At 40.4% G+C, this 141,409-nt stretch overlaps 7 protein-coding genes across 7 annotated transcripts in view; 4 read left to right on the plus strand and 3 right to left on the minus strand.

Moving 5' to 3' along the window:
- Positions 1-4,501: 4,501 nt before the first annotated feature.
- Positions 4,502-5,467, plus strand: LOC306748108 (olfactory receptor 6B1-like; the record flags this gene model as incomplete). The annotated part of the gene is made up of 1 exon (XM_079231234.1): positions 4,502-5,467. One exon carries the CDS (start codon positions 4,502-4,504, stop codon positions 5,465-5,467), a length of 966 nt encoding a protein of 321 aa, XP_079087360.1.
- A 4,931-nt stretch (positions 5,468-10,398) lies between these two features.
- LOC306747759 (frizzled-7-A-like) lies at positions 10,399-12,102 on the minus strand (the record flags this gene model as incomplete). The annotated part of the gene is made up of 1 exon (XM_079230852.1): positions 10,399-12,102. The coding sequence occupies one exon, from the start codon at positions 12,100-12,102 to the stop codon at positions 10,399-10,401; it is 1,704 nt and encodes a 567-aa protein (XP_079086978.1).
- A 16,177-nt stretch (positions 12,103-28,279) lies between these two features.
- Positions 28,280-50,457, plus strand: LOC306748268 (alsin-like; the record flags this gene model as incomplete). The annotated part of the gene is made up of 40 exons (XM_079231417.1): positions 28,280-28,299; positions 29,028-29,188; positions 29,531-29,755; positions 29,981-30,171; positions 30,417-30,449; positions 30,548-30,742; positions 30,947-31,071; positions 31,213-31,427; positions 31,604-31,691; positions 31,885-32,066; positions 33,135-33,303; positions 33,523-33,619; positions 33,843-33,920; positions 34,350-34,565; positions 34,798-34,969; positions 35,195-35,390; positions 36,015-36,080; positions 36,210-36,369; positions 37,229-37,360; positions 37,903-38,031; positions 38,285-38,308; positions 39,502-39,572; positions 40,159-40,225; positions 40,891-41,069; positions 41,279-41,344; positions 41,618-41,716; positions 41,972-42,136; positions 42,299-42,410; positions 43,515-43,592; positions 43,879-44,015; positions 44,279-44,434; positions 44,524-44,638; positions 45,121-45,278; positions 45,373-45,471; positions 45,618-45,800; positions 45,972-46,017; positions 46,196-46,257; positions 46,980-47,129; positions 47,303-47,399; positions 47,547-50,457. The coding sequence occupies 40 exons, from the start codon at positions 28,280-28,282 to the stop codon at positions 47,583-47,585; spliced, it is 4,953 nt and encodes a 1,650-aa protein (XP_079087543.1). The 3' UTR covers positions 47,586-50,457.
- Positions 50,458-70,390: 19,933 nt separating this feature from the next.
- On the plus strand, positions 70,391-73,389 carry serp2 (stress-associated endoplasmic reticulum protein family member 2; the record flags this gene model as incomplete). The annotated part of the gene is made up of 3 exons (XM_079230734.1): positions 70,391-70,474; positions 73,097-73,169; positions 73,349-73,389. The coding sequence occupies 3 exons, from the start codon at positions 70,391-70,393 to the stop codon at positions 73,387-73,389; spliced, it is 198 nt and encodes a 65-aa protein (XP_079086860.1).
- A 1,486-nt stretch (positions 73,390-74,875) lies between these two features.
- Positions 74,876-99,359, minus strand: LOC306747662 (TSC22 domain family protein 1-like; the record flags this gene model as incomplete). The annotated part of the gene is made up of 3 exons (XM_079230731.1): positions 74,876-76,572; positions 77,807-77,858; positions 96,742-99,359. 3 exons carry the CDS (start codon positions 99,357-99,359, stop codon positions 76,303-76,305), a joined length of 2,940 nt encoding a protein of 979 aa, XP_079086857.1. The 3' UTR covers positions 74,876-76,302.
- Positions 99,360-108,490: 9,131 nt separating this feature from the next.
- LOC306747664 (general transcription factor IIF subunit 2-like) overlaps positions 108,491-141,409 on the plus strand; it is a gene marked incomplete at its 5' end in the record, with an annotated part of 34,462 nt that continues 1,543 nt past the window's right edge. Inside the window, 7 exons of the mRNA XM_079230733.1 lie at positions 108,491-108,556; positions 108,858-108,931; positions 109,031-109,049; positions 109,333-109,474; positions 137,532-137,613; positions 139,612-139,711; positions 140,411-140,554. Of these exons, the coding sequence (XP_079086859.1) occupies positions 108,491-108,556; positions 108,858-108,931; positions 109,031-109,049; positions 109,333-109,474; positions 137,532-137,613; positions 139,612-139,711; positions 140,411-140,554 (627 nt within the window). The remainder of the gene's footprint in view (positions 108,557-108,857; positions 108,932-109,030; positions 109,050-109,332; positions 109,475-137,531; positions 137,614-139,611; positions 139,712-140,410; positions 140,555-141,409) is intronic.
- kctd4 (potassium channel tetramerization domain containing 4) lies at positions 125,954-126,730 on the minus strand (the record flags this gene model as incomplete). The annotated part of the gene is made up of 1 exon (XM_079230732.1): positions 125,954-126,730. The coding sequence occupies one exon, from the start codon at positions 126,728-126,730 to the stop codon at positions 125,954-125,956; it is 777 nt and encodes a 258-aa protein (XP_079086858.1).

Genomic DNA, 141,409 nt, shown 5'->3' on the forward strand with positions numbered 1-141,409 from the left:
TTTACATAAATGGACCAACATGAGCCCATGTAGACTGGTTGTGAACCTGAAATATTACATTTATAGTCCAGTAACGTTACAAACAGGGCTAAACTGAATTTAGTGCTTTTGTTTTGTGGTGTAACACACAAGTGTAGCTTGGAAGTAAACCTTTCATCCGATACAAAGCCTCTACTAAAACTGTCACCTTTTTCTTTACCTTTGTTTAAACCCAAATAGAGCATCCAAGTAAATTATTTCTATGTGAATGAATGTACATCCTGCTTCGTCAAAGTGTTTCATACTCTAAGTTGGTATCCTTGCGCTAACATTATTGATAACTGTTTCTCTTCTTTAGCATTTTCTGGACAATTTTGGAGAAAATGTGGCTGAAGGAGAGGATGACTTGCAAGGCAAAATAAATGGGACAACTTCAAGAAAAAAATACAAATTATGTACATATGTTACTACAAATTAGTAAGCGTGTTTGTTGACATTTGTTTTGCTGTGTTTTTTTTTGTTAAGTGTCTTAATTGATTTACTTTGCCTTAGGATTGCATCCAGGGACAGGAGAGGGGGTGAGTGGGAAACCCACTCGCGTTTTTCCCATAAACACATCGGAAACATAACAACCTCTCTTTACTCGCATTATACCAAATACTTTATTCTACTTAATAAGCTACACGTGATATGTTTTACCACGCATGCCTGCCTTATATAAGATGAGGATCCAACTCTTCACAATATTTTTTTTTTTTTTCAAAATAATATTAACAGTATATTACGGCCAATGGGAGTGAGTTGCAATATTATTATAGTAACACAACAAAAATATTGAAGGAAAGAAGAGTAAATATGACTTTTGATGAAACCATGCTTTTAAATATTCAACAGTAAACCTCAAATCCTCTTCTGAACTTAATACTTCTCCTTTTCTGTCAACATCTCATCTCATAAAGCACCTATATGTAAGATCTGAAGATATCAAACCTTGCTGACTCCAAGTGACAGACACAGTCTCAAAAACTTCACACGGTGAAGGACTGCTACTTGCTACTACTAATACTACTCAAAAATATAATACTTTCTGTAGGTCTGTCCCAGGACATCTGTTTAAAATGGAGAGACTGCAACACCTACAACCCAGTTGAGAGTCATGATAGAGAGAGAGGAACTACAAATCAAGTGATGCAGGGATCATGAATGCAAATGCTTTAACTTTTTTATGATTTATGGATCTTTTCACTCTTTCACATCTTGAGTGAGGAGTTGTTTGTTATCCAACATAGTTTTCTACATGAATGCCTACTGTAATGCATGCATTGATTGCTTTTGCCACCAGAGGGCAGCATCAGACCGGAGTGTACATGTGTGAGACCTCTGAGAACTGGTCGCAGGTCTTGTGGAGAACATTACATGTTAAAGGACAAAAAGTTGCATTAAGCACTTCGTAAAGACTGACACTTAGGTCGGTTTGGGTGAAGACTACAAGGTTGACAAATGGGGAAAAAAAGTTAAGCAGTTAAGTTGCATTGTGGGTAATGTAGGCTCCAGGTTCGACAATGTTATAGAAGTGCAATGCTTAATGGGAGGAGTACTCTTTTCAGTTCTAGACCGTCAGAGTTAATCAGCATCATGTTCCCTCAGCTGTCTTTACAGCACCGCAAACTAAAACAATATGTTGCAGGGGATTTTTACAGATGTGTAGCTGAAAACAACCAAAAAAAAAAAAACTTTTGTTCAATGCTGATATATTTATTTAAGACGTGTTGCTCAACTTACATCAAGTAACAGATGTTTGGCAGGTAAACAGCATCACCTGACTCAGTCATGTTGCTCTGTCTGAAAGAGGTCTGGTTTGACAAAACACACTGTTTTCGCATTTCCACAGAATTACTTTTCTTGTACGATTACAGCTGCAGTCAAATTCCTTGTCTTTGCAGACAATGAAGCTGAATCTGATTCTAAAGACAGTGCAAGTAATGGAGGATATCAAGTTATCGATAGCATTTAGGACTGCAGGACTTGTTGTTCACTTCTTGGCCAAATGTCCTGCTAAGCAGCATCACAATGCGGCCTGTGTGTCATCGCTAAGTTATTTCCCCGCCGTGCCATTAGGTTTCGGTGGAAGGTGGAAAGCATTAAGGGACAAACATGGATTAGGTGGTGCGTTATTTAACAATAAATACCATGCATATGTTGACAAAACAATCAATGTCTATACTTCCTCTGCGATTGAGATTGTTTTGTCAACCGCTGTTTCCAAGGTCAGGAATCTACTGTGAAGCTCAACATGTGCTGCACACAAACCACAGGGATCAATGCATTACATTTGCTCAAAGGATATTGGACATTTGATGTTCAGTTTAAGATTACATGAAGAAAAGGGGAGATAAATAACTGGTCTAATTGGAATACATAAATGGCAACTGATACAATTGTAAATGCAATTGATGAACATAAAAATGAATGTGAAGGGAAATGTTCCATAATATAACCACTCCTTTGCACGTCACCCAATGTAACTGAGTGACCTCATGTTTGTTGTGTTATAAAACAGAAAACAATTATGTTTTTAAAAAAGCCAGTGAGTGCAGCCAGTGTAGGTAAGCCTAAACAGATACCATGCCAGGCCAGGCCACCGAGGATCTGTTCTTTGCTTGGGTGAGAGGAGGACTTAAAGGCAGCAATTTATTTTTGCCTTGTTTGAATACAGGATTGTGGTGATTCAATAGATTTTGATCAGATATTTTTGCTACAGTTTATCTGATTTTTTTCAATATCAAAGTTAACACAGAAAACATTCATAGAAACGTCTTTGTCATCCAGTATCTAGCGTTAGTGGCCTTCTCTCAGCGCATAGGGAGTTGATGCACACAGTTGCATGTTTCTTCTGCATGGAGACTGCTGGTCCCAGAGCAGGACATCAACAATAGTTTGATGTCCTGGGAATACATAGAGAATGTAGTGGACTAATGACACTGAGGCTTAATCATCATGTTTGCTGTGACATTGCATTACAACAGGTGGGAGTTACATAAGCAGATCTTTATTGTCAATAACATGGTAATCTCATGTGAATTAGTGGAGCACATCAGGTTCTCTACTAGGAAATGTTTTGGCTGATGTCCTCAGTGTCACAGGCCAGTGTTTAGTCAAGTTAAACTTTCATTAAAGTGTTTTTTTGTCACAAATACACTTTAATGAAAGAAGGCATCTTCATTGAGTCCTGTGCCATACAGTGTAATGTGTATGCATAATATCGTTAGCATTATCTGTAGTAAATAAAACTATTTTTCAGCTTTTTCAGACTTTGTTTAAAATGTGTCCAACTAAATCCATACAAGCCAAACAGTCATCCTCATAGTTTATAATACTATTTTTCTTAGCTTTTTTTTTTACTGTACTTCACTGATTTTACAAATCGTGTTCAGTTTATTCATAGTTGAGTGTATGACTCAACCTGTAAAAAAGGATTGTGTATCTTCTGTAACTCTGCAGGAAAAATAACCCTGGTGATTTTCTATAGTGACCAGAACTATGCGATAGAACACTAAAAAATAGGTTGGAGCACACATTCAACTTTTACTTATGAGGTCCATCAACAAAACAGGTTGGTCTTCGTTTTAGGACAATAACGTACAATACATACCATAATAACTGTGACTCTGAGGCCCAAAACCAGGTCAAACGGTTGTGTGATAAGACTTGATTCACAGTCAATGTTCCAATTCATCAAAAAGGTATTGGATAGGTTTAAGGTCAGCGGTTTGAGGTCAGAGGTCACGACAGGACATTCTATTCAGTATACGGGTGTATAGATTATTTCTTCTCATGTGCTGCCTTTCTTTTTGTGTTTCTTTTGTTTCTTTATCTGATGTCTTTTTGTTTTTCTATTACTTCAATTTGCATCTTTTTGTTTTTGTTTTGTTGTCTATGTATACGTTTCCAGCAGGTTTTGGCTAAAATGTGTACTTCCTGCAGAGGAAAACTGAGGAAAAACAAAACAATGGAGGGGACAGAAGAAGACAACAAATCAAAATTTGAATATATGAAATTACATATTAATTTTTAATGTAAATTCAGTGTCGCCCAACCCACCAATGTGAACAAGACGTGTATAAAGTTCAGCAGAAGCTTTTGTCTTGTTCAGTTGGGAGGGTCGCAGCAGACGCCTGGACGCTTTCATCTGTTGGAGATGCCTTGGGTAAAGAGTGTAAATTGTGATTTTTTTTTCAAATGTATGATAAATGTTGTTATGTGATTAGAGGTGTTGATATTTATCTCAGTTGATGGGGAAAATAACTTTGGACAAAATTCAAACCGGTGAGGTTCATTTTTTATTAGTTGTGACTGTACCGTTGGAATTTAACGGCCAAGAAAAGCTCCTCAATGTGTTTGCCTGCCTTGCACCACAATGATAAGAAAATGTTAATGCAGGTAGAATATTTAGTTGAGCTATTATTAAAAAGGATAATAGATGACAACATTACTAAACCAGTGTTTCTGCTTCTTCCCCCCTATGTTCTACTTTGTCTCACGCATAGTGCACAAGAAAGAGATGGAGAACTCAACTGAGATTGTGTCTTTTGTGCTGGCTGCATATGGTAATATTGGAAACTTAAAATACCTGTATTTTATCATAATGCTGTTATGGTACCTCTCTATTTGTGTGTCAAACACAATTCTTATTGTGGTCATATATATGGACAGGACATTGCATGAGCCGATGTATATATTATTATGTAATTTATTTGTGAATGAAATGGGTGGTAGCACTTCATTGTATCCTCTTCTGCTCTCACAGATGTTTTCCGATACACATGAGGTGACACTGCCATGGTGCTTTCTGCAGATGTGTTGTATCTACACATGTAGTTCTGTTGAGTTATGCAGTTTAGCAGCTATGGCCTATGACAGATATGTCTGTATATGTTATCCTCTCCACTACAATGTCATTATGAGCAGAGGGAGAGTAGGTAAGATGCTTCTGCTTATATGGATGTATTCATTTGCTAACTTTATTTTCTCATTTTCATTCATCATCCCTTTGACATTTTGTGGAAATGTCATTGACAAAGTGTTTTGTGACCACCACTTAGTGATAAAACTTGCATGTTCAGTCTCAGTACTTGCCAGCATATCTGACCTGCTTTTTGCCTTTGCGACTGTGGTTATCCCATTAAGTCTTATTTTAGTCTCTTATGTGAAGATTTTGTCGGTTTGTCTAAATACATCCAAAGAAAACAAACAGAAAGCCATTAGCACCTGCACACCTCAGATTGTCTCACTGTCAAATATGTTTCTTAGCGCCATTTTTAATTTTGCAGATTCCAGGTTTGATGTGGCCCGTGTACCAGATAAAGTGCGCATTACTTTATCTGTATATATCTTCATTGTGCAACCAATGATCACCCCTTTTATGTATGGATTGAAGCTACCCAAAATAAGACAATCATGTAAAATAATTTTATTTGATAGAAAATAAATATTTGGGATATTGTACACTGTTCTCTGATGTGTTTCCGTCACCATGAAAAACATTTGAAACTAAATTAAATATTTGTCTTAATGTTGCAATAGTGTTTTCCCAAAACAACACTATCATGTACAATACTTCTGCTTGATAGAAATACATATTTGTTTTATTATGTACCTACATTTTTTAATAACTTAAAACAAAAGAAAATGAAGCATGTGTTTGTGTGCACAGAGGACCAATCTGGTGCTACACATACAATGAATGTTTTCTGCAAAATACAGATACAACACTTGGGTTGACAAGCACAACACAGCGTATGCTTCCATTTTGTACACAGAGATTCTCATTATCTCTCAAATTCACCATGAATAGTATCAAAATACCACACGTGTACTACATTAAAAGATTACACCTCTGAAACTCTTTTGAGGATGAGAGGAAGCCTGACTGGAGTGCTTTAGAAAGTGGTAGGAGGCAGACATAACATTTTGTCTGGAAAACAAAAGGTGTTTATTTACAAGAGTGGCCCTGCTACACGTTTAACCAAACATATATACAAACAAACAAATAGTCAACAATGCTTAACTGTCTAAAACTCAACTCATAATAAAGGTAACTTTGAACCTGACATCACGTGCACACAGCTACACACTGATGTTCATTTGCTATACAATTACAACCATGCATGTGTTTTACTTAAACAACCAATGTTGATATTCTATCAAATGTAAAACACAAACAGACCCGGGATAGTAAGTGTCTTCAGTTACATATCATGATGGATGATAGCCATAGGGCTAAACAAACAAGACCGTTAGTCCTCAGTCACGGGACAGGAGGTCAGCAATGGCATTTTTGTATCCTGGTTTCACTCTTTCACTCTTTACTTTTAACAGAACAATATCACCACCATCTCATTACAGATGTGAACTTGCAATTTTATGTTGAAAATATTCTTATTTGTGTTTGTTTATTTTTTCTATCTTGAGTGAGGAGTTGTTTGTTATCCAACATAGTTTTCTACATGAATGCCTACTGTAACAACAGGCAGAGTAATGCATTCATTGATTGCTTTTGCCACCAGAGGGCAGCATCAGACCAGAGTGTAAATGTGTGCGACCTCTGAGAACTGGTCGCAGGTCTTGTGGAGAACATTACATGTTAGAGGACAACAAGTTGCATTAAGCACTTCGTAAAGACTGACACATATGTCGGTTTGGGTGAAGACTACAAGGTTGATAAATGGAGGGGAAATAGACAGCAGTTAAGTTGCATTGTGGGTAATGTAGGCTCCAGGTTCGACAATGTTATAGCAGTGCAATGCTTAATGGGAGGAGTACTCTTTGTCCCTCAGCTGTCTTTACTCCAACGAGCCCCACTAGGGCTCCTACATTTATACATTTGATAAAATCATAAAGTTATTGCTGGATTTGCTGAGAAGTGACGAACACAGAAGGTAATCATCACTGCCACATGGAAATCAGTGGCATATTAAATGTAACTTTTGTGTATCGATTTTGTATGAGGTGCTGTTGCACATCAGTGATCTTCTGCTTCAGTAGAATCTCAGTGAGAGAGAAACATCAGTTCTGTTCTCAGTCCAGCACCTTTCCCTCCAGCCAACATCAAAGGAGATTTCTCCTCTTTCTCCCTTAGAATTAACTATTTGTGTACTTCTGTTTGCCTGTCTGTAGAGGATGCTGCAGCGCCGCAAACTAAAACAATATGTTGCAGGGGATTTTTACAGATGTGCAGCTGAAAACAACCCTAAACAAAAAAAACACCTTTTGTTCAATGCTGATATATTTATTTAAGACGTGTCGGTCTGTTCAACTTTCATTGAGTAACATATGTTTGCAGGTAAACAACATCACCCGATTTAAGAACTATTCTCAGTCATGTTGCTCTGTCTGAATGGGGGTGGTTTGACAAAACGCACTGTTTTCACATTTACACAGAATTGCTTTTTTCTTGTACGATTACAGCTGCAGTCAAATTCCTTGTCTTTTCAGACATATGCAGCATATGATTCTAAAGACAGTGCAAGCAATGGAGGATATCAAGTTATGGATAGCATTAAGGGCTACAGGGCTTGTTGATCACTTCTTGGCCAAATGTCCTGCTAAGCAGCATCACAATGTGGCCTGTGTGTCATTGCTAAGTCTAGAAAGTCATGTGTCCTCCTGCCCATGAATGAAAAGTTATTTCCCCGCCGTGCCATTAGGTTTCGGTAGAAGGCATTAACGGCCAAACATGGTTTAGGTGGTGCGTTATTTAACAATAAATACCACGCATATGTTGACAAAACAATCAATGTCTATACTTCCTCTGCGATTGAGATTGTTTTGTCAACCGCTGTTTCCAAGGTCAGGAATCTACTGTGAAGCTCAACTGTGCTGCATACAAACCACAGGGATCAATGCATTACAAACCGTATCATTTTTATTCAAACTGTACACATACAACAGGTTTATCTCATTAAAAAACAAGTGAAAAAGACAAAAATGAGTATCCCCATAAATACAATATGCCTTTAAAAACAGAGTCTGTGTTTTCTTGGTAGGTTGCATATGTTCCAATAAAAAAAACAAAAACACACACACTCATAATCCTTCTGGAAACGTAGTACAAGACAAACACATGGGTCTGGTATCATTGATACGGGAGGATCTCAGAATACTTTTGCACCATTTACTTAAAACACAGACGAGAGATGACTCGTGTAGAGGAGTGTTTACATGTTTCCTAACTCAATCCTACGTACTAACTTTAACCATTGTTGAGGTATGTAGTGCATTCACATGGGAAATGTGACAGTTCTTGTATACAAACTGCTTTAACAGTATAAGATTGGTACTTAGGGTATATATCTAGTATTAGTGTGGATTCAGGACAGAATTTAAGAGATTAGGCATAACAAAAATAGCAGGTCTATAAGGCCATTATGTTGTGAGTTTACCCTTATTGCTGCCGGATGTTTGAATTCATCATTTACAGGTGACTTATGCAGAGATCATGTGCTATACAACAAGAAACGAAACCTTCTGACAAACATATGCGGCCATCAGTCAGGATGAAAACACGCTTTTCTGCTCATGTTTCCCCACGAGTTTTCCTTCTGATTTTATTATTTAGAGCGAGAAATAAACTGGTTTGTTAAATAGATTCAAACAGCCGGTGTGCTGCATAGAACAGAGGATTCCTGGGACTAAATCACTGGCTACTTTTGTTTTATGTTGATGCCATTATTACCAATAATGTGAGGACATTGTTATTCTAAAGTTAGTTTCCTCACTTGAATTTAGTGTTTAGTTTCCACTGACATTTCAAAAACTACAGAAGTTTAAAAAAAAATAAAAAATACAACAAAGAATAGTTCCGAAAACACTTTAGGGATTTATTTTTTTTTAAAAAAGGTGTCCAGTTAGTTACAATTTTGTAGTAATAAATTGCTGTATTGTCTCCAGTGATTTGGTTCCAGATACGACCCTCGACCTCTGCAGAACACGGCACAGTCTGTCTCCACTGCTCTTTCTCCGCCTCGAAATAAAAAAATATTCCCACAGTTGTGACCTTTGACCTCCTACCGGCGTTTCCATGATTTAGAACATCAAACATGAGTCCTGTTTCCAGACGCAGAGAAAATAAAAAAACAGTTTCTTTGCATTTGAAGGCTTCTGTAACGTAGCCCAGACTCTTAGAATAAAATGACTCATTAAAAACTCTTAAATGTTCAGTCTGCATGTTACCATGAGACACTTCAAGTGAAAATATAAAGGGATGGGGGGGCAGTTACACTGGGAAGAATACAGGCGTGAATGTGTACGGTCATCTTTATCCGGGATAAAATAACATCGGAATCCGGAGCGACCATTTCCACTCTGCGTGGATCAAATCTGTATCCTTGAAATGGTGCTTTGGGTGTCTTAAAAGCTTAAAAGTCGTTTTTGATGGAGGGATCTAACAGTTGAGAGACCACACACAGAGACAAACAATGAGCGGTTGTGTCTTCATTGCAGAGTGGAGGCCTGTGTGTGTGTGTGTGTGTGTGTGTGTGTGTGTGTGTGTGTGTGTGTGTGTGTGTGTGTGTGTGTGTGTGTGTGTGTGTGTGTGTGTGTGTGTGTGTGTGTGGTCTCTTTAACTGTTTAAATCCGTCATTTTTAACACTTTTAACCTTTAGGACAGCTGTGCAAACCAATACATAACTTCATTCACCTTCGGAGTGAACATTCAATACAAGAGCAAATACTCAGTCGGAAAAATAAAGCAAAAAGGAAATAAAAGTTTAAAAGTTTGGGTTTTTGGGCAGCTACATGACAGGTGAGTCATGAGTTGATGGATTATTTCTCAGATTAAAAACAGGCGAGATTGTACTCTGCAATTTCTCACACACATATTAAAGCAATGTATAATCCAGGCATCCGTAATTAATGAATTCACAGTCAGCGGGGTGCGGCGGCTGTCGGGGCCAAACCTTTGACCTTTGCGCTGCAGCATGGGCAGAAGGCCACACTTGACACATCAGTCTTTTCTGTTATGGTGAGAAACTCTCACCAGGGTTGACAGGAAGTACATACAAAATTGTGATATTGAGGATATAAATCAATAATAGGGAGTTTCATATCAAAAGTAACCTCATCAGTCAGGCAATACAGTCCAGGGACCAGTATGGCCATTCGCACCAGTTTATAATCCAAAAGATGCAAAAACCAGGAGTGTGGGCTGTCTGATGATGACAAAACAAATGTAAAAATCAAATAAGAAATCAGCCAACTTCTATCGAATATAGATCAAAGTTTGGTTGTGTGACTGAATTGCTGTCAAAACATTAAAACAAACTGTCAAAAATAGTATTAAAAATGAAAGCTATTTGACCTCATTTACATGGTTATTATATCCAAAACATCGTGGCCTCTTTTTTTCTCTACTCCAAAACTTCACACCGTTGTCTCCCCGTGGTTGCCGTTGCTGAGCCGCTTGTAGAACCTCCGCCATGACTGCAGAGTCTTCCCGGACCAGACCCAGAAGCCCGAGGTGATCCCGACTATCATGGTCATCAGGTATTTTATCATGAACACGGTGAAGTCCGGCGTCATGGGGGCGAAGTTGTGGACCGGGCAGGGCACGGCGTACCGCTTGCAGGTCTGCATGTGCCAGGTCCGCTGCCAGTGCTCCCTGAAGGCCTGCTCGTAGAAGTAGCAGGCGATCACGATGGTGGCCGGCACCGTGTAGAGCACGCTGAACACCCCGATGCGCACCATCAGCTTCTCCAGCTTCTCCGTCTTGGTGCCGTCGTGCTTCATGATGGTGCGGATCCGGAACAGGGACACAAAGCCGGCCAGCAGGAAAGACGTGCCGATGAACAGGTAGACGAACAGCGGCGCCAGGACGAAACCGCGGAGCGCGTCCACGTTGAAGATCCCAACGAAACACACCCCGGTCAGCACGTCGCCGTCCACCCGGCCCATGGCAAGGATGGTGATGGTCTTGATGGCCGGGACGGCCCACGCGGCCAGGTGGAAGTACTGGGAGTTGGCTTCGATCGCCTCATGGCCCCACTTCATCCCGGCGGAGAGGAACCAGGTCAGGGACAAAATCACCCACCAGATGGAGCTGGCCATGCCAAAAAAGTACAGCACCATGAAGAGGATGGTGCAGCCCTCCTTCTTGGTGCCCTGGGCCACTGTTCTGTAACCGTCATCCTTGAATTTATCCACACAAACAACTTTGTCCTCCAGGAAAAACCCAGCGGCGTAGGCAACTGCCACCATGAAGTAGCACCCGGATAAGAAGATGATGGGCCTCTCCGGGTACCTGAAGCGCCGCATGTCTACCAGGTAGGTGAGCACTGTGAATAAGGTGCTCACACAGCACAAGATGGACCAGATCCCGACCCACAGCCGCCCGAATTTTACCTCATCCTCCCGGAAATACATGATGCCGGTTGGTTTGGTGGGCTCGCATGGGGCCCCGCAGTCGTTGACCCCCATAAACCGGTAGCCCAGGTAGGGCGGCACCTCCAGCTGCAGGGGGCACGAGAACTGGTGGTACTGGTTGTTTTGGGGCGGGCGTTGGTTGGGTCGGCCTATGTTTGTCGGAAGGGTAACCAGGTCCGGCGCGTTGGGGGAGGAGGAGGACGGGCTGCTGGGTTCAGATGTGTTCTGGCCCACGCAGATCTCGCCGGCTCCGTGGACGGGGAAAGCCTCGCAGCGGAGCCGCTCCGGCCACTGGAAGCCGAATTTATTCATGAGGGCTTCACACCCCTGGCGGGCGCGCTCGCACAGGGACCGGCACGGGGGGATGGCCTGCTCCAGCACCGTGCACACGGGCGCGTACATGGAGCAGAGGAAGAACTTGAGATCCGCGGAGCACTGCACCTTCACCAGAGGGTAGAACTGGTGCACCTCCAGTCCGGCGTCCTCCTGGTTCGTGTGGCCCAGGAGGTTCGGCATGATGGTCTGGTTGTAGGCGATGTCGGTGCAAAGCGGGATGGAGATGGGCTGGCAGAATCCGTGTTCTGGCACCGATATTCCGCTCTCGCTGTTGTAATTTTGAGCCGAAGTGGACGAAAAAGAGAGCCCGCACACAAGCCACATGATCCGCAGCAACACGGAGCCAGTGGTGGACCTGGCCGCCGCCATAGTTGAGGAGGAGGAGGAGGAGGGGGGAGGGAAGGAAAAACTTTGATCCAAGTAGGGCGACTTGAAAACGGCAAAAAAAGCAAAGAAATCTACATTAAATGTCGCGAAACTTCGCTTGTGGTCCGAGTAATTCGAGCTGGAATGGCGGTAGCCGTCTTTCCCTCCTGTTTTTACGACGATAAATCCAAGTGAAATGTTCGCCGTGTCATGACTTCTTGATGGTCTTTGTAAGTGACTCCAGGCAGCCCACTCTCACTCCCGACCCGGTGAAAAACAACTTAAAGTCCCATTTTCTTCCAAGTTGCGCGAACCCAAGTTACTCCAGCGCGTGCGACGCGTGCCCGCGGTTACTTTAGCGCCGAACTAGACGGGTTTTAAACATAAAAAGGTTTATATTTCCATCGGTTTTCGACTTGACTTCACACAGCGCGTCGGTTCACATGCTGAGCGGTTGGAAGTCCAGAGGCTCGCTCTCCTCACTCCGTGCGGATTCCACCGGTTTCAAGGCGCCCCCTTCATTCACAAGACCTTCAGGCAGAAAACAGGGCGCCTTGAAACCCATGCCGCATCTCAGCCAATCACGGCCTTTGTTTTCCTTAAGGACTCGTTTCTGATTGGCCTTTACTCCCTATAGAAGGAAATGTGTTACAGTAATTACATTACAACAGAGACTTTACAAAAGGAATAATATATTTTTCTAGTTACGTTTAAAAAAATATATAAATGCCTTTAGTGGCTTTTCATTTCATTAATGACACATAACATATGTTTTTTTGAATCCCTGCAAGGATGTAAATCCTAAACAGCAATAGGCCTATAACATCACTTTGACACATCTGTGGACCGTCAAATTCTTCTTGTAATTCTTTCTTTCTTATTTTTTTCTCCAACTGCTTATGAATGAATGTACATTTGTTGTCATTTTTAATGCAGCAAAAAATGTTTTACACTCTTAAAATCTGTTAATGTAGAGTAAGTTACTGTTACTTTTGTCGAGGTGATCTGTTTAAGTTTAAAGCTTTTTGCCCATCAACTATTTTAGTGCAGCTGTGGAGTTGAGCTCTCTCCATCTCTTCACTGAATCTCCACACACACACACAGTCACTCACTGTGTGCAGGACATGTAAACACATTGCAACGCAGTGAGCAAACCATGAAAAAAAAAAACTAAATCGATTCCAGCGTCCTAACCACTCGACCACAGCAAGCACCGCAAGAACCTGTTGCTGTTTACTGCTAAAGGGTTCCAAACTACTTGGTTTGCAAACATTCAGATGCGGCTCCTGCATTGATCTGTATCATTGTGTGAATCAACAGCAACAACAGTCAAAGCAGCAGTAAATTGGATTGACAGCATGATCAATCTGCCCACAGGCAACCAAGTGTGGGAGGTGTAGAAGGGTTCCTGGTGGCCTTACCGCATTTGGTGTGTTTCTACCCCGAGTGGGATAAAAGAGGGTGGGGGTACGGTAGGGTCGGGTGGGGGAAGGGACAGGAAGAAGAGAGAAGGTCGAAGAGGGCAGGGGGAGAAAGAGAAGTAGAGAGAGCAGGAAGAGAAGCTGAACCAAAAGGAAAAGTCAGTAGAGTTCCCCGCTGTAAAATGGCCTATAAAAAAAGAAGGCTAGTTAGATTGAAATAGGCCAGTAGGCCAATCTGGATTTCCGACCCACCCCAGATTGATAAAAAAAAATCTAGAAACTAATTCAGGAAAAATGCTTTGTGCTGACCATAAAACAACAAAAAGGTCTAGAAAAGTGGGCTGGACTTTCTAAGATGGTCCTATGGGACAGGGACTACTTTCTCTCATTCAGCACTCCCATACATATTCTCTTCACAAGTAAAAATAAGAGACTAACGTTGGGAGGCGGGCAGCTAAACAATGATCTGAGATTCATAATAATACTTTCTTATGAAGATTCATCACTGCAGGCTTCCTCTTTCACATTACACAATGTTTTCACATTTGATGTATTGTTATACAAATATTGATTATTTAATCTCACTTTAAAACTAGATTAAACTATTGTATTCACTCCCTTGCCTTTGGATGATGTTTAAGTACTCACCATTATCTACCTTGTGCTTATATGAATTTCCTTTTTTAATTGTTTTATTTTAAGACATACATTTTATTTTTTTTATATTTTACTAAATTATTTTAAAGGGATTTTTTTTACTGAATTTAATAAAACTGCCTCCCCCAGCTTTAAGTGGCAAGTTAAAAGAAACGCAGACAGATACAGGCCTGTTTTTCCTGAGTGATTTTGTAAATTAAATCAGGCTAAAACCTTATTGGCAGCTGTGTCTTTTTCATCTACCCAGCCGGTGCTTCTCATATGCACACTGACCTCAATCTCATCCCAACAGGCAACACGCTGATTACTGAAAAGCAGATTGTATTGATGAGCATAAGCAGAGGAAGTTGGTCTGCCGGAAACATTTTCAATATGTTGTCTGGTTGTGAACAGTTTGTTCACTTTCCAGACTGTCAGCTTTAGTGCAGCTGTAGTGTGTGTCAGATCTTTGGCCTCCGTGTCAAAGTATGCTAAGAAAAGGCACTATAATTACATCCATATGAGCTAAATGACAAACACACAGCGACTATGGCTGGGAGCTTGAGATAGCTCAACTATCAAACTGAGGGAGGAGTCCAATTTGCTGGCTACTGCCTCTGATGAGAGGATTAGTTTCACAGGTTGGATTAAGCCTCGGTATAAGGAGCTGATGAGCAGCTATGTAATAATTAAAGACTCCAGCTATTAAAGGTATTGATTAAGAATGTTGTTAGTACACTGATTTCCCAAGAGGGTATTGGACAAATCACCATCTGAATGTCACAGCCAGTGATGTTAGACACGAAGGAAGCGGTTAAGGTGGCTGGGTGGGTGGACGGATAGTTTCTGGACTCTGATGAGTGAGCAGCCCTGTAAACTAATAAAGTTATCCAAAACAATCAACTGGATTTCAATCATAACATTGCTTGATGCATGGATTTATAGGTTTTGCTACATTTTCTGTCTTCTGTATTGTGGGACGTGATATACAGACCTCTCCTCTGTTGTCCTGTAATGTGTGCACGTGTAGAGCCATGACAAAGCAGGTCAATCCATACACAATATGATATTATTTCCCCTATGACCTTACGGCAGTAACCAATACTGCAGTATTGTAACTATCATATGATGATAATCATGGTGTCAAAATAGGTCTAACTAATGTTAGAACAATATAGACAAAAAAAAGGTAAATCAAAAGCATGCATACAATACTTAGAATGGTTAATATCATCATCCTAAAATTAACAAGCATGCTTCCTAAAATCTCTATATATATCACCATATGGCAAATGTGCATGTACAATATGATATTATTCATATTATCTACAATTGTGAAAAATGGCAAAAAGCTGTAGAAACATTCATTTTAATTTGGAGCTTTAGAATTTTGTCTGAAGACTACTAGCCATTAATTGGGGACCACAAATTTGGAGGATGATTGATGATATAAGAATGTCTAGCAGATATATAATATTTCACAAGTATAGCCACACATGCACAGACATATAAACACATGCACTTTGTTCAAATATACATTAATAATGGAGGCAGGGTGATGGTGTTTTGAACGGTGTTTTGAATGGTCTGGAAATGACTTTGATCTCTCTCACTCACACGCTGGTGTTTCTCCCTGTGGTGTAAAACACAGCAGTTAGTAGCCACTCCAGGTCAAATGAACGCACTCCATCGCGTTTAACTGTAGCCGTTTGTTTGTGTGTGTGTGCGTATTTATGTGGATAGTGTCTGCAGTGGTCAAGCAGATGTGGGAAGTCCAGCAGGTTTCCAGACAGTCGGTCACTGTTTGGACTGCGGTCTGCTGCAGCTGGACATCTGCTGGAGAGGGGGGGCGGGGGGGCGGGGGGGCGGGGGGGGGAGTTAGACAAACAACAACTACATTTACAGTAGACCAAGGTGAAATAAACAAAACAAAAAAGATGTTGATGGTTTGGACTGCTCAGTTCAATGATAGCCAGAGCCATGACCGCCATGCCAAGTATGTGAGCTACCGTGTGAAACCCAATACTGAACAACTATTTAGATGTGGAGTCGAGGTGGAAAAACACAAGACTTTTTGTTTGGTCTGAGGAGGATTTCAAATTTGAGGACGGCTTACAGAACATGTTGGTTGACCAAGTTGGTCTAACCAGCGCTAAGTGTTTTTGAGGAGTAAGCTAAAAAAATGTTTCAACATGCCGGTCTAATTCATGCGTTTATCCATATGTGTGTGATTTCTATATAAAGTTATATGAATTTGTAATCTTTTTGTAGTTGCATTTGCAAACTTAGAAACTACATGCTGGTTCAGTATTTTGCGGTTTCTTGGAAACCCATGAAGCCTGGGCATCTATTCATCCATTGATTTATATGAAAAGTCTCCAGGGGTGGTGCAGATACTTCACCAAAAAGTCAACAAACATTTTCAGGAATTTTTTGGGTGTTCTTCTCTCTCTCCAGTGTGCAGTATAGAGTTATTCTTTAACTTTTTAATGTTTTATTTGAATTGTCTGCGGCACACTGTCTCACCAAATACACGGGTGTGAGGTTGGACATGCTTACTTTGACCTTCTCTGCATTAAGTCTGGTTTTGTGAATATCAATAGTGGTTTAATATAATATGGTGTTTTGGTTCACTCCCACCACTCTCTTGTTTTGAGCCGAAGCAGGCAACTATTCAGAGTTATAAAGCTCTGAAAATGACACTGTATGCTATACTTGTCCTGCACCAAACAGCAGACAGAAAAATTAAGCGACCAGCTGGTGAACTTACTTGATCATTTAGCAGATAAAGAACAAGAGATCTTCTTCAGGAAACGATGACGAGCAAAACAGAGCTTAAAGGATAATTCATTAATTGGCTTTGCATTCCACCTGTGGACACAAACACAACTCCAAATGCATACTAATGTCGCTCCATATCTGCTTGACCTATAAATACGAAATTGCTCGCTAACAACTTTGTCATATCAACTTAAAAGGTGACAATATGTCACAGCCATAATCTACGGCAGGTCTAATCCAAAAATGAATGTACAATCACCCCCCAACCAAAAACTCAAGGGTAACGGAAAGAAGATTACTAACTATCAAGGTGAGACTATACCCACAGAGCAGGTAGTCATGGCAACACCAACGGAGAAAAGCAGAAATAGACCAGACAACTGAAGCTAACGTAATGAAACACAGTGGGGAAAGGCATCTGATTGGCTGAGGATGATTGTGTTATGTCAAACTACTTCAAACTCAGGATAGAAGCCAACACATCCTGAATAAGACAGCTTTAAAGCGTGCTGTAAAAGGTGCTCTATTGTAATTACTATACGTTTCTTCATTAAGCTGCCTCTTGCCTGGTTTCCTCATGTGTGTCTGAGTTATGGGCTGGTATATATAGCATTATAGAAGTATGTGTGGGACACTCGTCTGAATGGGGGGAGGGGAGATCGACCTTAAGAAGTCAGCAGAGAGAGAGAGAGGAATGCAGGCAGCTGGTTTGTGTCTGTCAGTGCAACACAGAGAGCCTACAGTACTGGACTACTCTCACACACACACACACACACACACACACACACACACACACACACACACACACACACACACACGCGGATGAAAGAACGATTTATTTGGACCAACTGAGTGTGTGTTCGGTCCAGTGGCAGGCAGCAGGCAGCTCACTGGCTGACATCTCAACTCCTCGGACAAAAACTCCATACGAGTGTGGCGCAAAAAGTCAATACATGCACTTACCTACAAAATGTTGTATGCAATAATAAAATACAATCATATCAAATACAGTCTGGTCTGGTTGTAGGTCAGTATTGTTGTATTTATGCCGCTAACACAGCTCAATGGACCGACCACCTCCCTATTTATGCCGACTAATGGCTGGGAACACACACAGTGCAGCCAGAATTATGAAGTAGTATTAACTATTAAGATGGTGTTTTTCGTTGTTTGTGCTCTGTACTCTGGATTATAGGGTTCTATTTTCAGATTTAAATACATTCAATTATGATCATTTGTTGGGATTCATTTACTTTTTAATTTACCTGTAACATATTTCTGTTCTGTAATTTCTTGTTACTTATCTGGCAACATAAACAGCAACATTGATGGATCTGTCGTACGCTAATACTAGAAGGCAATAAACACAACATTATGAAATAAATACTAGACTAATCTACATCTAGCAGCTCTGTGAGACTGTGCTGTGAGCTAAATGCTAATGTCAGAATGCTAACGTGATCACAATGACAATGTTAATATGTTTAAAACGTCGATTTTGAAAATGTAAGATGATTAGAGTATAAAAATACAACAGCAGCATGAAAGCACTTAATGTCACATGATCAATAAGTGAGCCAGTGCAGGTCTTCATGTTATGGAGCCTTTCGACCTGAGGGTCTTCCAGCCTGCGGGGCTGTGCTCAGATACTGATACTGTCTGCCAGATGGCAGCAGGGTAAACAGTTTGTGCACCGGGTGGCAGGAGACCAAGATCATCATTTGGGTCTTCCACAGAGACATTGTGTGTGGTACGTGTCCTGAATGGAGCTCCCTGCCAGTGGTTTGCTCCACTGTTCGGACCAATCTCAGGAGGGCCCTGCTGTTGTGGGCAGGGAGCTGCCAAACCACAGTTGCTCTCAATCCTGTGTAAAAGTGTGTGAGGATAGTCAGGTCAACACTAACTCACTGGGACTTTGACTACCTGCCTGTATGCTGATTCATAAGTGACGAGGATGGCTGTGTCATCCGCAGTTTTTCCAATTATGCATGAGCAGTGTATTGCAAAGGAGTTATGATTAAATAGGTCACACAGCAGAGGGCTGGGACACCAGTCCCTTGGGTCAATGAGGAGGAGGTGGAGTTGTGAATTCTCACCACCTGAGGCCTAATCATCAGGAGATCAAGGACCCAGCTGCAGAAGAAGGTGTCAAGTCCCAGGTCTATGTCACCAGAATATAGGCAGTGGATCACACTCAACCAGATTAAAGAGGACGTTATCATTAAGACATGGTTTTAATGATAACTTAATTTATCTTGGAGTGTCATCAATGCACCTTGGGATATTTATGACAGAGTCAGCGTTACATATTGAAGTTGCCATGAGTTTGTCAATCTGTATTCTCAAACAGGAGAGCGACTACTGTGTGGTCACTCAACACTGGACAGTTGTGTGGAACCGGTTTGTCCAGTTTCAGTCTTTTCTTGTACGCTTAGAGCAGGAGAAAGGAGATATGATCTCTTTTCCCAAAGGCAGGGCGGGGGGAGTTTGTATAGCAGTTGTCCAATGTGTATAAACCTCTAGTAGGTATGTGCTGGTAATATGCTTGACAGAACCTTTTTTAATCCATGCGTTCATTTTCCACAAAAACGTGCGCATACATTTGGAACAGTGCTTGAGCTTAGAATGTGTGGCTTAGATAACAAAAATTAGGGTGTCAAGTCGGATGTCATGTTTAAATCATTACCAATCTGAGCTGGAGCCTGAAAATACGTTGGGAATGTCGATTGTAACCTTTCCCACTAAAGACAAAAGCCCAATGTTAGTGCTTTTTGTCCAGTGGAAAAGGATCTTTAGAAGAGCTGACCTCTAGAGGGAAGTAGAAGACTCATAGAGCTCAAGTTCTGAACTATTAAAGTAAGACCCTTCTACCTCTACTGAGAGCTTGTGTGATGCTAATTTGAGAGCCCCGTCTATTGTTATCTAACAGGGTTGTGTCGCGGCGATGACCATTAAATTAATCCAAGAGTTTCAGTGCATCTGAACATGAGCCAGCATGGTACTTGGAAGAGTGGGTTAAAGTACTTTTTCAGTGCTCTGCAAAGAACAAACAAATGAGGATTTGTGGTTGTGAAATTGCTAATGTTAAAGTCTGTTGTGACTGTGGTCGATCATATTGTATGAGCTTCAGTTAAAGTAGAAAAACCCAATACAAAAACATGCAGTAAACACACATATAGTAGTAGTTAGGGAAAGTTTGTGAGAGCATCCATTCTCAGGCGCACGGGAAGCAGAGAGCCGAAGGGACTATCATGGGAACTTACCACGATATGACCCTGTAGGTAACCATAGCAACAATATTGATGCTGTATTTGACCCCTCAGATAAACTGGGTTTAACAGATTGAGTTGAGCAACACAGTAAATCTCTGTTGTTTTCTTGACTTCACACAATAGTCTTTTACTTCCCCTCCCCCCACAGCACACACACAGCAGTCTTGGAGGTGATGTGCTAATTGATGCAAAGTAATGGAGGAGGTGAAGCCACAATGGCCGCCCCGCTAAGCTTTACACAGAGCTTTTTTTTTGCTTGCGGGGCTTGTATTCAGTAAACTTTATGTATCCTGTGAGTGTGTTTTTGATTGAGAAGTGATTAAGAAATCGGAATAAAGAAAACAGAGGAAAGTAGAGGACGAGGAAGAGGAAGATAAAGAATAGGAGCAGAGGGAGGAAAAGGGTAACACGGAGAAGGAAGAGGATTAGGAGGGGGGAGGACTCCTGCAGTTTTGAGGTCAAACACACAGCTGCGGTCATCACCTTTCACTGCAGGGGGCTCACACACACACACACACACACACACACACACACACACACACACACACACACACACACACACACACACACAGCCACACACAGCCACACACACTACTGTGATCATCACCCTCTGTGGGAGTTTGACCTGAGCCAGATGGTCACCGCTCTCTCTTTTTATGACTCTTTTTTTCGGCCATGTCCACACTAAGCCTGTGTTTTTGACACCTAAAAAAACTGAGCTTTTCAAATACGCTCTCCCCAGTGGATATGTTTCAAAACACCAGTCTAGCATTGTAGTGTGAACGAGACCAACAATGCCAAATCAATGATGTATCAATAACATGCCTTCACAGGGAGTTGTATACTAAGAGGACACATTTTATGTCCCCTCAAACTCTCTGCAATCGCTCATTTTAAATGCCAATGGAGATCACTGTGTAGGTTTGGGATTAACCTGCCTCTAATTATCCTGTAAAAATGCTGTAAAAACAAACAAAAAAGTCTCAGTGGTGGAGCACTTCCAAAAAGAAAAATAGATTAGGCTAAGAAAAAAAGAATATAGAAAAAAAACTAATCAACAACATCAATAACCCTAGTACCGCTTTCACTGTATATACTATATGTACACACTTCATATACTTTGCATTTTTGCACGTTTATTATTTAATTTTCTTAAATGTCTTCTATGTAACTCTGCTTGCTGCTGCCACAACCAAATTGTTTCCTCTTGGGGATGAATAAAGTACATATCCTATCTTATCCTATTAAAGATCAACATTTGTTAAGATCGATATTTTTTCAGACTTTTCAAAACATTTTTGCTAAATAAAAGACCACTATGTAGAGTGGAATATATTCTATTTTACATGAATGAATCCAGATTGATCTTTATTTATTGGGACGATGCAGATCTCCCTCATCACTTTCCCTGTGCAGAAAAACAGTGCTAAATCAACTTTTACTTTCGCACATTTACACAGCACATAGTGAAATTTAACCTCTGCAATTAACCCATCTCAGTATTAGGAGCATAAAACTCTTTCCAGTTAATGCAATATGATGTATTTTCTACATCCAAAATAAATTAATACATTCCACCTCATTTAACTTGTTAAGTGTATCTCCGCATGCTGTCTAACCTAACATATTTAGTTTCTTATGCATACTTACAACATTGTACATACTGCATGTCTGCCATTTTACATTTACCAAAATATGTATTATATACCACATTGCATAGATTGTAGCCAGTGCAGTACATACTATATGGTTCTATGGATCATTTGGGGGGATTATGGAAGTATTTGTAGATGAACTAAACTAACTAACTAGTATAAATTTAAGTCCTTCGATGTTTCTGGTCTAGGTATTTAATGCACGGAAATGTTGTTTCTCAGAAGGTCAGCTTGTTTGTGTGTTTGTGTGAGTGTATAGATCAAGCCAAATTACCCAGTTCCTAAAATGTTTTTATCAGGCTCCAAACATGTGTTTCCAATGTTCTTTAAATACGTTGCACACACACACACACACACACACACACACACACACACACACACACACACACACACACACACACACACACACACAGTATTTCCAGGGCCAAATTGTTCAAATGAAACCCCTCCCTTGTTGAGACAGACTTCATTTTTCTTCTTCTTTTTCTATCACACTGCATGTGAATAAAAAACTGATAAAGAAAGAGATGCAAAGCTGACTGTGGGTGTGTATCAATACCAAGAACATCAAGTAGGATCTTACACACGTTAGATAAGTTCACTTTGGAAGATTCACCTGTTGAGAACACACCGTTTAACCCCAAAAAAAGAAAATGACAATAATGGCAATTATGGCTTCATAGCTTTAGTTAACTAGTGTTTAAATGTAACAACTATCAGGAATCAAAATGATAATTTATAATATGAGTCTTTAATATGAGTAAATCCCAAATTCAAAAATGTTATTTTCATCAATAGATGTTAAGTTATAATAAGGCGAAATAAATCTCTCTCTGTTGTTTTTCATAAAAACATTTGCTTTTCAAGAAAAGGCAAACCCAGGATGGCGTGTGTGTGTGTGTGTGTGTGTGTGTGTGTGTGTGTGTGTGTGTGTGTGTGTGTGTGTGTGTGTTACCTACTCCTCTACTCCTCACGACATCGTGGTCAATCAAACCACTCGCTCAGACTTGCTGTGTCTTTGTGGCCTGGCTGTAACCCTGTATGGTTTCACCCACCCACACACACACACACACACACACACACACACACACACACACACACACACACACACACACACACACACACACACACACACACACACACACACACAAACACACACACACACACATACACACACACACACACACACACACACACACACACACACACACACACACACACACACACACACACAGCCGCTGCAGTCTTATAAATCCAGATTGTGTAGTTTCCAGCAGCAGAAGTTTATGAGGGATTGGCCAGGGGAATACGCCTGCTCAGGTCACGACATGGGGTTACTGTGTGTGTGTGTGTGTGTGTGTGTGTGTGTGTGTGTGTGTGTGTGTGTGTGTGTGTGTGTGTGTGTGTGTGTGTTTATATGATGGGGTACAGAAAGATTGGGATGTTTTGGGATGTTCTATGTCCAAACCTTTTTCAAGGCATGCCTGTGTGTCTCCTAGTCCGCTGTAGTTTCCTCTCTTTTTTTGTATAGTTTGAAAATGAGATTTAAACGTGTTTGAGGCAAATGCCGTTACGCCATTGTTGCATAGAAATACAAATTAACACACAAGTTACTTTCAAAAGTCGGCTGATGTGGTGGGTTCAAGTTATGGTGAGATTTTTTAACAGTGACTGGCAGATTTACAGTAATCCAATATAATGCTGATAGTTTTAAATTAGAACATGAACAACAATGACATCAACAGTGTGTCGCTTGATTGAGCTGAATTTCACAACAACACTGAGATGTTTGTATGAATATTAGATTAGGAAGAAAAGGAGCACATGCTGCATTTAAGACCCTATAGAAGCAAATGCCAGCAGCTGTGATCCTTTAATGTTTTCTGTTCAGCTCCAAAAAGGCAACAATATTAGGCCATTTCTCTGGATTCCCTGCCCTTGATGCTTTTTTGTGTGCTTGTTTTATTGCAGGCAATAAAACAAGGAGCCAAAACCTGCTGGACACTTTTATATAGAAACACTTAAACGGCAAACAAGACCTGATCACGAACATGGGTGAAAGAAAGGGAAAGGAAAATAAAAAAGGGAGGGGAAAGGATGTAGCAGTACACAAACACACACACACACACACACACACACACACACACACACACACACACACACACACTCACACACACACACACACACACACACGGCTTGATAGTCTCACAAACTGCTTGAAACCGTTCAGCTTAGAGAGTCCAAAGCTTAGAAGTTGTCGATGCCAAAGGGGCAACAAAGAACAGCAGAAAGCATGTTTTAGTTTAAATACTTTTAGAATTGGTCATATTTCAGTCATTCTTAGACAAACACACCCGTAACTCTTTTTGGGCATCGGTGGTGTGTGAGTCAGAAGTAGTAAAATCACCCTGAAGTATTGAGGAGCAAATGAGCAGATGTTCCACTTATACCTTTAGGTATTTCTCCAGAGACTGACTCACCGAATCTTCAGACTCCAGATCCATGGAAAAGTTGATGTAGCCCTTCTCTGTCAAGAACAAGGAACAATGCAAATAAAAGAGCTTATAACATGAGAGACTTTGTATAACAACTAAACATTATCACAAAAATCATGCTTGGTATGAACATATTATGCAAAATGTCCTGTGTTGTGAGAACATTGTCGACAGGGTTACTTTGTTCAACCTAAATTTCAAACCCTGGTTAGTGTAAATGCGTCCATGGCGTGATTGTATCTCTTGTGGTTCTGGTGCTCAACATCTGGGGGGCAATCTGAGCTCCTAAAAAAGCAGGTGTTGCCAATGCTGCTTTTGCATCTCAGAAGAGGGAGACCTCTGCTGTTCCAATGCACAACTTGAGCCGATGGGGCATCATGTGCTCACCAACATTCACACAGATATAGTACATGCATATTGTTATCTTATAATAACAGCCATCATGGGAGAAGGCTAATACGCTAATATTAATTACGACCTTTTTATAACCCTAACTTACATGGTGGTTAATTACCTCATATTCTATTTTTAAAAAGTAGGACTACATTTTGAGTGTTTTTGTGTTAAATTCTTTGGACAGTGAAAGTCATTTTGGCTTCTTGTATCGCATAAAAAACACAGGATAATAATTAAATTCAGAACCTACCTTGAAAGTGTGTCAGCATCTGGAGAAAGCATTACTGCAAGTTAACAGAGTAACGTCACAACATTGAATGATGACAGCTATTCATTCAACACGTAAATGTATTTATAAACTCGCCTAATATCCAATACTTATTCTAGGACTTAGGTCCATGTACGCTGCTCGTTTGTTTTGAAGTTTAGTTGAAAAAACGAAGATACAGAAGTACCACGGAAAAGCACAACTGATTTTTCTTTTTTTTTCGTCCGAATCCAAAATCTAAACTTAAATAACTAGCCGATCTTGGTTTTTGCTAATTCTTCTTTTGTTTTTTATTTTGAAGGCAGACGCACAGCAAGGCAGGCAACCCGGAAGTACGAGTCTGTCAAAATAAAAGCCGCGGCAATAGAATAATTGTAGGCAAGTAATGTAGTTTAATCAAAGTCATTTTTGTGTGCAGAGTTGTAGCTGTTAGCACTTATGCATATTTCCACTGTATTGAGCTATTTCTTGTGTAAACGCAGAGCAGTAAAGGTGTTTACCCTTTCTACCATTAGATGGCAGTATAAGTGTATTTAAACCATACATTTAGTTATAATTACCTGTGTCTTTGATCTAGGTTATTGATAAAGACATATGCTGTTTATTTTCTCTGATATTTAATGTTCATGGTTAATTTGCAACCTAGTTATATACATCATGAATTTACTTGTTACATTTGTGTCATTTTAGAACCAAACATTCCTACATGGAAGAGTGAGCATGTGTTGATTACAAGGCAATAAATAATGACAATTAAAAAATAAAGAGACAATTGGTTTATTCTTACCTATGCTTCCCATTTTTACCTTGTTTACTATATAATCACTGCATCACCGTTACTGTCATACTCAATTGTTCTGTTGTAACTCTGCTCTCAGTGTCTTTGCCCCTCTGACAAAATCACATCATCGTAATGTAGGCACTTTAATCTAAAGAATGGTACAGCACTGTATTGTGTGTGAACACTGTGGTCGGAGTTGACGATATGAGTTATTACATAAGACTGAAACATGGAGAGCACAGCTCAGGTTTATAGTAGTCAAATTATTGTTTTCGTCGTATGTCTATGTCTGCGCATGTACATTTAGATAAGTAATATTCATTGTATTAACTCTGATTCTGATTATATAAAAAACAATATAATAATAGAGGTAGTTTGCTGTTCCTGTAAAACTGAGCAACAGGGCTATTGGGTCCCCAAAGATTACATGTCGGTCATTAACACATTTACATCAGTAGGTCATGACCTTCCTTAGCTAAGAGCAGGAGCTCACATGTACTTTTATCTGATCCAATGACACTCTTTGGAGAAGACCTCACAATTTTCAGATACGGGAAATGGACATCACCCTGGACAACATTTTGAGAATATTTAAGGTCAGTAAAAGATTTACAATCTTGCACAACAAAGTAGGTATTTCGATATTTGTATTTTAGTTTCAACTTCAGTGCCAGAATTTCAAAAATGTTTTTTTCTCCACACTTTCACTAACTATGCATAAATGCATATGTTTTGCAAGGGGTTGTAAATGTGACCCAACGTCCGCAATTATATAAGGTTATATAACGTTAATACGTTTATATACCTGTTATTCTTTTTCTATAAGTATGTGTCTAAACAACATTAAATACAGCTGTATAGATCATTATTAAAGACAACATTAAATACATCCGTATAGGTAATTATTAAAGACACTGGTAGAAGGGGGAAACACTTTTACTCAGTGGTCCCTCAAGAAATAAATTACAATGTTAACTTGGTATGTGTTTGCATCATATACTGTAAATAAAAATATATTGCCTACAATCCTTCTATTGCCGAGGCTTTTATTTTGACAGACTCGTATTTCCGGTCACCTGGCCTGCTTTGCGTCTCCCTTCCAAAGAAAATAACAAAAGAAGGTTTTGCAAAACACGGGTTCTTTCGTATTTTATTTTTGGGATTCAGTCGAAAATAGGAGAAAAAAAACGGCTGTGCTTTTTCTTTTTTGGTTTCAAACCGAAAACGAAAAAAACATGGTATTTTTGTATTTCCGTTTCTTCGACTAAACTATAAAACACGGACCGACTTCAAGGACAAGCAGATGTTGGCAGGTGCCTGTCAAAGAAAGGGATGGTAATCATGCTGGCAGGTAGAGTGGAAGCCTCCTCAATCTCAAGTCCCCTCTTTGACATACCACAGCAGCAACAGGTGTGGCACCGCCGTCGTGTTTGTCCCTGCGCGGCCACCGTCGGAGAGGTGGTTCCCATCAACAACTCAAAACTGTCAGAGACAACTTCTGCATTCACTGCGGTGCACTGATTTTAATATACATACATGTTCCTGCCGTGACAGCACAATTTTTGGGACTTATTCAGAGGCGCTGCGATGCAAATCACCGCGAGGTATTTCCAGAGGTCGAACTGACAGTTGGTCAATTTAGTCAGCTTATTTAGCAGCGGTAGCATTGAGCTAACCAACTTCAATGTATTCGCTTTACCCTCGCTGATATTGACAACACACGACATTCGTGTTTTATTTAAGGGGAAGGTATTCCGCTGTATGTATACATGTTATACCTGGCAACTTAGTTACGATGTCGCCTACTGAACATGTAGGCTGTTTATTAGCTAGCTAATCGCTGTTAGTCGCGTTTACGCCAAATGGCTTTACGTTAACGTGAGAGTGATTTCTGTGTTGCTGAGATGTTTGTTTACATGGAAAAAGGGAACAAGTGAGGGATGCGTGGCCACGCGTTTTACATAGTTTAACGTACAGGCGGAGCATGGTGCAACAATGACATAACTCTCAACTCGTTTTACTCGGTCATGAGTTGTTGTGACTTGTCAGCAGAATCCAGTCACGCTCGAGATCAAAAGAAAGCACTATTGCTCCGAGAGGACTCGTTACAAACTAGCTGCCTCAGGACTTAAATGAATACCACAACATTCACTTGTTGAAGCTGAAATTAATAGTTTGATAAAAGAAGGCAAATTCTTTCTGAGCTGACTGTTGCAGACTGTAAGGTGCAGTTGAAAACCTGTCTTTTTTTTTGCACATGCCACACTTTAAAAACTGTTTTTCTTATAACAGGTGTTCTACAAAGATAAGCACTTGAACCAAACCAGATGAACCAAAGAGGTATTACACCAGGAAAGATGATTCTGTTTGTTCCTGCAAACTGATCTATTGTGGGGTGTGAACAGAAGAGAAGAGCTTTGTTAACATGTTGATAAAGATGCCATCATTATCCTATGGAAGGGAGAGTCTAAAGTGATGGAGAACAGAGAGGAAAGGTAAACACACACACATGCACTGCACCTGTTCTGATTATACTTCCCCTGCAAGCTCAACTGCAAACATGTTGAATACCAAAGCAAGATGCCAAATCTTGTTTCCTTAAAGTCTGACAAGATGTGAGATTTAGACTACTCATCTCTCAGTCCAACAGTTTAACCTTTAATTACTATATAGAGCAACTTTCATATAATTTGTTCAGTTCCAATTGCTTGTAGTGAGTGAAAGTAATTAAAGGTTTTATTGTTGTGTTACGAGAAATGACTGTCTCCGTAGCTTCACAATAGTTTGGCTAAGCTCCATGTTTGACCATTGACCTGCAGCAATAACCTAATGATGAACACTGGCCTAGAAAAACTCTCCGGCCAAGTTGTATGGAAGGACACTTACTTCTAACAGTTCAATGTCTGGACTACCGTCGTCATCAGAGTTTCTGGACAGTGTACCTCTTCATTGATTGTTCTGCATTATTTTGTTCTCCCGTTCAGTGTGAGTGAGTAAATTATAGATGTTGTTCTCCTTCAAACGATAACTGCATGTCAGGGCTTGCAGGTCATGAAGTATAGGTCTAAGGATGATTTGAGATGTAATTTAATCCAATTTTGAGAGAAATCCTCTATGTGTCACTAAACCACAATACATTTCAACATTGTGCTGGTATTCAGCTGGTTTTGTTTTGGCCACATTCTTTTTTTAGTTAGTGATTTGTTTGCTTGTTTCATTGCAGCCCTGCAGATGAGCAGGCCCCCGTACCTTCAGAGAGAGGACTGTTCCACATCTGGCAGTCGGCGGGCCCCAGTTCACAGATCTGTCCAGAGAGAGTGCTGCTGTCCAGGCCTGTCCTTCAGGCCAGCCTGGGAGAACACCATGGACTCTTGCTGATACAGGGTGTGTGTGTGTGTGTGTGTGTGTGAACAGGGTTGTGCGACGGTTCAATGTAAACTAACACATGATAATAACACTCATAATCCTATTGTGATTTTAAATTCTCAGTTGTGTGCATATAACATGATGTTGTAATGATGAGCAGGTTTATTTGTCCATATTGCCCCACCAGTATGCAATACTTTTCTTATGTGTATCTGTAGCTGTGGTTACATCATTACATCTTCAACAACTAAATTCCTTTTACACAATTACATATTCATACCCTAAGCTAAGTTATAACTGAATTAGAGGCATCTTAAAGTCAAAATTACCGATTTCCACTAAATTGTTGCTGTCGTCCAGGTGGACAGGTCTATTCCTTTGGAGAGCTGTCGTGGAGGAATTTGAGCATCCCGGTGTCTGCTCCGCTGCTGGAGGTCTCTCTGCTGGGGAAGACGGTGGTCCGTGTGGCCACTGGGGGTTTCCACTGCGGAGCGCTAAGCGAGCAGGGTAATGTCTACATGTGGGGAGAGAACACTGCAGGACAGTGTGGGCTGACTGAGAGGGACACAGACACAAGCGTCACAGGTTAGTAAACACCTTACCTCCTTCCTTCCGTGCTTCCTGTCTTCTTTTCTTCCCACATTCCTCTGGTTGTTTGTCCATCCTACCCACTGCTTGCCCTTCTTACTTTTTTCTTCTCTCAGAACCCCTTCCATATACATTTCTTTACATTGTATTATATTTAGTCAATTGGTAATTGTAATAATCAGTTGGTAAATGTTTGAAGCATCAGCTATATGAACCCTCCAGTTTCAGAGCCTTGCCCGGTCACTGTGGTGGACAGTGATGCCGTTCCTCCAGCAGTCGTTCGGGTTGTGGATCTGGCTCTTGGACGGGAGCACAGCCTGGCTCTGTCGGCCCAGAACGAGCTTTGGGCGTGGGGTAGCGGCTGCCAACTTGGCCTGGTCACCAACACCTTCCCTGTGTGGAGACCACAGAAGGTAATTTGTATAAAGCTCAATTAAAGCCAAAATATAAAACGTGGACTCAACCCGGTTGTGGATATTGATACTTTTGTTAAATAACTTTTAACTGGTGAGAGAGCTGGTAAGATTAAATGTGTGCACTGATTGATAATACATCAATGTTGTTGTTTTTTGTCTATGTGCATAGAAGCACTTCACACAAATTCATATTTTAAATTTAAAAAAAACACACATTTGTATTATTTCTATCTCTGGCACAGGTGGAGCACTTGTCAGGCAGACATGTACTTCAGGTAGTTTCTCTTCCCTATATCCTCTTTACCAAATTTAAATTACAAAAAAAATACTATGTTCTGTATCCAGAAATACCATCTCTATTTTCTATCCACAGGTGGCTTGTGGTGCCTACCACAGCCTGGCCTTGGTTCGCAGTTTACCTCAACAGAATACCCAGAATCCTTCTGAGAAGAGACAGCGGGGTCGGTCACCTCACTATTCAGTGACGGAAAGGGAGGAGCCGTTTGCAGCTGATTCTGGTCACTACTGTCCGCTGGGGGTGGAGCTGACTGAAGTCATGACAGACGAGGTAACTACACTTCAAGAAGGCAAAATTACAGAAAAATATATGTATTGGGGCCTAATACCCTGTTGTAAACAGATATATCAAAAATTACAGAATTTAGACGCTGTTAAAATGTTTTAAGTTAAGTATCTATAAGCATAGATGCTTATTGAAGAGGTTAAGCTTTTTCAGTGTTGGTTAATGCCCTTCTTTGGTTTGCGTTCCCAGACCTCTTCAAGAAGAAGAGACCACAGACAAAGGTTACAACCTGGGGAAAGGTCAGTTGATAGCAACCCTGGCTCTGCAGCTGGTTTATGTCCAATTTCTAAAGGTGTCAAATATAAAATTAAGCAGTACGGTTTTACATAATTCAGTGGTTTCTCTTTTATCTCTCCATTTGTTGCATTTAACCGTCATCTATTTCATTTTTTCTGCTTTCTCTCGTCATCTATTTCATTTTTTTTCTTTCCCTTCCCTCCATTGCAAAGCGTAAGGACGAATATTCCAGTTGGGCACACTCACCCCCTCAATGAAACAGACGGCAGCTCCAAGTCTCACACACTGTCAGGCTGGAGAACCAACAAGAACCCTGCTTTCCCTGATGAAGCCGAACTTCAGAACCTCCTCCAGAAACTCTCCAGTCACTCATTGGAGACGCGCCAGACCACCGGGCCAGGAGATACCGACTCACTGAGCAGTTACACTTCAGGTTGTTAATTCTGTTCCTTCTTTCTTTGTTTTGATGTTTGTGTATTTATTCTTTTGTGTATTAACTCATTCACATCTTTATCCCTGTGTTTTTTGCTTCTTTGTTCCCAAAATATAACTTGTTTTCTTTCTACTAAAATGTTTTTATTCCATCTCCACTGTAATTGTTCTCTCCAGAGGACAGCTGTGTTTCCTCTACTCCTTCCACGGATCTGTTGACTTCCAGTTACAAAGAAGATTCACCAATTAAGAGTCAAACCAACAAGTAAGACCTAGTTCACTGTATTTGACAATGGAGCACAATCATTTTAGGCACTACAGGTGATCAGTGTTTACATTTTCTTATGTTGTGAAGTTGTCACTGAAATAGCATTTTTGTGTGGATAAAATAGCATAATAAAGGATATTTTCTCATATACAATGTTTCGCTGCCTTATCTTTGACTTTCCTTCCTACAGTAACAGTGAAGTGGCTGTGTCAAACTCCTCCTCTCCTGTGTGTTTGGAAGAAGTTCGGCTTGGTCTGGAGACGGAGAAGCAGGCACTGCAGGGACCAAAGAGCACCAGTCTCACAAATATAAATCAGAAGGGGAAAGCAGCAGCAAATAGGAGACGCTCTCTGCCAGGAACACCCACCCGTGGTAGGAGTGGTAGGGTTTGAACAATTTGAACACACCTCTGAACAATATTTACTTTCTTGCTAAGAGTTAGATAAGATTGGTACCCTGAGCCGTAAGAATAGAACCAGGAGGCTATTAGCTTAGCTTAGCTTAACACAAAGACTGGCAGACAATGTTTACCAATAATTATTTAGCCATGTGTGACAGAGTCTGGTATCGATAAGCCACAAAAGACATGATTTTGGACTCTTTAGGGGAATTGCGATTAGCATACGCAGCAGACTAACTTCTTGTTTTCTGGTTTGCCAGTTTCAGGAGTGTCAGAATGAAAGTCTCGTCAGTCAGCACAGATCTGAAGACATCTAGCATATAGAACCTTTTTCCGTTTTAGTAGTCACCAAAATCTTTTAAAGTATATATTTTTTTTAAATGTTGAATAGCTATAATAGACCTGTGGTTGACCAAATCAATTCTTAGTCAACTAACACTCATACAATTGAATTAATTAGTTGATTTAATCGACAGATCAGTAAAACTATTCCACAAAGAATAACACAAAAGTACCACTTTAAATATTGTCTCTACCAGAGATGAGTTCATAAATTACCTGGATATGTCAATCGGTATTAAAAATACTGAAAAAGTCTTAGTCGACAAAGACCAAAACGACCGATTAGTCGTCTAAGATAGGGCGGCCCTAAGCTGTAAATCGTTGATAACATGTTAACCTATGTGACTGAACAGAACAACTTCCCCACAACCCATCTCATGTTGATATTCTTTAGTTTTACTTACACTTCTGTGTTTTTCTTTTAGTTCTACCTGCTTTCCTCTTTTGTTGTTGTTGCTGCTGCAGCTGTGATTTTCTGCTTGCCTGCTTGCTACAAACTTGACCGATTCAAGGACACAAGGTTTTTAAGTTTGTTCCAAAGGAGCTCACTAAGTTATTAGGGCTGGTTCATACCAAACCTGTTCGCATCATCTACTTCCTCTGTACTTACTGTTCTTCACTCAAATGTATCTAAGTAAGTTGGTTGACTCAAAACTGTTACTAGGGCTTTATCATTAGATTGTGTGTTTTTCTTTCAGGGTCTCCGAGGCGAAGGCGGCCTTGTGCCTGCAGGCCGTCCTCGTCTTGTCGGATGCGGGCCGCAGCACCGGAGGAGGATGGAGAAGGGCTGCCGTCTCTGGAGACAGAAGTGTGGAGCTGGGGCCGCGGTTCTGAGGGGCAACTGGGACATGGAGATCAGCTCGCCAGGTGTGGACACATAAACACGCACATACACTTATAGTATTACACCACCTGTATTTATGCCTTTTAGAGCCATGTTAGCACTACATTTTGTGTCGCGTTTGCTTGTATGCAGTGGGAAACTGAAGTCGTGGGATGGACTACTTAAAAACAGAGCTGAAACTCCTCCAATGTAGACTTGCGTGTGTTTTGTGTGTGTGTGTGTGTGTGTGTGTGTGTGTTCAGACTCCAGCCTCTGTGCATCAAGTGTTTGACAGGCGAGGAGGTGATCAAAGTCGCCGCAGGATCACACCATTCACTGGCTCTCACAGCTCGCTGCCAGGTAACAAACACACACACACGCATGTGATTGTATGACTCATTAACATAATATGCCCCTCACTATTCTTAACCATCACAACTAACTGCCTTACCCTAAGTCTGAACTTAATCTCTAAATAACGTGTCATGACGACTGAACCAAATGTAGTCATTTTTAAGGTCTAAAAGTCAAGTTGGTCCTCACAAACATAGAAGAACAGTTAACTTACCTTGTGTTATTTCAGGTGTACTCATGGGGAAGCAACATGTGTGGACAGCTCGGACATGTCAACAGTCCAGTCACTGTTCCTCAACAGACAAAGGTACTTCAATCTATCATGTCTGTTCTTTCATTCTAATTTACAATATTCTAATTAATATTATTAATATCTTGAAATGTTTATTTCTTCTTGTCTTATGCACTTACATAAATCCAGTCATTCACACAATCAATTGGTTAGCCAATAAATCAATCTACTTATTTCATATCGTGGCATTATACACAGAAATATGACTGAAAGAGTAACATATCATTGGGTGGGTGACGATCATATTGTAAAACATACTCAAGGACATATTATTATGAAAGCAAATCTTCTGAAATATCAGAGCGAGAGAAGACGAGAGATAGCTTCTAGTACACTGTATGCTGGAATAAATAGTGAAATAATCATGCTGTGGTCACACACTAACATATCTCCAACAAACCAGTCCATAGCCTTCTATATTTTGTCCCTTGTTGGTCACTGTAGCTGTCTGATGATCTTCGGGTTTGGGACGTGACAGCCGGTCAGAGCCATTCCCTCTTCCTGGCTGATGGAGACTGTGTCCAGCCGGTCCTGTTGTACTGCGGCCAGCAGCAAGAACCAACGTCAACGCAGACGGGGAGGTCAAGCCAGACTCAAAGGTCACCCAACAGAGCAGAGAGTTATACAGTCAGACCCAACCTGCTGCCCTTCTGCATGGAGGTTTGTACGTTCAAAACACAAACGTTTGTTGTTTTCCTTCAACAGGACTGACGGCAAGAAAGATGATGTGTGGAGAAATGTTCCAAATGTAACGCTAGAGTGTTTTTGTTTTTACTCATTGCTTAAGTTTGATTGAAGTACAAACATATTTGCTTTTAAAGTTATATGAAAACTTAACAACGTTATCATGCTGTTAATGCATGTTTAACCTTAAGTTCTTCTTTGTGTGTAGATGGGTTACATTAGCAGTGTTTGCAGCGGTGGTCAGAGCTGTGCGGTGTTGGAAGACCAGAACGTCATGGGTTTTATCTCCGCTATCCATGAGCTGGCCTCCAGAGAGAGACAATTTTACTGCTGGTTGACCAGTGTCAAGAAGCTCCTCCTCACACCGCTGCGTAACAGAGGTGAGCAGGACTCTCTACTGGCTCCCTCTTTGTTGAAATCTACTCTGCATTTTCACCTCTGACCCCGCCCCCCCATATAAATGGAAAAAAAACCTAATTGTGACAAATGGAAAGAAGAGGTAAAATACAACTGCATCTGTGAAATAGTGCATGCATGATTTGAGCACCTAATAAGTGAATGCATAAACTTAATATGTGTGTGTGTCTGTGTGCACTACTCCACAGAGAGCGTGTGTCCGTCGTTAGGGGAGCCATGCACTCATCTCTTCTTCTCTCTCTGTGAGAGTTTTGTTCGTCTGAGCTTCCTGATTGGTCGACAGTCCACGTCACTCAGCTACTTCCTGCATGACGTGCAGGGTTGTGATGTCACTTCCCTTCCCCTGCTGACGCACACTGAGCTCTTTCTAGACATTTATAAAGAGTAAGGTTAATCTTTTTTATCTTGCTTTTTAATTTTTTTTTAGTCTGCCTGCTTTTGTGGATTTTTCCATTATATTAGTGTGGATTTTATTTCCAATATGTTCCACTGATTTACTTCTCATTACTGTGTTTTTTACTACTTTATTTCTCGCAGTGACTAAGATTTAATTCCCGGTTAAAGGAAATAATTGGACAGGCTTAACAGCCACTAACTAGACAGCCACGGATACAAAATAGTTTTTATTTTTTTGTCAAAGCATTTGTTTTTTTGATTTCTGTTGGAATGTAATGAGAATTTCAGTTTCTAAAAAACGTTACCCACCCTCCACATACTGTATCTGTACTGTAAATTACTTTATTCGTCCATTTGAATACAAAGCTTTTGAAATAGATTTTTCTTGTTAGGACCATAGCCAAACTGTGAACTTATTTTCCTCAGTTTCAGCATTCTGCTCTTCAGGCTTGTTAGAACGAATTTGGAAAATCAGTTACATAAGTTTAAGACCTATACCAGGGAGTTGGCACCAAGTTGTTTTCACTGAGTTCATTTGATGTTTTTTTTATCTTGTGTGAAGTCAAATGAAAACCCTGAATAACATCTCTCTCTGCATGTGTCTCTCTCCAGGTATTGTTCTTCAGTAGGTAACTTCCAGGTGATGGGTGGATTCCGATCTCTCCACAAACTCTCACTGTAAGCTCCTTTTTATTTTTTCGAGCTCCCATCAGCTGAAGACGGACACGTATTGAGATGAAAATACTGAAGATTGAGTCCTATTGGTGTCTCATTTCTCTTTGTGTCTCTCTGCCTGTCTCTGTGCAGTAAGTGTTTAGGCTCTCAGCAGACCGAGCTCGCTCAGCTGTGTGTATCAGACCAGACCGTCAGTGGTAATGTTGATCTGGTTTCCTTGTTGTACTGGCCTCTGCAGCAGCTCCACCAGTACAGCCGAGTCCTGCTCAAACTGGCAGCCTGTTACGATGTGGTGAGAAGGAAACTCACTGCTCTCTTGTTTTTCTTCTTCCTCTCTCTTTTTCCACTCAAACATTTTTCTTCTTTTTCCCCCTCTCTTCCACTTTCTCCACAAAAAAAAATTCCCCCACAATTGAGTAAGTTTAGATATATTTTTAACCTATTACTGTCATTGTATTAGCCGGAATATAACACTGATAATAAGACTCTGATGATTTTTTTTTTTACATTTAAATTTAAAATGCACTATCACATTTACACAAGGATACTGTAGCTTAAATACTATAACACAAGTTATCATGTTTGTAACGGAGCTATTTAGCAGTAAATAAAATACATGTATGTGACAAACTAAAGCTTAAGTCTTTTATTTACCTGTAAACATCTGAAGAGAATAAGCCTTAGCTACTGAATTTATCAGTTTGGTGCTTTCTGACGCCTTTTGAAGGTAATAGACAGGTAATAAGAAACATTACTTTTCAGTCTCTTTAACATACTTACACTGGTGGTTATTTTGGGAACATACTGTATACTTATTCTCTTTTATTACATATTTTGAGAATGTTGTGGAGTCTTGGCAGAGGTTTACGCTTTCTTGTGTTGTTATTTGTGATAAAGTCAGTTCTCATTTGTCTGACAGTGGAGGAAAAAAAAAAATTCCACTGTATCTTCTTCATTTTGTGAGCAGAATAAAAATGGGCTGAGTTGTTCCAGTGGTCAGACAGTCTGCTTGAATGCACGGTCTATTTTGAACTGATCTGTTAATTATATGTTTTACTGTCATAAGAACGGCCAAGTGGACTCTTCTTTATTTTCTAAAATTATAAAGAAACAAATAAATCCTGCTCATTGTTTTTCTTTTCCTTCCCCAGTTAACTGCAGAGTATCAGTCCCTCCATCAGGGCTGTAGTCAGTATGACTCCCTGTCTTTGTCCCTGTTGAGGAGGAAGAAGGAGGCTGAAACCACCTTCCTCTTCTGGAGCACCCACTCTGGAAAAACTACAGTGAGCACCACTCTTGTGTTACGTTATTTAAACCTGCTATCATATCTCTTAATCAAACTAAGGAAACGTTAAAGAGTTGTTGTATTGCCGAACTACAATACACAGAAGACAAAGAGAGTATGCTCTTGAAAATAATCTCTAAACCACTACTGTGCTTGTGACATTTATTTGACTACACAGAGATAGTGCTGTTCCTGCTCACAGGATACAGAACAAGTTTAATTTACCAGTCATGGCTGTCTGTTTGCTCCTTTTTTAAATCTGATATTATTTACAAAGAAAGCTTTTTCTCATTATGTCATTAGTCCACTAGCTGAAAATATTGAAGAACAAGTAGATATTATTGTATTGTGAGATGTTCAGGTGGAGACCATGTCACCCCAAAATGACAACTTCTGTAAAAGCACAAGTAAAAAGTCACCAAAATGAGTGAAACGTGAAAATGTGAAAGTGTTACAGAGAGTCTCAAGTTGGTCATGCAGCATGTCGACCTACTGTTAAATTCATATAGTTTAAATATACGCTGTGCGTTTGTTCATCAGGAGGTCCTGCGTCTGCCGCAGCGTCGTGTGGTGTGTGAAAGCAGCAACAGATCTCTGACTCTGCAGAACGCCGGGCGGTTCTCCAACCACTGGTTCATACTGTTCAATGACACACTGGTGCACACACAGGTACGCACACATGCAGACAGGTAATCTGTGCAAAAATAGCCAAATTATGGTATTTTTCTTCTACTTGTGGACACTAGTAATTCTCTGCTGACAGAACTTTTCATATTTAACTTCAGTGAATAACAACACACACTGTTTAAACAGTGTAGTAGAGAAAAGCCACAGTATCTTTATTAGTCTCGGTGTTTCTGGACATCTACCATGTTTTGCAGATAAAGTTGATATCTGTACGTTGTATCTTTCATTCACTCAGGCTGCCACTCCCTCTCAGAGCCTTGTAAGTATATCTGACACCAGTTTAACCAGCCTGAGCTTTGTACTGCAGCAGCATGGGCGGGCTGGCCTCTGTTTGGTGCTTACAATCTGGTTCACATGGCGTTAGTGAGCAAATAAAGAAATATTAACTAGGAATATGTGTAATGTTAAAGGAACTGTACACACAAAACCCAAAACATTCCTCGCTTGCTAGTTTAGAATTCCCCTCTAGCTCAAACTAATTTTAACTCATGAGCCCTGCAATAAATCCTCTTTTCACTGAGGATTATATTTTTCTTTTCAGCAATTGTATGTTGAAAATCCCAGCATCGTGTTAATCTTTAACATTTCTTCCACCCCAATGAGGGTAGACTAACTGAATGAATATCGGGCTTTGTAATATTGCACACCTTAGCATTGCAGAAGTCCTATGTTGACATTTATTTTGCACATGTGGCTGATTCTGAGCTTTAGCTGCCACCAAAGAGTGAGTGAGTGAGTGAGTGAGTGAGGACGTGTTTGCTACAGTAATGTTCATCAACTATTGGTGAAAATAGATGAGTTCATAGTTACAGTAGCTTGTGCTACTACACGATTGGACCAGATGACAACTTGGACTGTTGCCTTTTCCTGTGTGTCGCTTCCTCTTGTTTCCTACAGAATCCCGACTAATAGTTTCTCTTTCTATTATCTGTTTGGTGTGGGGTGATGTGTTCTTAGACAGCAGATAGTGGTGAAACCTGTCCTGTTTCTCTCCCTGTGGTTTTATGTCCTGTGTTGTGTAGTAAACCTTTTACACATTGTTGATCCAGCATTGCCTACTGTGTGTATGCATCTTGCCTCGTACATTTAGCAGTGGAGTTTGTTAAAAAATAATCTGGACAACGTTAAACTAAAGAATCAGGTTTCACATGTTTTTGTGTATTATTAATAAATCATATATGTACTTGACATTGTTGTTAGTCATTCTCCAAATGATTTTTAAATTCCCTACCGACAAAGAATTCTTGTTTTTAGTTGCAGTATATAAAAGTAACCGCCATCGACTTGAAACTTACTTCAATAAACATTTGTAATGTATCTCTCTCTTATGCGCACATCCTAAATGATCTGAATTTGGAAGACTGGACTGAATACTGTGAGAAGTATCAAGGCTCCACATCCATAGAAAGATGTTGATAAATACCTGAACCGCTGCTCTTTCTCTCTGTGCAGTTCGCCACACATCACGTCTACCCTCTGACCTGTCTGTGGGTGAAACCAGTGACAGAAGGCAGCAGTGGACTGTGAGTTTGTTGCATTTAAAAATCCAAACTATGAATGTCAAGGCCAACATGACAAACACTAATAGAAATGCTTGGATGCAACCGTAAAACCAGTGAGCCATCAGTGTTTTATGATGATGGATAATGAACAAAAGACATCTCACTCACCCCTAAGTGCACAGTAATGTTATGCTTTGGCCTCTGCCTGGTTTGCTAATACCACAAACATGTCACCCAGGTCTGAAGGCATCCTGGATTTTGAGATTATCACTCCATATTAGGTCAAAGGCTGTGGATGGAGTTGAAGAACAAACATCGTGGCTGTCCTTTGAAGAGAATTTGGCATGAAACATACCGCTCTTTAAACTGTAGTAACCAAGATAAGGCACCATTTCCTCCTGAGACATGAAATGAGTTCTCTTTGTTCTCTTTTTATTGACTAAATTCTTTGGCTCCAGCATCTAGTGGCTAGTAGATGAACTACATTTTAGTGGTTGCTTACTACTTGGCTATTTGTCAGATTGTTTTTATTCCCCTAAAGCTAGGAAGAGTTGATATCGTGAATGTTTTACACAGATAAAGCTTAATATTGTCCTTGTGTCTTCAGCTATGCCATCAAAATAACATGTCCAGAGGAGAGTTTCACCCTGGTGGCCTCCACACCACAAGAGAAGGTACACCTATAGTTTACACACTCATTACCCTCTTATTGCAGCTTAATTGTCATTTTTATTGTTAATTGTTATTCTGCATATTTTTAAAAACATTGAGAAAACCAATGTAAACTTGTTTTATGTATGTTGTTGTTGTCAATATTAATAAGTATTAAGTACTACGACATTTTGTGATTAGTAGTGATGGGATTCAATGACGTCTTGGCATTATTACTAATCAGCAGTAGAGTGGCATATTTCTATTCAGCGTTTTTCACTACTAGCTTTTTATTTTTTGTTTTTCTTATTAGCTGCAATCATCAAATGCAACTAGCTTTCCTTATATACTGATGAATATTTGCTAAACAGGAATCTGATTTATTAATTCCAATCCAGCTCATTTAAAAAAACATCAATAAACATGAGCTGTTTTACGGCTCAGTTCTTTTGACTGTGTGTTTGTTTTTTTTGACATAGAAGACTAGTTGTCACTGTATGAAATGCAACTTCAGGGAGCTAATGTGACCAGCTAATTTTTGGAGTTTAGTCTGAAATGTTTGTCTCTATATAATGACTATTTTGTTCTCTCAAGACGTGATTTTCAATTCAGAATTCTCTGCTCTTATTCTGCCTCTTTCTCCTGTGGCCAATCTTTCTTAAAACACGATTGTTTTCTCTCTCTCCAGAACAAGTGGCTACGGTCTCTTAACCAGGCGGTGGATCAGGTGCTGGGAGGTGCAGGTCAGGGATCGTCGCCGGGCTTGACAGCAATGACTCGCACGGCCTCCTACAAGTTCACTGGAGAAGGCCGGTTTAAAGACGCCCAGTACACCGGGGGCTGGCTGGCAGGACGAGTTAACGGCAGGTAAGAGAGCATGTTTGTGTCTCTCAAATATAAGTTAATATAATATATATAAGTAAATACTATGTAGCAGTTAATGTCGTCACAATGAAACACGTTTTTATTTACTTTTCAATTTGATTATAACCAGTAGTAGCTAATTAAATGGCCACAGAGTTCACAACAGGCTTTGAGGCAAATAGTTTGATGGTTAAATGTATTTTCCTTTACAGAGGCACCATGAAGTGGCCAGATGGACGGACCTACAACGGGAACTTTAAGAACGGACAGGAGGATGGGTAAGTACATTAACCTGGTGTCTAAAGTACTAAAGAGCTAGTTTATGTTGTTCATTTGCAATATGACAAATCTCTCTGGCTTTTATGGAGACGTGAGAATATTTAAATAGTTGCAGAAACCTGAAAATAGTGGTGATGATTTGATGTTTTATGTTTTAAACATCCAGTATGCCTGTAACAGGGAAACCAGCTAGTGTTTCTTTTTTTATTCATATCCGTGTGACCTAAACGGTTTTCTCAAGATTTCTGTTCAATTGTTATTTCTCTTTCCAGCTATGGAGAGTGTATAATGCCTGACAAAGTGCTGAATAAGCCAGACAGCTACCAAGGACACTGGAGAGATGGCAAGATCCATGGTTTCGGCAAGTACAAGTCAGTACACTGTTTTCTACAAACGTTTTAGTGAAGTAGTACGTAACATTGGATAAATGACAGTATATAACAGAGTTACTTCACCAACAACACCGTATTTGAATCACAGAGGTCATATCTGGTGTTAAGTTTTGCTCCTTGACCTACCAATGGTAAGGCATTATTGAGTCATCATGTCTGACTCTTACGACCATGCCAGCCAGAGTGCCCTTTTGCTCATACAGAGGTATGCATGTCTCTGGTGGTTCTACCTAGGTATGCCAGTGGCGAGGTGTACGAGGGCTGTTTCTCTGATGGGCAGAGGCACGGTTATGGCATGCTGAACTCCGGTAAGCTGGCCAAAAAGTCTTCCAGCGTTTTCATTGGCCAGTGGGTCCATGACAAGAAGACGGGATACGGAGTCTACGATGACATCACCAGGTCTGATCTGAAAAAGCTCCATTGACATTGTTGTATTTCACTCAATCTTGATAATATAAGCTCCTAGAGCGCCACAAATGACTATGAGAAGGATTTGACGTAGATGATGTGATTAAAGACACACAACTGTCTCTAGACACTGCTCTCATGTGCTCTTCCCAGAGGTGAGAAGTACATGGGACTGTGGTCGGACGAGCAGCGGCATGGCAGCGCTGTCGTTGTCACCCAGTGCGGTTTGTACTATGAAGGGATCTTCAGAGACAACAAGATGTGTGTAAGTTCACCCTAAAGCAGCGGTCGTCACTTAACAGTCAATGAGGTCCAGTTCATAAAATGTCCTCCGAGTAACGGTCCCAACCTCATAATGTTTAAATTGCGTTCTACACCTGCTTAGCCCAATTAACTTAAGGCCTTAATTTCAAGTACAAGAAAACAAGACCGACTCATCTGAATAAAAGAAAAGTGCATCTGTGCCGAAAAGTGTAAACAGAGCTTTGAAGGACCCCTTTTCTCTTTTTATTGTTTGATTATATTTTTCCACTTCTGAGAGAGAATTGGGCCTGTGAATGTCCCACTAGTTTGAATCTTGAATAGAGTTAGTGCCATTCTCATGCACACGTGTCGGTGCTCACTGGTGAGCCTGGAGCGGTACTTGGTTTTAATAATGTTAATGTTAGTAAGTCGATCCAAACATGATGAAGGTGTGTAGAGCTACTTTAGTTCGACTAGGGAGACACAGACACAGTTTGACCGTCTTCTCTTGCGAATATATTTTTATTTAATCACTTGAGGGAAGTTATTGCCATATTAATTGGATTAGCTGTGCCTGAGGTCTATAGCTACGACTGTTGAGGGAAAAAAGCTTCGTAAAGATAATTTATCAGAAGTTGGTCACACGTCTGGACAGAACTATTGCAGTTTGTCCAAGTCACGGTCCGTTTATGCCTGGCATAAAGTATGTACTTCATTATTATGCCATACACAATACATGGCTGGATGTAAAGAGGTTCAACTGTCCTCAGCAGTACTTTGACAAAGTAGTGAGATTTACACTTCAAGGAGTTATTGACATTTGTGATGAGGATGTTTGGGGAAAAAAAACATTTGTTTAAGGAGCTTTAAAACTGGATTACCCAGTAGATTTGGGGCCAGTAAATAGTGCTTTTGATATGATGTAGTTTTATCATGTCATATCTCTTATCATTGAGTTTATTTTAAGCTACAAGCGACTTGAATTTATCTGGAGATAAAAGTAGGTGGTGGTTTTGATTTTCTCCCATCAACTGTAGGTGCTAAACGGCTTCAGGCAATGATGTGCTGAAAACAATAATAAAATAATATATGTGTAATTGTTTATCTGTTTATGGCTTTCCGTCAGGGCCCAGGTCTGTTGATGTCAGATGATGACACGGCTTTACATGGGGAGTTTTCTGATGACTGGACCATCAACGGAAAGGTAGTAAGCTCTGGCTCTATGTTTGTCATGCTCTCGAGTCATTTGTGTCCGTGTCTAATGGTCTTTACAACTTTATTATGGAACCGGTTGTCCTTCTTTAGGACTACATGAGTGATTGGAGAATGAGTTGTCTTAATTCCAACTTAAAATGTCACAGTTGTTAATGCAAAATTCCTAGTCGGTCACCAAAAAAACAGACTTGCACAAATACAATAATAATATGAATTAATTAGATAATATGAATTAATAAGATATACATTCATTACTCCCTTTCCTTCTTCTTCAGGGTGTTTTGTCCCTGGCTAACGGTGACTGCTTGGAGGGCCTGTTCAGTGGAGAGTGGACTGCAGGGCTGAAAGTAGTTGGAACGTACATCAAACCATCTGCAGATGAATCTGAAAACAAAGAGAGAAACAGCCTGCTGTGAGTATTACTTTGTCCTCTTTTACATCCTGATTTTCTGTAAAAAAAAAAAAAAATATATATATATATATATATATATATATATATATATCTGTTTGTGTATTCTTTCTATTTCCGATATTGAAAGGTGAGTTTATCTATAAATTAATATTATTGTGAGGCTGATTTGGTGTTACTCAAAACAGGATAGTTATGTTTGTATCATCTCGTGCTCATGTCGTGTTTGGCATTTCATTTCTTTTTTTTAATGTGTGCATGTGCAGCCGCGTGGGTCAGTACCCGGTGCCTTCAGGTCAGAGGTGGCTCTGTGTGTTTGACGAATGTTGGAGTCGACTGGGCTGTGATTCTGCCGGGAGAGGAGAGAGGACTGCGGCCTGGGACAACATTGCTGTTACGATAACAACTGCAAGGCGACAAAGGTAGATACAGCAATGCACACGAAGAAAACACAAAGAAAACAGCTGATACTAATATAAGTGAGTGTATGTTTGTGTGTCTGTGTTTGTAGCCCAGATCTCAGTAGGTCTCAGAGTAAAGTATTGGAGTGTTTGGAGTTCATTCCTCAGCATGAAGAACCGGTGACCACGGCAAACTACAACAACATACGAAGATACCTCAGCAAGGTACAAGTGTCTGAGAAATGCTCCCTTTCATTCTCTCTGTATTTATTATAATCAACAGCCCTGCAATAAATGAGTGCTTCTATTGTTTAGTCCATTCTCATTGTTAAAATCTGGGAGACAAAATATAAAGAATACCTCTCAGAATAACTTAATGGAATTCAGCAGCACTACAAAGCTCCTAAAACTGAGCATTTAAACCTTCACGAATGGAGGATTTATTGCAGGACTATTGTATTAGACTGCATTCGTTTTAGCGAGCTGTACTACACTAATAAACTGGAAAGCAGAGAATCTATCCGGCTTTGGCTAACGAGGATAGGTGCAGTAGGAGCACACAGGAGGAAGCGCTTGATTTACCATAAGAAGAGTAGGGACTGCCTTAATCTCCGACTGAGTCAAGGAAAACTCTGTCGGTTACTCTATCTGTAGTTCTGTCGGTGTAATACTTAAGTTCGCCCTCTCTGACCGTGGTTGTATGTCAGGCGTGTGAGACCCCTCACCACCCTCTGGGCTGGCTGGTGGAGACATTGGTGACGGTCTACAGGATGACTTACGTCGGTGTGGGATCCAACCGCCGGCTGCTCAGGCAGGCCGTCCAGGAGCTTTTGGCCTACCTCACTCATTTCTACAGCATCGTCAGGTAAACTGAGCGATCAGTGTTCTTCGCATTGGTGCATTTGAAAAGGATTTTTTTGTCCCTTTACTAGATAACATAATTTGGAATTTGCTCGCAGGTTTCTGTTTCCAGGGCTACCAGATGATGGCGGCATCATCCCAGACCCGCCTGCCTCTCCATCTAAAAGCAAACAGAACGCTAACATAGCAGAGCAAGTGTGAGTGTCACACGTGTGTATGTATATGGAAATAGAAGCCATTATTGGTATCTGAGCTCATGCAAGGGTTATGCTATAATATATAAGGCTGTATTGTACATTGAACCTTCATCTCCATCTCTCTCCTCCTCAACCTTGTCCTCTAGTGGTGTTATGGTGGTGAGCTGCACCTCTCTGCTCCTCCCTCAGCTGCTCCCACGACTCTACCCTCCTCTCTTTACCTTGTACTGCCTGCAGGAGGAGCAGGAGGAGGCCCAGTACTGGCAGCGCATCCTCCAGCACAACAAACAGCCCGACCAGTCACTGCTCAGCTTCCTGGGAGTGCAGGAGTGAGTGTGTACATTCGACAAACACACGCAGACACACACGTTTGTTTGCACACCCACAGATGCCACCTCTAAATGGCACTTAGGATCAACGACGTCATTCTTGGTTGGTTTTTGAATGCCTTTAAAATGACCCTTCTTGTGCTGAACGCGTGCTTTGTGTTTTTCTTCTAGGAAGTTCTGGCCAGTGTGGGTGTCGATTCTGGGAGAGAAAAAGCAGGTTCGATGATAAATGTACTATTTTCTCCTTATGTTGCTCCATTTCCTCGACCGGCTTTCAATCCACCCATCCTTCACTCACACACATGAGGGATCGCCTGTGATTCCAACACAAGGTTAAAGTGTGCTCTTTGGATTTGTCCTCTATAACTGATTTTCTTTTACAACTTTTATCACAGATTGTGTCCAGCAGTAAAGATGCCTGCTTTGTTTCCGCTGTAGAGACACTCCAACAAATCAGGTAGCTGCCTTGTGACCTGACTTGACATAATTAGCGAAGTCACTAAATGTGACATGACCACCTGATACAGTGTAATTAGCAGGAAATCCCATCCAGACACATTTAGTTCATGTCCAACATCTCAGTTAATACACAACCTAAAGACACAATGAGAAGGATTTGTCCACTGCTGTTTGTAAACGCAACATTTAAAGTTTGCGAGGGTTCCGGTGAAAGCCAACCCCAGATTCACTCTCCATTTGGAATGAGCTTTGCACCAGTCTTACAGCTTTACTGACTGTGAAATGGTTTGCATGACAAGGTGTATCTTGTGATACAAAGCCATGAGTATGTGGTGCTTTGTTGACCGGTTTTGGGGCAAAAATTGTAAGAAGTTGGATCGTTAAGGCTCGTGACAGTTTTTCTGCAGGGGAACTTTATTGTGGTTTTTTTTTTTTTCTAATGCTGGAATATTTTTATTGGACAAAATTGGTTGACTTTTCATTCATCCTTGTGATCACAAGATCACAAACTGATGGAGCAACTGAAGAGGTTTCAGTCACTCGCCACAAGTCACATTTTAACAGCTTAACCACCAGCCCAAAATTAAAAACAACCCCCATGCCCTCACATGATGCGCCAAGCGGGGCCAGAAACGATGCAATTCAGAACATGACTAAAATTGAAAGTGTATTATTATCATGTGTATAAACAGAACAATATGTCTCTCTCTACACACGCAGCACCACCTTCACTCCGTCAGACAAACTCCTCGTCATCCAGAAGACGTTTGAGGAATTGACCCAGGAAGTAAAACCTATGCTGAATGACAACTTCCTGTGGTGCATGGATGACTTGCTCCCTCTCTTCATCTATGTGGTGCTCAGAGCAAGGTGTGTTACCACACACACACACACACACACACACACACACACACACACACACACACACACACACACACACACACACACACACACACACACACACACAGAGATCATGAGGTTGTAGGTGTGAGCAGACGCTGCAGGCTGCTGACTGAACATGTTGTGTTTCTGCTGCTCTGCAGGATCAGAAACCTGGGAGCTGAGGTCAGTCTGATAGACGATTTAATGGATCCCAACGTTCAGCACGGAGAGATGGGACTGATGTTCACCACACTGCGGGTGAAAACACACAAATCTAATTACTAAAACAATACATTTAGATTGTTGTGCCGCCTTAAAAGATGTGTGCAATATTAGTGCTTTTTAGTTCATATAATAAATTCATCATCGCTCATCACTTAATCGTTCTTAATTTCTCTGCTGCAGGCCTGCTACTTCCAGATCCTGCAGGAGTCTGCTATGTAGGAGCAGAGAGGAACAAGTCACTACCAGGAGCTGCCAGAACAAAACCAGTCAAACCAGCTGGATTCTACTGGGAAGCTGCACAGACCGATGGAGGGAGGGGAAAGCGTCACTCCTTCACCTTCTGTCAAACGGGGAAATGATGCCTGGCATCTCGTTCACTGTTGATCCTGTCAGTATGTTACAGCACACAAATGTCTTTCTGTTGTATATTAGTTTTCATAGGGCAGTAACACGTCGCCCTCTTCTGGACAAGAAAATTGCTTTATTATCCTCTGTCACTGGAGAGTTTTTTTAGTAATACTTTATATTTATACATCAGCTCGGTTTCTCTCTCATTTCTGAACTTAATGATATTCATCAAAAAGTATTTAATGAAAATCACAGCGCTGACTACGTTCTTGCAAAGGGTGTAGCAGCAGTGCAGTTCTCAGTCATTATTTTGAAGAATATACAATAATAGATGAAATACATAGTGATGTCCCTTTAATTTGTTGCACTTTATAACTCTCAAAGCAAAGATAACTGACTGATCAGCGACCATAAGCGAAAAGTAACTGAAAATATGAAATAACAATGTAGATATTGTTTTAATGGCCAGAAAATCCACAAAGGGAACTTCAAGGTTTTAAAGTATAATTTCTTTCTACAGGCATTAATTTAACGATAAATACTGCATACAGTAGACTGTATTTGGTAACTGCAGAAACATGTTGTGCTGTTGGTTTTCTTGCACTTGAGCCAGTTTTCAGCACTCGTAGTAGTGTGAGCGCTGTGTTTTCATTACGTTTCACTGTTCCCAGAGCAACATCAGGAGACACAGATGGAGTTAACAGCAGGGTTTTACCGTCTGCGTGAAATCAAAACAACCAGCTTCAGGCACTAAATGTCTCAACTTAGGAGTTCAATGTCTTCCTCAGAAGCCAAACCAAAACTGCCAGGTCACAAAGCTTAGTTTCTTATTCAACAGTATGTTCATGCAAACGTAAATCAGTCTGCAAACTGTCTTACTTTGTTTGCATATAAATGAAAAGGGCTACATTTCAGTGACTTCCTCTCTCACTCCCTTAACTAATTTAGACCCAATCAAAAACATCTTTTGAATGCAGGAGAGGTAGTTCAAAACATTGCACTCAACAGACAAATGATTTGTATTTATTCATCTTTTAGCCCTTGTACTCTCCTGTAATGCAAACATAACCTGTGTGTGTACTCCTGCATGTTGAAGCAGTTATTCTCAGGTGTTACTTCTGATATTCACAACTAGTAAACAGTAAGCTGACCAGTAGGAGGATGACATGTCACTACAGAGGGAAACATTTTTTTACTTTACTTTATATAATTAATGAGGGAACACTGAATAGTTGAGCATTAAGGAAATGGTCATGCCTATACATAATATAATTAATGTGTGCCGGATTTGTCAAAAATAATCTGTCTTCAGATTTCAGTGAGATTTGGTGGAAGGTTGACCCCGAAGAAGTGATGACTACTTGTTGTGCATCCAATATTTTTGGTATTTTCATTCACATTGTGAGAAATTTTCAAACAATCACTATTTTCTTATGAACTACTGCACTTCCTAAAATGAAAACATTTGGCATATGTATGCCATGATTGTGTATCTCTGTGTGTTTTAAATGCAGCTAATTAACTAGAAAAAAAACATCAAGGTACTTAATTCTTTTTCTATCCGTTTGGTTTTTGATCCTTTGATCTGTAAATGTATTTTTAGATCTTTATGGGACATCAGAGTAATAACTTTCAGTACTTTGTATCCTTGTTACGTGTTCTGGCAAAAGAAAAGGTTTATGATTCACAATTTGGCACGACGCAAATTTAGGCCCCCAGAATCGTCCCGACATCAGCGTGTGTATAAAATTATTTTTGATTTCTTTTTTTCAAAAAACTTGGGACCTTCAAATCACTTTCAAAGGAATTGTCGTACATTTATTTATTATTGGAAGCGATTTAAATTATTTATTAGAGGTATATTAAAAATATAAATCCTGTAACAGAAAATGTACCACAACCCTGTGTGGATATTAAACATCCCTGTGGAGTCAAACAGAAAAGGGTTTTAAGAACCGCCATCATGTTACTGATTAACTGAGCTTGTTTTTAAGTTGTCAGGAATGAAACTGCAGAAAGTTCAGATTGAACTGCAGAATACAACAAAAACAACGTGCCAATATTACAGAAAAGCAGCTGTTGAATTCAAAATATTGTTCTCTTTTCCGGCATTACTGAAATGTGTTTGTATTGTATTTATTGTCACTTATTGTCACATAATGTAGACATGTATGTGTTGGGACAGGTTATTTTCTTTTTGCTATTAAAACAAGTGCAGTTTAGTTTAATACAGAAGTAAGAACGAAGGATGGAGGAGATGAAAGCATTCAGCTGGCCTCCATTGACGCAGGTCAAAGGTCAGTACAGATGTGTTGTATGGTTTTGCCCAATAGCAACACATTACCTGCAGTTTTCAGTCTACCAACCATTTTTCATCATTAACAGGACTTCATTATGGTTTGTTGTCTTGAAATTAACTAAAATAACTGACTCTGTTATGATAATACATAAGCGCACATAGTTTCTAGTTTTTGGGGCTCAAACATGTAAAACATGTCATGGTCTTCCGCAGAAACCTACGTTTCTTGGAGGTTTTGGAACAAGAGGCTATAACCTGACTGAATTTATGACCTCAGTTTATTATTTTTGTAACTAAGCCTTTATTTTTGTAACTTTCATTAATAGAGAGAGATGATCTGAGAACTGATTGCAGAATGTCACGAGAATTTTGATAGATAAATGCAGTGAGGTAGGAAATTAAACGTGTGTTTACTCAGAAAGGGGCAATAAAGCTGGTTTAAATCTGGAAATGTGTAATGATTATTATCAATTGTATTCTTATACCTTCTTCGTTTGACCTATTTATTGATAAGTGTATTTATTCATTACCTGACAGAGTATATTATTATTCCCTTTGTGTCTATTAATAGAGGCTTGTCAAGTATGTTGTAGATTTATCTCAGGGCCTTGCTGCACTGCAGTCTTTCTGTCGTCTTTCTACAGGGTCTCTGAGAACCTATGAACAAGTATTTCTGTCCCTATTTATCTTACAAGTGCTCTGGTTATCTTCTTCTGAATGTACACTAGTGATAGCACAACCATCAGTGATGCATTAAGTTACCTGTCATTTAAGCCCTCAGTACGTAAATGAGTTGTGTATTTTATCAAACAACAGTGGAGATACTGGGGATTGAACCCAGGACCTTGTACATGCGAAGCACACGCTCTACCACTGAGCTACATCCCCTCACGGCCCTAGTCAAAGATATGCATTAAAACACACTGGCAGTTGGAAAATAATCCAACCTGCCGCTGAATTAAAAAACGTTCTGGTTGTCCAAAGGAACATACTCTGGCCTTTTCCAGCAGTTTATTTGCTACTTTGCGAGGGTCACACTCCTCCACTGAGCTACATCTCTGTCTCAAGTCTATACAGCTCACCGATGGATTTATTTATTCTTTTAAGTCTCTTGTGATGCTCGAACTGAGGTCGCTTTTCTTTATTTTTTTCACCGGCGCTCCTTCCAGAGGGTTTGTGGACGTTGGTGTGTGATCATATTCAACATCGGAAACCTGAAGACAAGCATCCTGCCCTCCTTTAAGAAGAAGATCTCTGACAAGAACGTATAGCTTGATGGTTATAATTAAAGTATTAGCTAGGATGGAAAGATAGAAATGATCTCAGGACCTTGTAAACTCAAAGCACACATTCTACCACACAGCTACATCCCCTGGCATATCTTAATGTATATTGTCTTATTGTTTTTGAGAGGTTAAGTGATGTTAACCGATACATTATTAGACTGAATTCTCTTTATCCACAGCCGGGCTTGATTTCTTATAGATTCAGCTCCATGTTGACATGATAGAGTCATGCAGTACAGTACATAGTCATTTACGTATCGCTTTAAATTTGTTTGATTAATAAACAAGATACTCTTGACAGCACCATCAGAATCATCAAGACTGTTTAGTAAAGGAGAAAGAAAGACCTGAAGTATTAGAGATGTTTGGGATTGAACCCACAACACTGGATGTGCCAAGCATCCACTCTACCACTGACACCATATCCCCTTAACATCTGTACAAGCACATTAGAATGTGCACAAAGTTCATCCGCATCATTTCTTCCTTCAAAAGATCTCTGACAAGAAGTTTGACGATAACGAACAAATCATTTGGAAGCTTTCTATTTACAATCGAGAGCTGGGTGCTGAATGCTGATCCTGAAATCCTGCAACAACTATGACTTGAGTGACACAATATATACGATACTGTAAGAGCCATATAACACTGCTCCCATTCTGCACTGCTTTTATTGCTGCCACTTGCACCTGGTTGTATTGTTGTGTGCGTACGTTGTGTATTGTGGTGTATTGTTAGTCAAGTAATCTGGATCTGAACTTCACAGCTCAGCAAGATACAGAACTAGTAAGTATGGCAGTGGCACAGAATCGACACAAGAGGGAACTGTTTGCTTTCATGAATATGTGGAACACAGCGGCGGTGCCTCTCTGGATACCTGCTGGATCCAGAGAGGTGGTGAGACTTTTAATAAGTGCCCTGAAAACAAAACAAAGAGCATGCAAGACTTAAAAAAAAACGAGATTAGAAACTAACTGAGTCTGATTCGTGTCTGCTACGTGACTCTTTTATGTGAATTTGCTTCTGTTGTTTTTTTTAACTTTCTGCAGTATTCAAAGTCAAAAGTCAAAGCCAGCTTTACTGTCAATCCTTCCACATGTGCAAAAATACAGAAGATTGTAAAGTACGTTCCTCTCCTGTCCAACATATAGTGAATACAGATAATAATAATAAAGTGCAAATAGGTTGAAAAAAAAGAAGATATATACAACATATATATTAAGAAAACTATCAATCTTATTGCTTGTTTTGTGTGGGTTTGCAGAGTTGGCTGATGCTTCTTCATATAGTCTATGAGTCTTCACTCCCACCACTGAACATGATTGTAGTTCTATAAATGAGACAGATACAGACAAGTAAAGTAGTGTCTTCATCTTGATGATTGACTGAGCTACTCATGTATCGGATCATTTGTCCTGTCTCAGTCACAGCCTGGCGACCCTCAGCCTACCTTTTTCACGACAAAGCTGACAGCATCGGTATCGTGACATGATGTCCATCGATGATTAAGACTAACGTCACACTCCATCTCATGCACAGTCATCGGGACCATCTGTGATGTTCCTGCGATAGATAACTGTGTGGGACTGCGGATGGAAACCCGAGTTTCAGATCTATTCCCACTCACAGCCGATGTCGAGGGCCACCAAGGCCTCCGCCGTGGGACCTGAATGTCACGCCTGCCTGTGGAGTTTGATCATGGATCAGCCGCTGTGCTGTAACCAGAGCAGGTATCCTTTTGTCATTATTAATTCATAGTTACTCACTTGATGGCATCTCTTGCATGGGTGGGACAAAGATATTGCATGTGTGTGTGTGTGTGTGTGTGTGTGTGAACCCTTATTTCAAAGCTGTATGTTGAATGAGACCGTTTAAGTGCATTGACTTCTCGCTGTCTGCTCGAGCAGCTATGGAGTGAATCTAATAATGTACATTTACAAGTTAAGGAGTTTCTTTGGTGTTGGTTAGATTTGATTTAAACTGTAAAGGAACATTAAGTAAAATGCTGAAGCTGTATTTTTCCTCTAAGATCTCAAGTCATTGCTCCCTGTACAGAAAAACCCTCCAAGTATCGATTATATGAATCTGCTGAGTCTCAGCATTGAGCTGTTCTCTCCTCTGGACTGTGAGTTGGTAGCGTTTCATGAGATAGAGAGAGCAGAGGAGTAACAACTGAACTTTCTTTATTTTCTTACGTGTTTATTGTCTTGTTGAAACATGCTGAGGGGTTATTTCTGCAGGAGAACCGACATATTGATATGTTAATGTGGCACCTGAAGAGAACAGCATGCATATGATAATGTACATGTTATAATCATAATTACCGGCGTAAAATTGTGTTAAAAGTGTGTCTTCAAAACCTATGACAGAACAGTTTGTACATAGTGTATAAATTACTTATGAAAAAAACTCCTCAACGGGGAGGACGTGAGAAATGCTGTAATTAAAAATAGTAATGTATGTGTATGTGAAAGGAAGAAAATGAGCAATGTCTGGCAGCAGGTATTGTTTGTTCATACTTATCCTCTTCCAGTGTCAGTGGCCTGGAACAAGGTGTCAAAGATGGAGGCTGTTGAGAAAAACACAGGAACTGCCAAGTGTTTACAAAATATCGAACCATGCTGGCTTGTGTTTTGGAAAGACCTGCAGCAGAGGGATGTTGAGAAAGAGGGATGTTGAAGTCACTGACATTTAGATGTCCAAATGTTTGATGCAGTATCTTGCAATCGTCACAATTTGACGCCATCGTATCAGTAAATCAGTAAATTCAAACCTGGGTAGTTCATCTCCCACATCGAGTTTATGTAACTCAAAATCAGAAGTGCTCACGAAACAAATGGACTTGTTTGTGTCGCTGGCTGCATCACACAGCGAGTGCTGACTTCCAGCTCATCTGCAAAGAGAAAATAAAGCTGAGGGGTTGTCAGAGCTGCAGTTCAGCAAGTTCAGGTTGGCACGGCTTCTAACACACACACATGCACACACACATTCTGGTGGTTTGCCCGCACATCAGCTGTGCTTCACTGCAGAGAGGATGACAGAAAGTAAGGCGGCGGAAGAGAGACAGACAGCGAGAGCATGGCAGAGAATACAAAGCAGGTGGAGAAGGAAAAAGAGATCTCAAGTCTCATCACGTTAACCTTCTTACTTCTCCTGCTGAAAATCGTCCTGCCGGCACCAAGAAAGGAGCCCAATATGTCTGCCGGTGAGAGTATTTCTTTAATTGAAAGATTAGAAACCAGGTGTAGCTGTAATTTAGATACTGAAAAAAAACACCTGTTTGAGAAGAAAAAACATCTTCACACAAATAATGCAAATAAAGAGACCTCTGCAGTGCGGGGAGACGTTGTTGGCACTTATGAACAAAAAAGGCTCCTCTTTCTCAGGGTCTGTTTGTCTCCATGTGTCTCCTCGGGGGTTGAAGGAGTGCTCAGGGATTCTGGGTTATTGACCCAGTTATTTGCCGGGACGAAACGCTGACATGCCTCCTCCACTGGCTTCGCCAAGCCATCCGGCCTCCAGTATATAACTCTCCCATCGCCTCTCATTCACACATAAATATTTTCCATTTTACTGGAAGTAGTGGACATTAGTGACGGGGCAAAAGGCAACTAGAAGGCAATTTTTTCTCTCCACTGAACTGACATATGACCATATGCACCAGGAGGTAAATCAGTTTGCACAGTATGAGGTCAGTTGTGTTTAAATACGTGCACAAAACATTAGCAATCCATCATTTTATCCATCGTGTATAGAAATACATGGATCTTTTGAAGGCTTAAAATGTCTTAATTGGTCTTTTCCTGCATCTTTACCGGCCACGACACACATCAGGAAATAGGTTTCAAGATTAGTAACGCTGCTTATGCCAAACTTCCTAATCAACCCATCTGCTCTTTATCTCTTTTTAGGTTTTTAGTCATGTTGTGTTATGGTTTAAGAATGATAGAGACAGCTGGAGAACAATTAGATTCCAAGTAGGAGGTAGACTCTTAAGAAAGATTATCTCCCCCCACTCCTCTCCCTTAGTGTCTAACATGTTTTTCCCAAATGATGTACATAAAGGCAATATATTGTCTTAATTGGCTGTAAAAATATAGAAAATAAAGGGGAGGATGCCCCCGGAAAATGAAAATGTGATTGGTGGCTGTAGTTGTTCCTCCGCTCCTTGTGGGGGTCAAACAGTCCATGCTATTCAATATAGCAATATAGAAGACTTGGGCTATTATGTCTGTAGAGCTATTTATCATTGAAACATTGACACATACACAAACACATGGAGTTTGTTTTAGTCACAAAGATGTCTCAGGACACTTTTTCGCAACATTTTCCATCAGGGTGGAAACAGCGTTATTGTCTGGTCAAGTATGACTGCAAACTGACATTTCAACTTCTCAACTTTCACCAAGAATTTCAATTTTCATCAAGTCGAACTTCCCCCGTGAATCCTGTGAGGACATTTGGTACCGTTGTGTCTTCTTTCAGCCCGAGCCTTGTGTAAACGTCAACATGAATCTGCTGGGGCATCTTGTACACACATCCTGCATATATTTGAAAGTGGTCTGCAGGAATGTGGGGCCGGTGCTTGTGAAAGGCTCAGAGGAATGTGTCTGCACACAGACTGTAATCAGAGTATCTGTGTGTTTATTTGAACCGTTTGCTCCGGCCCTGCACTGTGGCTGTGTTGGAGGTGATTTTAATGATGCGTGCTGGTTTAATTCAGTGTATTTCAGCCTGGAGGGCCACAACCATATGCATAAATATCATACACATCGCAGCATAACATACCTACAAATGGTAGGTCAAAATCATTCTCAAAATGCCGTTCTGCTGCTCGACCCAAAATGTTAACGATGTGGGCACTCAAAACAAGTTTCCAAAAAGCCCCCCACATTTATTTTTCAGACACTCTGTTCAGCTGTTTACACCATATTTGTGTGCATTGCAAATTGGGCTGCAGGTAACAAAGGCATCATTGTGTTTTCATACAAAATCACCAGATAACAACACCCCACTTCTAATTAACACAAAGTGCAGCTGAGGCAGAGGGGAGTGTTATCAGTTCTGCACGTATTTGGTCTTGAGATATGTCAGTGTCATATGCTGCTAGCGTGGCTAAAAATGAGAAAGTAATTGAAATATACGAAACCTAAAAATAGCTTGATAGTCCTGTGTTAGAAGGTGGCATCGGAGCGACTAAAAAGAAACAAACAATACAACACTCGTCTGCACTGCCTTCAGCGAACGGATATTGACACGTGTTGCTCAACTTTCGCAGGAAAACGCACAAAAAATTAGGATTAGCTTTTCGTTAGATATCATACACACCGTTGTATGAGGATACATTGCTGCCTTATATCGTTTTCAGGGACATGTATTGGGTTTTTTTTGTGATCTATTTTCTTCATTGATTTTCTAGGGTTAGAAAGATAGATGCGCACACTATGTACATGAAGATACACATGTACATAACTTTACAAATAAAAATAGATAAATAAGGGTATATATATGCACATACACATACATATATATGCACCAGCATACATATACATCCTTATTTATATACATGTGTATCCTCCTACAGTACTCACTCCTGGCAGTTAAAGCATGTCAAAGGTTTTATGACACTCAAACACTTGATTACCGTCAGGAACACAAGACATTGATTTGAAGCACAAGACGGGACACAAGTCCTGCACTTTGTACGTCAGACTGTGCAAAAATACATCATGTCCCTTCCTGCAAAGGAACGTGTTACCAGTAAACACAAATCAAGTTTAGATTAGTGACTGCAATTTTATTTCATGTTATTTACTTCTAAATTAACCAATTAAAAGCCTGAGGAAGTGACAGAGACCAACACAATTTATCTATTAATAAAATGAATATGATTGTCGAAGAGATTGCTGCTGATAGATTTTTATATTATATTTTATAACAATATCATTTTAAATGTATTCTGTTTATTATTAATTGATTAGTTAATCAATGTGTTTGCACTGATGTCAGTAATTGCTCCAATTGTGTTCTTGTCACTTGCCAGACTTTAGTAACTAAAAGAAGGACCTTCGTGAGCTGGTCGCGGTGCATTAATTATCTGTTCCCACGCCATGTGCTCATTGCCGGTATACTTTCAGTGATGAGGCCAGGTGTCGTGTATCATTCCCAGAGGACACGCACACACACACCCACACACACATACACACCAATGCCATACGAGCTACTGGATAAGAGCCACGTTTGTGAGCAGTGTCATCTTCACGACACAAGAGCTCTTTGTCTGCCCGACTGAAACCAAAGCACCTCAACGCCACACGAAGGACTTGGCCTGAGATGAACCCCGCAGGGAGCTCTGTGCGCCTGCGTGTATACGAGCGGGAACATTCCTTTACATCAAAATGAAATAGAATAACCGTGTGGAACATTTGCTGGCAACATTGTTGTATCAGAAGGTTTTCCACGACCCAGCACCATATGTGCACCTTCACATACTGTAGGCATCCATTTATGAGAGAAACTAAACTTAAACATGAAGGGTACTGCATGTGTGGCTTATTGCGACTGGCTAAACTGATCTCTTTGCAAGCAATAAACTTGTCACTTTGTGTGTTTTGTCTAATTCAGTTTTCGCACTATTTGCAAAAGGGCCTTCAACAAATTGTTGTCACCAGTCGGCTGGTAGTGACCTTTATTTTATTTTTTTACTTGTACTTTATCAATAATTATGGAAGCCCATTTCCGCCAGTAAAATAACAATTTTTAGATAAAAACTCATAATAATGAGATAGAAAGTTGAAATTATGAGATGGCAGAAATGGGCTTCCATGAATGTGTGTTAAAGGAATACTTCACAACATGATTTATCCATCAATTACTCAACCTGTGTTACTTCAAAAAAAGGTTTCAGCAAATTGCAAGATTTTTAAAAGTAGTGAGCAAGAATACGACTGGATAAATTAAACTTGAATTAAACTGCACGAGTTGTGTGAACGTTTATAACGGATGTTTTGATGTAGTTTAACGTGGCCCCCATTTACTTTAATTCATCTATAGTCTTCTTTCTTTGTTCACCGTGATTGTGAGAAATACAAAGTTTTCTTCAAGACGTTAAGGCAACACAGGGGAGTAATTGGCAAATGCTCATTTTGTGGGTAAAAGTATTAATTTAAGGAAATGAAACAGGGTCTCTTTGTACACAATTGTTCAACAGCTGATATTCAATATTACCTAAACACATCTGGGCGAAGAGCTTCCAGAACAGCTTGATACCACTCAATGATAATATACATAGCAAAATAAAGAACGCTTTCCAAATTGAGAGTACCTTCTAATGAACATCTCAAGCAAGTCTCAAGTCTGTGCAGGAACCAACCGCTGGCTTTCCTTAAAGCACCGGGCAACAGGGCAAAACTGATGCTGCAGTTTACTGTGACAACATGTTGTGTTGTCACAGTAAACTGTGAGTCTGTGTGCGTTCACTTTCTCGTTCCATCTGAATGAGACTTTTCATTGCTATACCTGACTCCCATCTTTAGTGCTGTCCAGGGGGGGCTTTTGAGCGATCACACAAGCACAACTTACTGTTTTATTCTGCAACGCAAATATTTATGTTGTTCAGGTTATTTTGTATATCCGTAAGCTACTTGTGATGAAAAAGAATGCAGCTGTTCAGATAAATGCCATTTTGAAATGCATTTTACAAATGTATTTCTGATCCCATTTATCTGGAAAACCTAAAAAGAACATTTACAACAAGACATCTTTTTGGTGTGTGTGGTGTTGTTGGTGGTCGAACACCTGGACGTTCCTCTTTTTGCTGCACACACACTTTACTGTACTGTACTCTACTGTCGGATGATGCTTCAAAGGTGAAATGTGCAATGCATGTATAAAAGAAAAGCCCGTTGCTCCACACTTTTCTTCCTCTCATTTGTATCCAGGAATAAACCTGGATCCAGCCAGTGAATTTCTGCAGTCCTTTTATTTCCATGAAAAGTGTCGGACGAGCATTTCCCGGAGATGCTCATCAATTAATTAATTTTGTCAGGTGGAGGCCAGAAGCTTCATTAGAACATTTGCAGAAATAAAACACTGTACGAGGAGCTGGCATCCACGTTCACTCAACCAACACACCACACACACACACACACACACACACACACACACACACACACACACACACACACACACACACACACACACACACACTTGCATCACTCATGGAGATCCTCATTCACATCCGGATGAGGAATGTTTGATTCAACCTTTGCTACCATACACTCATGCGCGTGCACACACACACACACACACACACACACACACACACACACACACACACACACACACACACACACACACACACACACACACACACACACACCCTGCGTCATAAAACTCAAACAAATCACAAATCTCACTCCGATTGCAACCCTTTTTTATTGAAGCAGGAACATCTTTAACCGAATGTGTGCCTCACGTGTCCACTCACCTTTGTTTCTGTTTAATTATTTACTTCATACGCATTCAAGCTGACAGTGAATATACACTCTTTTGTTTTAAGACAACACCTACAACACTGTCATACATCATATGGAATGGTTTTGGACGATATATAGCGACTTGTTATTCTGGTTTCAACCATCTGGAGTCCTGCTGACGTCACAGCAGGGTGCACCCAAACCGACGATGTCATCAGGACAAACACTGTTGTCTCACACAAAACACACACACACACACACACACACACACACACACACACACACACACACACACACACACACACACACACACACACACAGTGAGGTTCTTACCACTTCATCATCTGGGAAAATAAAAAAAAAGAGTTCCATCCTCCTCCTCCTCCTCCTCCTCCTCCTCCTCCTCCTCCTTCTCCTCACCACTCTGTTGTTTTTTGTTCAACAATCCACACAGTGCAGTATTTATTTAGTGTTTCTAGGAAGAGGCGCTTGTCTTAATCCTCTCCCACGAACTCTTGAATGAAGCTTCAATGTAAACATTCATCAAGCCTGTCTAGAGGATTCCATGTTAGGGTCGTTTTTGTTGAGAAGACAATTCAACAACTTCTGACATGAATGCAATAAAATGGAACTGAAGCAGTCACCCTCTAACTGGTGCATTGTTAAAAAAATCAATGCTTACTTCAAGTTTTTGTTACTGTTAGCAGATCTGTGGTACTGTGATACTTTACCTCAATGTTGCACGTCTTACAGATGGCTTTGCTTTTGTCCAGCTCTTTTCTGTCTTCAGAGTTTTTATATCTGAAATGCAACCAGACATTTAGGCTTGGCGTTGCTTTCACTGGAACAGCTGTTTGGATTCAACTGAGGCTTTCTGGTCTCTCACGTGGTCAGATCTCGACGTACGAAGAACCAAAGGCTGACCACGCGAGCTTAAAGCTTAATGTACCCACTTAAAAGGCATATATTAAAAGATCGACTTGATTTTTTTTAAACACACCTAAAGATGTTATGGCATTAACCAATTTCCATGTATTTAGAATTTTATTTTGAATGAATTATTTACAAAGAGTCTGAAGAGATTTAGGTTAAGATCAGGATCAAGTTTGAGGTGAAACCTGTGAATTGTTATGGGTACGGTTTTGATTAGGAGCTATATATATATATATATATATATATATATATATATATATATATATATATATATACATATATATACATGTATATATATACATGTATATATATGTATATATATATATACATGTATATATATATACATGTATATACATGTATATATATATATATATATATATATATATATATATATATATATATATATATATATATATATATATATATATATACATATGTTTAAATAAAGGAACTGTCCAAACTGTTCATGAACCATTGCCAGGGCTCTGACACCATCTGAAGGAAGAAACCTCAAGGTGTACGTGTGTGTGTGTGTGTGTGTGTGTGTGTGTGTGTGTGTGTGTGTGTGTGTGTGTGTGTGTGTGTATGTGTGTGTGTGTGTGTGTCCTTGGTTGCCATGTGCTGACCCAGTTCCTTTTCTGCGGGTTGGCATCACCTCAGGTGCACAGAGAGAGAGAGTCTTTCACACATCTGCAAACACACAAAGACCAAAAAGCAGCAACAAGCTTTTTTCTGTGTGTGTGTGTGTGTGTGTGTGTGTGTGTGTGTGTGTGTGTGTGTGTGTGTGTGTGTGTGTGTGTGTGTGTGTGTGTGTGTAGGTGTGTGTGTGTGTGTGTGTATGTGTGTGTGTGTGTGTGCGCGCGTGTGTATTGACCTTGGCTATTTGAAAGAAAGACTCAGCATACTGGGTTGCCAGAAAGAGGCCATTTTCCAGCAGGTTTATCCAAAACACACACACTAAACGCCCTTTCTCGTGGTGAAAATAAGCACCATTTGCTGCTCTTTAGTCTTTGATGTTAATTCCGTTTGACTGTTGTTGAAGCGCCCCGCTCTTGTATGCTGTCTGAGTCATAGCTGTATTACTCTTTATTACTCTGTTTGCCAAGCGTTTACATATTCATGGGGAAATTCCTAGAGGAGGAATATAAAAATGATGCATGAAGTAGGAAAGGGTTTTAGTCCACATTCAAATGCAAAATCAGACATTAACGTGAAGGAGACACTAGGTTGGGATGTTATTAAATGTTGTGATATTTATTTAAAATGTTTAGTAGGATCCATTCATGACACAATCTTCCCAGCGCATGAGTAAACATATATCCAATAGCTGACCATCTCTATTGCAGTCATCTTATTTTCAAGCTTATGTGCAACTTTAGAATCTGGAAAACATCTTGAATCCCTAATTTTCCTTTTACAACAGCCCTTAACTAGTTTAAAAGATGCATTAAGCAATATTTTACCATCACAATGTGTCAATTAAATGACACGCTGTGACTGTATGTGAAGAGGTTTACTGACAATCCCACTGAGGAGTAACTCCCCTTCCGTTTAAACAAGGTGCTGCAATCATTCCTCAGATTCTTGGTCCATGTTGACATGACAGCAGCATGCAGTTGCTGCTGATTTGTCGGCTGCACATCCACAACTCAAATCTCCCGTTCCATCACAACCCAAAGCTGCTCTATTGCAATGAGATCTGGTGACTGTGGACTGCAGTGCATCTGATTTAAGGTTTCCACGTGTTGTGCGTTCAGAGATGCTCTTCTGCTCGAACCGGTCCAGTCACTGAAATCATTTTTCTTCTAGCTTCTGGATAAAATACAATATGTTCTGCCAAATGTTGGATGTAAAAAGATGTTTTAAATTGCTGACAGTGGATAACGAACACTTTATGTGGAAAAAGGGAAGATAAAAGTTATCTATGGGCTGTACAGGTCTATCAAAGGCCTGTGTCTCCTAGCAACACCGGCTCTCAGATGTCAGTCAAACACTGACATTGAAAAACGCCCTAAATTTCAGACGGTGTCTCCAATAACATGTCAAACCTGTTGTATCCTCTTTTGAAAAATGTCTACTTGTGTGCAGTACCTGCAGTATCATTTGAGTTTAGTTTTGATTGATTTTGGGCTGTTTTGCTTCCATAAGATATCTTCTTCCAGACTAGTGGAGAGAAAACATCCCTAAAGAAAAAATGTCATTAATGTAATCAACTGGAGAGGTTTCATGGTGATACTCATAGCCTGAGTTATACAACATTTTATTTCTAAAAAGCTGGTGAAAATCAATTTTTTTTAAATGCTGTTGACAGTATTTTTTATTTATGGAGTGAAACAAAGAGATATCCCGAAACCCCTCTTATATGTCTGCAAAATGAGTTTGAAAGTTTGAACCTGGCTTCATCCAATGTTTAGATTTTTGTTCTGGAAATGTATACAAATTAGCATATATATATATATATATATATATATATATATATATATATATATATATATATATATATATATATATATATATATAAGATAGTCTCATTTGCACATTAAAAAATAAAAATTCAGAAAACTTGATTTGTACTAATGTAAGTAATCAACTGGGAAGTGTAATGCTGATATATATTAGTAAAAAAAGAAATCCCTGTTCATCTGCATGTCTCCCTTTAAATAAAGTGGATTTTTAACAAAGCCACCTGTGTGAAGGTACACACGTGAATAACCCTCACCTGACGCCCCGGTTTGCTTTTAAAAGTATAATCACACCGTTCAAACAAAGCGGCATTCAGTAAAAGTTGGTCTTCTGTGACATCTATGACTCTGCGGTCGAAGAATGATGAAGAAACAGTGGAACGTAAAGAAAACAAGAGACAGGTGGGCTGTGACATACTCCAGGTAGAACGGGAAATGCAAGAACGTGTACACTTTGGGCTGTTCCCCACGTGTGAGTGCATGTGATGTGACACGTGTGTGTGTGTACATCTTTGCCTGTACAAACACACTGTAAGTGTGTGTATGTGTGTCTGTGCCCTTTGCCCCTTGTTCTTGCGTTCTCTCGGGTTTTCAGGCTTGCCGTCATTGTTCTCCTTTTGTCTGCGGCAGCTTTGTTCAACTGGTTGGTCAGTGAAACAGCGGCGGTTAGCTGCTAAACCGGCGCAATGGTTTTGTTGACTCTACGCGGCAGCACAAAGCTGGAGTTTCATAACTGCCAGAAGACCGAAACAGTGTTCGGGGCACAAATCGGCGGGAAAAAGAGGCATGAGCACCCACCAAATTTATGCAGCTTAAATTGTCATTTGTAATATGATTGTTAGTTGTTACATTCCTTTCTATCTGCTAGTGTATGCATTGCCAGAGTAACAATGCCTTGGCATCTCCCCTCTGTATGTGGGGCTCACTAAGAATATGCACCTCAACAACTTGGAAAACTCTGTGATTAGGAGCCTGAACTAGCAAGAGAAACTTAAATCCAGATTATTTGGGAGTAATTTAGTTTTGAGGAAGACAGATGAGGAATGCTCATACTAAGAATGGAGCTTGAATTTTGAGTTGTGATCCTGAATCCGAGTCTGTCATTGGCTGTGTTATGTTATGTGTGAGGTCACAGCGAGAGCAGATTATTGTCCTCGAGAGCAAACCAACAAAGCCATGTTTGGAAAGCGAGGACACCGAAGATACAGCGAGTGGGTGCACAAGCGACTCTGCACTCCGCCACCAGTCAGTCAGTCAGCGTGAATGTCCATAAATCTTCACTTCTTGCATCCAACCAAAAAGGGGAACAGAGTCTGATGGCATGATCGTCATCATTTCATGGACTTGAGAGGCCTTTTGCACAGCGGGGGCTTTTCTTTTGTGTGATTTGTACTTCAGTATATTTTTTTTTAACTGTTGTACTTTCACACAGAATGAAGTTGCATCAACCAATCACATTGTGCAGAACTCCCTTGAGTTCCATCTATATTAAGGAAAAATAGTCCATAGACGTCAAACTGTATTACTCATTTCAACCATTAACAAAGACCAGACCAGATCCACTCCTTCCTTTCTTACCTTTTACAATAAAAGCCCTGTACATATAATATTCGTAAACATGCTGCAGAGGGCCAGAGGTCGGATTCAAACCTGTCCGCTGTGGTAAAGACACATTGATCTGACTCTGACCTAGAAAATGAGCATATTTAGCATCTGTAGCTTCCTTTTTTGGGGGGGTTGTTGTGATATTTAGAACCAACATGCAGAGGCATTGGTCACAACATGTTACAAACCATGCAGTGTTTCAAAGGAAAATGAAACCTATGAGAATCAAAATCAATTAAACAAAACAATGACATTTTCATCAATTCATTGTTATTTTTTAAGTAATGTTCACTGCTGTTGTTAGCCACTGGGAACACACACATACACACAAATCTCAAGGCAGTCCTTGAGTCTGGCATTCAAAGTGGGTCACAGAGGGTGGGGGTATGCTACTAAACCTCACTCTCCCGGTATCTGGGGACACTTGAACCAGTTTAGATGAGAGTAATTCCAGGATTTATCCTGCTCCTCTTGGTTTTCTTTGTGTTGGTGAAATTCGTGGTGGAGCTGCTGGCCTCCCCATCTTCTGAAAAGTTCACCATTTGTATGCAGATACTTTTGTTTTGGAAAACGTCATAAAACCTCAGGTAAAAGTGTGTGTGTGTGTGTGTGTGTGTGTGTGTGTGTGTGTGTGTGTGTGTGTGTGTGTGTGTGTGTGTGTGTATATATATCTGTCGAGAGGACCGTCACATTGACATATTTCATTTAAGCTGGTTCTCTTTTTTATTTTCACTCCCTCCTCATCCTGTCTATGATTCACTGTTCTTGTTTCATGCCTCCTGTGACGCATCGTGAAATCTTCCTTTTTGAAAAATATTTATTGATTAAAGTTTATGTTCTTTGAGCGTCTAACAAAAGGCAAGCAATCATTAACTAAGTTAAAAAAAAATGTGAAAATGGCTTCTTTCCTCTGTCTGTCGTCTGCTCACTGTTTTCCAGGGTTACTGGTATACAAAGCCAACACAAGCATTTCATTAGAGAAATAAAAAGAGGAGTATTAAACTGTATTCAGACTTGAGTACAAAGCATGTTTTAAACAATGAAACGCAGGTTACAGGAATGAAAAAAAAACTGCAGTGGATAACAGCGCGCCTGCTTGATATAATAAGTTCACTGCTCAGGTCGTAGTAGCGGCCGATGCAATCCGTGGAAATATTGGCTTTAAACTTTAGCTTCGCACAAAGGAAACATTTTAAGAGCCTCTGTTAGATCATAAAAATATCTTTGAAGAGACAGCCCACTTCTGGATAACAAGTCATAACACTCACATTTAGATGTTCCCACTACAGTTAGTATTGGAAGGCCACAAATGGCCCAACAGCAGCAACATCATACATGTATGCAAGGTGGAACTTTATGTGACTGTGACTTGGTTTGAGTATAAAACGAATAAACACAAACAAACCACAGACAAAACAGGGACACACATTTAACAAGATGCTCTGTGGTGTTAACAGTGGTCTTTAAATGCCACATTAAACTTTATAACATGTCTGAATGGGCTGTTAATTAACATGAAGTTGAATTATTTTCATCACAAACACGAAATATGATATATATTGGGATTTTTTTCTCATGAGAACAACATTTGCTGAAGATAAGAAAGATTTTATCAAGCTGCATATGTTATTTCAGTGGCACGCATTGTGTATTTTTAGTAAGTAATTTTCAAAGGCATGTTTTTCTTCTTTGGGAGTGAAAGTCCTGCCCACATATTTGATTGCATCCCACCGAAGCTCACAGCAGGGATATTGAACATCTCTGTTTGCCGACATGAAGTAGACTCAACAGAGCTGCTGGTGTGTAGCAGTGTGTAGATGTGTGTGTGTGTGAGTATCTGTACGTGAAATCACAGATGAAGCTCTGTCTCGCCCGGCAGAATCAAGTCCAGTGGGAGTGGGCGAGCAAATGAGCCTGGGGATCAAAAGAAGAAGAGGAGAGGCTTTGGAGCGTAATGAGTTTCAACCCCGCGACCCGCCTACATGTTTTCATACGGAGCTTATTTGGCTCATGCCACACCCTCACATGCAGACATCAAACACACACCACTCCACACTGGTCTCCAGTCACCTGAAGTCATTTCTCACGTGTCTGCCCTGCTCTCAAGAGGTGGTTCAATTCATTCATGTTTCTGCTCCTCTGGGTGCGGTTAGTCTGGGATTAGGAGAGCAGGTTTCAGGTAAACAAGCCATAATTTAGGTCAAATATTCTCAATGTTACACTTTTCATCACTCTGACAATGGAGACGCTTTGAAGGGACAGTGGGTGGCTCTGCACCGCAGGGGAAACACACTTTACATTATCTGTGTGTGTTCCCTGATTTTATATCACAGTGTCTGAACAGATGGAGAACTTTTGCACATCTGGTCTGCACATATGGCCTTCTGTAAATGGATATGTTGCACGTTGCGCATTGCTTGCTTCTTTGCTCTCAACGAAGCATTCCCCCCCCCCCCGTCACATTCTTGCCGGTTCAAGGCCATTTTGAATGGGTTGTTTTGAATATTGAAAGAAGAAAAAAACATGTCCTTCCTCCTTTCTAAGAGATTTTTCTCTCGATTCTGATGAAAAACATTTTTTAAAGTTTGAGGAAAGCTGTAAAGAAAAATTTATGAGGGAACATGTTAGGACAAGCAAAGCACAGTGCTGAGAGAAGCTTGCTGAATTTATACTACGGCAACATAAACATGACACTGGTTGTAAACCTTTTCTAAACTGCACATGCAAAATGTAACGGACAAACAAATACTAAAACATATTTCAAAGAAATCCAAATGCTCTTAAGACAATACCTCTGTACTGAACAACTATGCCAGTTTTCAAGGTGAATATAGCCTCATTCAATTAAAACCAAAGGTGAAAAAGATGAAATCAACATTATGATAATCACTACTCATTTGTTTCATATTTGCATTTACATGTATTTATCTATTTTAACTTTGCTTCCATCTATAGCTGTACAAAGGCAATTATTACTGTGAGACAGACACTTTTTTAATACAAAAGTGTTTCCGTCAGCAATCAGGTAACACATCTTTTAGGTGTGGTCTTTTGAAGCAAATCTGATAGTAAACAAAAGAAAATATTTTCTTATTGTCCTATAGCCCTTCTCACCACTCTCTTTGTTTCATGCCCATTTTGTTCTTTGTTTACTCTCATAGTACAACTCTAGTCTCTATCTCTCTCACACACAGAGAGATAGGTAGAGAGAGAGAGCGAGAGAGAGAGAGAGAGAGAGAGAGAGAGAGAAAATATATGGAGACCCCAGGGATGGGAAAGAGAGAAGCTTAAAATCCAGGTCATACATTGTAACTTTGAACACAGGAAGACATTTGAGCTGCAGCCAGGTTGTCTGTTTACTTTCTTACAAATACGTATTCTCTCTCTCTCTCTCTCTCTCTCTCTCTCTCTCTCTCTCTCTCTCTCTCTCTCTCCCTCTCTCTCTCTCTCACACACACACAGGGGAAGTTATTGTTACGCTGGACTGTTTCCCCAAATTTTCCAAAAATGTTGAACTGTTCCTTTAATAATGAATAATAACAGATTAACAGATTGTAGATTGCGTTTGGGAACTTGAGTCTGCTATAAACTGACGGGATCCTTTCCATGAAACCGTGTATTTTCACTAGTGTGGAGCTGCACTGGGGGTAAACCAGGACAGTCTGGTGAAGAAGCTGCATGTTATAAGCAGTAAGTCATCATCAGTAATGTTCAGCCAGTCAACCGAAGGAATCCTCCTCTTTGTGCTGATGCAACGCACCTGTCAATCCACACTTAATTATGAGTCGCTGTTTAGACGAGTGGGACCGCCTCTTCTTCTCTCCATTGGTGGACTTTGTGTGTCCCTCCCCAAGCAAACCCTTTGATGCAGTTGCTAGGCAACCTCTGCTCTCTCTCTCCCTCTCTCTCTCTCTCTCTCTCTCTCTCTCTCTCTCTCTGTCTCTCTCTCTCTCTGTCTGCCCTCCTTTCTCTCTGAGCAGCCAGCTAGCTGTCTTGTCAGATGTGAGTGAATGATGTAAGTCGGCTGTAAGTGATTTGGAAACATGTGCACATCGCACCAAGTGAAGCTCAGTGGTCATTCACCGTGTTAGCCTGAGTTTTTAATTCATTTGAGGCTTTTTTTTGTTTGCATTTGTTGCAGGAACATGGCCAGACTATAGGCTACTATCTGCAAGCCATATGTGAAGAAAAATGCTTATCACACTGACCTTAAAAAACGATCTTGACAGCAGGCAGTTATTGCACCAATGTATTTATACAAAGAAAGGGTATACATTAAGGTGCTTTGTTTTAGAATGAAAAGTTTGTCTAGTGTTGAATTACAGGAAATATGGGTTGGGATAATTAATTAACTGTAATCATTCTGTCTCATTTAAAAAAAAATGCACTACTGCAATCTGCTAAAAAGAACAATACGCATAGCTCTGGACGATGAGACCCATTTCTCACCCTGTTGGTAAGAAAACATGATGGCAAATACAATGTTAATTATGTACACCAGTCAATGCAGTTCAGTTTATGATGTTCAGAGTCTATTGAATCTGGTTCGGAGAAGTGATGATTTAACTATGGTGTGGAGCTGTAGTTGTTTTAAATGTGTTCTTAATAAACAATTCAGTGTTTATTTCAACTTATTATGTTTTACTCCTGTATAATATCAATATATTATAATACAAAGAGGCAGCCACAGCTTTAAGTCTGATACACACATATCCATCAGCCAACATGTTCACTGGGTTCCTGAGCAGTGCAGCGTCACTCAGATCCCATGCACAATCTAGTTACAAAGAAAAGAAAGACAATCAGTGGAATTTCATTATTAAATTGCACCCTGAAGAGAAGCAATCAAAGAAAAAAAACATAAAATAGTTTGTATCTCCAGTCTCAATATGGTATCATTACATTCTTCCAAAAGGGCCATGTGTATAAACTCTATACATGTATGTACATGTATGTAACTATATACATGCGCTCTATAAATGTTTTTTTTTCCAATATTTATAATATGTATATAGCATTTTAATGTTTTTTCTTTATTGTTCTTTATTTCCCTGATAATATATTAATAGATCTGTATGAGCTTCCTGACATTTTCGTGTCTTGTATTGTTGTTAAATTAAAATGTCCCACAAGTATCATTAAACAAAATAAAAAAAATACTCCTGCAGACAACAGTCCCAGTTGTGTTCGCTGTCTGCTGGTTTACTTTGTAAAACATATCATAGTGAACCCCCCTTACTCGTGTGAAGATCACCAAAATGAAGCATACACGTTCCTGTAATTACCTTCAGAGTAAAAGTCTCGACAAACACTTAACATATAATTTATTTAAAGACATTGAAAAACGCGATGGCATAATGTGGTGGACACAAACGCGCTTACTGCGGTTTGCAAAAAAACATAAAAAATATCTCCGCACTTCCTCTTGACACGCAAACTCTGCACCGCAAATACCCTCACGCTCTTATTTTGAAATAAAAATGAATCGCGGTTTCCGGCGATATTGTGTCAGAGGTCTCCTAGCTTGATGCAGGGGTGCTGTCGACAGCCTGCAGCTTGCAGAAAATTAATAATCAAGACTAATTCATCCCGGGTAATCAAATCGTTCCGGAAGATGGTGGCTAAACAGAGGATCCGCATGGCCAACGAGAAACACAGCAAGAACATCACGCAGAGAGGAAACGTGGCCAAGACGCTGGTGAGCCGTTAAGTGACAGCGAGACGCCAGCATGACATTAGCCCAGATAGGTGACGTTCACCCCGGCATGAAGACCGCTGCATGATGGTGGAGGAGGAGGAGGGTTACATATGTCAGACAGCCGCGTCCTCCGTGATGTAGTCAGTGAGCATCATGACCCGCCGGGCTGAGCCGTCTCGTTACGGGGTGATTGACTCACTCTGCTCGTTACCGCCCTCCGCATTGTGTCACTTGACGTTACTTTGTTTGGAGTGAGATAGTGAGGAGGAGAAAAGATGAGCAGGCTGGGGAAATAACGGGAACCAGTGCTGCTGCTGGATGTACTGTATGAAATGACAAATCGTAGTTGTGAAGCACTTACATTTTTATTTGTTTTCAGTACCCAGGTTAAGCGATTAATCGATCAAAGAAATTATCCAGTGTCAATCAATCAATCAATCAATCAATCAAACTTTATTTCAGACTCAGGGTCCAGATAAGACAGAAAATTAAGTAGAATAAAAATACATACAAGATCACAATTAAAATACAAAACAGTGTATTGTTTCAATCTTTTTTTTTAAAGCAAAAAAAGCCACCAAAAAAAGATGGAAATATCTGATATTATATATAATATTTGCATTCAAAAAATATTTATACGATAGCAAATTGAGTACTTTTTAAAATGTATTTTTATGTTTATACAAAATAACATGAGCTCCGGACGATTATTAACATGTGATAGAACTACTCATTAAGTGTGGATTTATTAGCTGCTGTTTCATGTGTATAATTGTGATGTGAACGTGTCCAGAAGCAAGTCTCAGTTCGTACTGAAACCATAGTCAGTCGAGAGAACATTCATATTTATAATCATTTAATGTATTTATCAAACCAGTTTGCCAAATATTTACTGTTTGGATTTGCTGGTTCTATTTGTTTTATATGCTTGGAAACTGGATATCTTTATGTTTTGGGAAATGTGATAGACATTTTTCACTATTTTCTGACAGTTGACCAAACAATCCCACTTTTCATTGTATCGAGGTGTGCTAGTTAATGTAATCTGCCGCTCATCTGAGCACCTCGAGGACCTCTCATCCACGTTGGCTTAAAGATTGACAGTTCATTCTTGACCTTGGAAACAAACTCAACTCAAGACGAGCTCCATTTACGAGCTGCTCTCATAGTTTCCAAGGTGAAGAAAGGACGGCTGAGGAGGATTGGGTGATACAATCAAAAGCTCCAGAGGGAACATTTATTTTCCCATTTATCTCTCAATGGAATATGAGACATATTCTTCCTGAAGCTGTTATTCATGGCTGCACCTTGAATGTCGACATCTTTTTATTCTTAATACATGACCGAAAAAAACGGTTCCTCCCAACAACTATTATGTTTCATCTTCAGAAGAGAGGACATGTTTATTTTCTGTAGACGGTATACTTATTTTTAGTTCTTTCCACCACCCAAACACAATTTATAACATATACATTATGTATATAATATAATAATAAAGGATATTGTATTCAGTTTATTTAGACACACCTTAATTAACCATAAACAGCAGTTATGTGTTTTTAACTCAAGAGTATCGATTGAGGGGGAGACTTTGCTCATCCCTTTGCTAACAACTCAACAATCCCAATCTGACAATTTGTCAATTTATTTTTAACCTCCCCTTCCTCTGTTACTAAATATAGTTCAAACAGCAGCTTAAACGTCAAATATTGAGGCTGCTCAGGCTCTGTTTTCCACTTCCTGCAGCATCATTGAGCTCTTCACTGACTTTAACTTCCCTCAACAACAGCAGGCAAACAAGTTTAAATATTCAAACAGATGATGTCATTTGAGGGAAACTGACGGGTTCTCCCTAAATCTAGACTGTCTAGACTGACAAACTCGTGCTATTCCACTAATCTTTTCCACATGGACCGCAATTTGAAGGAAAAAAGCACTAGCAACTTTCGGTGCATAATTAGATACTTGGGTTTGTTCCGTGCAACCACAGAGTTGTTATTGTGGACATTTTAGTGAGCAAAAGAGCAACCAAGACGCTAATCTGCGGCGGCAGGTTTGAGGAGAAAGAGTGACCAAGCAAAAAGCAACAACGACATCCGAGCAGTGGTGTAAATGAGGAAACTCCTTGTAAATCTATCCAAGTTGTCGTACTTTTGCTCTGCGGCACCTGTCATATGTCTGTCGTATAGCAGTAGTGCTAATGCACTGATGCAATCCAAGAAGTTGGCAACCAGTTACCGTACCGGCCTTTAACAGGAACAGAAAAATGTTTAGACCTCAAGCGCAAATGAATCTGTGATAGGAATCGGGACAGATCCAGAAAAACTAAATCTGAAAGGAAGAGAAGCAGCCATTGAATTTTTGAGGGAACATCTGCAAACTATAGGATTTTTTTTTGGGCCAGCACGTTAGCTGATAACCCCTCAGACTCAAATCATGTGAAGTACCAGATAAAACACAAACTACAAATAACTTTGTGAGATTACTGTAATAAAGCTGTTTCCATTATCAAACTGACATAAATGCCTAGTATCTGAATTATTCAAAATATGAGTTGACTACTTGCAAAAGTGAATGTTAAGCCTAGCTTACATAATATATGTTGTTTTTTTCCCCCCATAGCGACCACAAGAGGAGAAGTATCCTGTGGGTCCCTGGCTGCTCGCCCTCTTTGTATTCGTTGTGTGTGGATCAGGTATGCACCTGTTTTTGATTTCATTGATAGCAAGCTAATGTAGCTAATATGTGGTTGATTACGCTAATATAGTAGTAAGATGATTTGATAGTAAGCAAGTGTCCCAGTAAGCTGAAGAACAGCCCTGTGCACATGCGCTGATTTAAACACTTGTTTCTGTATTTCGGTTATGCTCTCAGCCATATTTCAGATCATCCAGAGCATCCGTATGGGAATGTGATTTATAAGGAGCGTCCGGACTCCCGTACCCCCTCCCACACCTCCCCACATGCCCTCACTGAACCTGGCTAACCCCCACCTGCACCCCGTCCACCCCACCCCCCTCCAGAGGCCCAGAGACTGACGCTAAAGCTTCGGATCCAGCAGACCTCAGAGAGAGAAGCCTCCCAGATCACCGCCTCCACCCGCTCCTCCTGGGGACATCTTCCCGCCCTCGATCAGCGTTTACAGTGTTGCAGTCTGTGGTACTGACAGCTTTTCTATGGACAGTCTAAAACCACGGCGGCTGGAGAACATGTGACTCATTACTCACTTGGCACCTATATGCGTGCGTGTGTGTGTGTGTATGACATTTTGACTGTTGATGTGAGAGTGTGTGCGACCAGTGATTCCTGCTGACAATGTGCCATATCTGTCTGTTCAAGTGTTTGTCTGTGTTATGTGAGAAGAATGTTTTTTCAAATAAATGTCAAAAATGTAGTGAGTGCCCAGTTTTACTTCTGCTTTTTGTAGACTCACTGTTTATCATTGCACACACACACATTGTGTTCTGTTGGGGGCATTTTTTAGGGTCTTTACTTCCTGAATGTCATGAATAACTCATCAACTCAAGTAGTTGTTTTCCTAAAAGGTAAGTTGGGGGTTAGGTTTTGGGGGGAAATAGCATAAATGAACAACTCATAGTGCAACATGGCGTTACTATATATAGCAGCATGAGTGACTGGATCCACTAAGCGATGGGGAGGCATGTGCAACACTGACTCATCAGAATACTATGAGCCGTGTGGTTTGGGGACAGGATCTCAGTTCTCTAACACTGAAGGGTTTAGCTTATTAGTATTTAACTAATATTTGTCTTTTGTTCAAATCTAATATCATCCATTCAGTGATTTAAAGTTTCCTTCTGGTCACAGCTATTGCATTTATTTCCCAAAGAGATACTCCCAGTGTTGTCTGTTATTGTCATTTGGTAAACATGTTGAGTTCAGTAATCCCGAACAGTAAAAAGCCAACACAAATAAAACCGCCAGTCAAATGTCCTAATAATTTGAATTAGAGTCCTTTTGAGAAATGTAATTTAGTACTTAATATAGGAACCTAGAGAGAAAGTTAGTCCAGAGGAATTCACTTTAAAATGAATGAATTACAACTTAATTCGAACACCAAAAAATCGGTATTCATCAGATATTATAAATCTTTGTATATTTGTTTAATTGCATGCTTGCCCAGTCGACAGATCACGCCAAAAATAAGAATATTGTCTGAATTTAAGTGGTGCCAAATTACATGGAAGCTTCCGAAGTAAATGACGTTAAGCTCTCCAGGAACAAAGGGGTTCAACAACATAGTAGGCGGTGATTAACCTTGATTTAATAACACCCTGAAGGAGGGAGGACTTTATACATGCCATGTATGAGGGAAGCAGCACGCACACACGCACACACACACACTTTGGGTTTCGTAAGAAAGAGATGGTGACCAGGCGGTTTAATTCTTCCTTAAGCATGTTTATTGAAAGTTGTGAAGTGCAGCTGTCAAGTGCAATTGTGGTATGTATGTTACAATATCTCATCCGGTCTTTGCAGAAACATGCACAGAACACGAGTATACAACCGATACACAGAATGAAAAACAAAAACATTGAGAGTTTGTATTTGCGTTGTTCTTTTTTTCTTTTAAATGTTGAGTTTTAAGATATTGTTCATCCAAAAGTACTTCACTGTCAAATGAAAAAGAAAAGAAAAAAACATTAAAGGTGCAATACTCCGGAAAGAAAATAAGTGAGAATGATTTTACAGTTAAAGTTGCAGTAAGGGATATGAACAATATTGTTGGCCGTGTGTTGTCAGTTAAATAACCTAAACTCCTGTCCATCCGCAGTCTTGAAAATACAGCATTAAAAATAGACGACACAGACGGGGCGAGACCAGCACCTTCTTCGCTCGCCCGCTTCGATCTGAGCGACCAAGATAACCTCTGTTGTTTTTCTCCTTCTCCTCACTATTTTACATGGTACTTACACTATACAGAAATATACATCATCTTCTGCCCATCAAACTTTTAGGAAAAAGAAGAAAATGCAGCTTAGCCCAAAGTCTCAACCCTGTCAAATAAGGTTTAAATTACATGCCACTGCAGGGTTGAGAAAACAGCAATGATGAGCTTTTGTCGAGGGCAAAATGAGGAGCTTGTAAGAGAAATACTGAAATAGAAGATCGTCATCTCAAATAGGAAACCATGTTTTGTTCATCCCACCAACCCACGGGTGTAGTAACGCCATCAATGCTGCCAAGTCTTGTTCAAAATACCCCCCCCCATTCCAGATGGGGACTTTGTCATAATAAATGCTCACATTCTTCATTTGTCACTCTACGAAGGCTTTTTTTGTCTCTCTCTCTCTCTCTCTCTCTCTCAAATCTCCAAGCCTGTAACATTACGATTGCCTTGAGAGAGAACCACTTGTATTTACATCATTCAGCAAAAAAGGTAACTACTAATACAATCCTCTGCCTCCTACTTTTCCACCGTCATCATCAGTAAAACCGACATCACTTAAAATCCAGACACAGGCACAGTGATTTTTTTTAAGTCTATATCTAAGTATATTGTCGCCACTGATAAGCAGTTTTGCTTCTTCTTGGTATGACATTCTCGTTGATATGTCCAAGGGTTATTTGGCAAAAATGTTTGATGATTCAATCCTCCTCTGAAACAAACCCTCCCACACAGCATCTCTAGATTGTCACCCTCCAACCGCCGTGCTGCTCGTCCCGCTGAATGCATCCTTCTGAGAGATAAATATGTGCAAATTCTTGTCTTGACAGCGGAACCTCCTGCTGCAGAAGGCAAGGTTTAGCTCTGCTGCCGTAGCAGAGCTGAAAAACTGTCCGTCAGTCGGTCTGTGAAGAGCAGGCTACGCTGATGGGCCAGAGCTGTGCGAAATGGGCTGGGTGAGAGCGGCGCTGCTCGGGGGCCCCGGCGTGGCAGCGGTTGGAGGGGCAGGCGGGGAGCCGGTCTGAACCTGGGCCTGGAACTGGGCCATCTGCTCTGGGCTGGCCAAGGTCTTCAGCAGGGTGTTCTCCTGCTCCAACTGGGAGTTACGGTCAATCAGCTCCTTGATCTGCTCCTTCAGGACCTCCACCTCCTCACGCACGGCGTACATCAGGTGACTCTTCACCAGGTCCTGAGTCAGACAAGAGATATGGGTTTGTGACTGGAATATTTCATCAAATGCAAAAAGAAAGAAACCTATGGCCCATTCTTTACAACTCAAATGTATTCATTTTGGCATCAGGACCATTTTTAACTCAGGTAAAAACTGTATTAAGCAAATCCAAATGGGTCCTGACCCCAAAAGATGGGAAACTGCATTAATGAGACAATAAAATACACATACATGTATTGCGAATGAGTGAAATAGTATTTATCAAACATGTATAGATTAAAGACATATTAAAAAGATTTTGGGCTACAAAGATTTTCCAAACTTGTTGGTCAGAGATTGTGAGGCACTAGCTGGCCTTGCAACCCATTACAAGGTGCAACAGTTCATTCCTATGTTTCCTATTTGGAACTTATTTATAAGCCAATTGTATGCCTTATATGAAATATGAGCGCTGCCAACAAGTTTACGACTGGAATAGGTTACTAAAAAAGCAATAAAACTGAACATGCAATGACATAACTTAACTTCAATCAATTATAAGTGGTAACACAATAACAGATGATTAAGGGAAATCGTGAATGAACACATTCCCAGGGTGACACGTCATTAATCCGCCCACATTTAAGTGTGGGCCAATCAGTGGGCGAGGTATTTATAACCAGGCGTGAGAGCCCTCCAGTTTGCCTAGCAACAGCCCTGACAGCAGCGACAACAACAGAGACAGAGTGAAACAGAAAATAAAACTCCCATTTCGTTTTCTGGGAAAAGGTCTCAGAATTATATTGCAATAATAAAAGTGAGACAACAAATGTATTGTCAATTATATTAAGAAAAGGAGTAAAAAAAAAAAAAAAAAAGGAAACACGTTGCTGTGGTTGGTTTAAGGTGAAGCTAGTAGAGAACTTTGCACACATTTTATATGTATAATATATTTCATATTACAGTATAAATTTAACTTATTTCTGAAGTGCCTATCACAGAAAAATACCAATAGCAATCATTGTGTTGTCATATATTTAAATAAATACACGCACTATTGTCCCTGCCCCTCATATTTATTACGCTATTAACTAAAATATGCAGAAGAGCGTATAACGGAATACACTGAACTAACGTCAGACAGATCAGAATAATCCCTACATGTTTTCCTCATGAAGTCCTAAACTAATCCCCATGTTATAAAAAAAAACAAAAAAAAAACACTGAACGTTTCCAACACAGTGTAAATAGAATAAAGAAGTTGAAAACTCACCATTGCTTGTTCAATCTTGTTGTCTATGGCCACAACGCTGGCTCCTGACGAACTGCAAAGAGAAGAAGGGGAAAAAACAAGACTGAAAATTAATAAAACATTTAAAACAAAACAATCCGTGCCGTAAAAGAAACAAGATGCAGAGCCGGAAGCGAGCGCAGAACCAGACTCTTTCTGTCTAGAAACGGGGGTCGTTTACGGGAAGCCTCTGGAAAAGTCTATAAAAACCTGCTTTCGCTTTGTAACAACTCCTCCATCCCTCCCCGTCCCGGTTCATGTCAGTGTGGCCTCTGAGGGGAGCGACAGACCTCCATCACACAGCGGGGACATCACCTCACTAGTGCGGGGAGCAGAGCCTCGAACACGGGGCTGGGTATTCAAAAAAAAACATATCTGTTTACCTTTTGTCGAGCTTGACGTGGGAGCTCTCTGCCTCCAATAACGACGACAGAAACGAGATGGAGAAATTCCTCAGATGGCAGACGCCTAGATCCATAGCCACGGTGTAGCACGGCGTATTCATGCTGGTCATGATTCACAGTCCCCCGCTAACAAACAAGCCCCGCGTCCCGACTCGACCTCCACTTGAGCGGCTGCGCGAGACGCATCCACAGCACGCGCTATTCTATGTTCTATGTCCGGTGAAAAGCTCGTGTACCGACAGCAGCGGTCCGAGTACAATCCAAGGTCAGCTCATCTCGGCTCTATACACACACACACACACACACACACACACACACACACACACGCAGAAAAACATAAATCTGCAGCTCGGGACAAGCCCGCATGATTTATGCAGCGACGCGCCGAGAAGCCGGTCTCCGATTGGTCGAGGGGGAGACTAATTTGCATAATCTAGTCAGAAACGCCCCCACCTGCCGCTCAGCTGACACTATTTTTGCATAAAATATTCCAAGAGCGGAGGAGGTGGATGGAACCGGGGGAAACCGGATGGGACGGGAAGAAGAAAGAAGAAAGAGCTGGAAAAAAAAAAAACAGGCAGGGGAAGGGCTCGATTTGGGGCTGTTGGATTACAGAGAAAATACAAATGATTCTGTTTAAATGCTAGTGCTGCACAATGAACACAGGTATTGACTTTAACATTAGAGATGCAATCTTGTTTTATCTCCACAACAAAAAACAAGTCTCGGGAATTCCTCTGCTAATCATTTGGTTTTATAGTCACTCATATGAAACAAAATGTGGGGTCAGTTTATTGTACTGTAGTATTGCTCACCAGCGCATTAACAAAAAAAGCCGTCTCTGCAAAATGAATTGCCCTGTTTTGGTAACAATAAAGTAGTATACAGAAGCACTCTGTCCATGGTTACCCTGGCAGTGGAAGCACATAGGTACGCAACAAATGATACCAGCAGCAAACACTGCCCACAACAAAAATGTCACGCATCTCATTTTCCAACACATTGCACATGATCTCTACGTTCTATAGTAAGGACAGCATTATATCCAGAGGATAATGATATGATAGAAATAAACCTTGGGCTGGTGTTCAAACTAAATGCTCTGAACACAATGCAGAGCTATGATGTCCATTCGCATGACGCCCCCATGTGGCCCTGAACTGCACTGCGGGGCCGAGCCACATTACCAAGAAAGCCTCAAGTCTCACTGAGCACAAAGGGCCAAAACTAGATGTCCAGGCTGTTAAGTGTGAAGCTGGAGACGGGGGCTATTGCAAGGTAACCATCAATTGACACAAAGGGGGACATGTTCAAAAACCTTGTGCAGGTGAACACAACCTCAATGGTGATACAATATCATCTCAATGGCTACCTTGAATATCTGTTGTCCTATACCACACTTGAAATAACACCTTTCATACAAGTATAGCATTATGTGATTTTTGACAGAATAAAAACATCATCCAGCGTAGCGGCAACATTCTACTTCCAAAAAAGTGTAACGGGCTGGTTGTCAACCGCCTGGACTGTCACTGATAAGATTAAAACAGGTCTAATGTGGTTTTAAACTCACCCATGGATCAAAAACCCAGGTTTCTTGCCAAATAAAATATGACATATCTTTTAAGTGGGAGGTTATACATCGGTCAAATGTCCGTAAGACACTAACTAGAGGACAAGGTAAATCTCAAGCTGACTCAAACGTTATCGCACACCCAACATGCCTTTATAGAGGGGAGTATCTTGGTCAGGCAGAAACACCTAAAACTCCTCCACACAGAAATTCCCACCTCAGATATCCTCTAATACCCCCTCCAACGCACAGAGTCTGAAAGGCCACTCACACATTCCTTGTACACCCAAAAACCTCAACACACCCACCCACTATGCAGACCTCAGCAGCAGCACAAGAACAACTTTCATTTCTTTCTCACACGATTATCTATGAAGAAGTTCTACGCAGAGTTGCATTAAATCTTTGAAATATTGACGAAAAGCCATGTGTTGCGCCAATAAAATAAGCAATCAAGCAAACGTGTGGAAAACCGGGGGTCACAGTTTTAAAGTTTGTTTGTATGCATTTGGTTCTTGTTAAACACACCTTTGTTGCAGCCTTGCCTGAGCGTCCATGATACATTGAGAAACAAGCGGTTGATCGCTGTCATGGCCCTTCAGTCTGTACTGTAGTAACTTTCGCCAGCATCATTTAGCAATTTACCACACAGGCCGTTAATATTTACGTCTCCTGTGGGCCTCAAGTCTCATTGTGAAAGCCTCGGTTTGCCCGCTACGCAACAGATTTTCTGCATTTTCACGTTTCTCTTTCCCAAAGGGGGTCGTGGTCGTGTCTACGGTGCAATGTCGGTCTGTAAGGTCCACAGCAAGATACTGCAGGTCATATACGGACGATATATGCTGATGTCCATGTTAAAACACACCTGCAAAGGGTCCTAAAATCCAGCCCTTGAGGTACTGTGCACTACTGATGTGTAGCTGCTGTATTGAGTGCCTGAATGGAAGAAAACGTTCAATGCTGTGTGTAGTAATAATGAGGAGAAATATTACAATCCTAAAAACAAAGAGCACAGGTCGAGTGCATTTTAAAGTAATTTAAACGCCAGCAGTCACCTTTAAAAAAGGTGGGCTCGAGCTTATTTGGGTATCACAGGTCTGGCTTATTAAGCACAAGTACCAAGAAGATCAAACACATCCACTAAGTACTTGTACTGATGTCAGCTGCTGCTCACTTCCGATACAAAACACTTTAACAAGAAGCCAAATAGCTTAATAAGAGATTCTAAGCCACGCTTATCTCTTCCTGTCTGTTCTTTGATTGGAGGGGGGGTTTAGCTCATTATCCAGACTCAAATAGCCAGTTCAACTGCAGCTCTTGAGGAATAAAACCCACGTCGAACGCAGTCACACTTGAAACACACACACACACACACACACACACACACACACACACACACACACACACACACACACACAGTAGGATGTTCATGGTTCAACTGTTCCACTTTGAAAGGTCACATGTCAAGGACGGGCTGCTTTGAAGCACAAATTAAAAATAAAAGCGCTACGCCACACTGATTGTTAAGGTTTATAAATTATGGTTTTCAGCTAAGAAATATATACAATGTTCACTTTTTCCTTTGTAACCAGTAAACAGCAATATCCCCATGTGTAGTTTCCAACCGTGTATATGACCAGTTGTACACAGGTACATGTACTAAATTAATGGCCTTGCTGCTTTGCTGAGACACAATTGCCCAGTGACCCACACTGTTTGCAGACCAGTGCTCGAGGTCACTTAGTAGTGATGTGCATCTTAAGTACATCTGTGGACACACATTTTTACAAAAACAAAACCGTTTTCAGTGCAGTTTCTTTGACAAAACTGATAGAAAAATAGAGTGGTGCAACATTTTAGCCACGAAGATCAGCCGCAATACCATGAGAATAAAGGAGCGCAGCTCCTCTTGCAAGCAGGTATACTGCGGTATACATACATTGCTATACTGTTGCAAAAGAGAGGGGGACTTAAAGTGAAATGATGGACCAGATGGAGCAACGTGACGGCAAAAGAGCCGTTACAGAATAGAGAAATATGGCAAGAATTCTGTGAAAAAAGAAACATGCAGTGGGTTTGGTTACTCACAATCCCAAGGAGATATCGCTAATAGGCACAAATATTGTCAGCGATGTTTCCACACTTTTCTATAGGCAACTATACATCAACGCACCCTTCAATATTTTCCCTATAGAAACAAGCACATGGCAAATGTGTGTGTGTGTGTGTGTGTGTGTGTGTGTGTGTGTGTGTGTGTGTGTGTGTGTGTGTGTGTATCTGCTTTAAGTTCCCCCCTCAGAGTTAATGCTGCCCCTGAAGCCGAGGACGACTGAATGAAAAAAGGACAATATAGCCACGCAGCCCTTTGTGTGCAGCTACTGTAGTGATTGGCTCAAGCAGCGCCCCACTGTACCGACTCCCCGGGGATTCCCTGTCTTTATATTACCTTTTGAGATGTTGCTCCAGCTCCCAGAACAAAAGCTTCATTGCCATCTCGTCATGGCCCTGCGCTCGTGCTCCCTGTGCTCTCATGGAGCCGTCCGTCAACAGGATCATGGACACTCCAAAGTAACGGAGCAGTGCCTCCCGAGCGTCTTTGTTTGGGGTTTTCTGACAACGCTCGCTCCTTCTTAAACTTGGTGAACAGATTTAGGTCACGGCCTATGGATGCTTGAGTGAGTGCGGCTGCATAGGAAATCAAAGGCGGCATGCCAGGTTATGATGACTGTGTGTATGTGTGCTGCTCATTCTTCCCCTGTCTATGACATCCATTTGTGTTTGAATGGCTGACTAGTGAGTGAATTACTGAGTACAGACAGGAGCTGGGCGGGCAGTGACGTATGATCATGTGATACTGGGAGTTACATAAACCATCAACAGAGATTAGCATGTGGCCCAGTGATTCCCCTGCTCCTACACCATAAGCCCTCTGCCCTCTACAGCCTGAGACATGCGTGTACAATAAAAACGTTGAGCCTCAACTCTTCGACATCCCTTCAGCAGCACTTTTTTTCTCAACTGAGCCACATACGATCACATTTCCCTTTAGAATAATGTTGTTTCAAAAACGCACATAAATGAGACTAACAGGAATGTAGCGAACATCAACTATTAATATGTAAACGTCCACAGCCACGGTTTGAATGAGATTTGAGGGTACAGATTGTCCAAAAAGTCAGGCGTGACAGACTACAACTAAGACTACATATTTTTCTTGTCACATAAAGGTTGTCAGATTCACTGAGAGGTCAAAGCGATCTGGGTTTTTGGACATCTCGTCAAAACTGCAAAAACAGCCCTGACTAGAACTTGTTGGTTTAGTTGGGCAGTTTCAAAATGTATTATGATTTTTTTTTTTGACACCCTGTAGTTTTCTATGCCAGCCCTCTTTGCAATAGACAAGCGACCCTGTGCCTTTAGGGTCTTATCTTGTCATTTCTCATTGAAAGGCCCCCTTTAAGATGGCTTAGTGCCTCAGCAGACAGAAAACACAACATGCACTCGCAGGGCCTCCGCCGGCTTAGAGACAGCCGGCCAAGAAACAACAGGTAAAGCATGAGCATAATGCAGGGGATTTCACTTGTCCCAACAGACTCCATGTGCTGGGGTGAATCAGTATCACATGACTTCTGGCTGGGTCATACATACCAGGCCAAGTGAAAAATAGAAAACATTTAAAAAGGCTCTATATTCCTGATGTTGCATCTTAACATACCTGCAGCATGGACCGACACCCAACACACCTATTGCAGAGCCCATCATCAGTTCTGATTTTAAAATTTAGATAAAACATGAAATATTGACAAATGTCTATTCAACTTTCAACCAAAAGTAGCTCCTGAATACATTTGAGGTGCAAAACAGGCCATGTGATGTTTTTATTTTGTATCAACAATGATACAGTTGATACCAGGCTACAATGATTCATGATTCTCAGTGAATGTTTTTTAGTCATTCACTGTCAAAAACTAGACTCGTAAAATTTATTCTTGGTTTGTGAAGCTACAAAATCAGCAATGGCAGTCGCCATGCATGCAGATAATACACAAATGAAAACAATTTGAAAACACGAGTTAATATATGCAGCCATGAGCCAGCCCATGTTTTAGAGCATTTCATCTACTAAACAAAAGCCTACTTTGTAAAAAACATTGCAAATATCAAGAAATGAAAAAAAGGCAATCTAACCAGACAATAGGCTGTAGTGCAGCCAAAAGCATGCCACGCTGGTTTATTTCCATGGTAATGTATACTAGCGCTGCTAGTAACGCTGCTAGCAACGCTCTGTAACTGCATGACTGAAGTAGCAGAAGGGCTATGCAAAGACATCCGTTGGATTATGACGAGAGAAGTCCTACGCATGTCGGTTTAGTTCTGGTTTAATAGTTTTTTTTTGGCCAAAAGGTGTCTTACTCGCAGGAAGAGGAACTGCACTCACATCTGCTGTAATTTCAGGGCGAAATGCAAGTTAATAAAAGGGGCCTGGCATGTCCCAGAGATGAAAAAAAAGAGGCCTATTGAATTGCTGAATTGCAAAGGCTTTTGGCTGAGCTGTAGTTTGATAGTGGAGAGCACACACAGACTTTACCAGTAAGCCCTGGCAATGGTTTTCCATAGTCACACCCTGACTATGGAGAATGACAGAGAGCTACTGAGTGAGTCAGTCAAAGAGGCAAGGGAGGAATGATGAGTGGCCATTTTGGCCTCCATACGTAAGAGAGAGAGAGAGAGGGAGGGAGGGAGGGAGGGTCTATGGCAGCGTTTGGGCTGACAGCAGCAAGTCCTTAGTGCTCGCTCTATACTAAACTCAGGCACACCCACTGGGGGAGAGGCAAAGGGAGAGAAGGAGAGAGTCAGCCAGAGACACAAGAGCCAGAATGGCCTTCGATCCACCACCTCAGCATTCGTACCGTCTCAAAGAGTCATGGACACTGAGAGAGCTGATGCAAAGACAAATAAATGGTTGTAATATGTGACTTGTTGTTTTCACTATGCTTAGATAGATATGTCATTTGATTCTCAAACCCAATAGATCTTCCCACTAAATTGAGCTAATCATCAAGACTGATTTGGGCATTTAGGAAATGTCTTTTCTACAATAGAAATGCAAAAAATGTATTGGTATGTAAAACACATGGTTCTGCATCTTAACAAAATACAGGAAACGTATCCTCTCGCTTCAGAACTACTGGACTATCTGACGTCTCATCTAGGAAATGGCCTTAACATGCAAAAACAAAAACATAGGTGGGGTCTCCAAACATCCTTGTAATGATTCAAGACTAAAGAAATGAGAAAATGATGTCAAAAATTATAGTTGGTAGACATCCTGCACCTGCTGCTAAATGCTATCTGTAAATAAACTGCTGGCGTCTGCATTGTTTGAGTCACTTTAACACCCGAAAAAAGAGCAGGGAACAAATCTCCCTCCCGTCTCACACACACCCACGATCCAAGTTACATAAGTGTGTGTATGTGTGTGTGTGTGTGTGTGTGTGTGTGTGTGTGTGTGTGTGTGTGTGAGCAGAAGGTTTGAGTAATGTGTAGTGAAACCTGGCATTAGAAGGATTAGCATCCAAAGAACACACAGCGCTCCGAGTCCAGACTACAGAGAATCGAGGTAACGCCGCCCGCCGCGATAAAGACAAGGAGAGCAGCCCATTGTTGTTGGGTTGGACGGTGAATGTAGCGATACATATCTCCTTATAGAAACGTCAATTCAGAATTAACAATTGAATGCAACAGTTACCTTTATTTGTGTTTTGATGTTGCGACTGTAGTTACGTCTGAGTGCACAAGAATGTGCACGATTACTACTTTGTAATACATCTCAAGTTAAAAATGTATCGTCCAAACATGCCACTGTTACACAACAACAACTCAGAGCTATGTTTATATATTTAATGGCGTCAGTAATGGATTTTAACAAGTCGTAACGCACAGAGGAACACCCTGATACCAATAAATATAATAAAATCAAAAACAAGAAAATGTTGTGCCCCAGGCTTTACTGAGAAAACCTTTCAGGTCGGCTGGGGTTTCTTTGCAGCGTTGGCCAATGTGACGTCTTAGAAAACTTCTTAGACACTGTCCTTTCAGGGTCCTCACAAAAGATAAGACAGTTTCCATTTATCACAGTCTTCAATTTGAACCTCTTTTTTTTTTCTTAGTAAATCTTATCTTTTAGAATCTGATGGAGAATAAATTCCTCTCACTGATGTCTGGGTCATAAAGCTTAACACACAAACCCACACTACACAACCTCCACCTTGAAGCTAACACGCTGATACGAGTGTGTTTGTGTTGGCTGGTGGGAGGCTGTTCTCTTCATACTCCACCGAACCACAAGACCAAATGAGTCATCTCTCGCTATCATGCGCTAGTCTACCGCTCAACAAACCTCCCTTTAACGCAGCCAAATCAGTACCAGCTGGATGCACTTGTAACGTATACAGATGTTTAGTCCGACAGGATTAACACCATCCGTCTGTGAGCTGATGAGCTATATGTTGACGAATGGTCTCCCGTGTCTTCTTCAGGTCAACTATTTTCAGCATTCGTACTTACTATAACCCCCAGAGTGTCACCAAGCTCACTTTTCATGCAAAGCTAGTTAATGTTAGTAAGTCTCTACTGACCCCAATGTCAACTTCAACAACTTCTGTGGTCTTTCAGGGCGGTTACAACATAGTTTCCACGACAGCTCAGCTGCTGTAAATTAAATCTCTTAATACGCAAAACAAACATCCAGATTCAAAGTTTCACATTTTCTTCCTAACCTTCTCTAGAGAAGTTTTCCTTATACGTTTCTCTTCTCTGTCTGTATACACGGAGACGCATATAAATAATCAGACTATTATTTATATGGTTATAGGTATACACAATATCACAAAAAAACCTCATAAATTATTTCAATTTGCTCCTGGTAATTTTGGTTAGGTCTAATAATTGGTTATGTTTTACAGTGCTAATTCACCAAACAACCCATGGTCCTCTATATCCAACCCGTTGAACATCACAGTTGCTCTGCTCTATTCTGATTTGGGATGGATCCCTGAAAACAGGCTGAGAGGTTGGGGGTCACTGAACATCAGTCAGAAAACTGATGTTAGCGCCCACTTTGATTCGTTTCAGTCTTCCAAACATCTCTGAATACCAAGAATGTCACCTCAAAGCAAACCTATTCTATGAACCGCATTTGGCAACTGCAGGCCAACAGAATACTGATTTATGAGTTTAGTTGAATTCATAGAGAAAATAATCATGGCATTGGTCCTCATTGGTTTTATGTGCTTTTATAATAAAAAAAGGCTGCAAGCTCTCAACCAATCAACTGCTTTCTTATTTAAGTCTGCGTGTTTATGCATGCGTCTGTACGCTCGTGCAAGATTACAAGTGAGGAGGACAGGCCAGAGCAGTAAATGGATTAACTGACGACTCCACCGTCGGGCCCTAAATCTCTGACGACAGCGGCGCTATCAAAAGCACAGCTTAGCTGCAAACACACAAACTACTTTTGTTTCCTGCATGGCTTGACAGCCAGGCGGGCCGATACTGGAAGCCTCACCACCATCACATCACTTTCAATGAGGCGTTTCTTCTCTGGGTATTTCTGCTCTCATATTCAGGATACATGAATGATAATCAGTATGATATCTGGGAATAAATGCAGGTCACATTTACAGTCTTCAACCGTCCAAACTGCCTTAGTGAGTCTGATAGGTTCTTGAAAAGGTGACTATAAACGGAGGGAAAAAAAAAATAGAGGAACAGTTTGCCAGTATGTGGCAAGAAATGCCGATTTCCACAACAACTATCAATAATTACCATAACTGTAGGCAGAAAGAATAACTGCAATGCACACCACCATTTTCAAGTCAAGATATCCAGATAAAGCTTTCTGTAAAGGAGCAACTGAATGGAGATTTGTTTTCTGCCACAGTGGACCTGAACTTAGGAGCTCCTTAAAAAGAATGAAATGTCATGAACCATCTTAAAACTCATTTCTGAAAAAGCATTTAATCAGTTTAGATTCTACACTGATTGATTATAGTGAACGTAACATTGTTGACATACTTAAATGAGACCAGTTGGTTCAGCATGTTCAGTCAACAAGAGGACAACTTTACGCGGCTCTCCTGATAACCGGAATCCATCGCATTCATAGAAGTACAACTTTGATCAATGAGTCAAAGAAAAACTTTTTATTTTTTATAAAAAGGTCTTACCTGCAAACAGTTCCCAGTCCACCAAACCCTCAAAGATGATTCATTAAAATTCCTCCTGAGCATAACCTACTGGTACTTGCTTATACAATAGAATTTAGTATAATAGTAATATAATAGTATCTCCATTGTTTTGACATTTATAAAGCCACATTATTAGCTCTAATAGAAAAATGTCCTATTTGCGTTTAACCGTTTGTATCATTTGCAGAACATTTTCTTTGACAGTTGAAACTGAGTTAAGCAGCTTTATACCTTTATTTCTTAGTCTGTCACACTGAAAATTACTCTCACATTTAAATGATGGATTAAACATAACCCCAAATGCTACATTAGTGCACCATATGTTCTAGGTAGGTATACACTGCCACCTAGTGGCCAATACTAGAGCCAATGCATGCCTTGCAGCCAATTCAACTTTCACCAACAACCAGAATAGACCTCCTGTTTTAGGGTTGAATTCCTGTCGAGTGCTCACATTCTGCCAGAATGCCATCAACTAATCCCAAACTCCCCACCCTGTGTTTCCTTTGTTGTGCAGACTAAAAAAAGCCACATCAAGTCTGCACACGTGTATCTCTGTTTGGTGTTAGACAGAAGGAGTTTAATTGGTTTTGTTCGGTGTCACACTGAAGCAAAGTTACTTCATGAGGTCATGGAATACGCCCTGATGTGGTCATGATGTTATTCAGATATAGTAGCAGAACAAGTTATGCTTTTTTTTCTTCTTTTTCTTAAGCTATTGTCATACCACTACTCTCCTCAAATGTTTAGAGAAACCTCTTTGTTGGTACACAATGTGATGCTCACAGAGCTAACAATACTATGATCGCAGTATTTTGGCATTAGTTTCAATTGGAGAAAGAAAAAAAAAAAAAAGAAATCATGAAGTGCATTTTTGCTTATTCTCAAAAAACAAACATTTAACAAAGCCAAAACATAAACTCTCAGCTGAGCAAAGCCTTTAAAATCCTTTCAGTTATTCTGTCATGTAGTGGGGGGTTTTAACCACTAGAGGGACTTGTATCACATCTTTAATTCAAGGCTCCTTATAGCTTCTCATAAACTGCACCACTTCCAAATGTGGCTCAATAAAAATACATCACAGTTTTCAATCCAGAGTGTGCCGACCAGTCCGCACATGATGAACTCAACGTGACACATTCCTCACCATCAGATCTCTGCACCCAGGCAGTTGAATGTAAAACAAGCATCACACAGAACCCTTCACAACCTCCACAACTCCATCAAAAAACAGCATAATAAAATACAAATCTCTGCCCAGGACAAATCTATTCAGACCCACTTTACATCTTATACAAGCCAAGAAGGAATTTGCTGCCAAACTGCACTACACAGCTCTATGGGTAAACGTATATACATATCATTATTTTTATGCATGCACGTTTTCATTCTACCTGTGAGACGTTTAACCTGTAAGTCCATATTTTCACACCAGATAATGACAGTCCTCTGCTCATCAGATGTGTCTTAATCAATTAATTCACATCCATATTTCCACTACGTCGCCCTATTGGGAGAGGGTGGGCACAGTATTTGTGAAATGCAAAATGTATGTATGAACCTTAAATACTATAAAGCAACCAGGCTAATTCTCAAGGAACCAGCCTTGAGTATTTGCCCTTCTTCAACCCTCCCTTCCAGTTCGATTTGAGATTTGTTCTGTGAAATGCCGTTTTTAAACTCTTTATCCATTTGCTTCCTGTGGACGGATTGCAACACTGCTCATGAGTTCCTTTCATCCTAATTCCCGAGCCCAGTGGTTTCATAACAATTCACATTGCCATTTCTGCGACTTTAACGACTCCAACAACGGATTCGTGACCTCAATAACTCACATGACTTTAATTCTCAAGTCGAAGCACACAAAAGTACCAGTACATGAATCTTTTTCAAACCAACTCACTTTCAACTGCAGAAAATAAAATAAAAAAAATCAGAAAAGTAGAACTAGTTCACGCAATCCCTTCAAAACTAAAAACACATAATATAGGGATAATCGGCGCAGAAACTCTGCCAGTAGAATCATTCCAAGTCCAAGCATGATAAAAGGAAATATAGCATGCCTGAAAGGAGGCGTATCACAACAGTGCTTAATCAGCACTCTCCCACTGTCATTTGACCAGTCAATGTTAAGACTCATAGGGCTCGACAACTATGGTATTTTTAAGCCTAAAAAGAGCATTCACAAGCATGATGCATGTAAATAGCTCACAGCTTGCCAACCAGCAGGGGGTAGTACAGCACTAATACAAAGAGCTGAAAATGGTTTGCAGGAAGGCAATAGATGGTATTCATGCCACAGTGACTGCGCCCATTAAAATGTATGACTTCAGACTTTTGGTCAGTCCAAAAGAGAAGAGGGCGGTTAGAGAGAGCTGGACTTGCAAACAGCACTGAACAGTCTGCCTCAAAACGGTGTTAAATTCAGAATTTAAAAGATGAAATGTAAGCGTGTCAAGCACTCTCAAATCGTAGAACACACACAAAAACCATTAAAGTACCGGACATACACATGATGAAGAGCCAAGCGTCTCTGTGCTGTATTCATGCAATTAAGAGAAGCAGCAGGCTAGACTATTATGGAAGAGACAAAAAGAAATATACAGAAAAAATAAAACTTCTACCCCCTCCCTCCAGCAGCCTTGCTCATTCAGCCACCGGGCATAGAGAAGGGGATTAGCTCACACAAAGAGTGAATGAATATCAAACGCTATGGGAAAAGACACTCACTGGATAGAGCTCTCATCTCATCGCCGCAGAGCAGAACGGCTGAAACTATGAGCCTCCTGTGACACGGCACGATGATGATCATCAGATTGGTTTGAATATTTCAGCAGCAGAGCCGTGTTGTTGAACAGAGAGCCCCCTGCTCACAGCTTCTTTGCTGAAGTAATCTTTTTAAAATGGGAGAAAGAATCATCGACAAGTTGAATTTTAGTAGAACAACATCTGCCTGCTGGTATCTGCCCCTCTGCACTTCTTTGCAGTTTTAAGACAGAGGTTCAATTTGTGCAACCTTTTTTTGGCATAGTGCGTCGTTTCTGGAGCTAAAATCGATCGAAAATTTAGCAGAAAATATTTTGATTATCAATATAACAGCTCATGTATAGAGGTTGCTTTCAGTTACATAATGCTGGGTTTATGCTCTATTATTCAGGGGAAAATTGTATTGGCAAAGGTAAATTATAACATGATCATGATGTTTTCAACTAATCTAGTTTTGGCAAACTCTTGGCTAAAACCAGTTGTTTGAAAGATGTTTTCACAACATAGATTATTATGATTTATGACCCGTTTAAATTCCTATCACTCGCTCTAAGCAGCTTATGATCATTGAAACTACTAATACCAAGACTTTACTTATATTTCCGAATCATTTGAATTTCGTTTTTAATGCAAATAACCACTATAGATGACTATAATAAAAAGGATAAAACAAATTTAAATTGCATTTTTGACTTCGGGGCAGTTGATGTTTGGATGCTGGTGAAGATCAAAATTGCTCATTATAATTGACGATATATAAAAATGGTATCAAAGACATGCAGGAAAAAGAAAAACAGGAATGCGTACGCCGATAGCAAAGTCATCAACTGCATCCTCTACATTTGTGTGCGAGAGTGTGTGTGTGTGCGAGTGTGTGTGTTTCCTGGAGCTGACTGGACAGTGTTCTGGCCACAGGAATGCCGACCATGATTCAGCACATTGCCTGCATGTTTAAGGGGATGACATCGGCAGCCCACTGAGGCCTAAAAATAAAAAATAAATTAGTGGCTGAACATTAAACTTCTAACACAACTTAATAGTGTTGTACATACTAGACAGATATTATGCCACACGTTGTAGATTGGGTTTTGTCGACTCAACGCTATGTAAACATGCAACGGTAGAAATCCATTTCTGCATCTTGGCAGACATGGAGGAGGAAAGAGGAGGAGAGAGCAGGAGGAAGCGTCCCAATCAACCCAAGATGAGAAAAAACTCTGGTTACATGACTACATATGCACACCATATTTTATTTTGTCTGCTTTTTAAAAGAAAAGATGAGCACGGCTTTTTTTTGGGGTGGGGGGGGGTATTGCTCAAAAATACAACTTCATGTTTTGTTACTTTATTGCACCAACTGAAGTCCAGCTGGTATTCATTAGCACAGGTTAGCCTAAAAACTTGTACAAGGAAGTCTCAATTGCCACAAAATAAATCCTTAACTGTTCAATAAGCTTGCTTCAAAAACAAAATGCTGAGACTTCTGAATTGTTACTTAGGTAATACTAAGTACCTTCATTACAGCACGTTATAACAATAGAGGAACGTCTTCCTCATGCAGCTATTTCCCCTAATCAAACCCCATGTAAACAAGCGAGCACTACTTTCTCAAGGGTCCTGGATCTTTACCGTTTTCATCCTTGGACCAGAGTTTTTAAGTGAGCTGGAGAGCGTCAGAGAGGTACTGTATACTGTTAATACTTTTTCTACAAATTGTCTGGCACAAACAGGAAACAAAGAGAGAGGCAAACATTGGACCTCTCAACAAGACGAGGCATTTTGAATGGGAATATGCCGTCATGACCAAAGAGATTCAGTCGATTGAGTTTGATGCACTACATGACCCCTCAGTGGAAAGACCATGAATAAATAAACAAACAAATAATAGAGGCAGCAATCCAACTGCTTCTGCCGGTAATGAACAGCTACAAAAAGAACCACAACAAAAACAGCAAGAGCAGTTTTTAATCGACATGGATAGATTATCATGACACCGTGTGTGTGCGTGTGTGTTTTCAGGGGTGGGAGGGTAATTTTGCCATAGATGAAAGGCAGGCTAAAAACACAATCCATTATCATCCATTACAGACCATTAGTTTTCCCGCTGCACTCTTAAGTGAAACAATCCTGTTTATTGATGGCAAAATAAACCATCTGAAGGAAGAGGGGCGGAGATAAATGAAATCAATGACGCCTCTGCACAAAGCCTACAAACGGGGCAAAGAACAAAGACAAAGGGTGATTTATACACAGATATCCAAATACGAGCGGTTTGTATTAACCTCTATGTTTAATCACCACAGTAAACTGCTCACAATCTCCTCGTTTGGCTTCATTCTGCCATTCATGCTTTCACCGCTTGGCTTAGAAAAGACATAATAAATATTCAGTGGCGTGTAGTGAGACAACACACACACACACACACACACACACGCACGCTGCTCTGCTGTGTTCTGGTGTTCTCTGGCTTGGTCTATGTAGTGGGAATGGGGGAGGTGTCAGCAGCATAACAAATGCTGTTTACTTTTAGTGGAACACTTTTAGTGCAACTGTGGACAAGCCAGAGCTCAATATGAAAGAGAGAAAAAAGGCACACAAAAAAGTATTTTTCATGACACAGAAACATTAACAACTCTCTCAGCATCTGTGTGCATATTAAGTCCACGGATCATTTTCAAATCAATATTGCAAAATGATCAGGGAAATTTGGCTTTAAAAAAAACACAACTACATCTCAATATTTGTACAGCTTGAAGTAATGGCTTTACAAATGGATTCATTAGGAGCAATAGTTTGGATTTGCAGCATCTAATTATTAGAAATTATTACAAACATTATTATAAATCATCAAGGGCGGTTGCAATTATCGGTTGTAAGTATCAGGAGCACATCATAAAAATTACAAAATTCATTACATTTACACCTGGATATATTCCAGTTTCTCACCAACACTACATTTTACATGTGAACACAGCATGAACACGTTATAATTTACCTTCGCCCAATACTTATTTTCACTCAACAGGGCCTGAACGCGTTATAATGTGTTGCAGAATCCTAATTTATTTCAATTTCTTGGCCGTTAGCGATGCTGCTAATGTTACTAGCCCTGGATTTCGTAAATTACAGCAAGAAAACCATCTATGATAAGACAAAGATATCTATTTAACTAAAGAGAAAAAAAAACTGTGCTGTCTCGAAGCTCATAGCTGTGGGTACTGCCTTTAAAAAGGAAATGTGGCCTGAAAAGACAAACAAACCAATACGTGGCCAATAACTGCAACATCTGCACATCAGGTTTGTCAAAGTCTATGGTATAACCTTCCCCAAGCCAATTCTCAAACTCAACCATCTACAGAGCTGAAGCTAGTGGAGCAAAACAATGGCCGGATTTATCCGAGCTGGAAAACTGATGCACGACTCGGCTCAGTCTGGTTCCATCTGGTCCAGTCTGCTGTGTCCTCAGCGAGCGTCAGTAGACCTGACTAAGTTGGGTTGGGTCAGGTCGGGTCACTTCCTCTGTGTGTTGTAAATTTTGGGGATCTCGTTGATCTCTGCACAATGAGCAATGGGCCCAGCACACACTGGCTCTCTGCACTGCCAGGGGGAAGATTACATTCAAAATAGCCCAGAGCAGAGATAGCCATCATGCTGCCATCCAGGGCCACATTCCCCTGAACACACACACACAGTTGCAGCATCCTCATTCATTTCAATGAGGCCATTGCAATGGCACAGCAGGTGCTTCAGCATAAAGATGAAGGCTAGTTTGACCCAAAAAACAGGCTTACCTTTTGCCACAATGCCTCGTCTTGTTGGTCAGGCAAAAAGGAGCACATCCCTATAGTTTAACGATGCACAACCATGTTAACTTCTAATAATCAACAATACTTATATATACACTTAATATCTTGCTATTGGCAACATTGCTTCATTAGGATAATAATTGAAGAGAAAACAAAACCAAGTTTGCTCACAAGCCCTACGCTACGTCAGAAAAAAAAAAAAAAAAAAAAAGTCTTCCATCTGAAGGTCTGAAACAAGACTTGCACTCAGCGTGCGTGCAAAAAAAGATACGTTATAGATACGTTAAAAATGTGACAGATATGTCAGGCTTTCAAGGCAGAAAGTCCCAAATTCTTAATCTACAAACAAAGCAAAGTTATCCTACTATTAAAAAGGGCTGCATCTTTCTCTTTCACAATACCTTAAAACAAAATAACACTATTCAGAAATCCAGACTTTTAAATATGCAATTAACCTTTAAATATTCAACTTAAATAAATGTGGTTAACAATAACGAACAATACAGACTGTCATGAAACAGAAACGGATGCTGGAATGCTTGAGCACAAGCTGGAAGCATTGCAAATAGCTATGTGGGTGAGAATGTAAGAGTAACAGCGATCAGTGAAGCAGTTCCTGATACGAAGCTTGACCTCCGCGGTGGTTAGACTGCAGCTGCTGAAAAGCTCTGTGGGGGCTCAGTGTGATCTTATTCACGTTGAGCAAAAAGTTTTTCTGAAAAGTTTAAGTAAGAAGGCTGTGCCGTCATCTCTGGGTTTGCACAATTATTTTGTCAATGGTGGTGCGTTGGTTAAGAATGAGAGAGAAACGGACAGTTACAGTTGCAGCCGTCCGTTCGTCTTCAGCGGGCTCCATCAATTAATTGCAATCACGTGACAGCAGGTAAACTACTGAGAAATTAACAGTTAGCCTAATTCACCAAGACAGTCTCCTCATTTGAAACAGGGGCTTTGGTTTCCCTCAAATGCTACTTATCATCAAAGACAATAATCCACCTGATCCCCATAGATTTCACATTCCTCAGAGTTAAACATCATGTGATAACAGTAGCCATCCTTCAGTAGCCATCCAACTAGCTCATAAAGACAGACTGAAACCAAGCCAGCCTCATTACATCCATGGTACCTCTACATTCCCAGTAAGGACCAGTCAAGTAATCAAATCATCTTTAGAATTATAACTCGGGTATGCAAAACATCATAAAAGCTTTTTCAGACGTTGGGAAAATGGGCTTGAGATTTAAGAGCGACTGAAATATGGGCAATTTCCTGCGGCTGCAGGTTGATTAAAATTCCTCTGTGACCTCAAAATCAGTTCTTAAAAAATATTGTTGAGGGGGGACAGTCCTGTGGTTCGCAGCATTATTCAGTAGCAAAATGTAATGACTTGGGGGAGGGGGAGAGAAATTTAAAAAAAAAAAAAAAAAAAAAAAATCAAGGACTACTACCACCATATCTTTATAACTTCATCAAAAGAAAGATATTTTTTAAGCACAGCTTTAGGAGATAGGCTCTAAAAATAATTGAAATGTTGTCATTAATGTTTTGTTTGTTTGCCTGTAGAATTAGACTATTGTTACTTTCTATAACATTTGCAGCTACCTGCCTTCTTCTATCTCCAACTCAATAACTTCTGCCTTGTTTCCAGTTTGTAAAACAAAAAATGTGCTGAGAGAGAGGGTGTTCAGTGAACTGTGAACCCAGCAGAAATCGTGCCCCGTAAGGCATACAGTCAGGATTCAAGCAAGGAGTCAGTTTAGTCTAGTCTCATCTCGTCGGGTTAGGTGAATTGCCGAATCACTGCAGCCACTTTGAGATGTCACATCCAGCTGAGTCCTGCACTGTGTCCCACTGACAGGACAGGAGCAGACAAACTGTCTGCTTGCAATCGAGGAAAACAATAACACAATTGTCTTTCCTCACGGCTGCCTCAGTAACCACTGAAATCCTCCAGCTTCAAAATACATTTGAATGCTAAGTTGGTCTCTAAAAACTCTCAACAGGAAACATCTCCCAGTAATCTAATTTGTTTCCCGACTAGTGCTAAACTGTGGATCAATTGTGCAAAAATTAGGTTACAAACAATCCAATAAATAGAAGTAGGAAAATCATTTCTTACCCATCCTCCTCTCCATCAGTCTTGAAACCAGCTGATGCATTTAAGGCACTGGCGGTAGCGGCGTTGCCCTCGGCTTCTTGACCCTGGCCAGTGCTGGATCCAGATCCGGCCTCCCCACCGGACAGTTTGGGCAGCCCCAACAAAGCTGACTGGTGCTGGAGGAGCAGCCGCTGCGCATCCTGCAGCTGAGTGGTGGTGAAGGTGGGAAGACTAGCATAGAGGGCACTGGCCTGGGCAGCATGCGCCAGGGCCAGGATGCTGCTGTGGTCCTGGGACAAGCTGACACAGGACAGTTGGCTCTGTGAAGCCCCCTGTGGGAGCATCCTACCACTATTCCCAGTGTTGTGGGCTTGGGGTTGGGCCTGGGGAGCGCTCTGAGGGTTGGAAGGAGGCACACTTGGGGCAGACACTTGGCTCTGGTGGACTGTTTTGGGCAGCTGGGTGGCCACGCCCAGGTTTTGGATCTGTGTTGGGAGTGACTGTTGCTGCTTCTGCTGCTGGCAATCCTGATGGACTTGGTGACTCTGAGGCTGTTGGCCAAGACCTGGTAGTCCAATATGAGGGGACTGCTGGGGCTGTGTGTTAAGGAGCGCATGTAACTGCTGCGGGCCTCCCATCATCTGACATGCTCCATTAGCCGATCCGGCTTGGTGGGACAGAGGTTGAGAAAGAGCAGCCTGGTGTGGATGGGCGTACTCCGGTGGCCTCACCTGCACTGCGGCCCCTTGGTGGGTAGCAGATGGTTGCTGTGGAAGGGTTGCATAGCCTACCTGCTGATGAACACCGACCAGGCCCTGTGCGGTGCCTGAGGATTGATTAGCAACTGCCTGGGCATAAGTGAGCTGCTGATTGGGTAAAGCTGACGCCGGGTGACCACTGGCGGTCTGGTGGCCTAGCTGATGAATGTTAGTGGGAGCCGAGGGGGCCACAGTAGTCTTCACATGTGAATGGGTAATATCCGTGGGGTGCATGTGAGGTTGGGAAACGCCCATGCTTAAGCCACTGGGGAGGATTCCTTGAAAGCCCTGAGGAGGGGAGGCATAATCCTGGGTATGGTGAGGTACTGGGGGTCCCCCAGCCTCTCCACTGTACACACTCTCAGTATAATGACTTAATGTACTCATAGTGCTACTCACAGAACTACCACTTGTGCTTTCCCTCTCTGAGGCCCCAGCGAAGCTCTCGGAGACAAAGTGACGCATGCCGAGGGACCCGGCATCAGATGCAGAGGAGCTGGGAGCAGAGCCTGGGTTCTCCTTGTCGTAGAACTCCGTGCATGTCCATCTGCCCTTCTTAAAGGGTTCAGAGCTGGAGTCCAGCTTCACCACCCTGAAGCGAGAGCTGGTGGTAGTCACTGCTGGGGCTGGTGCATGGGCAGGCTGGATAGGAGCAGATAGTACAGGGGCTGGGGCCACAGCTGTGACGGGGGCACTCACAGGCTGCACCACAGCAGGTCCGACCCTCCCCTGGATCCCACTGGAGAGCCCAATCCCTCCAGAGGCACTGACAGCAGCAGCAGCAGACGTAGTAGTCGTCATAGTGACGCTGAAGTTGGTGTTTTGGTGTTGCTGGATCATGCCGACATTGGTGGTGGTTATCAGGTTACCCCCGACTGCAGCAGTACCAGCGCCCCCTCCGCTGCTCATCGCAATGAGAGGAAAGCCACCACTGCTACTGCTAGCGCTCATGCTGACCCCCCCTCTCACAGGCACGTTGGCAGAGCTCAACATATTCACATTACTAACAGTGCTGGTCTGGGGATTAACTATGCTAACGGTAGCGCCCGTAGCAGAACTGTGCATTCCAGGGGCCGAACCGCGGGCCACAACCCCCACAGGCTGAGAAACAAAACTTGAAGGGGCAACCTGGGAAACATTCTCTTGAGGGACCCCCGCATTTGAAGGCATTTTCTGGGTGACAGAATTTAGGGCAGACAAGGTGCTCCCAGGCCCAGATGACAGAGGGTAAACCTGGGCATGGTTGGTATGATGAGGATGGTGATGGTGCACCGTGCCGTTCACCATGGCCCCACCATGCTGCTGAGCCTTGTTCAGGGCATGGGGGTGTGAAGGCTGGTTTGGGGAGACAGCTCCAGGGGTCTCTGCCTCGTGGAAATTATTCAGCGTCTCCTCCGAGGAGCTCCTCTCTGCTCCCACGATGTCGTTGGCCCGGGACAGCGACACATCCAGGATCTCAGAGGAAGAGAGGTCCTCTGTGTGAGACTCATCCAGGTCATCGTAGCTCTCCGTGTCCTCTGCGATGCTGTTGTTGGTGCTCACAGATACCTGTGCCGGAGTCACACTTGTGATCTGGAAGCCGCTCTTCTTTTTTATCTGGGCTCCGACCGACTGTGTGGGCTGCGGATGCAGATTCAAGCTGTGGGGTGGAATATGATGGGGACCCGGGGAGGAAGAACCAGCAGGAGGTTGGCACTGCATCAACTGGGAGGCTTGATAATCATCGGCTGGAACGTGGCTGTTGTTGACCACCGGGTTTGCCGGCGTTGACAGCGCGGAGCCGCTCCCGCTGCCCGTGTTGCTACCCCTCCTGTGAAAGACAGCCGGGTGCGCCATCTTTCTAACACCGCCAGAGTCTCCTGCGGCGTCCGGATGATGCATTTCGAGAGGATCCGGGGGGTAGTTGTTCTCCGACAGTACGCAATACGGCTGCGGGTCGTTAGCGGCGCCGTCTTGACGAAACTTCGATTGACAGACAATACGATCAACAACAACAACAAAGTAAATACGTGAACAAAGTGTCGGCTGTTCTCAATGTGCCAATATTCACAGCATCTCTCTCACACACACACACACACACACACACACACACACACACACACACACACACACACACACACACACACACACACACACGAGTCCCAAACGATCCGGTGACAGTTAGCGAGGCAAAAGGAAGCTAGTGGCCGCTCGCAGAGAAGCTAGCGACCTCAAGTCAGCTGGTGCCACCGGCGGTCTCCGTCTGAGCCTTATTTACGAACAAGCTAACATGTTGTAGGGTTCTCCAGAGGGAAACTACGTCGGAATGACGCCTCGTGCTACAAGCGGGACAGCGCGAGCAGAGCAAGTTGGCCGTGTAACGGATGCTAGCCTGACAGGAGAGTAACGTCAGCTAGCTAGCCGCCAGTCTCCATCACCGGCTAGCTAAACACACACTACGGCGCTTTAGCTGCTGGATTTGCTCAAAAGGAGAGAAATTGTAACTAGGCAACCTTTCATCCGGTGCGCGGCGACGTGAAAACCGATCGCTCAGCGGACGCGTCCAAGTCTTTAATCCATTCCGGTGAATCGTGGGTTTTTTTTGGTCTTGGTTTTGCTGTATCACTGGTCCACCCCAGTGGTAGCGTTGTTCGGTATGTAGCCTCCTGCAACGCTGCTGTGGCTCTGTGCGCGGTGACGGGGCTGAAGGGGAGGGGTGCTCCGAAATATGGCGACCGCGCATGGTCTCTGATGCCAGACATAAAGCAGTCTGGGAGAGGCGGGGACGAACCCAACGTCAACACGGCCGGAAAGAGCCGGAAAGAGCCGAGGAGAGGGCTCTATCCTCGGAACCAGTATGAGGACAATATAGTTGTTTTTTTTACTATTTAACTTATAGATAGATAGATAGATAGATAGATAGATAGATAGATAGATAGATAGATAGATAGATAGATAGATAGATTTTACAAAATAAAACATCTAATCATCGTGTAAAATATGGTGTATTTTGTACAGATGTGACTAACTAATGTAGAAAAAAGTAGCTTGTCAAAGCTGCAACATTGAAAGACCACATGATACAAATACAATTACATGACATGCATAATAAAGAATCCATCTGAAAAGGGCCATCCTGCATAATCAGTACTACTTATTATATGTTTTTATATAATTTGTTGATATTACCACTGTACTTAATACTTTTTTAATTGATTAGATTTTTACATTGTGATGTTAATTATCTGAATACATTGTTGTTATGCTATTTAATAATCAAGGGATTTGGGTTGATTACTGCAGAAAATGGGAAATAGTACAATTATTACCCAATTAAAAATGTAAAACAAAAAAATTCCAGGTTGTAAATATCAACCTACTGAACATGTGTTGTGGATTGAGCAAAACATCAACATCAACAGGGTTTCTGAAACAAAGCTGGACAGAGCTGCTAGATCTCTCTGCAGACACATGTGTTAACTATTGAAAGATTATTCTACACACAGGTACTGTTTGGGGCCTCTCTCTCTCTCTCTCTCTCTCTCTCTCTCTCTCTCTCTTTCTCTCTCTCTCTCTCTCTCTCTCTCTGGTGTGTGTATGAGCTTGTGAGAGGCTTAGAACATGTACACATGTGTTGGTGTGTCATGTTGCCATTCTATTATAGGTCAATGAACTCTGGTGTTAAACTGGTCCAGCGTCTCCATTTACTGTGTTCTGGTCTTTTCATAAATTAACATGCTTTATAGTACATGTATCTGTATGTTAATAATCATAGCATGTTCTGCCCAAGCACCATAGTACACTCAATGAATCTGTACTGACCAAATATGCAGATGCTTTAATTCAAGTGACTTCATTTACCCGATACTTGTGTTTTGCAAAAAGGTCTGCAGAATATAAACTTATGAGGTGTTTAGTTCAGTTTGTCAGGTTTAGCCATTGGAAAAAAAATCTTCTTTAAATCTTGTGAAAGTTTGTGAACGCATTGAAGAAAGCGAGAAACAGAGAGAGCAGAAGTAAAAGAGAAAGGACAGAGTAGGCCACTGGTGACGGGGCCGGGGGAGTGAGAAGAGAGAGAAGAGGAGTCGAGATGTACTGTCAGGCTAGCAGACAGGCTATATGCATCGATACAAATGATAGAGAACGAGAGACAGCAGGAGCCCAGTGCAGTGTAAGCGTCTGGTGCTGTCAGCAGCTTTAAATCACACTGGCACTCCACAACAACAACAAAAAACACACAGCGCTATTGTGCCACCGCCCCGACAATAATGAACAATTTATACTCTGGACTCTGGTTTGATTTTGTAATCACTTTTGTGATCTGAGTGAAAAGAGTAATCATTTATTCATATAAAGAATAACAATTGTATGCTCTCTATATGACAGATTGAAAGATATCCTGCATATATCCTGATATCCTACATTAGTTGTTTGTAATTTAATTCAAGAACTACTGGGACATTGCACCCCAATTTGCTTATCAAATGTAAGTTGCTTTTGAAAAATATTCATTAGTTGCAAGTCATTTCTGGGAACTTCAGTGCAAAACATGTTGGGGACTTAAAATATGTTAGTTACTCAACTATGCAAATCCAATTTTGTATATTTTACTTGAGTATTACATGATTGCTGCTTTACAATTTAACTCCACTACTGCACACTTTAGAAGAAATCATTGCACTTAAGAGTTTTTAGTCCACATATATCTGTCAGATTAAGCCTTTATGCAGAAAATAAATGATGAGGTTATAAAATATAATTCCACAAGCCAACACTACACACAGTTGGTAAATACTTGTATTATGGATTACATTTTGCTGAAACTTTTGTACATTTACTTTAGTAGAATCTTAAATACTCCATTTATTTGTATTAGAGTATTTTTAGATTCTGGTATTGACTGTTACTTACATAAAACTTTGCCGCAGGCACTTTGCTACTGTGCATGCAGTGGGATCAAAACAACTATTCAGTTGTCTGTTGCCTTATTTCGGCTAGCTGGACGTATTGATTAGGATATATAGTCAGTCATTGTCTTCTGAAGTACAAGCAGTTGTCCAGTTTTAAGCATATAAAGATAAATCTGTTGGAGCAGAGTGGTGATGACGGCGGTGAAACCAACCAAAAATTCTTGAAACAACAGAGGCTTTGGTCGTGGAGAGTACAGGGCCAAGCCCAGTGATGCGGGGCAGGGTGTCTGTGTCTCTGTCTGGGACTTGTGTCCACTGAGCCTCTTTGCTCTGAATGGAGACTAGAATAGATGCTGGCTTTATTTTCATTGGACAGAACTCCCAGCAGAAAATCACAGCGTGTGTTACTAGATGTCCAACCCAGGCCATCACATTCATTCAAGAGTTTTTCTTTCCGCACATAGTCTAAACCCATTGGCACTGCTGTACGTCACGGTAACTGTAACAAAGAAAGAGGAAAAATATGAACTATAAAAGCCAGTAGAAGATGTAAAGGTTCTGAACAGAGCAGGCGTTCCAGTTTTTGATTGTGTACACTTTCACACACTCATATCATGTGGATTACTAATAGACAGAACAAAAGCATAGTGCTTCCACTTTGCACGTTATTAGAAGTTGCAATTTGTATTTAATTTGATGATTCAAACAGCCAATCAATGACCTATTATAGTGTATATTACTGCGCTCTGCATAGCAGGTCATTTCAGCCTTTAACTGAGGCAGATCCAGATTTTTTTTCCATTCCAGGTAAATGTCACATGGAAAAACCTCACAGTCCGAATATACAGTTTGTTTTGTTTTTGAAGCTGAATGAGGGTAAATGCCTGAAGACAAATTCTTTCCTCATGTGCAGCAACAACCATAACATTTTGTTAATACTTTATGATTAAAGTATGATCTCACTGTGTAATAATAATATGGAATAATGATACACAGCGAGTCTTTACTTGACAGCTTATTGGTGTGAATGTCTTAAGTATAAATGTGAGATACTCCCCAGTAAGAGCAGATAAATTACCTTAAAGATAATAATGTTCGACAGATATTTGTGTTACGGCTTTAAAGTTAGAAAGCTATGTCATTATAACATGGTTGCTTATTTATTCATTACTGCATTGACAGGCAAGCAGCACAATGAATTAATCAAAGCAGTAACCTTAGATCTGCATGCCTGACTGATGAGTGAAAGGGGAACTTGATAGCAGCTGGTGGAAATACTGTATTTAATAATGAAGGAGAGAATCTAAGATGGTACAGACTCACGTTCAAGGCCACATAAACAATGTTTGGAAAAACTACTCTGAACAAATACAAATGACTTAAGGTGTTCAAATCTCTCAATTGCATTTAGTATAGCCTTCTTTTGGGATTTGATGGCAGGTCAAATGAAAATTAGTGATATAATTTCCTAAACATGCATAGAAACAAAGTTTTCTCAATGACTTGTGGCCCATGGTAACGTTTGTAGATCCCCAAAGTATAATAACCTATCAATTAGATAGGTTTCTTAAATCAAATGTCCATACGATATAAGCTATTGTATTTCCTTCAATAAGTTCTGATATATTTGTTTGAAGACCTGGAATTATAGCACCCCCATCAGGTCAATTCATATATTTGTTAAATACGGATATAGGAGGAAGATCCGTCCTCTGTCAAAGTTTCATATAGCTCAGGAATGCAATCTCAAAAATTGAATAGAATACTTACACTACATATCATATATTTATACAATATGAAACTATACTTGTTGACAGTTGTTGCTGTCTCTAAATGTGAAGTGTGGTATTGAGACCAGATGAGGAATACATACACGTACGTGTACATCATGCAGGTTTTTAGCTTGAACAGCTTGGCCTTAAAGCTGCCAGATGACCTCACACCTCACAAAAACTCTTAACATAGAACAATGTTAATCAGTTCTCAATAATTACATTGTTGCATAGCATAAAAGCACTGTTTTCCCACAGAGATTTCCGGCAGGATAATGGACCCCTTCACCAAAGCGGCCATCATCTCAGCATGGCTCCAGGGACATGACGTCAGCCCGCTAGAAAACCTTTGAGGCGAAGAGAAACAGACTGTCTCAGAACATGTCACCCTTAACAACAACTAATGTTGAAACTGATTGAGCATACTGTCGTCATATTGTTGTGCCTTATTTTATATATTTTCTTATACTATTAGCATTTATACCAATGTTTTTTTGTATTATAAATTCAATTTTTTTTTAACCTTAAGTTTATTGTAATTCTGTGTGTAAGGAGGACCTAACAAAATAAGCTTTTCATTGTAACTGTCTGTTATCTGTGCATATGGCAATGCAAATATCTTGAATCAAATGATGTCAATGCTTTTTTAGAGCGTGCTGAGGCAAAAGAAGAGATTTGTCAATTTGAAACAAGGTGGTGGGATGATAACAATGACGTCTGCATCCCTTTCTCTTCACTGTCAGATCACCTTCTGTGTATGAAAATCAAAAGACCGGAGAAGCAGATTCATTTTGAATCTCTTTCTGGTACACAAAAAAAAAACGACCGCATCTGTAACTGCGACCTATAGAGCTGCCAAGGCAACAGCCCTGTGTAATGCACTGTGTGAAAGAAATCATAACAATGTGAATAATATTTATATTTCTGTACATGTCAGGTTTTGGAGAAATTATCATTTCACTGAGACATGTGCTTGATCAGGCTATTAAAATGATATGATGCTATTGAACTAAGAATGTGTTTTTAGCATTTGAAGGTAGGGTTTGTTAGTGGACACATTTCAGTATAAATCAGTCTGCTGGCATTCAATTTGGTGGTTGCTTTATCTTTGTAGTCTGGCCTTTGAAATATACCCAGACTGTTGACAAAAAGTGCCTACCTCAAAGGGAGGATGACCTTGGAAGGAAAGCCAAAACCCTCAGCTGGTGCCAAGCTCATTTTATCCCTTATGAAAAAAGATTTGCTGAATCTTTCAACCAGCAGAGGACTGATAGAGGGTTTCTAGAGTTTCAAACTTGGGTAATAAGAGGAAGTTTGGGCACCATTGTCCGATCACTTTTGCAGTCTCACACACACACACACACACACACACACACACACACACACACACACACACACACACACACACACACACACACACACACATACACACACTTTCAACACGTTCCAATGATGCAGATAAACTGCTGCCGGCAGCTGGGACACTTTGGAGGCTGTGGCTCGATGTCTTGATGTGGAAGAGCGTTTTCTGTGCGTTAAGCTTAATGTGAATGTGCTGACGGCTGATCAGCCGAAAAGAGGAGACTCTGAGTTTTCTCTGAGGGACATATTTGTGTTGCACAGATACTGGATGCCTGGTTTGTTATTGGTCACACTGCTGAGCGATCCATTTGGGGCACAGGGAGGTTATATTGATCCAAATCAATAGACCAGTGCCTGAGAGTGCAGGTTACATGCCACTCAAAATCTAAACTAGTTAAACACTGGTTCTTCAGAGTGGTGCTAGAGGAAAGGCCATGAGGAAATTAAGAATTAAAAGGGTCTATCCCCTTGGGAACATGCATTTGTTTACCACTTTTAATGACGATACTTCTATTAGATCTTGAGGTACCTTCTGCGTCTGACGTATTAGAATAATCTTCTTTACACATCTTCAAAACAAGCACAGTGCCCTTTGTGAAAGAAAAATATTATATAGAAGAGGAGAACAGTTCTGGCTATGGATTATATAACAATCTTCTTACTGCTATTTGATTCCTCCATTCATTCATACAGTATCATGTGCAGTTCTGGGAGTTATCCACAAGGTGGCAATACATACAAATCAGCTGCAGAGGTAAAGGGAGATGCTAAAGTATTGAGTTACTCCAGATGCTATCCACCACTAAATTAAGATTCAGTGTTTAAGATAATGTGTGCCTGTGTCTTTCCCTTCCAAACAGCTATTCTCTCTGACATTTACAGAAATGAGAAAATGTTCTTCCAGGTCTCTCCAGAGATGATCTTAATTTAGACAAAACCTTAAAAAAAATCTAAAATCTTTTGTTTGCTTGTTCTCAAAACCAGCCCGCAATAATAGATTTAAGCCAATCAACGAAAAGAAAATGTTTTAGATTGCAGTAATGGAAAGAACTGGCCCCACTTCTTGATTTCTCAAACCAAATATTGTTGTTTTTCTATATTCAATATTGTCATAAATGTTTAATTTCCCATCTTTGTATTTTCTGATGCAGTTTTCAAGTGCACTAATTACATGTGAGTCACACATCGATGATTCAAGGTAATTATTTTGAAAGCTAATCTTGATTCACTCTGGTCTCAATCTCTATATACATAATTTATTAAGCAAAAAATAATGAGCGTAGTGTTGAAGTGGCTCACCTTCTCATTTGATCCAGAACAGCAGTGGCATCAAGTGATGGAGGGCTCTTAAAATATTATTAGTCTAACCTTATATTTAACAAGAAAGCATCACATGTTAATGGAATATAGAGAGGAGCAATTATATAAACAAAATAAGTACAAGTGTGCTCTGTAACTCCCTTTTGTATTACATTGAAGAAGTACCAGAAGAAGACACAATTTCAATAAACAGTTTGATGTTGTGTTTTGTTTGGTGATGCCATACATGTGATGGTCTATGTTTCTTTGTCTATTTGTGATTGTATGAGGTTTACAATTTGAACATACACTGTTATCATCATCATCATCACGTTTTTCTAGGAAATGAATCCCTTAACTCTTATCCAAGCCCGTGTTAAAATCGTATTTACTACTGCTAGGACTCATGTAACTCTTCAAATCCTAGTACCAGATACTAGATCATCGCCAACATGTACAGACGGGTGATGCTGCAGGACCAACTAGACAGCATCATTGTAAAAGAGTGCAAGTTGTCTGTTGATCCACATGGTGATGCTACCAGCCTCTGGAGACAACATTTAAAATGGATTTATATTGAAATAAATACATATTCGTAAACGTGATAAACAATGGCAAATGACAATGTATAGAAATACAAATACATGGGTTAATTCTAGTAAATCAAAACACTATGCATTCATAGAAAACCATAGGAAAGTGTATTAATACATCTAAATGTTTAATTATTTCTATTAATAAAAATTCACTTGTTGTTTGTTGCCTCAGTCCAAACCCACTGCCTAGTAAATCATGTTTGAGTGTGTTAGCACTTTGTTTAATGATGCATGTTTTGTGTTGTCCTCTTGGGTATTTAATCTGTAAACAAGGTTGATATTATTACAATAGTAATCGTGAGCTCGGGGGCAAAAATGAACTGCTCTGCCCTTTTTAACCTCCTCTTCCTCCATCTCACTTTGCAAGGTGTGTGGGGAAGTGCATTTAGTGCAAACAAATCTATATAGCCGACATGTATATGGACTATAAGCACATATCAGATTCAATTGATAAAGGTCTTGAAGCTAGATTGATCAAACTACATCGCAATTGATGCAATTGATATATTAACACACAGTATGTGATTGTCTCACTAGGATGTCATGTAATTTTAATTGGTTGCCTGCAGTTCCCAAAACCACACACACACCTGAGACAAGACTTTGACTTAATCAATACTTTGTCAGTTGCAAATTATTCCACATGGAAGACTAGAGTAGATATTTCAAGGATTCACAACATCTTGCTGGTCCTTGAGCCTTTACAATCATCATAATTTAAATAACCACTCGAGAACCACATATACATACACTACCTGAAAGAGTTTTGGTTATTTTCCATTAATTTACATGAAATAAAAAAAACATGTAGGCCTACATAATTTTCCAAAATGGGTGTCCCTCGTATAAAGGAGGAATACAATTAAGAAAGAATACATATATTTATAAACAACTCATTCGTCTTCCGATGAAGTATTTCCATCACTGTGTCATTTATTGTGAAAGGTCACAGGAAGTTTTATTTTGTAGTTATTCTACTTAGGGCGTTTCTTCCGGAATCCTGACTAAATTGAGACGTTAAAAACGCACGCACCGTGCTAGTACTTCCTTCCATTACCACTACAGTCTTTTGAAACTCTCACGACATTTAAACCATGGCAGAAAAAGCGGAGGTTAATCTAACGGGAGTCAAACAAAGTCAAGGCGTGTGGCTTGTTAAGGTTTGTTCACCTTCACATTCAACCAACCGCCAAAGGAAAGTAACGTTGACAGTTGGCGTTATGCTAATTAAAAATGGCCGCCCACTTCGAAAATAACAATTTGATAGAAATGCATCGTCAAAGCTCTTATTGAAAAACAAGTTATTTGTGTGTGTGTGTGTGTGTGTGTGTGTGTGTGTGTGTGTGTGTGTGTGTGTGTGTGTGTGTGTGTGTGTGTGTGTGTGTGTGTATACACATATTTAACCGGCAAACTTAATGATACAAGTGACTTCTTTAAATTGCCATTTATCTCCCTCACTAGGTTCCCAAGTATTTATCTCTGCAATGGGACAAGTCCACAGAAAAGAGAGAAGTTGGAAAGATCACCATCGGAAAGTATGTTGAGGAGACGTAGAATACATGTTGCTTAAATCCTGTCATCATGATTATCAGTGATGGACACTTGTTTTTTCTGTCTTCCCATCCACCTGTCAGGAAGCAAGGCAAAACAGAGGTGAGACAGCTTCATAGAAGTATTTATTTATTTATTTTCCCACCCATTCATACTGCATGTATTGTATATTTTCTCACAACAGAGTTATTCACACATTATGTGTCCTATTTTTACTTTTTCCCCCCGTCTTTGTTGTATCCCATCACTATTTTCTGCTTTGTTGAACAAACTTCCCCACTGCGATCAATACAGTTTGATCATATCATAGTCGACCATATCTGATGAATCAAAGAGTTGGTTGTTAGTATGAGTAGTCAGCAGAGTCTTGACTGTGAGTCCCCAGGTATGTTTCAGGCTGAATGAGGATCTGGCGACCCTGGGCGCCTTGGGGGAAAAGGATGCATCACTGCAGGTCCCGAGAGATCACCCGTTCACTATGCACACAGCGGGTGGGCAGACCATGGCCATCTTCAGCCAGAGCACAGGTCAGGCTTCAATTCAACCCTTTCAGCCCTAGTCTCTGTGTTTCTCCTGTGCTGGATAATGGCATCTGAAGCGCATGTTTGATGGGGCTGGAGGGTTCAAACTGAAATAGATTTGACAGTGTATGATTCCCGTGACGGTTCACAGGGCAGTGTGGTATGTGAGTTAAATGGAAGTCAATGTCCTACACGGATATCATCTACGAATTTTACCGCAGGTACCTGCAGATTACCACGTGTTGAACAAGTTGAGCAAAAATAAGGATGTCTGAAATTGGGGTTTAAGGGGGAAAGTTCAGAATGAGGATGTTGCTTTTTCCCAGAAAAGGGACAAAATATATAAAAGTTTGAATGTATTTTAGACTCAAGGCAGAGGTTAAAGTCTTAGCTGTGCCTTTTTTGAAAATAGTCTTAATTTAACAAATTGAGTTGTTGATCAATCTGAAATCGGTAAAAAAAAAAAATCCTAGACCTTTTTTTGTTAACAACTAATAGAGAAAACCAACACTCACAGGGCCTTTACTCAGGATAGTGGCACATTACATAACAGATGTATCTGTCCTTAGTTATTCTAGTGTCTTAGGTTATCTTTCTTTTAAAGAAAGCTGCTGTGGATTCAACATTGATTGCGCTGTAAAATTCATGAGAATAGAGTTGCTTATGACAAATGGAGGACGTTTGCTGCCAGGCATGATGTGTCATCCATATATACATGAGCCAGAGGGATTTGCAGAGATTTGCATCAGACCCGGAGCTTGAAAATAGCTGCAACTGTGACCTGATAAATTACAGTAGATTAGGTTGTTATTTTTTATGTGTGATTATATTTGATTACATCATTTGTCAGACCAATAAAAGTAAATAATGATAAAGTAAATACAATTATTCTATGAAGGAAGGCAATCAAAAAGGAAATTACAGAACATTTAAAAAAGGTTTAATTGCCTCTGGAAATTAATGAAATCCCATAATTCATTGCTAACTTTAATTTAGGGAGACTGTAAATAACTAGCAGGGTGCAGGCTGTTCAAATTAGTTAAATGTCAAAAGCAATCCTGTACCTCACAGGGTGCCAGTGCTCCGTAACAATAAAATGACTGCTTCTCACTGTATTTTAAGGGTGCTTCTTGACATCAAAACAAAAAGCATATTTTGAGCATAATCCAATCATGACCAAAGTGATGTGATGTTTATATATTGACTGGATGGCAAGTTGCCAAAGCTCTAGCCATGATAGAAAGTGTGAACCAAATGGAGCATTGAATAATTCTCCCATGAGGTTTAGAGGGACAGGACTGAATATATCGAGCAGCAAAAGCCAGACATATTAAAAACAACAGGGAAGTTTCTTGTTTATCTATACAGAGTGATGAAATATTCTCAACTTTTTGGAAAGCTAACTGCAAAAATGTACCGCATAAGAAGGGGCTGCAGGTATTTAAACCCTTCAGCATAATCATAGGTTAGTGTTGAGAAGGTATTGCAGAGAACCCAGAGTAGTTCAGAATCAGCGGAAAAAAATGTATGGATAAAATAATTGACAGACAATATTAGTGCAGAACAATAGTGGTTCAATATACAAATCCATTTCACGTTTCACATGATCTATGTCTGTGCTCAAACTGAAAGTAGAGACACAGTCATGGTTGCTCTTTAATTTTGTATTGATTCATGTGAATGGCAGTGACGGTATATGTTTTATTTTGCTCAGGATAATGAGCTGCTTTCTTTCCCCAAGTGCTTTGTAAAGAGTAACCGTTTGTCTGCTGTGTTTGGCTGGAAGAGGCCGCTGGTGCTGAAGCGTGAAGCCTTTGGGTGGCTATAGATTCAGACGCCTTTACCCAGTTTGATCATGTGTTCAAATCAATTTCCATGTCTGCAGTTAATGTTGATTGAAGGTGTTTTGTTGTTGTGGCCAAGTGCATCTGGGATTAACTTTGGTTGTTCAGATCTTCAGTGCATCTGCAGTCTTCTTTCTCTTCTTTTTTTCATTGTGTTTTTAGCTTTTGTTCTACTGTAACAATATCAGGGTCTTGTCCAGGTTGCATGTTGCTGGTTGTGTGGATCAATAAGCCAGACTGTGTAGATCAATAAGCCACTTCGTTCAATAGTTAATTTGATCCTAGTTCTACACAGACAAGAGTAAACTCATCAAATGAAATCCCCGTTAAGCTTTCAAGGTGCACGTTATTACAAGGAGCAAAGGGAATTTAACATGAATGATCTCAATGATTTAATTTGTGAGTAACAGCCAAAGCAAACAGGAAAACATAAAAATAATTTTCTCATTAAGCAGCTGGGCAGACGGTAAAACAAGATACAGGCAGACCTTGGAGCACATGGATTAGATTATTTATGTTAGCAGCTGAGGACATGGCAAGCGAAATATCACAACTCACTTGGTAGTAGAATAATAATACTGGAGCTCTTTGGATTTGGTATCTGAAGTTGAGTCCAATCCTAATAAAGACAAGCTAGCTCTAAACTAATTAAGCTGTGTATGTGGTGAAAATGAAAACAAAGACAGAAAAGAAAATATTGAAAAGCGCACTTTCTGTATAAATTATTCAGGCCACAGAAACTAATCAGTTCCTGTCAAATGTGCTGGACAAATGTAGCCTCAAGTATTTGGAGTCAGATATCATTATGCAATCCTTTTTAAATGTTTTTATTAAACCTTGTAAAGAGCAATATATGTACTAATGGCACTTCGGGTGAGTGTAATTTGGTAAGAAACAGACTTTAGTTTTGAATTGCATGACAATTGATACTTTTACTACTATACTATTTAAAATCCTGCACTCTATTTATATTGTGAACACACTTTGTTACAGCCATATTCAGGGAAAGCCTTTTTATAGCTATCCTCGTTTTTTGTACATTCTATCAGTAAGTCAACATGGTAATAGCTATATTAGTAGTTTATCACCCAAATCATTGTCTATACTGGTTTGATTCCAGGTTGGGTTTTCATTCCCTCGTCATGTAATTCCTTATACATCTCAATTGTTTGTGGTAAGTTAAGGCTAAATGTGAACCCTCATTGATATAAATTGGGTGGACAAATTTATATAAAAACAGTCGGTATAACTTAATGCAGTTCAACACCAGCATCACAAACTGCAGCCAGTTCAGTTTCTGCAGCCAGTTCAGATTCAACAAAAACTTTATTACTTTAAATAAGGTATGATTTATTCCAGGCCTGGTTTATTAGACTGCATTATCTATTGAACTGCCCACCTCCCCAGATGAAAGAACCAGAATTTCAGCATTTTAGTGCCACATCTCTACATCTCTAGTTTTGTCAGGAAACTGACCCTCAGAACCTTAATGGAAATTGAAATAAAGCTTTCTCTCGATCAGGGTCCATCCTACAGCCACAAGGTTTATTATATCACCACCCTCGTGCACTTTAGATTCACCCACACTTGCTTCTGCATTAATACCTCCTACATGTGATAATGGATTTTTCTCTTTTTTAGCAACACTAGTATAACTATTAAAGCTTTGGGCTTTTATACAGATGTCCGAGAGAATTATCAGTGTAACATTCATGCGTTTGAAGAATGTGAAAACATGGCATTCAGGGGGTGTAAAAGGAAAAATAAACTTGTTTTTTTTTCTTGAATGTGTCAGTACGCCAGATGGCTGGCTTGACTATGAAAGTGCACTGGAAAAAAGAAGAAGGATAATGTCCTCTGAGATGTGGTGGTGTGTAGTCTCTATTCACCTGACCAACACTCGACTCCACCCCCACTCGCCCACGAGAAGGTGTACTGTATGACACGGTTGCCCACTCACTTTTGCACACACACACACACACACACACACACACACACACACACACACACACACACACGAGCAGCTTTCCAGCCTCACTGTATTATACTTTTTCCTCACACCTAGACAGAGCAGGTCTTCAGAACAATATGTTAGAAATCTAGTAAAATATATTATCAACCATCAGCTTCCAAACATTTATCGTTTGCTCGTAAAATATACATTTTATGTGGAAAAAGGCATGGGACCATATAAAAAAGTCCTGGCCAAAACGGGATATTATTCTGATTTATTATATAGGATATGCTTAAAACTAACAAAACATCCTCCTTTTTTTTTGTTGAGGAAAAACAATCTGACGCAAAATGCGGTCATCAGAAATCATAATGCAAACATAACAAAAAAATAGTAACATTGAGAGTCTGTGCATTCTTTTTAAAACAAGGCTCTATTCTTCACTTCTTTACCATGATGGATAGCTAAACCGCTTTTTAAAATCACTCATGTAAAGATATTAACGATTATTCTGATAATGTACGTTCACTGTGATCAATTTATTGTGAGTTTTTTTTTTTTTCATTGTGATCTGCAATTAAATCCTATATTATTCCATCCTTCGTGTCAGTCTTACCAAACATAATACAAAGCACATATCTCATATTTTATCATCGCTCCAGTATTGTGTTTAGGGATATCAGCGGTAAACCATTAATCAGTTAACCTCAGAATACTTTTGACCGGTAACGCATGCTGGTTTATAGATTGAACGCTTGGGTAACATTAAATTAGACAGTGACACAGAGTCATTTAAAGTGTTGTTTGACCAAAACGAGCGCAGGCATTTGTTCCTACCTAATTCCCGAAATGGGCTAGATGTCCCCTTGTTGGAAAATATGTAATCCAGCCAGCCACGTAGTTTCTAATCTCTATAATCCAAACATTTCTGACTATCACCCATTCCTCCACCTCTGTCTATCAAGTATTCAATGAGCCAACAATAGCGAGAGGTTGCTAATGGTGACTGCCGATGATTGATACATGCACAAATGGTGTCTGACATGGCTTTTGTACTGTAAGGCTGCTAGCTAACTGTTCCTCCATTATTTCCTCCCCTCGTTGTTCAGCTTTGTTCTGGCAAGGACCAGGTATTGATTAAGAGGTTGCTAAGCAACAGGCTTAGTTGCCACAGAAGCGTGCAGTGGAGAACAGAAAGCCAGATGCAATGTACTGCTGTGTTACAGTATGGCTTTCCTTTAGCTGCAATCCTTAAGTCATTTTAGAAAAAGCTCAAGACCGCAGAACAGAGTGTATGCATTTCATTAAAATCTTAAATGTACAAGCATGTGTCCAGCGAGAACCGAACGGGAAACATAGCAGGAGAGAAATACTTCCAAAACCAGTGGCTTCTCACTTTAAAATTCTGTAAACGTAAATACAGTATGTGTTATATGTCACACCGCTTGAAAAAGTCACCAACTTTTACACCACTGACAAAGACTCCAACTCGGAAAAACACCACGAGAACCACAACAGACCTTTTCAATCGCTAACAAAAGTCGAAATGTAGGCTGGAATCAGAAAAATTTGGAAATGCAATAATGTTTGCGTAGTTTGTTAGAAAAGGAGAACTATTGATTGTCCTGTTGCATTGTTTATTTGAATGCCCTGTTGTGTAGTAGCATCGTGCTCAAAACCGTTGGAACTACTCACTGCTGGATCCTGTGCAGACTGTCGTAGGTGTTCTCATTGAAGGAGTATGTCTGGCTTAGCTTTGTAGTTTCATTCCAAAAGTGTGGCTCATGAATCGCTGAGGGTTTAAAGAGGAATATCTCTTGACTGGATACCTCTTGAAAAGCATGACTTTGTAGTGAGACGACGCTAACGCATGCTTTCAGGACTATATTTGACTTCATTCACAGGGATTCGGCCATCCCACGATATGAGTAGCGGGCATTCATCAGCGTTCGGCAGCTCCTCTGGCTTTGCTGCACATTGTGCAGTAACAGCTGTGTGGTTGAGCTGTTTTCACGGCTGACATCACCGAGAAGTCTTGATGTTTTGTTGGAGTTAAGGCTGTGTGCTGCCAACTTCATCCAATGGGAGGCTTTTAAAGTTCCTGCTGTCTGAGAGCTCAAGCCTCTCGGGCATTCTCTCGGAGCTGTTTGAAGCTGTCGGCTCGCTCCTGTTGCACTGCTCTCTACTCTCTTTCTCTCACACAGCACCACCAGAAATTACGTGAGAAAAATTACATTCTCAAAATACGAGTATCGTAGATATTGATTGAAATTTTATATCTAGCTCTGAAGATTTATAACAGTTTTTACTGTAAAATTGTATTATGAAGTCGTACATTTTTTTTTTTTATATAACAAAACATAAATTATAGTCAAGCTTAAAGGCTCTGTATGTACAATATTTAGAGCATTAATATAGCAGCAAACAGTGCATTGCTTCGTAAAGTTATAGTGGAGTGATGTCTACCTGAGCAGAGAATGAAGGGGCTCTCTCCCTCAGTGGTAATATATATGGTCTTAATATCCAATTTATCACCATTAAAAGCAGTCTTTTACGAACTGTACCTTTTTAGAAACTCCATTATTGCATTTTAGTGTAAAGCATCTTGTTTGAATCAACTTGATGGTGGGTGATACATGTGATACACCATAAATGTCTCTTTGAATCAATGAAATATAGGAAATGTGTTTTTTTTTTTTGTTTTTTTCCCAGTACCCAGAGTGCATACTTGTCTATTTAAATTGGGCAGACAGATGGTTTTGTTTCTGTGCTCTCAATATGTAAATAATGCATATTTTACCAGAACCCAATGGTTTAAATTTGGGGACTCAAATTCATTGTTTGCACCCCACAGGTTCCTAAAAATAAAATGCAGATCTCACATTTGCCTTCCCCTGTAGTCACAAAGGGGGCTGAACAATTGTGACTCAAGGCCAGCTATTCTTCTCAGAGATGCATGTTCGCTGTTGCCCAAGGTGAAAATAGGAGAGTGAGCCAGCTATTGTTTTTGCAAGAAAAATGTCATCTCTGTTCTCGTTTCTGTTTTTGAAATGAAGGTCTGTGCACACCCTGCTGTGCATGAACCGTAGAATAATGATACAGGGCTGAAGTGTGATGCTCCGTCGCCAGTCAATGCCATATCCTGTCAGTAGGTTGGTGAAAGACTGAAAAGGTTATAGAAGAGTACATTGTAAGAAGATACGGGGGAGGAAACTTATTGAAATCATGTCTTCTTTGAAGTTGCGGATGTCTCCGTCATGACCCGTGCCGCTGTGAGAGCACATGATGTTGAAAGTAGTAAATGAAGCAAGAGAGCCAAGACTGCTATGGACTATGGTCAAATAAAGGGGTGCAACTGGTCATAAAACGCATAGTTTTGATTGTATCACGTTTTTTTTTTCATGGATCAGCAAATGAAAAAAAGGGGGCAAGTAAAATATATATATATATATATATATATATATATTTTTATGCTACAGATTCAAATTGCTTGTCTTTGAAAAGCCATATCGGTTGATGCCGATTTAGTTTTGTTATAGCAGCTGGTATGCAAGGCCAGTCCTTAAAAATCTCTTCAACCGCTCCAAAGTCAGTAGAAGGAGAACGCTTGTTATCCTTTACTTACTAATGACAAAGTCAAAGGATATTGTTGATGACGATAATACATTAATTAGTTAATTAGCAATACGCCTATTAGGAATATTCTGGTGAATAATCAACTAGGGTTCGTTTCCCCACTCGTCGAATGCTGTGATTTTATATTTCTCTAATAACTTCATCTTCTCTCGGTCTCTGTAACTCTGGTTTTACAGCTCACATTTCAGCAATTCATCTTTTTCTATCGGAGAGAGTTGAACAGCTTGTTCTGTTATTTTCCGCCCATCACTGCTGCATTTCAAATGAGAAATCAAATTTACTCTAACTGCTTCCCAGACTTGCACCAGTGGGTTTTTAGAGCTAGATCGCCGAGTGCCTTTGTAGGGAGTCATGCACAGTGACACATCAACATAATTATATTTTTGTTAGACCAGTGCATGAGCAGGCTGCATTGGGTCTCTTTTATTAAACATGTAATAATAGCCATAGAGTGTTGTCCACATCTGATATGATGGCAGTTCCTCCACACTGGTCACACAGTCCATATGGTTGTATTACTTTTGTGTGAGAAAATCCTTTTGTGTTGTGTGGGAGGATTTTACTCAACAGTAACAAAACTTGATTCACTTAAAAAAAAAAAAAGAAGGCTGCTCACCCACCATTAGTCTGTCTGTCAGTGGAGAGTTGCTGCTTTGCATTGTCCAAATGAGGCCTGAGCTGAATATGTTGTGCTCCGATTGTCATGCACTAGCACTCTCCAATGGAGCAGTGATGCCTTGAAGGAAAGTACAACTGTAAGGCTGTATGACTAATGCTGCTCACTGTATGTCGGGCTCTGTGCAGAGTTTAGGTGTGAGACTTACAGCAGCCTCCAGTTAGTCATAATTCAGGTTTGACAGACAGGTGGGACTTCACGGTTTAGAAGGGGAAATGCAAAACCTTCTCACAAATTTTAAATTGGTCATAGTATCCTTTTTAAGAAACAGATATGTGGTAGTGTGCAGATGAATATTCGCACTTACTAAACGTTGTCTTTCTTGCAACCACGTATTTTTATCCACTTACTACTTGGCACGTGTATGGTCAAATAAACCAGTTGGAGGGCTGTGGGGTAAATGTTTGCTATATTTATAAACAACCTACCCACTCCCTCTCACACTACTCCACTTTGCAGGGTGAATCTACCCCGTGGTTCATTAAGTACAGCGCATAAAGCAAACAACCCATGGCTGCTTCATTGTTTACCCATAGACACAGTAACTAACCAGTACTCCTACATGTATACTGGGAAAATACAACATGGCCCCAGTTGTTTTGTATGTCAGACAGTTTGATGTCAAGTTGAATCCACAGACTAATGACAACCTACATGCTCCTCTTTTACAGGCCTCTTGTCATCTGTTGAGATCATCTGGTTTGTTGTATCTGATTAAACGGGATGTTAGCACGGTTTGTTTGGACTGGTGTGAAAACTGTCAACTATTGAGCACAAGACCAAACAACTGCTACTAGAACATTTGAAAAAGGTGTCGTTCCACCTCCAAGCAGACTAAACTTGCAATTAGTTTTTACCCTTAAAGACAGAAATTATTGGTTGAAAACAACACATCATTCATAACATCTCTGTACAAATATTGATTTTAATGACTATATTTACACAGATGCACACACTGTAACTAACACACACAGAAACATGGACACACACCAAGTGCGTTGATTACCATTTTCGCACTCACAGTAGGAAAGTGGAGGGCAGGTTGGCTCTGACTTCCTCTCTGCTGAGATCCCCCTCACGTCTTCTCTCTTTCTGATCTGACTCGGTTCCAGCTTCTGTCGTCCTGGTTTCTTTCGTTTTCTTATTGACTTTATCATACAGCTCAAATTAATGAAATGAATCTGTCAATGAATCATGTAAAGCAGCAATGCCAGAAATTGCCTAACTTCAGCTTCTCATTGGTGAAAATTTGCTGCTTTTCTTTGTCTTATTAGATAGAAAACTGAATACTGACAAAACAAGGAATGTGAAGAAATTGCAATAGACATTTTCTATCAACATCAGATAGATAATAGTTAGTTGCTTTAACAGTGAATGGCCTTTTTCTGTCCAATTTAGATAACATATTGAATATTACTTGCATCTCACTTCACTGGCTAAATGTTTTTAGTCTTTAGGGCTGAATTTCAAACCAAAGGATTTTTTTGTGTAAATGGTGTTTTTTTACACCATGAGGAAGAAGTACAGTTCACAGGGGACATTGTTTAAAAGAAAAAACATTTTTACGAAAGAGCAAGGCTTTAAAACATCAGCTTCAATGTAAAAATATCAAAATGAATTAATATGTGAAAAACTACTCTTTATACTAACTGTTTTGTTGTGCCCACCAATGCCTCATCTCTTTTTTTTTTTTGTAACTGAATAATGGTTTGCTGCTGCCTCTTTTGTCTGAGCTGAGAGTGGAAGTGAAAGGGGTCTGACCTCCCCTCCTCCTCCTCCCCTCCTCCTCCTCCTCATCACCATCACCCAGTCTCTTTCTCCCAATCCTCACCCCCCTACTCTGCCATTGCTTCTCTTGATGGAGTTGAAAGATACAAATCTGAGGTATGTTGTAAGCCCGGGTGCCGATCAGGGCTGCCCACTGCTCCTTAATACTAAGGATGGGTCAAATGCAGAGAATACATTTCATGTATGTATGTACTATGACAATAATTGAATCTAATCTAATGGTGTGTGTGTGTGTCTGTGGTTTGCCTGGCAACAGGTGAAAAGGCTGAGATGAGACGGTTGATAGTAGTGTGGTTTTGATTATTTATTTATTTTTTACCTCCCTCTCGCCGGCACCTCCTGCCTCCCTCATCATCACAAGCTGCCTTTTGATTAAGGCGTGGATCACTTTGACCCAGCGACTAATAAGTAAAGCAGTCACCGTCGTAAAAAATGTATGAAGCTGATCTGCAATTTAAAAAAAAAAAAAAGGTTAGATGTTGTTGACATTAAAGTATCGGTGCCAAGTGTGACATCTAAACAGCGCAGGTTTAATGGGTTTATCTCCACTTGCACCTGTTCACATTTAATTGGTTGCACACGCCATTATATGTTTTGTTGTCTGTTTGTGAGGAGTTGGCGGTGGAAGAGATTCGCCTGATGTCAGAGGTTGATGTGGGTGTATGAGTCATGACGGGGGTGGTGGCGGCTGGTCCTACGGTTTGACGACATTGCCTGCTGGAGCAGATGGTTTCCGTCACCATGGAGGGGTGAGCACAGTTAGCGGTACAGTGAGAGATGCTGTTCATTTAAAAGTGTCTGATTGTCGGTATGCTCGGTAACTCTAAGAGGCGTTCAAGGCAGCTCTGCATAGTTACAGTTCCAAGCAGAAGTAAGAGGCAATTCAACTTGTTTTTACAAAAGCCTTTCTACAAGAATACACTCTGGAGGAGATTAATGCATTTTAATGTTCGGAGCTATTCAATTTAAACATTTCCACTCCCTCCCACAAGTTTCCATAAATGGATCATGACGTATCCCTGCTTCACATTGTTTGGATAGAAATCAGGCGAGATTTATCCTGCATTTGCTTTGGCACCGGCAACGTTGGGCACTGCCAAACCAGCCTTTTTGTCCACAAATGCATTCATAACACACTAGTGTTAGCTTTTTGTGTGCCCCAGTATAATCAACCTGTTGACTTATGTGTGCTAGATCAACCTTATTATTCAGTTTTGCTCTAAAGAACTTAAAGGCATCTCTCCAGACATTAATGTGTTTAATTTGATATTGAATTATTTATTGAGAGGATGTATTTCATTGCTTATTTAAAGGTGCAATCAAATTCATGCATGAACTTCAGTTGACCGTGATAATTTCATTAGGGCTGTTTCGGCTTGAACATTTACCCTTCAAACTGGAACATGTTTTTGAAAGGTGTTGGCATTTTCCAGGCATGGGAAGTCTATTCAAAGATGCAATGGAGTTGCATTATGGGACAAGACCAGACCGGTGCGAATCCAACACTGTGTGGCACACTTCAGAAAAATTGTGGATAATGAAAACCATAGGCACAGAGATCCACATTCCCATAAAAACACTTCCAGAAAACAAATAAAGATTCCTCTTCATTCACCTTTTTTATTGCTGCATACTGTAAATGTGTGTCTGTATGCGTCTAAGAGAAATGTATTGACGCAATAATCAATAGGTGTTGCAGAGGGGAATTTAATGCGTGTGAATTTCCTTTGTTTTTAAATGAGAAATCACAGTACCGGTAGTTATGTTAACAAATGTATCAGACTATGCATCAGGAATGTATTTAGTCTGAGACCGAGCCAAGACCTTGAAAATGCAGTCGATTACGAGATGAGTGATCTTTTAGACTTGCGTCGAGACCAAGAACGGTCTTGAGTACTGCAACACTGCTGTCTGTTATTATTTTTGATAATTACTACAATCTACAATCCTTCTTTTTACTTGATGAAATCGAAATGACGTTAAGTCATCTTGTCAACCATTTCACATTGCAGTGGTGGGAAAATACTTCCACTGAGAGAAAGTCAACTTTGTCCCCATTTTGTTCATATGAACTAGTTCAGTGAGGTTGTCATAAGCTCAGGGCATTGCTGTATCACCTTAAAGAGGGAGGGTCTCATTATGAAAAAGACAAATCATATTTTTCCAGTAAGCCAACTCATATTTAGCAGTTAATAACTTTAGTAAGCACTTTTGATAACTATGGTGTTATTGAAGTAGTAAATATTACTTGGAAAAATAGGATATTACTACTAAGATTGATGACACACATCAGAGTGTGATTATAGAGCGATTTTAAAAAGAGGTTCTCCTTGAGGGAAAAGAGCAGAATTTATCTCACAGACTGACCTAGTTTTAAAATACCAAATATCTTTACTGGAACTGGGAAGCTTTGAAGGGGCTCCCCTCAGGCTTCTGCAGGGGGAGTTGCTGCACTGTGGTTGCCGCCAGCAAGTACAGCAGGTGGTGTGAATGTGAGAGCAGAGCTGTTTTGATTAAATTGCTAACTTACAATGTGTGGCATTATTGTATGATGACATTGTGAGGTTTTATTTTTTCCAACAAATCAATAATGACTGTTTATGAGTAGAAGTCCATTGCAGAGGCATCAACTATATCACTTAAAATATTAACTTTACACCAGGCTGAAAAACATAGTTTCATCCATCTCCGCTGGTTAACTTTAAGTCTGCTGCACCTCTGATCGTCCTCAGTGTGTCTGTTAGGTTCGGTCAGCTCTGCAACAGTGATGTCAAGATGCGCGGACCACACCCTGAGGGCATTGCTACATCACTGCAGCGAAGCGAGAACTTCAGCTGATGTGAAGGTGGTTTTTAACAGTTGGAAGCGCTAACTGTTGTGTATGTATGTGTATATGTATATATATATATATATATATATATATATATATATATATATATATATATATATATATATATATATATATATATATATATATATATATATATATATATATATATATATAAGTTTAATTGTTTCTTGTAGTGTGAACAGGCAGAATTACATTATTTTTTGTAACATAAACATTTTAACCATTTTATATCAATTATACATCTCATAAACCACAGGTTACACAGAGAGTGAGTTGCATCTACTTATAAAATAATAAGAATAAGATAATAAGAAATACTTTGATGACCCTCTCTACATGAGGCAGTTATACACATACCTGCAAACTTGTCACCTTTCGGCAAAATTCGCCGTTTTGAAATGAAAATATGTCATCCACGTAAATCGTGTAGATCCGAAGAGTTTTTGTTTTTGGGATGGCCCAGCGTTTCTGAGATCAGAGTGAGACACAAAAAAAAAAATAAAGTTGTGCTCTTCGCAAATAGAAGATCTTTGACGTGTCGAGTCTTGGGCAATCAGCGTTAAGATGTCTACAGCGCCGTAATTTCCCTCCCACCAGTTTGTTTAATGGGAAGCTAGTCACCGTGCTAACACGTTAGCTAACGTTGTTGGAGACAGCTAGTGAGATTACTGGCAGCGGAGAGTCCGTGGCAGCGTGTGATGTCAGACAGGAGAGCGGCGAGTCAGCGGCTCTGCAGTTCTACCTACCGACACCTCACTACATATAAGGAGAAGACAATGGAGATTTTATCCAATTTGTATTTTAATTAAAAAACAAGTGGCCGAATGAGTTTCCTCCGTAGGGTGGCCGGGCTCTTGTTTATATTTAAGGGTTAAGATATACGTATAGAAAGTATATCCTCCAGTTAATTATAATCTACATAGTTATGCTTATAGTTATTGTTATATGTTTTTTAATATAGTTATGCGGTTATAATCACTGTCACACTGGAGAGAGGTGTGCATGTTCAGGTTTACCTGGTGGAAACATTATTCCAGTGTTTATCTTGGACTAACAGTGACGTCTCCTCAAAGTAAAGTGGTATAACAGTATGACATAATATGGTCAAATAAAAATCAAATCAAAAGGCTGGTACATTATACATATTATGGTTTATTATTAGTGTAATATTATGAAGTGAAATTTAGTAGTAGCAAAACAATATTCAGTATAGTACAGCAGTATTGCATATTGTAAGTATTAAGTCTACAAAATACTTTATTTATTTATATATATATATATATATATATATATATATATATATATATATATATATATATATATATATATATATATATATATATATATATATATATATATGTGTGTGTATATATGTATGTATGTATGTATATATATGTATATGTGTGTGTGTGTATATATATATATATATATATATATGTGTGTATGTATATATATATATATACACACTACCGTTCAAACGTTTGGGGTCATTTAGAAATTTCCTTATTTTTCAAAGAAAAGCATTGTTTTTTTTCAATGAAGATAACATTAAATTAATCAGTAATACTCTATACATTGTTAATGTGATAAATGACTATTCTAGGTGGAAACATCTGGTTTTTAATGAAATACCTACATAGGCGTATAGAGGCCCATTTCCAGCAACTATCACTCAGTGTTCTAATGGAACATTGTGTTTGCTCATCATAGATGACTAATGGATCATTAGAAAACCCTTGTGCAATTATTAGCTTCTCGACGAGTGACGCTGTTGGGCACTGACTCGCCCGTCACTGTGCGCCCCCCCCCCCGCACTGGTGTCACCTTTTTCACTTTTACAGGTCTGTATACATATTATTAATTTCTATCCATACTAAATTTAAATGTATAGTTTTATACTGTATAAAAGCCATCAGAAATATATAGCTCCATCTGTTTTCCATACTACCTCTGGAGGACACCAGATATGACATTTTATAATCCTTCATAATGTGTCTCTAATTAGCTTACTGTAAGTCCTTAACATTACATACATATCATACATTGTGATTTTGGTGAAGTCACGATAATGTGAAAGTGCTAAAATTGATGGATACTTTTTTTTAAAGGGATCTTAACTTTTGTAGGTTTCTGTCGTGGAAAATCCTCCAGGCGTTGATTGATCTAAAGCCACTTTCAAACTGAATTATTTAAAGTGGGACATGAACTGATGTCTTCACTCAGGGAGCAGCCACCCAGGAGCATCAGGACATCTGCCACTGCTCTGACAACTAACATGTGTATCAACAAAGAATATACTGCACACAGAGTGCATGTTTTTGTCCTTGAATGTTCTGCACACCTCGTAGGTTGTTCCGGACATGTAAAGCAGTGTTTATCACATGCAGAGGCGTGTTAAAGGAGTAATTACATGCATAGAAATTGTTCTAGTTTGCTAAAGCTGAAAGTGTGAGCCAGTCGAGGGTGTCTCTCCCACTCATTTTTTATTTAATTTTTTTTATCAGAAGATTCTTAAAAATTAACACAGATTATGCATTCGCCTGCCTCAGTGTTTAAGAGTAACACAGTGTATGGACTGTAATCTCACGTAAATCAGGATTTAATGCTCATTGTTTCTTGGATGCAAGAAAAATCGACTGACATCAGAAATGTACTGGGATCATGGCAGAGTGGCTGTCTGAGGTTGTTGTTTGATGCCAAGTAACCTTTAAACACTTCCTATTATTAAAAGTGGCATTTGACAGGCTTTCAACACCAAGCAATAACTCAAGCATTAAATGGTACACAGACTTTTGCAGATACACTTACCAACCGTTTCAGTGTCACGTTTATTTGTAAAATAGTCACATTGAAAGAAATAGGCATGGTCGTGGCACTAACTTCACAGCACTAACAAACACACAGTTTATTTAGTGCACATGCATCATGCTAGAGTCAAAGCCCTTACGATAATCACGGTTCTTTGCACATAAACTCAACCTGTCCGCGTGAACTGAGAAGCAGTTTGTGTTGCTTCAGTGTAATTTTGGATGTGATGGTTGTGATTCCATCCAAAAACAAACCCAATGCACTGTGGTTTTTTCTCCAGGCTCCGAAGAGGCTAATAAACTAAACACAAGCTATTCAACCAAATAAACACAGCAGCACACACAGTGTATAGCTACACACACAGGCACAGACTGTAGTAAAAGCTGAATGGCACAACAGTGCACATCACGGCTGGTTTTGAAGGCTTTTGCAGCTGTTGACGAAGCAGCAGAAGCAGTTCATGTGCAGAGACAACTCCACTGGTAAAGCTGCCGATGTTCAGCCTCTCGGTTTGATTGCTCCGTCTTCTGTTAGCTTGTCTTTCATATGACATAGTTGTACTTCATGTGATGTCCTATCAAATGCTATTTGGATATCATACATGCTAAGTTGATCTGGATCATTCTGAACTATATGAATACAAGCTTCTAAAGCGGTGTAAAGGTAGATGATTCACCCTCTGTTACCCCAAACTTATCAAATCCGGTGTTTGTAAGCCAGCATTGTGCAGTAAAGATATAAACACTGTCCTGCGAGACAGTCCCAACCCACCTGTTCTCCTCCCACCCAATGACACATCACAGCTCAGCACATGTTACAAGATCTTCAAGCCAATAACTTACGTTAGCGGGGTGGGCATGTAATCAGGCACTACTCTTTTTCCCTCTGTCTCCCTCATCCCTCCTCTCTCCATCTGTTTTCCTTCATCCTACTTGACAAAGTGCAGGGCCTCAGCCGCCACCACAGAGCCTTTGCTGCTGTCGAGGCTGGTGACCAGCTTGAAGCCCGATTTTAGTGCCAGCATCACTGTCTCTAGTTTCAGACAGTCAAGTGTGCACAAGAATGTGCTGTCCTCCTTCAGTACGAGCCGCAAGCCCGGCTCCGACTTGATGAAGTGTCGGAACTGGATCACGTTGGATGACACCACGAATTCTTCCGGAAAGCCGTCCAGGCGGCTCTTTGAGATCTGCACCAGCCGCCCTTTGACCTTGTCGATGAAGGTGGAGTCACTGCAGTACACCTTGAGGCCCTGCGACCTCTCATGGCTGTCCGTCATCTCCAAAAAGGCGGCCTCCCGCTGGGCCGCCCTCTGACTTTCCCAGTCAATCACGGCTTCCACCAGTTCACTCAGACGGTAGAAATCAGCCTCCCGTCGCAGGAGCCCTACCTCCCGGAAGTCGTCGGGCAGCTGGAGCTCTCCGGTTCGGAGGTAGTTGAGCACATGGCGAAAAACTGGACCGTCTCTATCAATGAACGGGTTGCCCATGGAATCGGTGTGCTGAACCGGCTTCTTGCCGTTGGCCAGCTCTTCCAGAAAAGAACCCTGTTGTTTGACAAGGGTGGTCCGATGGGCAGTGTACAGGAACCCCCCCACATTGATGGTGATGGTACCTGAAGAGGGTTTCTTGAAGCTCTTGCTGGGCTGCAGCAGGTCCGGATTGATGTGCCTCAGTTCACTTTCCATCCTTCTGAGGTTCCATTCCATTCTCCAGTCACCCTCTCCAGCCTCGACCCAGCCGCCTCAGAGCTGGTATGTCTGCAGCACAAATCAAGTCTGTTTTTTTTTTTTTTTTTTCCTTCTCTTCTGGATCTGCCTGTGTGAGTCTGTGCTGCTGCTGCTGGGGAAATGAGAAGGTGTTGTCAGCTGTCGTATAGTGAGAGTGAATGTGTTTGAGCGTGTGATGGTGGATGGGTGAGTGCTGTCTGGCAGCGGAGCTACAGTGAACTGGGAGCTGAAAACAGACTGGCTCTGTGTGCTGCTCGGTATCCCTCCTCTCTCTCTCTCTCTCTCTCTCTCTCTCTCACTCTCTCACTTCCTTTCTCTCTTAGAGGTGGGTGGGCAGACCGCGTCACATTCAGGGAGGAGAGAGAGGGATATGAGCGCAAACAGAAGAGCACGGACTCCAGGAGCTCTTTCTTACTCTCTTTCCTTAATTATCGTTTAGAAAAAGGTGCTGAGCTGACACACTCACACATACATACATACACACACACACACACACACACACACACACATACACACACACACTCTCACCAGATGGAGGGGGGGTTGCTTCCATCATTTTTGTGGTGTGAAATTGTCTCCGCTTGAGTCTGAATATGAAACTCCTTTTGCAGCCTAATCCATCTGGGTGCTACATGTGAACGGGGATCTGTTTTGAAAAGAAGTCCATTTTTTTCTGTTTCATCTCTGGTTGTGACAGGGAGAAGTAGGCTGCGAGCCTTACTTATGTAAATGAAAGCAACAGGGAATGCATTTATATATTATATATGCATATCCTGTTTTTTTTTTTTTTCTTGCAAGGTAACAAGCAGTCCTCTGTCTATCTGAAGGTTGCCTGTGCATTGATAGAGTGTGTGTGTGTGTGTGTGTGTGTGTGTGTGTGTGTGTGTGTGTCCGCTGTTCTTAGGAGGAAATGGGCCAATTACAGTCAATGGTGGTCTGGTCGTGGAGGAACGGTTATGAATTGGCTCTTGCTTTGGCCTGGAAAGAAGTAGAAAATGACACAACACTGATTCAAAATGCAAAACCAATCTGCACTCGTTTGTTTATGCTGGAGTCTGACCCCCAACAGCAATTCTGTTTAATTCATATTTCAGTCCAGATGGTTTGTCACCTACTATATTTGTTTACACCACGGAGGCAATGCCAGTCAATTTGCATGATTTATCAGAACAGGAGTCTGACCATGACAAAATACCTGCTTTGTGGCAGTATTTGTCACTGCAGGGCAGCAGAGACTGTGGGCTGGCTTTGCAAGAATGTTTATAGATGGACTACTCTGTTTATTCACACATTTTACTGAAGATTACTTGGATGTACTGAACATTGCAGACAACAGTAGCAGGGTACAGGGATGATTGATTAGATTTAGGGCTGTGATTCTTTTTTTTATTACAAATTCTTTTTTTAAAATCATTTATAAATTGTGTGGTCTACAAAACATCAATAAATAGTGAAAAATGTCCATCCCAGTTTTTCTCGGTCCAAGGTGGTCTCTTCAAAATTGTTTTGCCCAACCATCATTTAAAATCCCAAAGATATTCAATTTGTTAATCAAACAATTAGAAAATACTCTCATTCAAGATGCTGGAACTAGTGATTTATCGAAATCTTTGCTCTTGAAATTATTTACTAGATTATCTCAATGGTTGCAAATTGTTTCAGCTCTCGTTAGATAAAATACAAATGGAATGATGCCAATTAAATTGTGCTTTTTTTATATATATTGTTAATGGGACAGCAAGCTTCAACTGCCCTCGTGTTAATTATGTAATTGACCATGTTGTTTCAGAAGATGCACTTTATCTCTGCACTGTACCCAGATAGGGCCACCGCACTTGATTTTTGTCAACTAGGAAAATCCAAGATTTTATGTGAGCAGTTTGAGATGTTTTGACCCACATCACTTGTATACATGTATCTATGCTTGTCTGTGTGCCAGAGCATGAAATGCATATTCAAGTTTTTACTTTGAGGGATCAGACAATCATGGAAATAATACTTGCCATTTTACAAACTAATTCAAAATAAAGTGATGGCACTTTGTTGACTGCAAATTCTCATGAAAAGAAACCGTAAGCAACCGGTGTTTTACATTTGTGCAACAGGTTGTTAACTAGTTACACCGCAGCTTAGGGCTGTAAATGTGCTGTAAAAAGTGCATTTCAGAGGAATTGACTGAAGATTAATTTGAACTGAAACGATTCAATTCAAACTCGGCGGGTTTACTGCTCTCTGTGTCTATGTTTATCTGGGAGAAGATCCCAGAGTGACAGCTCACTCTCTCTGCTGCGATTTTCTAATCATAAGCGATTAGTGGTATCATCATCAACAACACTCAATCGGAATTGCAAACGAGGCCAAAATGCAGCAGAGAGGATTGTGGGAGGTTTGACCTGCTTCCTGCCGTTCATTAAAACTGGCTCATCGTGGCCGATCGTTATCTTCAAAGTCAGTGAGAATCTGTTGTCACAGCTGTTTTGTCTCTCATCAAACTGACAGCTCAGGATGTTCATATGAAATTCCCAAATTTCTGTGGGCAAGGAATCTCCTTCCTTTTTTAAAGGTAGTGAATTATTCATAGAGCTCCTCCAAGAGCTTGTGGTGTAACATAGCGTCACGGGCTGCTTTGAAGCTTGCATGGCAACCACTTAAAATAGGGTTTTATGTGAGCTCAGAGCTGTCAAGCGCTTGCTTTAATTATTATGGAAGTCTACTGTATATAGGCTTTGTGTGTGTCGGGTAATGCTCATCGGATGGATCAAACTGATTCTTTTATTTCTTTCAGTGTAGCAATATTGTCACATAGGCTTTAATGATTACTTTTTATCTTGAGCACTTGATATTGACACATGAAATCTCCTGTGACCTCCAACCATGTGGGAAATAAACGAGTTGAACAGGGATATAGGAAATAAAACCACTTGAACAGGGATATAGGATAAGCACTTGATTAAAATGAAACCACAGCGAATAGAACAATCAGTCATTGGACCGAAGAATCCGACAAACTCAGTTGATCCTTTTTTAAATGTCCTCCTCCTAAGGTTGACTATTGCACTCATTTAATATTTTTATTTATAATCAAATACCTGGAAAACTGAAAAATAATGCAGATAGCAAAGGTGGTCCAGGTTATATTAGACTACTGAGAACAGAATAGGTATCTAAATCATCATAAATAGTTATAATAATTAAGTAAAAGATCAACAATTATATAGAGATGAATCACGCACAAATGATGATTGATTTAGACAATAAGATTATGGAACACACAGCCACATCATACATGAAACTATTTTTAAAAATTGCTCAGTAATCTTCATTATTTTCTTCCTGTTTACCTATTTTTAAGGGTGAGAAATAGATTTAATGCAATCTAATCAACTAAGGATTACATTTTTTTTCTTCTTCTTCTGCGACTAGCTCTTTGGACTCACTTGTTGCACATGGATGCTGCTACTCTATGTACACTCAAAATGAGTGGGCTGAGTCCAGACATCGGAAAATCACTTCAAAGTTAATGAATGAAATCATTACATTTCCTTAATGAAGCAGCCTGTGGGCTTGGTAGAGATGAGCTCTAATGGAAAATTATATTCGGAGATCCAATCAGTGACTTCACCCTCCTCTTTTATTGCTTCCTTGTTGTCAATCATGTGTAGACAACTCTGTCTGCGACATGTATTAGGATGAAGTTATGCCAACGTCTATGTAACGGATGCTTAAACTTAGAAATGTGCACATGCATCGATTTAGAAATGTGATTGAAAGACATACATTTATTATTTTTGATTTATGTATTATCTAACTTGGTGCACAGTGTGAAAGGGAATTGGCAGCGTTTCCTCAATTGTGTTGCATTCGCAAGGTTTTTCCAGCAAGGCTAGAGCAGCTATTATACACAACCATTGTACTTTTTACATCAGCTATATATTTAACTCATTGCATAAACATGTAATCCATCGATATGAGAATGGTAGAGATGTATTTACATTGATCATACTCAACAGACTTTAGAATGGCATTATTAACAACAGTTAATATGACAACATCCTAAACACAGGGAAATAAAATAATACCTCCAGTCTATATAAATCAAAACCAATCAACTTGTAAATGCATCTTTTGAACTATATTTTGGTTGACATTTTCAACTTAAATGTGTGTTGACATGGGCTACACAATACTAGAACTGGGTCTTAATGACATTTTATAGTCACATATTTATAGAGAGTTTATGTATTATTCATATTGTTTTCTTAAAATAAAGGTAATTTTCTCCATACAGTTTATTTCATTGACAAGTGCAGTCCAGTTATCCTTCTTTGGAGGGTTTGCCTGAAGCAATTTCCTTGTGATGGCTTTCCTGCTACCAGCCGAAAATTTCTCATACATTCAATATTGGTCTAATTTTACAGGCAATCTATAAAGATGCAACACAATTTAAATTCATGGCAAAATAGCATATTGTCAATATTTTGTATTCAAGGGAGTGATCACATCTTCGTAGAGGAGACCCCCTGACTTTACTGTAGTCCACATCCTGCCTGACGGCCACCTTGCCTCAGATCTTGACTCCGATCTGAGGCAAGAGTTTGTTGTTTTAGAGAAGCGAAGAAATCGTACAAACAAGTCTTATAGGAGAGTGATCTTGGAGCGGAGAGAGCCAGGGTCACAGGAATAGCCTGAGGCAAAGTAACCGAAGAAGCTTATGCAATTCGTGTGTGTGTGTGTGTGTGTGTGTGTGTGTGTGTGTGAGTGTGAGAGAAGAATTATTTTTGTAGACACTGAATAAAGCCTAAGGTTAGTAAACCTTCCAAATAAAAAAAGGAAGAACTGTTATGCTGCAACAGTTTTACAGTACTGAAGAGCAGCATCTATATAGCATCCTGATGAAGGTCTTTGACTGACATATTTGTATTTATTGCTCTACCCCTAGTGTAATATATAGGTTGGAGTGTTGAAGAGGCTAGTTAATCCATGGACGGTGATGGTGGATGGAGGCCTGGTGGGCGGCGAGCTGTTTGTTGTGTTTAACATTAGGAAGGTCAGAGCTTTGAGGAAAGGGCCTGAGAGCAGATGGAGGTAAGAGATGAGCATGAGGGGGTGGACAAGTGACCTCCTCATCCTCTCAGCTGTCTCTCTCCTCCTACTGTCTTCACTCAACCCCTTTTCACTTCTCTACTCTTTAAGAATTAGCTTAGTACAATGCCTTGCCATGTCTTTAAATGTAGTTAATACAGCTCTTGCCTTTTCCATCCAACTATTTATTTATGTTTGCTTTTCATTAAACTGCCTTTTTTTAATTCAGGAATAAGATTATTTTAATTAAATGAGGTTGCGTAATCCTGATGCTGATCTCACTATTATTATGGCAAACTTCAATACGCTTATTTACCTACTTTACTGGAGTAAGTGACTGCATTGACTTAAACGTTTTAGCTTTACTGAGAGAATATGTCAATCATCACACGTCAGATTTAGGAGCAACTTTTGTTCTTCAATTCTTTTGTCTTGATTGCAGATTTGAACTTGGAGACAAACGTTTGTTCTGAAAGAGCAACGCTTGATGTCCACCGTACGCACAAAGGTCATTTCTCATTTTTACTTGCTGGGTCTCTTTTTGCTCAAGCAGCATCTCTGAAGTGTAAAATTCACTTTAATGGCTTGTGTGATCCCATCCCACCTAGATCAGAAAAAACCCAAACCATACTCAACCCTAGTGAGCTGTGGGTATCACTCTGAACAGGGACCTGAACTTCAGACCCCGAGGCAGCTGTAATAAGTACAGAATAATCTATCATGCTAACATATAGTAACTATAGTGGTTTTCAAATGCATTCAGAATAAGGTATTTTAAATGTGAAACAAATAATTAAAGTTTTGGAGAATGTGCTTATTCGCTTTGTTGGTTAGTTTGCTGGTTGCCTGTCGACCTCAGAATGACAACAGGAAGTTTCTACGCCTAGCCATTAAATGGTTTTGTTCAGAACACACTGTAAAACCACAACCTATTGTTTTTACACTTCTGTTTTTGTACAGATTAAACAAATGAAATAGAGGTTGTTGTGGTAAGTGGATTTTGTTACATCTGGACACATCTGTTTCCAGTCTTTGTGCTAAGTTGAGCGAAGTGTTTTCTCCCAATGAAGACTTTCTCCACCTGACTCATGCATTGTTGTGCCGTAAAGCGTAGGTGAAAATTGGTGAACGTGAAAAATGCTTTTCGTGTGTGTGTAAATGAACGCAGGAGCAGCTGAGTGACAGAATTGAAATTCACCATGTGGCTTTATCAAAACAGTTGTGATTTTAACGATGAGCTGTTAAATCGCAGCCTCAGCTTTTCTTCATCAGATAGACTAATACAAGCTCCTGCAGCTCTGAATGATGGGTGCGTAGGAGAATTGGGATGCTGAAGGTGTGGACCAAAACATTGATCTAGCACTTAAGAGTTTTAGAGTGAAGCCAGCGTGCAGGAGTCTTCTATTTATCTCAAGTGTTCCTCCCACTCGCTGAAGCCTTGAGCCAGTCCACATCCGATATTAGTCCTTTCTTTCTCTCTATCTATAGTACGTGTGTCTTCCCATGTGTCTCCCAACGGGAGGACGTGAGTTGCAGGAGGGAAACAGTCCACGTTTCTTTATGGCCTTGATGAAATCAAACGGGGTGTTTGACCATGACTACTGCACAGCGGCGATGTTGGTGTGGACACATGTTTCTTGTGTGTGGGTGGGTTTTTATACGTGTGGCTGGCAAGTGCTCTCGCACTCGCCAGCCAATAATTGCACATAATTGCATCCATTTGTGGAAAAGGCAAAGATGAACATTAGTGAGATCTGTGACACGTACTGCAAAGCATTTGTTGCCTCCAAGATTAAAGACGGACTCTTAAAGGAGTGCTTCGTGACACGTGATGTCAAGTGGCATGTGATGGTTACTATGGTGACCGTGGCACCTGCATTTTGTTCAGCTGTGGTTTACACTGAATACATCAAGGCATTTTTTTTAAATTATAGATGAGGCTGCCGATACTCTCTCCCTTAGTTGCACACAAAACGCAAGAAAAAAAAGAAAAAACACAACACTGAATCGATCCTTCTGTCAAGGCCTCGGTAGCCAAAGCCTGATGCATTATAGTTTATTCCTCTGTGCCAGAGAGATCTTCTGTCCAAAAACTATAAAAAATGCATAAAATGAGGCACACTGTCTGACATTTTCCTTCATTGCAGTGAAGAATGGCTCTGTGGTTGTTTTGGTGTCAATACCACACACACCATGCTGCTGTAAATAAAGCACACCAATTATTCTGCAGTCAAAGAAAACTACATTATTTTTTCAAAGGATGGCTAAAAGCTACAGTGCATTGCTGTTTTTGCAAATTATGGAGTCTGAAAAAAAGATTAGGAACCACAAAAGGAGTTTAGAAGTTACAAGGTTATGTGAGAGGAGCACATTGTGGGTTCGGGTTGTTTGATGGGATTTGTTGACGATAAGAAAAACATAGAATAAGATTAGCCTTATCCTTGCAGTTAACAGTTTAACATTTGGTATTTTGTGTATATTTCTAGTTGTTTCCCATACATTGATTTAAAACACAGAGTAATCAACCAGTTTTGCCACTGATGAGGTCAATCCAATGCTTTTAATTAGAATTTTTTTAAAGGATAGTCAGATAGTGACTTTACAAGCACAACTTAAATAAATGGAGACATACCTAATTAATTAATACAAAAATGTATTTGCTACTGGTAGAGATGGTTCTCGTGCATCCAGTGTCTCATGTAGGAGGACCTCAATAAGACGGGAGCAGCATACACCGTACAATACCTCCCCTTGTTATAATCACATTATCTGTGGAAACACAGATTAGGGACTAAAAGACGCAACAGAGCAGATGAAGCGGTCTGACGGGTGATCCCGCTGTGCCGACGTCATCAGATTCCTGATGCTGCTTCAGAAGACGCTTGAGAGGGAAAGGCGTCTTTTCTTTGCATTTCGCCCCCACGTGAGCGAGGGAAGTGTGAAGACAACACATGCAATTGGCATGTATTCCCAGAGTGTTTACCAGACCGGATTTGACACTTGAAGATCCCTATCTGTTTATGGATATTGTAAGAGTTTTCCAATAGTTTAGACAGCGCCTCAGCGCCCTCCACAGTTCACCTGGACCTTTTCATACCTGTTTATTGTCAAGGCCTTGCCGCCCATTTGTTGAACTCTACCGCTCCCTGTTGACTTCCTCTCTGTCTTTGCCATTCTGGTGTTTCTCTCTCTGCTGGTTTTATTAGCTGGTGGGTGTGAAATGTATTGCTTCTCAGACCTTTTTATGTGTCCAGATAAATACAATGCCAAAATCATGCAACAACGCACAATAGACGGAGCTGCTGCCAATATAACGCCAACGCTCACCAACTGGACTCGTCATTCTGATTTGGAGTGAAGCACAAGAGGCATCAAGTGTTTTGTGCAAAGGTTCAGGGTTGGACAGATGAATATTTGGATAAAGCACCTTATGAAAGAACGCCTTGAAAAGTAAATGCAACAAATGAGAATGCCATGTTCAAGGTAAATCAGAAATGGATCAAAATGTAACATTAAGAGGAGTTGTGAACAGTTTATGAAAGACTTACTAGCATAGCTGTAAGAAGTATTTAGATCCTTCAGTTAAGTAGCTGTACCAATACCACAGTAAAAACAATACAATGACAATAACAATGTCCTGCATTTAATATTCTACTGAAGGAAAAGTGCATAAATATTATCAGCTAAAAATGTACTTAACGTATCTATTATCCTTAAGGAAAAATGACTGACCATCACACAAGAAAAATCTGAGGGAAGTTATTTAATGGGGTGAAAAAAAAGAAAAGCTAAATTCTTCTCCTCAAATCGGTTCTCATTGTTTGACTTTTTTCTCATCTTTTTGTGAACTGCTAATACCTCGACATCTTAAATGTGACAAAGAGCCTCAACCAGACCTCTGGTTTCATCCATAGCAACGTGCAGCAATGTATTGTATAAACTACTTTTAATCGAAAAAGGTCACTTATAACTAAATATATAGTACGCGACTACATACTGTATATTTGATAGATTAAGATCTGTCAAATATACAGTATGTAGTTGCGTAGAAGTGCAAAATAGCATGAAATAATACTTTAACAATGTACAGTACTTTAAGTGAATGTACTTCCAATTACTTTCCACTCATTGACTGGACGAGAAGACTTTTTTTTTTCATCAGTATCTTAATTGTTTGTTAAACGCAGAACACTAAACTCATTGACATGTGGTCTGTGTTCATCCACTTTACTCGGTACTTTGTAGAGGCACCGATGACAGAAATCACAGCTGCAAGTATTTTTGAGGCTGCTTCTGCCAGCTGTGCACACCTGGATTCAGGCCATTTCTTTCTAACAGATGCTCTCCTGCTGTGTCGGATTGGATGGCGACGCGTTGGTAAATTGCAGTCTTCATGTCTGAACACAGATTTTTTTTTTTAGCCCCAGTCTGAACTTGCCTGCGTTGACACTGTATATGAAGCGTTAATTGAGGTGCTGTTGCATTTCATCATATTATATGAAACTTCTTTCAGCTATTCATTATCAACAGAAACTAACTATGATAAGCTTCATGGATGTAGGAGTATAACAAGACTGTAATATTGTGCTATAATTAGCTTTGTTAACTAGCTTTGTAATGGATGCTAAGAAGAATACAATGTATTAGAGCTGCAGGTAAAGTCAAAAAAAAAAAAAGATCGTCAGACAGATTAAGTTTCAAACAGAGAACAGCATTATCTTTCTATCGTTTCAGCTCTACAATGTTTTTTGTAGCATAATAGTTTACGATTTAGAGAAATCAATGTTTTTCTGCTCAGAAACTGTGAGCTATATGAGACCACTGGAAGTCTGTGTTCATGGTAAAGCTTCTGTCCCACAGTTTACCTGCTTATTTATACCCTCCCTCTTTGCACAAAGAGCCTCCACTCTCAGTGAGAGACTTCCTGTGGATTGACACTCTGGTTCTTTCCAGCCTTCATGACTGTTTGGTAAACGGCCATGACGTGTCCCTAGAGATGGAACAAGGCATATTTGAGACCATAAACTCCCGTTTACAATATTAAGTGAGGTAATGAATCAAGTGAGAAGTAGGATACATTTTTGTATACAATCTGACTTATTTTTGCAACCAGAGAAGTCGCCCCCTGCTGGTCAGTTGAGAGAATGCATGTTTAAGACACTTTAGCATTGGCATCACTCTTTAGTCCCGACCTGTTTATCTCACAGTTTACCAATAACTTTGTTCATGGACTCTGTCTCTCCTTCTTCGTTTTGTTTAAAACCAAATAATAGCCAAATCATTTCTTTATAATAGTAGGTTTACATTTTTTTTTATTCACTGGACTTATGTGCACATGTGTTTCTTTCTTCTGTGTCATATTGGATGGATGGTAGAGGTGTGCTAGATTCACATGTCATCACTGCACAATTCAGGATGGTTGTAAGATACCATGCACTTGCATTATGAAGATTAGGCGTTCATATTTGTTTTGCTTTTCAGGTACTTCTGTATTATTAGGTGCCAGTTGGGATGTATAGCTACGATATGATTGTAAATATCCCATAAATCCTGCCCAAACTGTTGAATGTTGACACATATATTATGTTGGGTGTATATTGGGGTGTTTTGCTCAAAGTATAACAATATAAGTATAATTTATATTTTAAAGTGTGTCTGAATCAGGATGCAGCAGCTGAGTCACTGTCTTTCATTGTAGAGGGAATCAGTCTGGAGGGGATGGTGGTGCACCGAGCTGAATGCAGACCGGTCGTCAGTGACGACTACATGAGGCTGAAGAAGTGGGTGAACTTTTGTAATTGTTCAGCTCGGAAACGCTTTATGATTGAGTTGGAATAATGGAATGTAGCAAAGAAAATTTATCAATTATTGCTTAAATTATATTATTGTATATGCTGATAATATGGTTGCTTGCCAGTTTGACATTAGGGTGACATTGTCCACCAACTTTGACTGTGTGAGCATCATTGACGTAAACACAGAGTTCACCACCTCACGTCTCATCCCTCTCATCCCTCCCTTTCCTTCCTCCCCTCCCTATTCCCTCCCTTTCCTTCCTCTCCTCCCTGTCATCCATCCCTTCCCTCTCATACCTCCTCCCTCTCATCCCTTATCCCTCTCATCCATCCCTTCCCTGTTATCCCTCCTCCCTCTCATTTATCCCTCCCTCTCCCACCATCTCGGGTGCACTTAATCAGATCCCCGATAACTTACTGGACAAAGAAATGTACAGTTTAGTCACAAACGTTACGTCTCCCACACGCACTTATAGCAGAACTCAAACTGCACCATAAATTACATTTGAGCACTATGTTCACCATCTTTTTAAGCTGATAACGTCATAAAATATGACTTCAGACATTTGAAGCTTCCATCGAAAACCTCAATCAAAGCTTCAAATGTAAAAACCAAATGTCATTTTAAGATACATAGATAGATGGATGCATTGCCCTCTGGACTGGTTGTGACCAGGCTGTGTGTGGGACACAGGCGCACAATGTAGACATGATATTCATTGTATGTCGCAGCAATTCCAGGACATTGTTTCACCCCCTGGACGACACAAAATCTGTTCAAGTGCGAAAACTAAACACTCAAGTCCACTCTGCCTTTTTAAAATGGTTTCTGTCTCTTCTCCATCAGAATCCGTTATTCCAGCCAGTTAGTGCATGCTATTGCTATAGCAACCACATCACTGTGGAAGATGCACTGCCACAATACAGCCCAAAGCAAACACAACAGTTTTTGTGTGTGTGTGTGTGTGTCTGTGTGTGTGTGTCTGTGTGTGTGTCTGTGTGTGTGTGTGTGTGTGTGTGTGTGTGTGTGTGTGTGTCTGTGTGTGAGTGAGTGAGTGAGAGAGCCTGTTTCTGTCCGTCGTCAAATTAGTCAGACAAATTACAGGAACGCTGATGTGCAAGAAAGGTTTCCCTCCTGACACTCACACTTTTAAAAGATCAACATCTGTGTTGATCACCTGGCTGCTGATTCTCTGAGACGTTACAGAATGGTACTGCGGTGTCGTGGGGAGTACATACTGAACTTAGATGTGTAGACTTGTATTTCCTTTCGGACTTGACAAGGAACGTTTTCACTTTTCAAATCTCCCGTTTGGGTGGCAGCTGACAAATGTCCCTCCATATTGTGTGTGTGCGTGTCAAATCATATTGCCATATAAATGTGCATATTGGAGAGGAAAAACGCAAACAAAATACACTTGAATGCTTTAAGACACATAATTAAAATAATGTTTAGATGAGTTATATTTGTTTTTCTTCACTGATTGTCACTATTATGGATGTTTTTGTTTATGCATGTTATCTGTTTTAATTGCTCGTTAAAACATTGCAGATGATATAGGACTCATCTACTAAGCAATAAGAGAAATGATAAAAAAAGAAATGCTTAAATATATTTTACACATGTCTTCATTAGCACACCAGTCTATGGTTAATGTGTTTATGAACACATCAGGCAGCTACATTGCTTTGTGTATAATATTTCTTCCAAACTCATAATCTTATCTGTTTGTGTGGCCATCAGTTTAAATGAAATGCGTTTAATGACCAGTCGAGATGAACGATGAATAAATAGAAAGCAGAGCAGCTGCCTTCACGTATTTGGTTACGGTAGTTTATCCTCACGGTGCTGACAGTTGTCTTCTTGCTTACAGGCACATCTGTCAGCAGAGATCAAGTTAGACCACAGAAAACACAAAGTAAACTTTCTCTCTTTCTCTCTCTGTGTGTGTGCATGTATGTATCTCTCTCTCTCTCTCTCAGGCTGCAGCTTAAAGAGTCCACGAAGCCTCAGCGTTTCTCACAGCAACTGGAGAAAGCTGTCACTACCATATTCAAGCCTGTGGCCAACCACGATTTCAATGTGAGAACTTGCGTGCGTGTGTGTGTATGTGCGTGTGTCTTCCTGCTTTCAACCTGTCTAATGTGAATATTTTCAATTTTTCTCAATTACCTTTTGAAAATGAGAAATATTTCTGACACAAATTATAGTTGAATCTAGATTAATATTTAGTCCATGAACTAAAGATGAAAGTAGTCGTTAGTTGTAGTCTCTTTGCTTGTTAAGTCGTAGTGATGTCAGAGGCTTACATGCTACTTACTTTTAGCAGGAAGCTTTTGTTACAATCAGCAGCGTTCAGTTTGAAAGACTTAACAGGCAAGGAGGGTCTAACAAAAGAGGAGACTGGATTATGGGAAATGTAGTATCCAGTGTTTTGGGGTCTGACATATCGTTGAGACAAAAAGTAATATTTTGGCTTCTGCTGCTTCAGTTTCTTTTTTGTTCATTTTTTTTTTGTTAGTTCTTCAGCCTAATGAAAGTGCAGACAATAAAATGAGAAAATATGTGTTTAGTACATTTTAATTTAACGGGCAGCTTAAAAAAGAAAGTACAATGGAAATATGAGCTAAATACTTACATTATGACAAAAAACAATCTGATAGAGCCTAACTTAAACTGATCAAACTGTGACATTAGAATCAAATGGTCAGATGTATTAGTACTATTACAAGTGTCATTATTATTGATATTAGTTGTATTAACGACAAGTATGAATCTCAGTTGGAGCACGAGAAGAAGAAGAAGACAGACGGGAAAATGGTGCGAGCTGAGCGGCAGATCGTATTGGACATGCTCTTCTCTGCCTTTGAGAAGCACCAGTATTACAACATTAAGGACCTAGTGGACATCACCAAACAACCTGTTGTGAGACACACACACACACACAACACCAGCGTAGCTGAAAAAAACACAATACACCTGCCCACTATCCACCTTGCTTTGTTAAATTTGAACAAATCGCCCACGGCATGACGTTCATGCTTGTTCACACTTTTTTTGTGGCTGAAATTTGGGCCAACGCACGCACACACACGCACACACACGCGCACACACACACACACACACACACACACACACACACACACACACACACACACACACACACACACACACACACACACACACACACACACACACACACACACACACGGACACACACACGGACACGGAATGAATCGATTCAGTGCAGTGGATTCGTTCCAGCTCGCAGAGAACAGCAATGTGTAGGTGCTGATGAGACCTCGAGGTCCTCCTCTCCCGCTGATTGCATCTGATTGCATAACCATCGGCTGAGTAGGAGTCAAACGCTGCAATACACTCCACACCATCACTTTTCCCTAAAGCACTTGGCTAACACTCAAATTAACTGAACTAAAGTAACCGAAATGCCCATTATGAAAAGCAGGTGCAGTGGTACGTTCCTACCAGCTCAACAGAGACACCCTGTGGGCGTTGGAGAGAATAGCGTCTCACACAGCTCCTCATCAGTATTAGACTTTAGGTTTTTGTTGGATTTATGCCTGCTCATGAAACAAAACGGTACTGTCACAACAGAAATTAAAAGTCTAAGCATATTAAAATGAGCAGCAATGCTGCGTACAAGCCACCATTTAGTATATAGGTAGTGTAAAACTGGTCAGGGATCTTATTTATGTCTCCATTCAGACTGACAAGATGGGGACAATTGCAGCTTCTAGTCAGTCTTCAATTCACAAGGAG

Source organism: Taurulus bubalis (genome assembly GCF_910589615.1).
Source record: "Taurulus bubalis genome assembly, chromosome: 15".
Taxonomy (NCBI): Eukaryota; Metazoa; Chordata; class Actinopteri; order Perciformes; family Cottidae; genus Taurulus; species Taurulus bubalis.